Here is a 144,179-nt window from a genome sequence, read left to right as displayed (position 1 = left end):
CTGGGCCACCAGTATTAGTATGATGATGATCTGCAGTATCAGGATGATCTGCAGCAGTGTTTGATGTTCTAGATGCTCCGCTGAGTGGACGTTCTGTGTTTGTAGTACTGTTACTGGTTGGTTGCCATGCGTGTGGACAGTATTCTCCTCCTTTGATTTTGTTCCTCCCATGTTGGCGAGTTTATCGAGTTTGACTATTTAAGAGTAAATATTGGACGATTCTCATTATATTATTTTAGATTTTTTTTAAGTCCCTGAGGGCTGTTTAGGAGTTTTCTTAAGGGGTCTCCAGAAGTCTCGATCAAGGAAGTTTACTGATAAATCACGAAAAAAAAATCAAGAATACTTTCCGATAAACTTCTAGAAGAATCACAGAGAGATTATTCCAGAATTTGAGATGGCTTTTTCTCCAAAGAATCTTAGAAAAAAAACTAAAGAAACAGAGAGATTTTCCGGGAAAACTTCAAACGAATATTCGAAATTATCCCAGGAAATTTTCTAGGAACAATGTAGCGGTATTTCCGTAAGAATTCAAGAAGAATCTCTTTAAGACTGCCAGGAGGATTTCCATACAATTTCAAAGGAATTTTCGGATGGATTTCAGAGAAGTTTTCCGAAAAATTTTGGAGGGATTTCCATGAATGAAGATTTTTTAATAATTCCTGGGAGATATCCGGAAGTTTTAAACAGTATATCCGGAAGTATTCCACAGAGATATCTGGAAGAATTCCGAATTTACGAAAAAAATCCCAGGGAAATTTACGGAAGAAACCCAAAAATTTGAACGAGAGAATCTAGCAATAAAAAATAGATTATTTATTTTAGTCTCAGGCGGAATAATCCAAAACATGTTTCTGAAAGAATCTCAGAGTGATATTCGAAGTAGTCCCAAATAGGTTCACAGAAGAAATACTGAAGAGTTTCTGGAAGAGATGGATTTCCAGAAGAAATCTCGAGAAAATTTTGTAATTATCTCCAAATGATTACTGGAAGAATCTTCAAAAAACATCCAGAAGAATCTCAGATTTCTTAAATGGATTCCATTTTTCTAGAAAGCAACCTTAGAAACATTTTCGGAAGAATTTCAAGGAAATTTTACGGAAGAATTCTAAAAAGATTTCCATAATAACCCAAGAGAGGTTTCCGGAATAATCCAAGAGAAAGTGTCAGGGAGATTTTTGAAAAAAAAAAAACCGAGCGATCAGAGAGATAACTACATGTAATAATTTCAGAAGAATTTCCGAAATAAGAATCTCAGTGGATTTTCAGGAAGTTCCCTAGCACCACAACTAATATATTAACATATTAGTATTAAGTAAGAAGCTACTTTGAAATTGCGAACAGCCAAGCCAATATATGATTTTTAAAACAAATGACGGGCTACTCTGCCTTAACTGTGTAGAATAAACTCCACTCACAACGAAGGAGGGTGAATATATAGCCTGAGAACTATAAGGGTAAAAGATCAAATGCGAGGAACATGAATCAAGCCAATGTTTCAACAGTGGGACGAAAGAATACAAATAAATAACCAAGATCAAGAAGTGGACATCAGCGTCAATAAGTCTGGCACGGTCGCTTGTAGCTGTAAGTTGATCCGCGTTCCAGACAAGGCTCTCGGAAAAAGGGCCGAGCCTACACCGAGTCGAAACCGAAAGGGACGCCTCGAGAATGACAAACGGAAAATATTGTTTGAAACCTTGAAGACCATGGCTTATTCTTCTTCTTTCTGGCTTAACGTCCCAACTGTGATAGAGCCTTAGCTTAGCTTCATAGTTTAGTGATCTTATTAGCACGTGCACAGTTTTCAACTGAAAGCTTACTTTACCAATTCGCCATTTTTGCATGTACATATCGTGTGGCAGGTACGAAGATACTCTATGCCCAGGGATCCTCGCCCGTGAGATTCGAACCCACGACCCTCAGCTTGGTCTTGCTAAATAGCTGCGCGTTAATCGCTACGACTACCTGTGTCCCAGAAGACCATGACTCTGGCCAGCTAATTTGTAAAATATTCGATTCAACTTTTCAAAAACAATTCAATATTTGGACGATCAATTCTTAGAATTGAATCGCCATTAGCACCGGAAAATATTCACGTAGCTAAATGCACGTTCACATTCGTCGTCACCGCACAGGATCGAGCCAAGCCCTTATAAGGTCTCTTCCTTCGTCATTCCCTCCATCACCACCCTGTCCACGAACTTAAGCCAAACAAAACAACAGAAGAAACAACACATTCGGAGCTCTTTTGCCTTTATTTGATTCGCTTCTTTCTTGTTTGGATTCCTCTTGGTAGGTACGAAGGTATACGACATGGCGCGGCGGCGAACCGTGCTAGACATCCCGGCAACAGTCGACCATTTATGCCCTGCCCTCCTGCCCGTCGCCTACTACTGCTCACCGCCCACCCGCCTTCTTCTAATGCCAATGAGGCGAAGCAACCTCGCCGCCGGAAAAGAGCAGCGTATGTGCTGAGCCCATCAGTGCTCGGTGCAGTGTAAGTACAGTAGTAGGCATGGGCAGCGATGCCAGATTTTCGGAACATCGACTCTTTATGGGGTCTATGCATATGAAAAAAAGGAAAGTAAGGAAGTTTCGGAATCAATTTCAAAAAAAATATTTTGAATTATCTGCAATGCTTCCTTCCTAGTATTACAACAGAATGATTGTTTGTAGATTAGAAAACTGTTCTTAAGACAAAAGTTTAGATTTTCTGTTAATAAGTGGATAAGTGACAAGTGGTCGAATGTCCATGTCGGAATCCGAACTGTTCATTATGAAAAATCTAATTTTCGTTGATGTGGACCATCATTATGTTCAAAATGACCTTTTCAAAAAGTTTACTAATGGAGGAAAGCAAGCTGATTGAACGATAGTTAGAAGCTTCTGCCGGATTTTTGTCCGGTTTCAACTGAGAACATTTGTTATACATATCAAACAGGACTGATAAGCTACTCTCTTGAAGATTCTTGAAAAGCATGGATTTCCGTAGATCTGGCATCGCTGGACATAGGCTGTTGCTCTTGGCTGGCAGTCGTTGGCGTTGATTACGCTGTTGCTACTTTTGTTTGTACACCGAACCAACGACGCTACACGTGGTCGAGTCGGGCGGGCTTGCTTATGTTTGTTGGCTGGTAGGCCTATCATGAATTCCGTCCAGCCCGACAGGCAAATACCTTCCATTGGTGCAACAACGATATTGCATTAGGAACTAGAAAGGAAAGAGTGTCGTTTGCGACTTGAACTTGGTTGCATGGGCGCACTTTTACGACTTCGCGCCTTGGCAATAGCGGCGCGCTTCAATCGGAGGAAGTTAAGCGCCTGGAATTCCGGGAACTTGCACGTTAGCACTGGTTACAGACATGGGGAACAGTACATAATTATAAACATAACAGAGAATGAGTTGGAAAATGTTAATCTAAAATAGCTTTTTAGTGAAAATTACCATTTTCTGGGTTCAATTACCAATTAGCTATTTTCAACTACAATAAGGCTATCCATGAGGACTTTCCGCGATAGGACTGACAGCTAAAAGTGTGAGTGCAACCGAAACGAATGCGTAAACAAAGCATGCGAGTGTTGCCGGAGCTTTACATTTTCCTTTGTAATCGAACGGTCACTCCGATCGCGAAACGTCAAAAGCTCTTGGTAAACAAAAAAACCAGCTGATCGCAGCTGTCTCATGGATTGCCGTATGAGCAATCTCTATTTGTCTATATATAGGGGAACTTACGTATTGTCGGCAGCCAAAGTAGCTGCACTTTTAAGAGGGCAATTTTACGCAACAATAGAGCACAACAATTAGCAAGAGACACCTGAACTACACTTGAGCACTCTTCATTTATCAATTGTTATACACAAAACACTATTTTATTCTCTTAATCTTCTATTTTTCTTCACCAAAGTCACGGCACTTGTTCTTTTATCGGCAATGCAATTACTATTGTCAGCAATAAAAATGTTCACTTCGGCAATCCAAAACTGCGCAAAAACTAGTTTATGTATTGGTAACATTTCGTATTTGTTGACAAATCCTGAAATTAAACGTCACTCATTATGTTCGACTCGTTAAAAGGGCCAATGCAGAAAAATACAGACTGCGCTGAGAACAGAATTGCAGTTATAAATAAAATAGCAGAGAGTCAAATTGAATACACAATGCCACTAAATTTATGTAGACTAAGGCGCCGTCCACAAATTACGTAACGCTCTAGGGGGAGGGGGAGTAGGCTCAAACGTTGCGGCTCAAACACAAAATTTATGCTTTTCATGCAAAGACCGTTGCGGAGAGGGGAATGGTCGAAAATTATACATTTTAACGTTATGTCATAAATGGACGCTGCCTAATTTCGTTTTCATTTATTTCATCGAATATTTTTTTTGTATTCAATCTCACTATGGCAGCATTTCGGCTGTAAAAATTGCCATGTCATTGTTATAAACTTGCAAGTGCGAATTCAACCTAGAAGTTGCAGCGTGACGTCATGGTTAATTGATTCATAATATTATGCTCTGCTAGAAAAATTCACAGAACACGAATATCGGATTACCGTTTTGACTCATATTCCGAACACTTAAGGCCAACAGTGACTTCAAATGCATTTGAGAGGCATAAATCAGCTGCTTTTCGTGAAAATTTTAATTGCTTCACATAGCCTAACTGTTAGCTGTTTAATTTGCTGATATAATTGTTTATTTAAACTTGGTTAGTATTGTTTTTACGTAAAAGTATGGATCAACATATTGATTCAAATGCCGAACACTGTGTTTATTCTGTCTCATATTCCGAACACCTTGATTCAAATTCCGAACAGTACGAATAAATCATATTCAAATGAATATTTTTGCAAATAAAATCATCTGGTTTCGAACTAGAGAATCATCACTACTTCCGAGGTATAAAATAGATTGAAAGACGTTAAAACTGAATTGCAATTGACTGCCATTTCCTGGTAATTTGATGACATCAAGGTTGATGATACGTGATAATTTTCACTACAGCGGCAAGATTAGGTTCATTGTCAAATGATGTGAATGTTCATGCTGAGAATGAAAGCTTCTTTGTTTATTTATGAGACAGATGAATGAAATCCTTCTGAATTAGTGAGATACTAGTTCACTGTTTGGGATAAATCTTAAGTTTCCTCACTCGCAATAATGTTCATTGGGTATAGGATATTCATCGACAGGAATATGATGAACCGATTCTATCGTGATGATTTTCAGCATTCATGCTGATTATCACTCATAATGAAAATATCACCAGTGTGACAAAGTGAAGTTGTTTCGGCCATGTTGCATTATTTTTTGCCAAAATTAGCTAGGAAAATGATCAATGCTCGTAGCCGCTCAATGGTTTTCAGTGCTTCTATCTATGCTATCCAGCAATTCTATAATAAATACCCGGACACCGTTTACCCGAATGCGAAACAGCTCGAAGTTGACTTATTCCTGTTGCATTCCTACTTCAATCTAAATGATTCTATTCGTCATCGAACGTCAACATCCCACCGCAAAATCGCTAGTGTTTGGAGGGGATTTTAACCTCCAAATTGCCAAATAACCTCCAAATCATCACCTCCAAGTTAGTTCTAATACCCTCCGTTATATGAAATATGGTGGCGCGTCGATCATCGCAAGTTTATCGTTAAACAGTCAATAACGAATACCCAACAAAACAAACTATTTGTTAGGTCATGATTCGTTCAATTAAAAATGGGGCCAAATTAATAGACGAAGACCAAATTTGGCATTAGGAAGGTAAATTATGAAGCATGAGTTTCAGTTTTCGGCGATCGTGTCTGGTGCACTGTACCTTATACAATTTATAAAAATGTCACTTATGGGTAAATGGTATTCGGGTATTTCTTATAGAATCAATCTAAATAACCAACAGACGATCACTCTGAATATTCGGTGCATTGAACACAACCAGCCAGCAATCAATGGATCACATTGAAGTATTGGGGGGTTACAGTATGTATCCAGCAGACCAGTCAACATTTCAGAAACGCTGCCAATATCTAACTCTAAAAAAATGTCCGTTTTCACTCATGGCAAATAATTATCACCTGATTATGTGAAAAAAAGAAACCGCGATAATCAGTTCCCGATTTTCACTGAGAATGAACGTTTGTTATTGCCGATTGAGAGACCGATAGTTTTGACATTTGAATGAATTAGAATGAATATCAGAGAGCTTTTTTGTTACGGGCAATGCTGAAACCGACGAAAGCTCACAGCTGCAAAAATATGACAGCTGTGTTCGTGATCGAAGCGATCAAGCAAGGCGCGTTGAGATTTGTGATCCTTATCGGCCAAAAAATCGAGATGAGTGTTCACCGATACGATTATTTGGAACCTTGGATGACATATTTCAGCGAAACATTTCAACCAAATCGCCATACAAAAACCGAGTGTTCGGAATATGAGTCTGTTCGGAATTTGAGACAAAACGGTACTTGAATTACAGAGTTGCGTTTGAATGGACTCGCTACTCACACTACTGTTTATTAGGGTGCGGCTTTTTTTTTCAAAAGCTCTCAAAACCAAAAATTCTTGTACTCTTATGAATTCAAATCATATTAGAAGAGAAACCTCAAAGTTTGAGATTTACGGGTGGCCCAAGCGAGTTGAAGGTAAATTGTCAAGTTATAAAAAATGGCCTTCAGTGAAGTCACCATAACTTCGGTAATTTCTAAATAATTTCAAAACTTTCAGCACCATTATCTTAAAAATTAAATTTATGAAAACTTTGAAGAATATCAAATTTGGGTAAAATCAAAACTGGTTTCAATAAAAGTAGTTTACTCCAAATGTTTCCTCATTTTACTAAAAAAACATCTTTGTTTGACCATAACTTCATGAATACTCAACCGATTCTGAATCTTTTTGCATGGTTTAGAAGCTTACTTAATTGTTTTCCAACTTTTCATACGCCACATTTCACTAAAAAAAATTTTTGATCAAGTTATTCAACAAAAATTGCACAAAAACATGATTTTTTTTTAACGAAAAACGCCAGTTTTTTTTTTGTCAGTTAAACAATATTTTTAAAGCTGAAACTGGTTTTGATCATTTGTTAAACCTTTGAAAAGGACTCGTCAACAATTTTTTGAAGAATAGTTTTGAAACAGTAATATTTTTGCTCATGTTAAAATATATATGCACTATTCAACTCGTAATCAAAACAAATGCTTTATAAACACAAGTTTTATAGGAAAAATGTAATTTTTGGCGAAAGAACTTAAATAATCCAAAGAGATTTGATTTTTTTAAATCATGTTTTTAAACTATTTTTGCGACGTTTTTCGGTCCCTTCAAAATGATTTCAATGTTATCACTAATTGTCGTTATATTCTCTAATACGACGGTGCCTTGCGATGTCGTTATAACAAGCTTCGACTGTACAAATATTTGAAATCGGTTGAGTATTTATGAAGTTATGGTCAAACATAAATGATTTTTTCAGTAAAATAAAGAAAAACTTCGAGAAAACTACTTTTAACAAAACTTGTTTCGATTTTAGACAATATTGATGTTGAAGGAAGTTTTCATAAATTGAAGCTTGAAAATAATAATACTAAAAGTTTCAGAATTGGTTAGAAACAACCGAAGTTATGGTGACTTCACTGTAGGCCATTTTTTATAACTTGAAAATTCACCTTTAAGACGCTTGGGCCACCCGTAAATCTCAATATTTTTGGCTCAAACTTTGAGGTTTCTCTTCTAATATGATTCAAATTCATAAGAGCAAACGAATTTTTGGTTTTGAGAACTTTTGAAAAATAAGCCGCACCCTAGTGTCTATGCGCAAAAAATCGCTAAAAGGTAACGCAAAATTGAAAATTCTATACACTTTTTTAACATTTTTTTTACGTTCATATTATTCTCAGTGTATGAGAAAATCAGAATTGGCCCTTTGCAAATCAATTCACTTATGATTCGACACAAATACATCATCCTATGATTGCCTGTAGAACAACAGGAGTGTTGCCAAAATAGTTAATCTATTGAAAGTCGTATATTTTATATGTTTCTCAGTATATTGAAGTTTATGCGCTACAATCTTCAGATAAGGAAAGCATTAAAAGGCTCAGTTATTACCAATGCATGTTTTGTTGCCTAATTCCAATGAATTGATTAGGTGTGTTCGATTTTTTCAATGAATTTAAATTGTGAATAAAAAACACCGCAATTGAATATGGTTTTCCGGCAACCTATTCTCGTAATAAAAAGTGATTGTCGAGGAAAGCAAAGTGCATTAATTTTTCATTTGTGATTTGAAGCCTAAAAATTCAGTATTTTCGAGTGCTTTATAGACAAATCAAAAGTTTAATAGTGCATGAGTCATCGGTGCGTAGCTTTTGTGACAAATTGGTATTGGAGCTGAGAATTGGACATTTCAAAGTGGTGAGTTTTTCTTAAGCTGTTCTTGTGTTGTTTTATTCGGCAACTAACAAAAGACGATAATTTTGTAAGCATTTATTTCATTTAAGGATAAAACTCATGTTATATAATATTTTTGTGAAAGATAAGGTTTACATGGAAGATTATAGTTCAAGGAATATATTGAGTGCATTGAAGGTAACTCTTGTTCCGTAGGTGAATTTTAACAAGGACGGTAAGTAAGTGCTGCCGAAAATACCCTCAGGGTGCCGAAGCCATCATTTACCCTAAAATATAGGTGTCCATTCAAAATAAGTTTTCCAATTCCAATTTTGTGGGCTTCGAAGCTGTGCGGTTAATGTCAGCAGGCATTCAGCCGCTTCATGCTAAGGAGTGTGGGTTCGATTCCCATCTCAGGCCAGAAAACTTTTCGTTATGACTGTTTTCGGACTGGGCCACTGATTAGTCCGTTGTCTAGTGTGGTACTTCCTTCAAAAAAGTATTAAAGTGTCCGTGTCGTTTTATAATTCCCGGATTTCTCACAAATTCAAAAAAAAAAACGGATGACGAAATGATATTTTTGTTTTGTTTTTTACACAAAATGAACAAATTTGGAGGATTTGATCAATCTTTTTGTTTCTGATTTTTTTCAATAAAATTTATTAAATACTGAAAGATCAAAAAAGTTCTAAATAGCTTTTGACAACAAGATTTAAAATATTTGATGAAAAATGTAAAAGACCATCAACCCCCAGAATCTGAAGGAAAATCAAAGAGATTTTTGGATAATGTAAAAATATCAGCTCAGTGTATTTGCACAAATTGTATATATATCCAAAATTGGACTATATTTCCAGAAAAGAGCATAATTAAATGGCCAACTTTCTGAGAATGCCTCCGGAAATATGCATTAGACAGGCCCATGTCTGGTTTCTGGAGAAATTGTTGATCTGGTGAAACTCGAGTTGGGTCCAAGGAGAGATGTTTTTTAACAAAAACGATATCTCCAAATACATGTTATTGCTCTCCTATGAAGCTGGCTGAAACTTTAGTCATAAATCTATGACTACAAAAAGCCATATCAAACTTCGTCATGGACCTAAAGGACTAGTCCAGCTAGTTACCCAGACAAGGCTTTATCAAGAATCAGTATTTGATATGATAATGAAACTTACCCAGTAAACACAAACTCGTATACAGTAGCGCATAAAAGTATAAATGTAGAGGGGATATACAGTGCTGTTCTGAATAATAGCAGCGCATGTCGATTTTCATACAAAATGCTCAATTTTGACATGCTGTAGTTTTGTTCCCTTTCAAGTAATCGAGTTGAAATTTTCTCCACAGAACTACATATATGCCCAATTTTGTAAACACAAAATTTCAAATTTTCTAAGCCCCTGCCGGAAAGTGAGATACTAGGTTGTTCGAAAAAATAGCAGTTTTAAAAATTTGAATTTCTGCTTGACATTATAGTTTTAAATTGTATATCACTTACCATTGGAACAATCTCCTCCAACTTATCAAACCTACACCTAAACCGAAAATGTTTAAAATATTTGTAGGAAAAAAGTTTTAAAATGAAAAACTGCTATTTTTTTTGAAAAATTTCACCTGGTGTCTCACTTTTCGGCAGGGACTCAGAAAAAACTGAAATTTTATAGTTACAAAATTGATCATATTTGTAGTTCTGTGGAGAAAATTTCAGCTCAATTGCTTGAAAGGGAACAAAACTACAGCATGTCAAAGTTGAGCATTTTGTATGAAAATCGACATGCGCTGCTATTATTCAGAACAGCACTGAACGTACGTGCGCCATAAGGCTACATGAAGAATGTACGTATATCGCCTCCACCTTTGTACTCTTATATCTTGTCATAAACGATCGTGTGTTTGCTGGGTAACTATCGGGTGATACTTTTGCTTCAAGATAGCATCGGAAAAATCAGAATTGATAGAGTTCTGAGCGTATCTTTAGAACGCCAAAATAGCATCTAATCCGGGCTGTCTTAAAACCGACCAAATGTAAATCGAACAAGCACCTCGCTAAGAAACTTGCCAAGATTAATTAACCTTTAAGCAATGTTCCAAGGATTTTATTCGTTAACTATCTTTCTATCAACTCATCAGAAGTAAGTCAAATGCGAAAAGCTAGTAATCACCATAGAGCAATTTCTAGTTTAGCCCATACAAATTTAAACAAACCAGTAGTCTGATGCTTGGAATACATATTCTAACGGTGTCTTCTCCAAATTCTCGATTGTTACCCGTATTTTCCAGGTTATTTGTGATTCCCGTTGTTTTCCTGCTGTTCCCGGATTTACCGGCATTCAGGATCTACCGTGTTTTTTTTTGTTCTTTAACTTCCAAAGAAGATCGAAGTTTAAACGATAAATACTCTCCGCATACTCTGATGAGTTACTGTAAAATGAGAATTGTCGTGTTGATACGACATTGAACATAACTTAAATTTTCAGAAATATTGCTACCTTGATATGTACAGGATCAATAATAGTTGTTCTAGCAGAGATGCTACGAATGCTTTATAAAGCTGGATGTGTGTATAGAACCGCAGAATATTACGAGAAAGCTTAGCGAAGATTTGTAAATCACGTAGAACATTCGAAATCTAGTTAGGTTTTTAAGATATTTAGAATCAACAGTATCCAGTACCTGTGTTTCTCCTAGTTTGTCCTCATTTGTGTTCACAAAAACTCTTAATGTTATGAGAAGTCATATAATCAGCTGCGGGCAGATATTGCTGTGTGCATTTAAATGCAAATATCAAACGCGGGAACACCAAAAGCGGTAAGATTTTTAACAAGGAAGGCGAAGTCAAAGACTGATTTTCTTTGCTAGGTTGACGGTGATATGTATCATGTTTGCTAAGTTTCCTTAGGTTACTTTGTGTTACCGCATTTGAGGCACTGTTAGACTGAATTTGCACGTCAAACGCAAACAGCAATATTTCTTCTGAACCATTAGTTAGACATTCAACTAATAGATAATCATACCTAATGTATCTTTATACAGAATCCATGTATGCACATATTTGGAGCATCACAATAAATTGAAATGTCAACACCAAATCGCTTATTCTTCAATCGAATTCACTTTAAATTCACACGATCTGTTACACAAGCATCTTTAGTTGAAAATTAAACGTGATGCTGTAACAATAGATGAATTTGATTTACTTTTACTATACTCTTCTGTTTACGCTACATTGAAATTCAAATATTTTTTATCTGCGTATGGTTATTTTATCTTTGGAACAAACAATTCATGAGTTACTGTTAACTGAAAGAGTTATGCGAATACCAAAATGTGTCATGAACTTACGAACTAACTCGATCATCAATCATGGCCAACAAACCACAACTGATTATTATTCAGAATCCGACATCCATAGAATATGGACGATTGTCTTTCGAACCTGATTGAATTCAAAGATCCCAAAACGAGAAACCTAAAAAACACTGTGCTGATCTGCGACTTCCAGAGAAGAAAAAAGATCATTATGTACATCGTATGTGCTTTCGACGGCTATGCTCCTGTCTCGCCTCCACCCTGACCCACAGTCCCAAATCCCTCCTCTCCTCCGGTTCAGAGTTTCCCGTTTCACCATCGCGCCCATCCATGCATCGGTTTATTTTGCGGTCTCCCTGGACCGTCCCGGGCACCAAGAAACCAAAAGCGCAACAGGGAGTTCCATTTCCATGCTGCTGGTTGGCTCATCGCCGGGTGAAGAAGCGAGAGAAGGACGGACGAACCGCTAGCTTTAGTGTGCGCGCTATTCAGCAGAGCCAAGCCAAGTGCCATGGACACAGAACATGCCAGACAACCAGTCGCCAGGAATTAGGGTTACCATCCCCGTACACGGCAAAAGATAAGCACGATGATATCAATAGTTCTGCCCTTGGATTTACACTACTGTTCAATCTTGACAATATCAAAGAAATTCTCTCTTGAATTCAATGGCGCATGTTTTGAATTGAAATTAAAAAAAGCAAAATATGACTTTTACTGGCCTTGTTCCATGAAAGAGTAAGAGGGAGAGGTATACAAATCTGTATCTCTCGTTTCCTCCTTCATTAGATTAGTAAACAACAAGGCCAGTAAACGTCAAAATTTCATGCAGAGCCTCATAGATCAAAGTAATCCAGGCTTCTATTTTCTACTGCAAAAAAGCAGTGTTGCTCTAAAAGTAATTGAATTATCAGCTCAGTATGATTTAGACTTTGGATTCAATAATAACAAATTATCTAGACATCCAATCAAAATGTGGCCTTCGGCAATGTTGAAGCTGGGAAAATGTCAATTGATAAGAGTTTATTTACTTTCCCATAAAATGTTATAACGAGGAGCTAGAAGACTACACACAGGAAGATGGCCTTTTCCAGTAATTTCCGTATAAACTTCAAAAGGAGTGTGCACAGCCAAATTTCCTTCAAACAACTTCAAACTTTGGGAGAATGATTTGCATCATAATTGACACCGTTTAAGTATAGGGGAGTAAAAACTTCCGAATTTGCATCAGTCTGAATACTCATTATGCCCAGCATATCCCTAATTTTCTAGTGATACATTAGTAATTGTTATTTTTTCACAAATACCTCTTTTTCTTAATTTTATTTGTATGTTTAGCCAATTATGTCAAAAAGGAAGCAATGTTTATCAAAAAGATATTAACTTGTTCGAAGTTAATGTGAAGCACAGTATCTGTTAATGCCACAATCGTTTTCTGTTGATTTCCATACTTATGTAGTTGATTGTGGTAAAAGTATTTAATTTATTTTACAATAGTTCCAGTGTATTCTTATATTTAATTCAAAAAATGTACGCTTTCCTATCAGGGTAAATAAGGTAACCCTACCAAGGAAGCCGACCACAGCCGCCGCCAGCCAAACGCCTTTCGAAGGTGCAGGAATCGGTACGAAGCGGTTGAAGACTATGAAGAAGAAGCACCTTGGCCAAGCGGCTTGGGTGTTGGATTCCTCCGCCATGACGTGTGGTTGTGTAACGAAAACAGCGGATTATCCACTGTGGCTGTGAGTGGTTTGAATTAAATTTTCGGTGAAATTTTACGGTTGATCGATAAGACAGGCCTGATCTCGTTTGGTTGGAATATGTATTTTTTTCCATCTCTTTGTTCGGAGCTAATGCGGCGGATGTCATTGGAGCTGATTGACCGAAATGGCCACCGAAGTCGTTTGCTATAGTGGCATTTGGTGCGAGGAGACGTCATTTGAGGAATGTGTATTAAACTATGTTAATGACCATTCGCAATCACTGCTCAAGACTTGTTTTTATTTCCAGGATACAAATTCAGTCGATTAAATAGTATGACTTTTTAAAGATTTGACCTTAAAGAGCTTTGCGAAGCACCTATCTGCATTTGTTGTGCGATTCATGAGTGTTTTTTCTTTATAGCAAAATGAAATGTTGAAGCAATGCGCAATTTTCCGAAATATGGTTTACACACTCGAACAGCTTTCGAATATATATAGCGGTAGGCGGGGCATAGAGCTCTATTGTCAACTGCTGGAAATTTCTCTGAGATCAGCAAATTACCCGTTCGGTGAATGCCATGTTGATGTTGATGGGCACTGGAGCTTTCTATTTTAATTTACATGAATTCTCATAACTTCTATCTTTTCTCAATATTTGTGAACCATTTTTGGTAATTTTCTGTCGGTTGTGAGGCTGGTAGCGACAGACCATCTAAAAATTAGGAATTTTAGATACTTGATGCATCAAACCGAACAGGAACATAAAAACCAATACAAACAGGAACCAAAATATAAAAAAAATCTCAGTGACCAAAACATTCTTCAAGAGTTTTAACGAAGGATTTCTCCGAGATCTCCACAGAAATTTACTTGTATTTTTAATTATATTTTTCAGAAATTTCATCAGGTATTTATCCATTTATTCTTTTACGGATTTCTCGAGTAATTCCATTAAGATACTAATACTAACTTAAAGATACTAAAGAACTACAGTCAACTCTCCATAACTCGATGTTCATGGGACTATCAAGTAAAAGAGGTATCGAGTTATAGAACACAAAATCAATGCAAATGAAATTCAAGGGACCATCGAGGTAGCCATGAAAACAAAAAATTACTATGGTTCTCTAACTCGATATGATTTTTCAGAAATCGCATAAGAAATTTCTCGGAAACGTTATCTGTAAATTTATCTATCAATTATTTCTATCACCTCTATCTAACCGGAGATTATTGATATCTCTAAAAATCACTTTAGAGTATAGTTTCCCAAACTTGGATTTCGCGATCCCCCATCGTCTCGTCAACTTGCTTCTTATTGATAAAACAAGAGAGGTGATGAGAGGTCGGGGATCGTGAAAGTCAAGTTGGGGTAACGATGCTCTCGAGATTCTTTTAGATATTCTGCGAGGTATTTTTGAGCCTTTTTCAAGTAACACACTTGCAATTGATGTTGTCACGAAATTGTTGGAAGAATTCTGAAGAAATATCCAATTAGCTCATGTAAGAGCCTCTGAAAGATATGTTAGATCCTTGGAGATTCTCCAGATATACTGCAAATTTGATTATTGAAAAAAAATTAAAAAAAAAAAACAAACAAACCCCAGAACAGCATCCTACAGGATGTTCTGAAGGTATCGTTGAAAACTCTTGGGAATATTTTTTGGAGAAACACGTGAAAATATAATCAAAGGAATTACCCTAAGGTCTTTTTTACACGGTCCCCCGTACCGTGCAAAAAAAAAATCCGCGCCAAAAAACCGTGCTAATTCCGGAATTTGTGTAAAAATAAACCGTGTTAATTCTGGAATCCGTGTAAAAAGTACCGTGTTAATTCTGAAATCCGTGTAAATAAGAAAAAAATCCGTGTCAATTCCAAAATCCATGTAAATAAGGAGAAAAAAACCGTGTTGAATCCGAATTACGTGCAAAAAAGTACCGTGTAAATTCCGAAAGGCATGTTAAAAAGCCGTGTAAAAATAAAACATGCAAAAAGAACTTTAGTGTACTACAATTGTTTATTTTTTTTTCCTTAATCTTTATTTGGTAGGCTCAAGCGCCCGACAGCATACGGAGCCGAATGTCATTTAATGTTTCAATAAAATCTTAACCAAGATTTATGATTTGATTATTTGGACAATTTTTGCCCGAAGAGTGAGATCGCAGCAAGCCATGCGCGCGGGCGGCTGCGTTTTGAGTTTTGTGTCATGTCTACCTCGTCCGCGTTCTTTTTTTAATTTTTTTTCGTATCCACTGGTGAAATTCGGCGGTGCTACGCCACGTGCTAATGATCTATGGAAACATGTTTTTCGAAGTGATAGATGTGTTTTTTATCGGAGATTATATCTGAAGATGTTTTGTGAAGTTTTGTTTTTACTTTTATTCGATTTGCTTGCGTTTTGCTCGAGAGTGCTCTGTAATGGCACCATCAATTGAATTCGTTTCACGTGACTTTTTTTTGTTTTTTGTTTATCTCCCGTGCAATTCAAAAATTGGTTCGTGGATGCTCGATTCGGGATGGATTAAGAACTGCAGTGCGTGGATTTTGATGGACAGTGCTAAGTTACGGCTCACACTATTGTTAATCATTAGAGGAGCGACAGACTGCGCGAATTTTCGAAAAAGGAATTTGGTGAGTTTGTTCTGATCAGCAGCGCACGTTCACAATGCGTAAATATTAATCATTTGTCGGCCAGAACGTACACCGAACGTATCCTATGGCACTACCCTTTCCATCAACATTCTACAACATCCCGTAACACCTATGAGAGGTCGTAGAGTTCTCTGCATCTTTCTTAAGTAGGTGTTTAATCAATCATCCTTTCCCATTCCCCAGCTTTCGCAAGGACGTGGCCAGGACAGCTCTCGATTATTGGAGGATGGTCTCAATGGTCTAGGACTATACCACCTACGAATTTGTGCGAAATGCTTAATGCTAATGCTAATTTTTGCCCGAAGAATAACCGTTTCTCTTCGAATGATTATCAATGATGGATTGACAATCGTCCAGAGAAGCCTGGCAAGAACACATTTTTTTTTTCCTGTCATTAGCCAGTCTGGCTGACCGCCGCCGCTTGTTGGATGATTCGATGCTTCCTGATGATGTGCTATCGTTTCCATCATTGCCGTCGTCGTCGATATCGTTCTTGGCTGCTGCTTTTAGTTGGTTATCGGTTCGTGTTGTAGGTATGGTTGCTGGTTCGTTTTGTTTTTGCGATGATGCTGTGGGTGCTGTTGGGTTGATCGGAGGAAAGTGGTCAGGGTTGAGCAGGGAACTATTTTCGATGCCTGGATGTGCTGTACAGTGAATCAAATTATCATCAAAATAGACGAAAAACAAACAACAAAGCAAGCTCGCTCACAACCGTTTGTCACAACTGTTGCAGATAAAGACACAATCAAAAGCAAAATTGTCATGACAATCACAGAACACAAAACTTTTTCAAACTTTTCAACTCGCGATTAATCAGTTATTTTAAACACAAAACCAAATTTGTTTTATGGATGCTGTTTGATAATGTGTCAATGTTTACCAAGACGGAGAAAGTTCTCGAAAATTGCAATGCGAAGCCCAGAAAATCGCTGCGCAATGGTGATCGATCTTTGTCATATTCTGTTCAAGTGATGATAAACTCATGTTGCGGAATAAAATTGTTGCAACAATAATAGGAGATGACAATGTCTTTGTTGCTGCTTGTTGGGTGACAATTGATTCACTGGTGCTGTATGCGGTGTGGTTGATGAAGTAGATTGTGTTTGATTTTTGAAGATGAGCCGCCTTTCCGCACCACTTGCACGTCTTCTGCTGCCCAGGATAGGAGATTGACGTCACATGTCCCGCAATCGTTACGAATGATGGAATAGGATGCTTGATTTTCATGTGTAAAATCCGGACGCCGTTATAAACGCCTGGGAAGAAGTTCTTCCAGCGCTCTCTAGTGACGGATTTTACTTCACCGTACTGGTTCAGAAAGTCGATCACAGTGTTGTGCTTCATTGCCGGCGATAGATCAAGCACACGCACTGGCACAGCTTCACTTTCAACGTACACGGGGTTCTTGAAGCATTTGTCCCCATGGAATAGAACATGTTATGTAGACGCTGATAGCGAGCAGCAGTCTCGCTATCTTTCACCTCGATGAAAACACAATTTCGCACATGGTTTAATTGAATGTTTTCCACTTCTGAGAGTTGGAGTTGGATTTCCTTCTCCAGGAATTGGAGGATTTTCGGTACATACGCCATACATCGGCCGTACAGGAAAAATATAGAAATCGATAACTATAGTGTTCTTCCGTTCAATTATCGTGGTTTTGCCTAATGGTGTAGAAGGACTTCGAATGGATACCGGTGATGCATCACTTTGTAATTATAACACTTTGCTTTAGTTCTGAAGATGGTCACGGAAGGTGAACCTTCTTCATCAATGTCCGAAGTTGGAATCGTCTTTATTCAATCATATACTTCAAACGTAAACATAGCAAAGACCGAAAGTTCCTGGTTCATAGTTTATCAAAACTAGGTTAAACAACATCGGCACCAAATTCCGATGTGTCAAATATTTATAAACTTTCGCGTGGTGTTGTTCCACACATGCTACGTTTGAGTAACATGTTATTGAACAAAACGCACTTCAGCGACTTTCTATGAATTTGATCAATTCATCTACTAATATTGAGTACATTACTCAACACAATACTCATAGCGAATAATGCAAAAATACTCAAGAAAACCGATGAAAGAGAATGCGTCCGATGTCTATGAGCGGTGACTGGCAACTGGTCAATTGTTTCTGTATCATCCTCAAGTAGAAAATTTTCAATAATAATTACATGCTGAATTTACCTGATAAATCGCCCAAAATCTTTGAGACAAAATGAGTATTTAGTGGATGTTATTTTAGAGAGATCTCTGGAGAAGGAACATTATAAGAAAACTCTGGGATAATCTTTCAAAAAATCTGGAAAATTCTAATTGATTTCTTTAAGAAATTTCTTTAACAAAGCCTAAGAGAATTTAGCATAAGCATTGATGACCGTGCAAGTTGCCGCAGTAGTTGCTACTCCATGATTGACCCAGCCAGTGGCGCAACCAAGGGGGGGTTTTGGGGGTTAAATCCCCCCCCAGAGCCAAAAAAAAATTTAATAATTACCAAATATATTTTTGAAATTCAACACTACACATCGTACAACTAAGAACAACGAAGTAGTAATTAAGTGTGGTTTGAATTAAAATTGTGAAATTCAATGGTTTTCACAGTTATATTCTCCTAAAGTGTTTTCTTTTTATTTGTTGACTCTTGTAGAATTTCAAAATTACATGCGAAATTAATGAAATTTTGTTGCCTTTTATGGAAAACAAACTAAGGGCTTTATGTGAGAAGTTTGCTAAACATTCAGATATATGGGGACCTTTTTAACAGAAAATTGACGCAGTTCCCGAAGCATCAAAAACCCTTTGTCAAATTTTACGACTTTCAGAGCATAAGAATTCCCGAAGAAGCTATTCTTCGGTTTTTATAGATTGAAAATCTCAGAATGCATTAAGCATCTGGTGGAAGCATCTCTGCCTTATTGAGCATTCTAACATTTTCGATATTTTGCAGGTGTTGATGATGAATTAGGGGAAGGGGTGGTAAAATGAACACCTTAAGGAAATCATCTTGTTTCTGATAGAAAAACGAGAAATTTGTATAGTTCTATCGCACAACATCAAAAATAAGGATGCAATCTATAGCAGCGACATGGATTCAGACTAAAACAGATGAATTTTCACATATTTTTATCGCTATCGAAAAGTGATGCAAATGTTCATTTTACCTGCACTATGTGGGTAAAATGAACAGCGATTGGTGGTAAAACGAACACCATGCAAAACCGTGAGCAAAACAAATATTTCTGAAAATTTTCATTGCCCCACTGAAAATACATGTATTAATGATTGTAACCCATTCAAAAAGAATTCTAAAGGTATCAGATTTGATATCATATCATAACGATATTCACCTCACTGAAAAACCTCAACTCTTCCGAGCTAAAAGTTACGCCAGTTCTAATTTTCAAACGTGGTTTTCTAAAATCTTAATTATCGTTGATATTTTCACTTCAATTGACCTACGTATCAACTCTAACACTCAGATTTATGCTCTAAATCGTCCGTGCGTGATAAAAATTCATCGAAACTAGTTTTTCCTCGGTAAAAGGCACGGTGTTCATTTTACCACCACTTCCCCTACATTGAATTTTTAGGAAAAAGGATGCATGAAAATTAAGTATTTTTTAGTGAAATTGTTGGTAAAATGTGATTCTGACTTGTCCCATTTAGATAGGACGAATAAGCGTCCCACTATAGTAGTTGTTCAGTCTGGTTACAGAGTCATCCTAAAACAAAGTTGGTCGCATTGAAAATTTTGAAATATTACACATTTTCGTTCATAAAATCTTCACAATGAAAGCAAAACACCTTTCTGACCCTCAACTCAATTTTTTGGATTTACAAGTCAAGTTCTCCAATGCTGATTTTTTTCTGACCTACTGCAAGAATCGTGGCAATGAGTTCTATTGTAAATTGCTGCGGTCATTGTAGAAAGACTTGTAAGCATATTTAAGCAGTAACACAGATGAAGAGCGATTGAATCGTATCATGCAATATATTGTTATATTGTTCAATCTATTTTTGATATATGTGTTAAAAAGGTGTAATATACATGAATTTCTTGACTAATTTTTAAACATAACTACGTTTTCAAAAATAAACTTTAAAGTTTACAAAACCCCCCCTAGAACCAAATCCTGGTTGCGCTACTGGTTCTCAAGAAATATGTTCTTTGATTTCTCCAAGACTTTCTCCAATATTCCCGTTTAGAGCATCTTCAATACATAGAATTCATTCAGATATTCCTTTTATTTTTTTATCTCCAAGAGCAATCTTAAAAACTCTATTCATTCTCCCAGAATATATCCAGGGAAATGTCAAGGATTTGTTTCAGATTTTTCTAGAGGAAATTTTGAGAAAATCCGCGTGGAATTTCTAAAGAAAATTGTTGTGTGATTTCAAAGTATGCCTTGATGAATTCCAACGAGGATCTCTGAAAGAACTCCTGTTTTCTTGATTAAATTCTTCTAAGGATTTTCTTGATAAAATGCCAATATAACGAAAAAAAAACCTCGAATCTCTGAATAATGCCATACAAGACTTTGTGAAGAAGGCTTCGTGGCCGTGCGGTTAGTGTTACCAAGCATTTAGCCGCATCGTGTCAAGGAGTGTGGGTTCGATTCCCGCTTCAGTCCGGAAAACTTTTCGTCAGGAAAGTATTTCGACTGTGCCACTGGGCGTTGCATGCTAGTCCGTTGTCTAGTGTGGTGCTTCCATCAAAGGGCAAATCGTCCACTGGAAGCTTAACGTGTCGGTGTCGGTGTGTATTGTAAGAAATTCGGATAGATTCCCTGGAGAAATTTAATTATGAATAATTAGAAAAATATCTGTAAGCATGGCTGTAGTAATAACTTATGTGGAAACTTGAATGAAGTTTTGAAGAGCCCATGGAGTTTGTAAATATTATTAGAAAAATTATTAGAGAAATGGTTGATCCACAGCAATAATATTCTGGTGAAATGCTGGAGAGATTCTGAGAGAAATTTCTTGGGGAACTTAATGAGGAATTCCAGGTCAATTTTTTTTAGGAATTCTTAGAAAAGTTCATAAAAGATTTCATCGCCAATTCAATAATACCTGAAAGAGCATTTTCTGAAAGGATGATTTTTTTATAGAATCCATATAAAAAATGAAAAAAAAAATCTGCGTAGGAATTTTGGTTGGGTTTCTAGATAAAAATATCGATATAAAGAAAGAATAAACCTTTGTGGACGAACTTCTTTATGATATGTGGTAAATCTCCTAGAAGAAAGATAATGAATCAATGGAAAAACATGTGAGAGAAATCCTGGGATAATCGCTGTCATTTTTTTTCTTGAGTAATCTATGTGAAAATTACTGGAGGTTATAATGTTGCAGTGCTCTACAATTTTTTGACAAAATTTGTGAAGCAATTCATTTAAGCATCCCTTGAAAATTGCTGGTAGCATTCCTGGGGGAGTTCCCCTAATGAATTCCAGAAATAATCACTACCATTTCTTGAAATTTCCTCCAGAACATGTGAAATAGTCAAAAAACATTTTTGTAAACAAATGTGTCCTAACCAACATTTCAATCTTACGTTTTGGATAAATAAAAATCGTTAAAAAAAATAAGAACTCAACATCTCTAGTAGCGGCTTGATAGTGGCGCAGCCGAAAATTTTTATCATTGAATACATTTTCTCTCACAAAAAGAGCATATTATATCTTGTATTACTGATTAAAAATAATTTCCCTGATTATGGCCGAAATTCCCTGAGAATTCCAGGTTTTTTTCCAGGTTCAATAAAATCCCCTGATAATCCAGGTTTTCCAGGTTTTTCCAGGTAGTAGACACCCTGTTAATTAACGAACTTCGTTAAAAAAATACCTGAATTGAATTTACGTAAAAAGAGGACTTCGTAAATTGAGATTTTAGAGTATTGCAAGATTGCTCGAAAAAAAAATTACTCTGCCTGAAGAATGTATGATTTCGGTGATTAAAATTAAAACCGCGCGAAATTCGCGTAGCATTAAAAATCCCGTCGCGAAATTCACGAAATCTATGTAGTATTAACAATCCTGCAATTATATAGTTTGAGTCGACGAAAGGTATCAATGCATGATACTCTAGAATTGTTCCTTTAGATTCCCTACCGGAACCAATATCCGGTGACCGACCATGTTCCCGGAATGACTACACTAGTCTCCAACTTAAAACAGCAAATCGAATCCAGTACACGACACTGAAGACGGCCTTACAGTTGAGGTCAAAATACACGCATCTGACAAAGAACGCAAACTCTAGTGGAATTGAATGGTGTAGTACTAAATTTGGTTTTCATTTACTTTGATTTTTTGATAAGTTTTATTGGTTTTCTTTTCATAATTTCAATATGGTAAGATTATTATAACGATGACAAAGTTAGTGGGTATGAACAGCAGTGGTAAAATTAGAGAGTTTGATGTCGATGAAAGTTAAACAACTTTTGAGATTGTTCCAATAGCTTTTCTAATCGAGTATTACACTTAAGATGGGGCTCAGATGTTAAACATATTTAGGAAACACAAAAAACGAAACTCTAAATATTGTCAAACTAATAAGTATCGAGTTTCTGTCAGTTTTGTTGCGACTCAGTAGGCTAAATTAAATTCAAACATATAAAAAAAATCCTATCAACTGCTCGCAGAAACACCATTGGTTCAAATTACACATCATACGTGCGCATACCTGCTGCAACCGAAAATTTAAAAGCCCTTGGAACCCATAAACCGTTCCCACGCATTTCGCTTCGAGCAAAGCACATGTTTCCGATTCGAACCTATCATAATTTATGCAAATATTTTACGATCTTCTTTGATCCGGTGCACCGACGAGGAATTTAGTTTCTGAAGATGCACCCAAGAAATTGAAATGCTCGCATCACTTCAGCAGGTACCGTCCAAAAACCCACCGAACAATGATGGAAAATTTGCATTTTTTATACCTTTAATCCACCTTCCTCGGGGACGATCCTCTCTCAGCACAAGTACAGACGAGGGGTACAAGGTGCAGTTCATTTTCCCACTAACCTGCTAGGAGCGAGCAACAAAAAAAAATAAGCAAAGGATCCCAAATATAACAATTATTGTCTGGTACCTCCTCCTCCTCCTAGGGGAGGAATGCAATGCGCACCTGAAGTCAGTCAATCCCCGGAGATCTTCCAATTTGACGAAGCTGGAATCGGTCTCATTGTTGTTTCGTGTAGAAATTATTATTGTTATTGCACCCCATTTGAACTGAAGCTGGCTCGGAACAAAGCCCAACTTTCCGGAGGGGGTCCTGTGTGCTCTGTTTTTCTTGTACTGCCTCGACCCGGGTAGCTAATTTATCGCTTTATGACGGCAATAGAATATTCACACCTTTTTTCGGATAAACAGTGCAATGCCCTGGCTGGAAGGATCATTGGTTAGAATTTTGTAATGAGGTTGGACATATGCCTTTTCATAGATTTTGTGGTCAAATTGCAGAATACTAGTGATCACTGAGTTATTTTAAACTAAAGATATGCAACGCAATTGCATTGCTTAGGACTATTTCTTTTCCGTTCTAAGCAATAATCACACTGCACATTTAATCATTTGTCGTCACTATTTATCCACTTTTCGTCTTGAGACCCATCAGATACGGTCAGTGCTCCGGAAGCAATTACAATGAAATATTTAGCATATAAAGACTAGGATACAATTCAGACGAAGATATACTACATACTTTCCACTGAGTTCTTTGCTTACAAATATGCGAATGCAAAGCGATTAATTGTTTCACTATCATTTCTACGTCAATGGCTTTCCAAGCAGGAGAAAAAGTCATAATAAGCTGTTTGGAAATATACTTAGTTCCCTGGATTGAGAACCGTCATCTCAAGCCTTACCTTTTAGGAGAACGCAGTGCTGTAAAGATACCTAACCGTAGATCAAACAGAGATGTAGAAAGTTGTCCGGATAGCTGAGGTGTTCCGAGAGCCATTGCAGGGGAGTCGTGCTCGGAATCGTCACTCCATGCGTTCGGGCTTCCACTGAAATGAATAAGAAAGATGGAACGTTGTATTACTCTTGGCAAGCATTATACACAATCAAACTATATTTCTGAAAACAGAAATTAGTCGAGATACGCGTGTCTTTCAAAGGATACAAACTCTAGTGGAATGGTATTGTATACTTCTGAATTTAATGTGGTTTTATTGAATCATGTAACAGCAACTTAGTATTGTACATACTCTCCCGTACAAAATTTTGGGTTCATCCCTAAAACACATTCGAAAGTTTTTTGTACATTTCTTCGTGATTACACGTCCGCATTTGAAAGGCATGAGCATGAGCATGAGCATAAATGACCGTACAATTCGTAGTTGCTACTCCGTGATTGACCAGAACAATCGAAGTTGCACAGGGATTTAGTGAATGGGGCTTGGGATTAGCTTACCATTCATCAATGTGCACAAATCGAGAGCTCAAACTTAAGAAGTCAATAACGGCGCCGGCCACGTCCTTACGGTCATCGGGGAAGGGAAGGAATGTTAGTTAGACAACCATTGGTTTTAGAGACCGAAGAATCTTCTGCATCTCCATAGTTGTCATGGAAAGGATTGGGTTAGTGGGATAAGGTAAGGATCTGGGAGTCATCTTTAGTTGATGATGCGATCCTTGATATATTCACGCCTGACCGGATTCGCGATATTATTTGATAAATGAATTGTATGCCGAACAAATGTCCATCGTTCGCCCCCGCAGGAGCAAGCAACGCGACCAAAGGATCAAATACTACTAACACTGATCACGCGATCCGCGGCTCTTATATACTATCGTGCCGCGCGAGCGACGCTCAACACGATTGATCCTGCCCGCATCACTCGCCCCCGCAGGAGCAAGCAACGCGACCAAAGGATCAAATACTACTAACACTGATCACGCGATCCGCGGCTCTTATATACTATCGTGCCGCGCGAGCGACGCTCAACACGATTGATCCTGCCCGCATCACTCGCCCCCGCAGGAGCAAGCAACGCGACCAAAGGATCAAACACTACTAACACTAATCACGCGATCCGCGACTCTTATATACTATCGTGCCGCGCGAGCGACGCGCAACACGATTGATCCTGTCCACATCACCCGCCCCCGCAGGAGCAAGTAACGCGACCAAAGGATCAAATACTACTAACACTGATCACGCGATCCGCGGCTCTTATATACTATCGTGCCGCGCGAGCGACGCGCAACACGATTGATCCTGCCCGCATCACTCGCCCCCGCAAGAGCAAGCAACGCGACCAAAGGATCAAACACTACTACCACTGATCACGCGATCCGCGGCTCTTATATACTATCGTGCCGCGCGAGCGACGCGCAACACGATTGATCCTGTCCACATCACCCGCCCCCGCAGGAGCAAGCAACGCGACTAAAGGATCAAACACTACTAACCTACACGTCCGCATTTGAAAGGCAATGAGTTATTCTTATTTCGTATATATTTTTCTAAATATTTTTTTTGAATTTTGTATACTACTTTTTACTTAATGTTGTAACATTTTTTTAAAAATGCACTGAAAAAACATGGCTCATTTCCTCAGCATTGGATCGACCAAAATTTTAAACCAATATGTCATTAGAATAGCAATCTTATATTTTTTGAAGAGAACTCACAAAAATTTGGCGGTAAAATCTGAAACTATTCAAAATCAATGAAACAGTTATTCAAGTCATCGTGCAAAAGTTTGGGTTTCACCCTTCATACCGCATACCAATCATGTACGCACCATGTTTTGCGTTTGAAAAAGTTGTAAACTATTTAAATCACTTGAAAAATGGCAGAAATATTGACAAAAATGATTTGCGTGCCGACTCAGGTGATCCGGAAGCGTTCTGAATAAGAATAAAAAAGAGTCTACACATTTCTATTTATTTAAAATTATTCATATTACAGAATAAAAACCTTCACTTACCATTCGAAAGTTAAGTGTTTTATAGGTTCGATAACGCAGAGGAATCATACTGAATGGTTAATTTTATATGATTTATGATGAGTTATATTGCACTAAGGCCTTACCTGTCTGTCATACGAAATAAAACGGAACATGAGATAGAAATGTTCAGAAAAGTTGTTCAGAAAGTGAAGGACACCCGGAAGATAGACAGTTCGCATGGAAAACTAAAAATTTTAAGCAAGTTCTATCTTGTGATCCACCTGAGATTGAAAGATCGAGTCTTCGGCGAAGTTGCTCAGAAAGTCAAAGACATCTGGCAGGTAAACAATTTGGTTCGAAATGTTGCCGCTAGGTGGCGCTAGCGAGCATATAAAAACGAACATCTATCTCATGATCCAGATGAGTTAGAAAGTTCGAGTCTTCAACAAAGCTGTTCAGAAAGCCAAGGACATCCGAAAGCAAACAGTTCACTTTTACTGCTAGGTGGCGCTAGCAATGCGAATCACAAGAAGGTCTTGCATTTCTAGCAATTCCTTCCAGTGATTCACATGAGATATACATTTCTTCAGGCAGTCTCATGAATCACTTAACTATCAAGTGAATCAGTCCTGAATCACTTGAATCTGAAGTGAATCAGTCCTGAATCATTTGAACATAAAGTGAATCAAACTAGAATCACTTGTATATGAAGTATAACATCAGTATAAATCATTTGAAAATTGAAAGCATCAGACCTGAGTGACTTGAACAAAAATTGAAAAAAAAACTTTATTACCGTAATCCGGGGGCAAATTGATCACCGGGGGAATTTGATCACGTCGGAACCAGAAAACATTTTCTCCTAAGGATGCTGAAGGTTTCGTTGGCATCACAGAAATTCCATGTTTTCTAGTTTATAGATGTCTAATGATGATTTTGAACTATTTCGATTTTATGAGGGTTAGTTTTGCACAGAAATATTCACACTTGTTGAAGGTGTTAGCAATACTGTTGGAAATGTCGGTGCTATGCCTAAATGTTAACTTTGAGTGACTCAAATGTTGTGTAAGCTTAAGCATGAACTACTGAACTCATTTTTGATATCATACAGCGTATCAAGTGTAGAGTTATGCTCATAAAACCGTTGAATCTCAAATAGTGTGCTTATTTCAAGGGAAATTGCCTACTTTTGGCGTATTAGGCAGATTTCCAAAGTTTAATTTTGCAATAAACTGATCAAATACTCTAGTTGTATGAATTTTGACATCATTTTCAGATTCAGGAGACCCAAATTTAGTAGATAGGGAAATTTTTTATTCCTACACCTGATTTGTTATATGGTGATCAATTTCACCCCAATGTGTCATTCTAATTTTTTGATATTAAAACTATTTTTATATGTTAAATATTATTCCATGAAAAGTCGATTACATAAACCGATAAAGATCAATTGGTTTTGTCGAAATTTATTTGACAATTTTTGAATTCAGAAGGATAACACAACAAACAGCTGTAAACTAGTGATCAATTTGCCCCCGGATTACGCTACTTGTTTTTCTATGGGTTTTCGGCTTTCTGTCTATACAAAATCATGAACGGATTTCCGTTCCACACCTGACGTTTCGGTAAGTGTGGAACGGAAATCCGTTTATGATTCGTATACACTGAAAGCTGAAAACCCATAGAAACATAACCTCCATCACAGTCGATTGCTGTACATAGCAGACATGGCTTAATTACTTGGAAATTAAGTAAACCTCATGAAAATGAAGTAAACCAGTCTTAAATTCCTTATACATGAAGCAAATCAGATCCAAATCATTAGAAATGAATCGAATCAAACTTGAAACACTTGAATGTGAAGTAAAGCAGACAGAGAAACTTTAAAGTAGATATCCTAACTTTTATGTTTATTGCAAAGCTTTCAAAAATATCATCTTTTCAAACTCCTCATAAAGTTTTTGATTTCCAAAATTTTTGAACGCACAGTTCGTTTTGAGAATATGTAACAATTCCTATCAGTTGGCAAATTTGCATACGCATGTATTTTCTTGTTGAATTCATACATTCATCAAACTATTCATTCGAGAAGCCGTATGCATTTAGTAAAGCAGACAGACAAAAGGTGCAACAAAATTCACGGGTAGCTTGGATGAGCTTGATGGAAAATTCTCCTATAGATTGCTCTGAATTTTCCAAGAATCAAAATTTTTCTTGCAACGCGTAATAGGTACCTTGTACCTTTCAATTCCGCCCCAAATGCTTATCTTTGACAGATACGCGTCGTACTTAATAATCTCAAGTCATTTTGAACCTACATTTTTATAGAGAATCACCCTTCTTTTGAAAATTTTCCGTTCCTTCAAATTATACTAACAGTAACATTTTTGGCGAGAAGGCTGCTAATATTAAAAATCAGAAATTTTCCCTTCTTTCAAACTATGGTAATTCTATTGAGTTATTAGATTATTTCAGGGCTAGGAATGGTAACAGTAGTAAGCATGAATGTCGCAAAACTCACGTGGCTCTTCTTATTACAGTAGTTTGAAAACGTGGTTCTCATCAAGTAGTCTATTTTTTGTGCATGAATTTTCTAAATCATTAGTGTCATCGAAGGCTGTAAATACGGGAAATGCTCCGGAAAATAGAATATTTTTGTATAGCAGTTTTGGATTGCCTCTAGCAAGTTTAGAGTAGAATGTTTTACTAAATTCAAGGCATTTTGCCTACAGCACCGATAGGCTGAATTTCACTGGATTCACGATTTGCTCTGTAGGCTACAGTAGCGTAAATTCCATGACTTTTTGCAACCCTGGATTAGCATAAGCATAAGTATAGATGACCGTACAACTCGTAGTTGCTACTCCGTGATTGACCAGAACAATCGAAGTTGCACAGGGAATAAATGAAAGGGGCTTGGAATTAGCTTACCATTCTTCAATGTGCACAAATCGAGAGCTGAAATTTAAAAGTCAATAACGGCGTCGGCCACGTCCTTACGGTCATCGGGGAAGGGAAGGAATGTTAGTGTGACTACTGTTGTTACTAGAGACCGAGATCACCTCTGCATCTCCATAGTTGTCATGGAAATGGTATTGGGTTAGTAGGATAGGGTAGTCACCAATGTTTGGTGATGCGATCCATGATATAGTCATGCCTAATCGGATTCGCGATATATACGCATTGTACGCCGAATAAGGGTTCATCACTCGCCCCCGCAGGAGCAAGCGTCTAGGTCGATCAAACACTCTTTTTTTTGCAACCCTGGATTATATACACATTATGGCACGCACCATTTTGACACATTGGACCAACTCCCTTCTTGTCAATTTTATAAGGCATGTGACGCTTCCTTTAACTCCTTCCGCACCTTTGGAATGAGACACTAGCTGGAACTTTATGCTGTAATAGGGTGGTAGGTCATTTGGCATAAAGTCGTTTGGCATAAGCCGTTTGGCATAAAGTCGTTTGGCATAATGGTCATTTGGCATAAAGTCGTTTGGCATAACGGTCGTTTGGTATAATGGTCGTTTGGCATAATAGTCGTTTGGCATAATGAGTCTGAAACCAAGAATTTCCTAAAATGAGATTCGGGCTTGTTCTGGAGTCAATAATTGACAATAATTGATACAAAATGTCACTTTATTCTACAAACATATACTCTTGAATAAACTAAAGCATATTAGGAAAGTCATTGTCAATAATATTTTATAATTTATGCAGAAATTACCCTTCTTTCAAATATTAATTCTTCTTTTGAGTTCCGCTATTGGAAAATTTTTTTGCACTGAAGATTTTGATATATTTAGCACTAATTTACCCTTCTTTCAAACAAATTGAAACAAATTTCACCTTCTTTTATACATAGGCTGCTCTTTTGAGATTTCTTTATTTTTTATAAATTTTGTTGTTCCCAACTGACAAAATGGCGGCAATTGATAAAATTGATCTGCTCAAATTATCAGCGAAAAGAGAAATCGATTACTACAGTTACTTTGATGGGTTCTGCTACTTTTCCCGTAATGTCGGTTCCCCGAATGTCATTACTCCGAACGCCAGTATTCCGAATGCCAGTTCCCCGAATATCCCGCTTCAACAAAAAGTCCATCTCCCCGAAAAGTTTGTGGCACTCATACTTGTCATAACTTTACACATTTCAGGGTGGTGAGCGAACTGACCATCTGATATGCACCCTTCATTATTTAATTGGCGGTTCTTTCGAGTTTTACCGTCCTCAATATTTTTGCCAACATGTGTATAGCCAAGAATGACAGAATACCAGCTTCTTTTGATTGCTTATCGTTCTTGCTCGTTCACCTCCCAGCAACTATTATAGCACCTATTTAAACTGCATCACTTTTCGGGGAAACGAGTCATTCTAGGAACTGACATTCGGGGAACCGACATTCAGAAAAACGACATTCGGGGAAAAGTAGGACAAGAGCTATGATTCTGAACGCAATTTTTGATGTCTTTTCGTTTTACTATGCCGCAATAGTTTCTGACGTCCAATCTTCTATTGATTTAATCATAAATTTTGCCTTCTTCTAAAAATAGGCTGTTCTTTATATTTATACTGTTTTAAATCATATTATTAAGACAAGCAAAATGTTTACCATTTATATATTTCGCAATTCTTGCAAGATGTGCTGTAAGAATAATAATTACTTTAGAACCTGTAAATATTCTACATGTTTTTTTGCAAACACAAGATCTTCTTTCAACATATGCTGGAAAAATATTATTTCAATCACAAATTTTCCCTCCTTTCGATAATAGACAGTGTTTTTAATGTACACTTTCAAAATTCAAATGTATATTGAATCGTTCAAAAGTTTTGCCACATATATTTTCTTTCAAAATTGTGTTGTTCATTTGAGTTATGTTGTGAGAAGATATGTAGTGTTAGAGCCTTTCACATTTTAAACGAAAAATAATCTGCTCTCGTGTATAGGCTATTTTTGCATTATGCTGCAATAATAGATCTTTGGATAAGAGCTTTTAATATTTTGCAAATAAATTTTTCCTTCCTCTACCAAGTAATTTTCATCAAGTGTTACGTACAAACTGGGACAGAACTTGATCTGTGCAAAATATGTGCGTTCCTTTTATTAATAACTGCGAACTTTCTTTGCCAATTTACTATTTTCAAATATGTATATCGCAACAACTCAACGATACTTTATGTTATTTTTGCTATGGGCTCAGTGGTGCTGATCTCGGTAATCATTATGCCAAACGGCCATTATGCCAAACGACCATTATGCCAAACGGCCATTATGCCAAACGACTTTATGTCAAACGGCTTTATGCCAAACGACCTTATGCCAAACGACTTTATGCCAAACGGGGTACAATCCTGTAATAGTGTTTCAATTGGTATGATCTTCTTCTTGTTCTTTCTAGCATGACGTTTAAACTGCTTTTCGACTCTATGTTCATATTAGTACTCCCACAGCTATTAACTGAGAATATTCTTCGCCAATTGACAAAGAAACTCCATGCCCTTAAAGGTTGATGAATTTTCCAATCCTAAGAACCCTCGACCGGCGGAATTGGAACCTGCGATACTTAGCTGGGGTCTTTCTAAATAGCTGCTCGTTAATCGCTCCGAAAATTAGGGTTCCACGAAAGTTTAATTTTAATGCATTCCGGGAAATGGGTTTTCGGGAAATGGGTCATTCCGGGAAATGGGTCATTCGGGAAATTATTGTATTGGGAATTACTTGTAAACAAAGAATCAGACCTGACTTACTTAAAGATGCAGTAAATATGTAATGAATTCCTCAAATATGAAGTAAATGAGTCTTGAATCTCTTGAAAATGAAGTGAAACGGTCCTGAACTGCTTGAACATGAAGTGAATCAGACTTGAATCAAAACGAAACTGAATGACCTGGATTCGAGATGATCAAACCTGAACTATTTAAATATTGAGTAATTCTTACCCTAATCAGGTGAATATGAAGTAATTCAGACCTGCTTCACTTGAATATAAACTGAATCAGACCTGAATCTCTTGAATATGCACTGAATCCGAGATGAATCACTTGGATATGGTGCGAATCTAAAATGAATCACTGGAATATGAAGTGAATCAATCCTGAAACACTTAAAGTGAATCAGTTCTGAATAATTTGAATACGCTGTGAATTAGACCTGAACCACTTGAACATTAAGTGAATCAAAACTGTAACTCCTAAATATGAATTGAATCAGACATAAATCACTTGAATATTAAGTGAATGAAATAAAAAATATTTGAATGTATGAAGTGAATCAGATAGAAATTGCCTGGATATGGAGCGAATCAAGCATGAATCACTTGAATATGAAATGAGTCAATCTGGAATGACTTGAAAATGAAGTGAATCTGACGTGAATCAGTTGGACATGGAGCGAACCAAACTTGAGTCACTTTTACAAGGAGTGAATCTGACATGAGTTTTTGAATTTGAAGAGAGTCAAACCCGAATCATTTGAATATAGAATATGAAGTGAATCAAACATGAATCACTTGGACCGCATTACACTGATAATATGTTCTATAACGAGTTGAAAGTGCTTAATTTTACATGTTCACTAGCGCCAACCAGCGGGAGAATAACTAATTAAACTATTTTTTTATTTTACTGTCTGAACAAGTTTGCTGAAAAATCGAACTTTCTATCTCATGTGGGTCAAAAGATAGAACATGCTCAAGATGCTCAATTTTACACGCTTACTAGCGTTACATAACGGCAAAATTACGAACCAAACTATTTGCTTTCCGAATGTTCTTGAACAACTTTGCTGAAGACCGCATCATCAGCATCTCGAGATATAGCATCATGAATGTTTCTGTTTTGATGTGAAGCTAAACTTTTCTGAGTGATTCAATATTCAGCTGAGTGTTGCAATACTTTTTCAAGTGAGTCCGTTTTTATGACGGGTAGTGTATCTTTTCGATTTATCAATGCAATTGTAATCAGTTTTCTGTACATCGTTTGACCAATATTATAATTCACACAAATAAGGAACAACGTTTAGAACGCTAAAAATTTTAAGGTTATCAAATTAACAATTTTTGAAATTTTGCTGAAAAATTCGACAAGCTATATTGTTTGTTTTCTAAAAGGGTATGTTTATTAAAAGCATCATAAAAAGAAGTCTCCTAGCCTAGTTAATTATGGAGCAAACATTTTTCAGATATCATCAATACAATTTTCACTGATTTTGTTAGAGTAAAGTATTTCAACTGAACTGAAATGAGTGGACTTTTTAGGTTTATAGTACGTTTAAAGTGGAAGTATTAATATAGTATTTATGCAGAAAATAACCTATGCTCTAATAGAGTTGCTCATATAGTCCCCACGTCATACTTAAAGCGTCATAGGAAAAAAAAGCGTCATTTTCAGAAGACCTCTCAAAGCATAATGAAAATGTATATATTTCATGTATTATTTTCATAGTTGGTTATTCTGCGCGATCGAAAAATTTTCAGGAATACGTTTACAATTTGACGTAGGTCGGTAAATATGCGAACATGTCTTAAAAAGTATGATTTTATAAAGACTCTTGACTCTTCGATTTATTAGATTAAAAAAAACAACTATAATAATGCGTTATGTTATGAATCAACTACATACCAAATTCTGAACACTCTAATTTTTATAGTAATTTTTCAAGAAAACTACTCAAACTTATTCACAGTATGATATTTTCTTCTCTGCTTCAAGTCCCCTGCATTTAAAAGCTGTGAAAATATCCATTCTTAGCTTTGAAATCGAATTGTTCGCAATATGAGCCCTTTTCGGAATTTTAGACCAAACGGTAGTTCAGCGCAGGAAGGTAGAGCGTTTCGTGAGGGAAGATTCAAATATGACGTCCATCGTTTTTCGGGATTTCTAGACCCCCCTCCCCACTGTGTCACGCTTTTTCCAATACCTAATACATGCACTTTCACACTTTTGTAGACACCCCCCCCCCCCTCCCCCAAAATGATGGACGTCATTTTTGGATGACTCCTGATAGAATTACATGAAGATGAGAAATCGCAAAAGGCCCTTTAAGAATTTGCTAAAAACGTTGTACATTATTCTTTGTAGAACTCGATTTCTACTGAACTCATCATTAATTTGCAACTCGGCAAGTCTTTTCAGATAAATGAACGACTCGTGATGTAAAAAATCATCATTCAGTATCTTGCTGCAAGAGCTACTATTACCACAGTAAATTCACATTATGTGTAAAAAGCAAAAAGCAATTATTGAATAATAATTTTGATTTACTGATAATTGTAATTCCAGTCAAAAACAATTCATTCAATTGCAACGAAATTGGTTTTTTCCAAACAGTGCATAGTTTTCTTGAATGACCCTAACTCCTTAACCCTTTGAGATTCACCGCAAGTGTCAATGAAAATGCAAGCGACCCACTTTAAGCGCCTTTGTTCCACTGTCAAAGACAAAAGCCGCTGGCAACCGTTAGCATCATCTAGCAATAGTTTGGGGACGTAAACGCCCGAAATAGAGAAATAGTAGCTATGGCTAAGCACTTGTACAGTCATTCTTGACGTGCCAGCAATTCGTTACAGCAAATTAGAAGACCCAGATGAGAGAAGACAGCACCGTTCGAATCGGGTGCACAACTCGAAACGAAAGTCGAAAATTACCTTCCCACAACTCAGTGTCACAGTAAAAAAAAAAAATTATTATCGGCCGGCGTAATTTTGGCTGTATGACTAGCGTCAACGCATATTATCTCTTAAATGGGGCGATATAGAGATAACTTTTCGCAATTCCTATACATCAGTGCAAACAATCGGCCTCGCATTATTAACTGACCGCAAATTATACCAACACTATTTTTGTTTTAAATCGCACATACGTTTTGATTTTATAAACATACACACTTAATTTAGAATGGTGGTAGGTCATTTGGCATAAAGTCGTTTGGCATAAAGCCGTTTGGCATAAATTCGTTTGGCATAATGGTCATTTGGCATAATGGTCGTTTGGCATAATAGTCGTTTGGCATAATGAGTCTGAAACCAAGATTTTTTTAAATGATGACTTCAGGCTTGTTTTGGAGTCAATTGACACAAAATGACATTTTATTCAACAAGCATATGCTCTTGAATAAACAAAAGCATATTAGGAAAGTAATTACCATATATGTATTTTATTATTTATCTAGAAATTATCCCTCTTTCAAATATTAATCCTTCTTTTGAGTTTCACTAATGGAACAAATTTTTCACGAACGATTTTGATATATTTAGCACAAATTTACCCTTCTTTCAAACGTTCTATGTTTTTTTTCTAAATATGATGTAATCATAATTATAGGTATAAAAACTGTTGATTTAAAATTTAAATAAATTTCACCTTCTTTTATACATAGGCAGTTTTTTGGAGCTATATTTTTTAAATATTTCATTGTTTCTAACTGAAAAAGGGCGGATTTGATCTGCTCAAGTTATCAGCGAAATGAGAAATCGATTACTGCAGTTACTTCGATGGGTTCTGATACTTTACCCCGAATGTAGTTTCCCCGAACGTCAGTACCGCGAATGCCAGTTCCCCTAATATTCCGTTTCACCAATTAGCCCATTTCTCCGAAAAGTGTTTAGCACTCATTATTGTCGTAACTTTATACATTTCAGGGTGGTTTAATTTGCGGTTCTTTCGAGTTTTGCCGTCCTCAGCAATTTTGCCAACATGTGTATAGCCGAGAATGACAGAATACCTCCTTCTTCTGATTGCTTATCGTTCTTTCTCGTTCACTATCCACCCACTGAAGACTATTATAGCACCTTTTTGAACTGCACCACTTTTCGGGGAAACCGATCATTCGGGGGAAAGTCATTGGAACCGACACTGGCATTCGGGGAACCGACATACGGAGAAATGACATTCGGGGAAAAGTAGCACAATCATTTCGATGATTCTGAACGCAATTGTTGATGTCTTTTCGTTTTAGTATGCCGTAATAATTTTTGGCGTCCAATCTTATATGCTTTTAATCATAAATTTTGCCTTCTTTTAAGAATAGGCGGTTCTTTATATTTATACTGTTTCAAATGTTTGTAAAGCTAAATGTTAAACATTTTTCTTTTTTGTTGTTTTATCAATTCATGCAAGACGTGCTGTCATAATGATAAATTACTCTTGAACCTGCCAATGTCCAACATATATATATATATATTTTTGCAAACGCATGATCTCCTTTCGAGATAAGCTGGAAAACATATTATCTCAATCACAAGTTTTCCCATCTTTCGATAATAATAGACGGTGATTCTGATTATAAATTTCAAAATTAAAATTTATATTGAATCGTAGAAATGTTTTGCCACAAATATTTTCTTTAAAAATAAGTTGTTCGTTTAAGTTATGCTGTGAGAAGATTTTTTTTGCGTTAGAGCCTCAAACATTTTAAACGAAAAATAATCTGCTCACGTATATAGACTATTTTCGCATTATGCTGCAGTAATAGATCTTTGAATTCAAACTTTTAATATTTTGCAAATAAATTTTCCCTTCTTTTATCAAGTAATTTTCATCAAGTGTTACGTCCAAACTGGGAATGAGTTTGATCTACAGCGAAATATTCTATGAGCGTTCCGTTTATTAATAACTGCGACCTTTCTTTGCCAATTTATTATTTTCATATATGTATATCGCAACAAGCTCAGAGATTCTCCATGTTCTGGGATGTAGTGAAAATTATTATTCCGAAAAGATCTTCCACCAGACCTGTCACGAGTTTTATTTAGAAATGTTCTCTAATGTCACAACAATTTTTGATATTCATAGCTTGGGAAATCTCTGAACGCTTGTTGCGAATCTACCAAAAAAGTTAGCTATAGGCACGATGGTGTTGATCTCGGTAAACGCTTCAAAAATGCCGGTATTCATTCTGAGTAAATCATTATGCCAAACGACCATTATGCCAAATGACCATTATGCCAAACGGCCATTATGCCAAACGACCATTATGCCAAACGGCCATTATGCCAAACGACCATTATGCCAAATGACTTTATGCCAAGCGACTTTATGCCAAACGGGATACATTCATTTAGAATGCCGAATCTCGGCTAATTTTTACCGAGATCCGCACAGCCGAGTAGTCGGCAAACAAATTTCCTGGGATCTAAGGAAATAAAAGCAGAGTATCAGAAAATCGTGCTTTGTTGCTAAGCAACCGGATAATATGTTAGCTGAGTCTCGGTTAAAATTGGAAAACCGAGATTCGCACATCCGAGCTCGTGAAAAAAATTTAAGTGTGTACATCTCTGATTTTTACAGATATTATGGATACTTAGTTTTTCTTATTAAATCCAATATGGCGACCAAATTCAGAGTTGGTGGTCTAATGGCTGCTGCTTCTGCTTCATATGCAGAAGGTAATGGATTATATCCCAAGCTCGTTTCTTTCCACAATGAAAAGTGTAGTTATATCTATCACTTACTTCTATCGGGTTGGTAAATGGCTGGGCATAACGTACCATTGGTACCTCGCGTACCTGGAGGAATAAAATAGACCCCTATGTGCGGTCCTTAGCCTCTTGCCCAGCAACTCCTATCCCTACCTCCTCGCGGTACTGGCCGGGGTACCTTAGGAAAGATCGGGTAACCAACCCCGGTGGGAACTTTGGTCGTATGCTGATAGGGAAGGGGGGGTTTGCTTTTGCTTTTGCTTCTGCAAACCTTGAGCGTCTGTACTCCATGTTAGGAGCGGCTCACAACAGCGTCTGTTCCCCATGTCAGGGCGGCTGATCTTCGTCCGAGTGTCAGAGAAGGACTCTAAGCTAAACTGTGCACTATGGTCCTCCGAACATTTAGGGGGAATGGTCCTCCGGAAATCTACGGGGTTGGTGTCAGGCCCTGCAAGCCAGCCGACAAAAAACCAAGCAACGAATAATCAACGAGGGAATACGAACCGGGACAATCGGCGAAGACCACAGCGACGTAAAGGGACTAGCGATTGGAAGCTCGGTACGTGGAACTGTAGGTAAATCTCTCAACTTCATCGGGAGCACACGCATACTCGCCGACGTGCTGAAAGACCGCGGATTCGGCATCGTAGCGTAACCATACCATCTACCAGAGCTGCGGCAATACACATGAGATGGGAACAGCTTTTATAGTGATGGGTGATATGCAGAGGCGTGATCGGGTGGTGGCCGATCAATGAGAGAATGTGCAAGTTGAGGGTCAAAGGCCGGTTCTTCAGCTTCAGCATAATAAACGTGCACAGCCCTCACTCCGGAAGCACTGATGATGATAAAGACGCTTTTTACGCGCAACTCGAACGCCACTACGACAGCTGCTCAAACCACGACGTCAAAATCATCATAGGAGACAAGACGACGGCGAGATGGATCTACATAGGTCCGATCCGTGTCCAAATCGGACGACACAGCAAATAAAAAAAAAATCATCATAGGAGATCTAAACGCTCAGGTTGGCCAGGAGGAGGAATTCAGACCGACGATTGGAAAGTTCAGCGCCCACCGGCTGACGAACGAAAACGGCCTACGACTAATTGTTTTTGCCGCTTCCAAGAATATGGCCATTCGTAGCACCTACTTCCAGCACAGCCTTCCATACTGATACACCTGGAGATCACCACAGCAGACAGAATCGCAAATCGACCACGTTCTGATTGATGGTCGGTACTTTTCCAACATTATCGACGTCAGGACCTATTGTGGCGCTAACATCGACTCTGACCACTATCTGGTGATGGTCGAACTGCGCCCAAAGCTCTCCGTCGTTAACAACGTACGGTACCGACGGCCGCCCCGGTATGACCTAGAGCGGCTCAAGCAACCGGATGTCCCTCGAGGCTGCATTACCGGAAGAGAGTGAGCTGGATGAAGCCCCTCTTGAGACTGCTGGAGAACAGTAAAAGCAGCCATCAACGAGGCAGCTGAGAGAAACGTCGGGTACTTGGGACGGAGTCGACGAAACGATTGGTTCGACGAGGAGTCCCGACTAGAGGCTTGTAACAAAAATATAATAAAATTTTATCATAATATGATATGAATATCATATTATGATATAATTTTGTTAGGCTCCGTTATCCATAGAACATAATAAAACAGAAATATAACATAATGTGTTTTATTTTCCTATAAGATATTTTTTTGTTCATTTTTAACAACTTTATAACAAAATAAATAGATAGATATTCATTTCAATAATACACAATATTATCGTATATCGATCAGTATTATAATTTTGATACTTTGTATCAAACATTATAACTTGGTTTGATATGTTTTTGATAGAATTAAAACACATTTTGTTATGTTTATGTTACTATTCATACACTTTTTGTTATAATTTTAAATATTTTAACAACATCCTGCATCAAGTTTGTAACAACCTATGTTCGAAAAAAACTTATAACGTAATAACATATGCTGATATAATTTTGTTATGTACCCTTAGTCGGGGTGCCAGGAGGTTTTGGAGGAGAAGAATGCAGCGCGGGCGGTCATGCTGCAGCAAGGGACCCGGCAGAACGTGGAACGCTATAAACGGGAACGGCAACAGCAGACCCGCCTCTTTCGGGAGAAAAAAACGCCGCCTGGATTTCTACTTTTCGAGAGTTGAAACGGTTTAGTATCCAACAAATCTACAGTTGGTTCTTCCGGGCATTACATCCGAATGGCCACATCCGGTATATTTTAAACGGTGCAAAACTCTTCATTTATACTGTTGAATATCAAATCTTAATGATTTATGCAAATTAAAATGAGTGTCATTGCAAATAAATAAAGGTAACTTGGCATATCCCACCGGAATAACTCCGGCCACAGGGATATTTCCGAATTCCTCTGGCCACTTTCAGAAACTAGATATTTATGTGGGCAAATGAACTGACAAAAAATCATTTGAATCCGTTCCGTTAAGAATTCGCTGAGCGGTGAGGGTTTCAATATGTTTGCTTTCACTCAGGCCTATACGGGTTAAAAGATGTAATTGTGCACCACATTCACGGTGGGACCGATGTGCAGCAAAAAATGACGTGATATTCCCATTTAATTTTTACTGTGTACCTCCTGCAGTGCATCAGCGCAGAGTCTTGGCGAAACGACGACACAGCCCTAAAGGCGCGAGGTGTCAAGTGCGAGCGATGATTGATGCGCGGGCGCCATTGCTGCTGCACCCAGGTCCGATACGATGCGATGAAACCAAGTTTGCGTGTGATCCCCCATCTGAGCCTAAGGCAGACGTCGATAGTCTTCGAAGAGAGTGACTAAAAGGTTTTGGGCGATGGTGTGATAAGCGCACTTTCTGCCTCTGTGTGTGCAATGCGATGTTGTCGTTATAAATAGGATAGACGTCGGAATGCGCCTCGAATCGAGGTTGATGCAATCTTGTGAAATTTTTCTTTTTTGATGATGATCTAATACCCGCAGAAGCCAAACTCGATTTTCCTACGGTGCTCCCCAGAACGTTATTTTCAGGAAAAAATCTCCTTCCAATCCGTGCTCAGCAGTCGTTTTACATATAGTCAATGTAATATTGATCAAATGGAAGCGAATCAGCTTTTTTAATTTCAGTAGATTAGTTTCACCTCATTTAACACAAAGAATTAGCATGTGCAACTATTCATTTTCCAGAAAAAAAATCCCTGAGTTTTCCAGGTTTTTCCAGTCGTTAAAAAGTTACATATATGGTAGGGTTTTTGTAAGTGAAACAAATTTTGCAGATTTTTTTATAGCGCTCCATAGGCGATTGATAATGAATTAACAGCAAAACCATCACCACAGGGAGACATAAAATGCTTCAACTTCATAGCGTTGTTAAATAATTTGTAAATTCATTCATATGTTTAGTAGTAACGATGTCAGTGAAAACAAAATAAAATTTTGGTTTATCGATATATATATATATATATATATATATATATATATATATATATATATATATATATATATATATATATATATATATATATATATATATATATATATATATATATATATATATATATGTAACAGTACACGTAAAAAAATCCGTTCCAATATCCATGAACAAAAAATCATGGACTCTAGAACACACTGTCTGTCGAATTCCATGACTAGCTTCCCATAAACGTGATTCAGTTCCTCTAGCTTTAAGGAAATTATCACAACAACAAGAACATAGTTCATGCAAACACAACTGCGCTACTCATCTGGTAACGCTTCTCAGCCGAACGTGAAATTAAATCACGATATCGACAACTCACAGAATGTTGTTCCAGTTATCAAAAACAAAATGCTTAATACCTGGATTTTGTTGCTGGTAACGTGAATATCATTCATGCGCGCTGTCAGTTTTAGTCTTCTTCTTCTTCTTCTTCTTGGCATTAACGTCTTCACTGGGACAGAGCATGCTTCTCAGCGTAGTGTTCTTATGAGCACTTCCACAGTTATTAACTGAGAGCTTTTTTGCCAAAGTTGCCATTTTCGCATTCGTATATCGTGTGGCAAGTACGATTATACTCTATGCCCAGGGAAGTCAAGGAAACTTCCTTTACGAAAAGATCCTGGACCGACCGGGATTCGAACCCAGACACCTTCAGCATGGCTTTGCTTTGTAGCCGCGGACTCTAACCACTCGGCTAAGGAAGGCCCCAGTTTTAGTAACGCTGGAGAATATACTCAGATGTCAACAGAGGAGCAACGAGTGGGATGAAAGTAAGAATTGCAGGAGATTGATTTTTATGTAGGTGCCTATTAGTATTAATATTTGCCAATTAATTGAGCTGCTTCTGCTACTAATGTTGCCGGAAGAATGTGAAGTGTGCTGTCTAAGTGCAACTAGATCGTGTCTACAAGCATTTACTTTCCGTGAGCGGTAGTTCAGTTGTCATTGAAATTGGAGAAATCATCGCTGTGGAAAATCGTGATTATGCTTCCAGGATACCATTAATCGCGATAGATTCCTTGAAAAAATACTCTTTCCAAGATAACCGCTGATTGCCTGATAAGACCGGTATTAAACTTTGGAACCCACGTTCCTATTTACATGAATTGAAAATTTGCTCTCATGAACTAGGTCCCGTGTGAGAACTGACAATCACAAAACCCGGATCAAAATTCATTTATTTATGATTTTGGTTCTTGGCACCGTTCCGTTACCAAGGCGTTACGTATGTGATGTGGAATAAGGTTCACAAGCTCGTGACTTTTGTTCATGGTGTATATTCGTAAATGAAAATTTGACGTGTTCCAGATAACATGACTGGATGTTCACGATTTTCGGAACGATTTATTTTGCGTGTACAATGGTTTCGTTTATTGCAGATATAACGTAAAAATTAATATTTTTGATCGTTAACTTTTTTAACAAATTTATTTGTTCAGTTAGTGCGTTTGCTTCATTCTGCGCATCTTCCAGTAGTTTTCTCCTTTGCAGCTCTAACCCTCGAGCTTCAGCGGCGTTTTTTCTTCAATGCTGTCAATGATGCATTTTCAGCAGCTGCCGTCTTCTTGCGATCAAGATCCTCAGCATACAATAAGTGAGCGTTACGAACCTATAGCAGTTGTCAGTGTTGACCAGACTCATTTCCCCGAAATTCGAATTGTGAAGCCATGAACTGTTATAACTGTGCGTTGTATCCCTGAGATGGAGGGGGAGGTGGTTGGGCTTAAGTGTTGCTCATGGGATCCGACAGTTTCGATCTCGGTGGGCCGCAATTCAAGTTTCGGTGAAATGATTCGCACTCACTCACTCACTCATTTCATTTCACCGAAACTTGAATTGTGGCTCTCCGGGATCAAAATTGATCGATTTTGCAGTACTCAAGCTAAACCATCTGCTTTTCTATCTTAGGAGGATAGAGCATGATTGTAGTAGTTCGTGGCTTCGTAGTTCGGAAAAAGTTATTTTCGGGGAAATGAGTCTGAACAACACTGGCAGTAGTGACTTGTTAACTTCAAATTTATCCAACCCACCACACTGTGAAACCGCATCGTACACTTGTCGTTTAGCTACAACAGATTCCTCCTTCATATTTTCAAATAGGCATTCGGAATTCACAGATAAGCCTCTCTCAACGTTTGCATTGCCATGCGACAAGCAGCACACAACTTTTATTATTTCGAACAAATCAGGGTACTTCTGTCCCGGACCATCATACCAAAAATGGTCCAGTCTAGTATGACTGCGGTTGTAGCTCTTACACAAATCAATAAATGTTGTTTGCTTGATCACAGCGCGATACTGGCTAGCAGCTAAGTCACCTTTTCGCCCGCTTATTCTGCCACAGTCAATCAGCAGGGAGAGTAATTTATCCATTCTGCGTTTGGCTATGTTGGCATTGGAAACCATAAGGCAAGGATCCATGCAACTGACCGCTTTCGCCAAAGGGTAGGTTATTGCCGATTTTGTGAGCAATTTGCACACAATTGTTTTAAAACAAGTCTTGCATTCGTTACGAAAGTTCATAGCATCCAGTTCTTTCACCTTTGCGTCCTTCAGAGCTTTCTTGGTATCGAAGCCAAATATAACGCTTTTCGCTGTCAGTTGATTTGCGGTATCTTTGACATCGTCAACAGTCAGAAAATCGGACTTTTCTAATTTATCTGACTTGATAAACTTTTCACACAGAGTCACGATTACTTGGCAAATCGCCAGAGGGATGGCGTCCTATTTTTTCACTATGGAATTTGGCAGCTTGAGCTGTGCCTCCTTATCGGGAGCATAATTTATACTCCATAGTAAAATTCCACTCACACACCTATACTTTCGGATGTTTACCTTTTCCTACGAGAGAAAACAGTACAAAACGCATGAAGCACGACGAAATCTAAAAAAGCTGTTGATAGTAATGAACTGCAGAAGAGCAAATGTTTCTTCGGAAAATCAAACCATAGATAACAGACAAACAAAAGGAAGTGTGAATCAATTTCTTCAAAATGAAACGCAAGTAATGCGTTGAATTTGTGTGCCCTGGTTCATTTCCCCACATTCGCACCAGCTACTATGTTGATGTGCACATTCGTATGGGTGAGATCCGCTATTGTTTTATAAGAGGCAACAGAAAAAGGTACTCTTAGCAATCCCTTGCAAATCGCAATGTACAAGAAGGGAACCATTGGGTCATCAGTTTGAAGTTTCCTAAGAAGCGGTTCGATTTCCATTGCAACTGAATGGAAAAATGTTAGTTTGGCACGAATTAGCGGATTGTTCAAAAATTTCACAACATCACTATACGATTTGCATTTAGGCTCAACCTTGTCTTTCTTGACTCCGTCGACAAACTTTCGCAAGTTTCCGATAGTATCAATAGCCCTTTTGGCCACGTTCGAATTCTCAAGCCAACTGTGACCACAGAATATCAGAGGAAAAACGTCACTCCCTGAATATTGCACATACAATGCGCGCCGGGCTGGAACTTCTTTGAACAGATTATACAAAGCTCATAGAAACGTAACGACCGGCCATTCCGTCGCCTGGAAACCATCCTTGAATGCACCATGCATAATATGCAGTCCACAGCTACCCAAATCAAGCAACTTTGCATCTCCTGTTAACTCTAGTTTCAAATCGCGTAGGAATGCCCAATTTACATTTGGGCCATCCATGGATACCTGCAGCATTTTACTCAGATCCAGCATTTTCCGTCCCTCTTGAAATGCCTCCAACAAATCGGTAGCTCGGGAACGAGTGAGAAACCGTGACGTAAAATACCGAGTTGTGACAGAGTTTTTATGATTATCCCAATAACGGATGTTTATATCCATCTGTTGCTTCTTTGTAACTTTGTTCATGGACTCATCGAACCCAGCCACAAAAAAATCGCATTGATTGACACGATCAACCAGTTCTGCTTTAAAATACGGAGCAATACCGTACATTACGACATGAGCAATCTTGTCCTTTTAAAGTTGCAGCTTGCTTGCTACCTCGCTGTCACGGAACATTCTTTTCAGCACCGAAACATCTTTCTCTGCGGCTCGCAAGGATTTGTGGCTCATTACTGTTTGGATACACCATAGCACTTCAGCTTCGGTTACTTTGTTTTTGATTATGGACTGGCTGAGCACCCGACTTGAAGATTTCTGTTCGCTTTTATCTACGGAAGGTTTGGCTTCCGACCTAGTTGCGATTTCTGTCACGGTTGCTGGAACGGACACTGTTGTCGGAGATGATTTTACAAAGTTCAATAATGAACTAGAGCCTGCTCCTGCTCGCAACAAATGTTTTTTGGATCTCATATGGCTTTTCAAAGCTTGTTTGCCCATGTTGCTGAGTGAGAACTCTGAGCTGCACAATGAACAATATGCACTTTTGGGCTTGTGATCGATTTGTCGAATCCACGTTTTGAAGTCAGAATCATCTAGCCAGCAAGGTTGGAAAACTGTGGTCCATTTCGATGCAGCCAACCTACAAATTAAAATGAACAGTGAATAGTGTATTTTTCGTATTTATATTCATATTATTCCAATAATAACATACCTGGAATGTCGGTTTCTGATTGTATATGGCCAATTCAACAAATTTACTCGAAAAACTGCTAGCAAAATGAATTCGTTTACGCACCAGATCTAGGGGCCCAGATAGCCGTAGCGGTAAACGCGCAGCTATTCAGCAAGACCAAGCTGAGGGTCGTGGGTTCGAATCCCACCGGTCGAGGATCTTTTCGGGTTGAAAATTTTCTCGACATCCCAGGGCATAGAGTATCTTCGTACCTGCCACACGATATACACATGCAAAAATGGTCAATTGGCATAGAAAGCTCTCAGTAAATAACTGTGGAAGTGCTCATAAGAACACTAAGCTGAGAAGCAGACTTTGTCCCAGTTGGGACATAACACCAGAAAGAAGAACCAGATGACAAATGACTAATCTTTGCTGATGCTCTCAGAGCTTTAGTGTGCAGCTGAGAGTGTGCAGTAATGTGTGTAATACACTGAGGCAAAAAAACTTAATAAATTCTTAAGGAATAATTATGATTTGGCGCCACAACGATTATTGTTGAAACTTTTAAGTTTTACTTATGATTTTGATGAAGAATTACATTACTAAATTTCATAAGTAAATCAATGAAAAATAGTAATAAGTGCAATGATAATTGTTTAATTAAATTTATCAATCGCTAATAAGGGTTGTCTTTTATATCAGGCGAGCTCAAAAATTGACATGTTTAAGATTTCCTTCAAGGTTGACTTTCGATTAACTTGTACCCAACATCGATAGCGGGGCAGTTCCTCTAGTGATTGCTAGAAAAAATATTTCGAGTGATGGCTTTTAAATAATTCAAAGCTCTCACTTATGAAACTTATGATTCCATTTCCGAAATGGTTAAGCGTTTAATGAAACTATAATTTGGCTGGTTCATAAGTCTTGATTTATGGAAAACCTAAGTATTTTTGCCTCAGTGTAGAGATGAAGCAATCTTTTTCTCATTTTGACCGTTTAAATGTCAAAGCATGGCCATTCAGAAACGCCTCCCTGCGCAAATGTTACAGTGAAAAAGATTTCATCGAAAAATCGCGTTTTTTTTCGATGAACTGAATAAATTCCCTGAGTACCATGAAATTTCCCTGAGTATTTCAGGTTTTTCCATGTTAAAAATAATTCTCTGAGGATTCCCGGTTTTCCAGGTTTTTTCCAGGTAGTAGACACCCTGTTCTATTTCGCCGCTAGAACCGTGAATTCGTTTGAATTTGTGGACTTATACCATCATAAGGGCGTAACTTCTAAACGCATCTCATATTTTTTCATTTTGTCCAGAAAGGCAGCTTAGCCATGGAAAACAACTAATGAGCCCGGGTTCATTGGAGGTTTTTTTCTAATTATAACGATCTGGAGAGTACCGTGCGCTCTGCGACAAAGCGGACTTTTGAGCCAAATAATTTCCCTTCCTGCGCTGTTTTCAATTTCGGCTGCAATCAGCACCACCGTCTCGTTGTTGTGTTCCGAACCGAAATCTACCAGAGGAACAAACGCAACTCGTCGATTCCATTAGACATGGTGGCGACAGAAACCGGGACCGTCATCGTCGCCGCGAACAACGCCAAATGATTGAACGGTTCGAATTGAATTCGGTGTCACTTTTTTCTTTGGAAATCGAAGGAATTTGGACTTTGACGTGTGCGCATTCGAAGTCGACGACAACGAAGTCGCGCAATGCCGACGTCCTTGAATGGGCGCGAGTGCCCTTGGGAAAATACTTGCTTCGCCTCGCGGTGGTAGATGTTTCGAGTCACGTTCGCGTAATTTCTTGTGATTGAATGATGATCTATTACATTTTGAACCGTTATCGCTTTACGGTGATGATGTGATTGGTGTAGGTTACGAATCGCTGATAAGCCGTAGAGATATGGCGAGTTGTGGCCTTCTGAATAGGACAACAAGTCTACAGTTTACAGCCACACCTAACAACGTAAGAAAGATTTCAGGAAATGACCGAAATATGTTTCTAATATTTCTTAAGGGATAAGGGTTTTCCTTGACTGGAAGGTGCTCCCCAATTTCTCAACATTTATAGTGCACTACAGGTTCACTCTGAATTTCCTCAAGAACTCCTATAAGTATAGTTTTTTTCAAATTAAAATCAAACTAAAACAAATATATTTCAAATCTCCAAGACGCTAAGGAGAATCTCCTAATTTTTATTTTTTGTAGAATATATTCTTTTCAAATAAGTCTTGAAAGACAACCCAGAAAAAAAAAATCTGGATGTTTTGATGAATAGTGAAATGATGAGCAGCATGATTTTTGCAATAATTTAGAGAAGAATGGAAAACTTTCAAATTTCGTATTGTTTGAAATAGTACCAAAACGATTGCAAACTATAGCTATTACAATCTCGTTAGTCATGACTCAACCGAATTTTTCCATTCGGTCAAGTGATTCGTTGGTTCGATAAGCACATCCAACCTGCCCACAGCAGCCTGCAATCATTTGACTCAAATCACCTCACAGCGCAGCGCGGGAACCACTTTTGTCCGGTTTTAATCATGTGACGCGCCCTTCGAAGAGATTGATTGACGCGATTCATGGTTCTCTCTCTCTCTATCTCGACGCTCGCGCTGCGCTTACCTAAGATGATATATATTTTAAGACTGACGACGACTGATCTCATACAAATCGCAACGTAGGAAGCAGCCCGTATTCGAGGGATCAGAAGAAAAAAACACCCTCCAACCGTCATTGGCCGCTGTTTGGTAGCGCTGTTGGACGAGCCTCCTCCATCTCCTCTCGAACCCCGGTACACAGTGGCCGAAAGCCGGACAAAACCTCTAAAATGGATGTCAAAATTTCAAATCCTAAATATGTTTCTTATGTTGCTCTAACAAAGCCATTGCAATTGAACCACAATCAATGTTTTCAAAATGTTTTAAAATTTCGTTCGAAATTAGATTTGAAATCACTTTTGCGACAATATTTGCGGAAATCTGTGCTGAGCGTGGAAAAATTGAATTTTGTGATAAATGCTATAATGAAGACGCTCGGTTGTGTAATAATAATTGGAAATACACACGACATGTAAAAGACACGGCATAAACAATTCACAAGACAGGCTCTTTAGGCTTTATATAACCTTCTTAGTATTGCACACCGTGTGTGAACATAGAATCAGCCTATCAAAATAAAAATGTATTTCCAATTATACAAATTTGTGGGCTTCGTAGCCGTGTGGTTAGTGTCACCGAGGCATTTAGCCGCATCGTGCTAAGGAGTGTGGGTTCGATTCCCGTCTCAGGCCGAAAAACTTTTCGAAAGGAATGTTTTCCGACTGTGCCACTGGGCGTTGCATGCTAGTCCGTTGTCTAATGTGGTGCTTCCTTCATGGGGTAAAACACTCATTAATATTGGTATTAATATCCGTTAATACGGATTAATATATATTATTTTTATGATATCATCGAGATAGCCACGATTTTCCTAAAGACATCTGTCAGAAGTATCTTGAATTTAAGGCAATGTAGGGGGCTTATAAACAGGCATGGCATCGTGGATTGTATGTCTTGCAGATCTGACGGTATGCAGGAGACAAATTGCATCGGAAGGTATAGATTCTGATATTACTCCAACAAATATTATGCTTCAGGAACATCTTTTTTTTTCTTCTATTTTGGCTAAAAGGTAATTCTGATCCACTCACTCATCATGATATCATGACCATATGGGTCTGAGACGAACTGACAATAAACACAACTTGTTTTTTTTTTCATATAAGTAATCAATTTGCCTCGGCAACTCCGGCAATAGGCAAACAGCAAAACTCCATGCATACTTGATAATATTCTCAATATCAATATTAATATCATTAATAAATATTAATATTTTAATACTGGATCTAGTGTCCTGCCCCATGGCTTCCTTCAAAGGGCAAATAGCCCACTGGAAGCATTAAAGTGTAGCGTCTTTTAAAAAAAAAACAAATGGTAAAATGTTCACCCATTTTGGACAACATTTGAGGTTTTGTCCGACTTTCGTATGGAGACCCACCACTGTGCACAGCGCACAACGTAATGGGCTATTTTAATAATTCCTTCCCCAGGGGGTTCCTCACCTGCTCCGGTGTCAAATGTGCAAGGTTACAAAACGCGCCACGCGGTAGCAGTCAGCAAGTGGGTTTAATGAGATCATAAATGACTGCCAGAATAAAAAATGAAAACACTCACGGCCTACTGTCTATCTCCATACGCTCAGGGGCTCCGTCAAAAATAAAGCAAAGGGTGCCATGTCAAATGAGCCTGTCGTTAATAAAATTCGTTCCGGATAGGGGCCTAACCGCCGGAGATCGGACGCGACAAGGTGTGAGAAACTGGCATTATAGGCCTGGTTCAGCTCGAATGGAACCTGTTAATCTTCTGATCGCCACGAATGATAAATGCCGAAGGAATTGAACGCCAATCGAAAGTCGATGTTCGAAGATTTTTCTTTCGAAAATTGCTACTATTAACAGCGTTTGCGACCATTCTGTCGAAATCAATCATCCTTCGCCACTTGGTCAAAACTTCGTCGTCGTCGTCGTTTTCGTCGTCTTCGGTCGTCGTAATGGCCGTGTAGGTCATAATCTCATCACCATCTTCCCGAGGTCGTTAACTTCGAGTTTTCTCCTCGTTCTTTCTACCGCCTTGTCTTTGCCTTCACCTCCCATCATGGATCAGCCAGCCCTCTTGGATCGCCACCGTCCGTTCGAACTGCAGTAGACTGCGTGGCAACAGCTCGAGAAAATTCTCCTTCGCCTCGCCTTCCGTTGCTACGTTGTCTTGCCATGTGTCCCCATAGGGTAATTCGGGGCAAAATTTCCTAGCGCGTCTTTTTCAGCCCATGGTATATGTAACTGTGCTAAATAAAAGACGACTTCTCGCTTCGGTGGTAGAATACAAGTGACAGATTTGTTCTTTTAATAATCTTAGCCTACTATGATGATCTCTCACTCTTGCTAGCCTACTACATCTCTCCTATGTTTTATAATAGTTGAAATCTAGGACAGGACGTGACAGCTCAACTAAGACTGCCCCGTTTTTTAGTCGATTACCTTGACGATACAAAAGCCAGTGCTACCAGTATCTTTTTTGAGAAAATCTTGGGAACAAATTCATATTTTAAAGCTCACATTTTAGTTGATTCTTGCACGCTTCTTTCATTTAGTGCAATAGAGGGCGCTATACATTTTAAATATAAGGTTAATATTCCAAACCGGAGATGTTTTTCAAGAAAATTTGAACGATTTCCATTATATTGCACTTATTAGAGTAATTTTTATTTATTTTAGCATTGTAGAATCATATGGGGTAAACTTAACATCGAATATAAATAGATTTGAAACAAAAAGATTTCACGATTTTTTTTTTCATCTTTTCATAAAAACCCTAATGTACATACGAACTGGCAACACGGCCGGGCTAGCAACAAAGTGCCCTGTTGCAATCCAACTCAACGATTTGAAAGTAGACCTTTGCTAAAACGACCAATGAGAAGTGGTCTTTTTTGACAGGCAATTGGTTTCGTTTTTGTACTTTGACCTGTCATGTCTTGTCTTAGGTTGAAATAGATGATAATAAAATGAACTTATTCCATTAACGTAATTAAATTAATCTTGGACATTTGTAAATAAAATTGTCGCGACTTCGCGTGCGACGCACCATACAATCAAACACCTTTTATGTACCAACCTCTTTTCGATAGCCTTGTCATCGATGACAAGCGCCCAGCCGTCTACGCACCACTGTGTTGGTCGTCAGTGTGAGTAGTCATAAGAAGTAAACGATGATAAACGTCAGACAGATAGATAGTTACGATCAAAACTGTAAGTCAGCGTCAGAATTCAACGAATCGGCGCACAATTAGTGGCTTGAAATAATTTCAGCATTTATTTAAACGAATTCAAGTTAAAAGTCTGTGAATTTTCTAAGTGTAGTGTACAGTCTGTGATTCCAGTTCGTGATTCCTCTAACAGTCACTGAAACGTTACTAGTACCGCTTTCCCAGTAAGACGAAATCAGTAGGTCGTGCGTCAGAATAGGTTAGTGAATTGATCTAAATTGTATCCTGAAACTTACTGGAAACTTATTACACAGTCACAGCCTTACACTACCGTATGAACTATATTGGCAGGAGTTTTTTTAACACCGTCGTCATTGTCGTCGTTGAGCCAAGTTAACACCAAATACACGTCGTTCAAAGAACCGGAATGTCTTATTTTCGTTGCTATTTGCAACAAAAATAATCATTCAAGTATTCAGGTTTTCTCTTCTCGCGCTTTGATCGATTACTCGATCTCGGTGATAACTCTTCCGATGTTCTAGATGTTAAATTATCCTCGTAGGGTTTCTGGTCTACGAACAAGTTCTTATCTGACGTGCATGTTCAATCATGAAAATCTCTTCTGAATGGATTGCTGGGAATCAAACATTTAGCATGATTGACATGACGATCTAATTCTACCCCGCTAGTCAAATTCTTCACAGTGATCCTTGTTCCGTTTCTTTTTATAACCACAAATGGCTGAGGGTTAAAATTTGTCGCCAATTTGTTGCGTTTGATCACGTTTTTCAAAATGACGTGATCGCCAACATCAATTGAAGAATGCTTTGCATTGCGTTTGTTATCACCATAGACTTTTCCTTTTTCTTTTCTTGTTCTGTTATTATGCTTCATTGCAGTTACATCAGGCTGTAAAATAAATGGTTAAATTAGATAATATAAAAACTTTTATCATAATGAAATACTATTTCGATTATACAGGTAACTCCTTCGGGATCTTCTGCAACAGGAAGTTTGTCCTTTAGTATCCTGCCCATCAATAGCTTTGATGGGGCTACATTAGTTGTTGAATGTGGAGTATTACGATATGCTAATAGATAGTCATACATATCATTTTTCCAATCTCGTCCCATTGCAGTGCTAATCCTTATTGTTTTTAACAATGATCTATTGTACCTTTCTACAAGGCCATTCTGGAATGGTGTGTATGGCACGGAGTGATTGATAGTAACTGCATTCATTTTACAAAAATTCGCGAACTCTTCCGAACAGAATGGTGGGCCATTATCGCAGACTATTTGTTCAGGGTACCCAAACCTAGCAAAAATCATCCTTAGCTTGGAAATTGTTAGTTTTGCCGTTGTTGAGCCAAAAGAATTTGCCGTACAGGTAGTAATGAAACTTGAACTAAAGCTAGTGCTTCTCGTTCGGTTTGTGCGTAACGTCGTTCTACTTCTGATAGTGTTTTAGAGGCGTAGCTTATAACTTTGTAGTTTCCAGCCCCGAGGCCAACTGGACTGACATCCGCAACTAAAAATGTTTCCAAGTCAGGGTCGAAAAATGCTAATGTTTCATTTTTGGCTAAACTGGATTTTAGACGTTGAAAGGCAAGTTGATGCTCCTCTTTCTATTGGAAAGGTGTACCTTTTCTTGTGAGAGCATTTAACGGTTGGGCAACGGTAGACAGATCTGGTATATAGCGAATCACGAATGTGACTAGACCAAGGAAGCTTCTAAGTTCCTCGGCTGATTTCGGTTGCCGGAATTCCGTTACTGCTTCGAGTTTTTCATCTGATACTCTAACACCTTCAGATGATAAATGGTAGCCAAGAAAATCTAATTGGTCCACATTCTCTACCGTTTTGGGTTCATTCAACAAAACGTTTTTCTCCCGAAAACGAGCACGAACAAGTTCAGTGCGATTCTACAATATAATACAAGATGTTCAAAAATAATAAAAACTGTTCATGTGTGAATATAAGTTTACCTTTAGCATGTCAATGTTAGGTGCAAAACTCAAGATATCATCTATAAAAATGATGAGCCAGGAAAATTCACCGAGAATCGGTTTCCATACATTTTTGGAATAATTCTGGGGCAGCCAATAAGCCAAAGACTAGCCTTTTATCCGAGTGGTGAAATAAATGTCGTAATGTAACGGCAATCGTCTCTGAGTAGCAATTGATGAAATGCTTGCTTTATATCAAGTTTAGTGAAGACTTTACTTCCTCTGAGTTTACTAATCATTTGATCCATTGTGCGTAAGGGATGAATCTCTCTGACGATTCCTTTATTCACTTGTCGTAAATCTATTATAATTCTCACATCATCTGAACTTCTGAACTTCTGACATCATCTGAACATCATCGAAACAGATGTTCACGCCGCCAACAGCACAGTAAAAATTTCCAAACATTTTTTTTCCTGACGGACAAGAATCATTCAAGGATTTTCTTCGTCTTCTTTTCTTGCGGACTAGAATTCGTAATTCTCTTCGCTTGTGTACCAAGTATACGGACTGGATTTCTCCCTTCGTTGTCCTGGTTTTATTTGCGGACTGGAATTCTGCATTCCCTACGCCGGTGGACCAGGTATATGTTGAGTGTCATGTACCTGGCGATATTTCCTCCATCGACCGTTCTGTCCTTCCCCCCATGCGAAGTGTGACAGCGACGGTGTGACAGAGATAGAAGAGCGAGTAAAGAGAAGAAACAATTTTTTCATTTCCCATTCCACATGTAACCTTACTGAAATAAAGACGCGGTTATACAATCAGTTTTTACTTTTCGATCGGTGCGCGTATTCCGAAGTTTCTTTCCGCCGGTTATCATCGGTTAAGTGTGTCGGAATTCCCTGCAGAACCTGTCCGCTCGTACCGGGTTCTGTCCCACAGGTTATGGGCCCAGGAATCCGTCGAAAAGTGGTGAAGTGATTTTCTTCCGGACATTGCGTTCCAGCGTGGATTGGTGGCGTCCATTTTGTTTGGCTGTTCGGCTGCTCAGATCAACGCGTTCCTATGTGGTGGTGCGATCCGTTATTCGCCGCGTGTGCTGAGAGCAGTAGTTCTGTTGTGTTTGGCTGTGTTCGCTTCGGCGCTTGTGCTGACTGGTTCGTGTTCGTTTTCGGTGCGAAAGCTTTTTTTCGATGCTGCTCGATCGATTGGTGCGTGCGAACAATTGAGTAGGTGGAAAATACTTTCGATGCGGTTGAAAGTTATTGTGCGCGAGTGAATAGGAAGAAAATGTCCGAGAACAAGTTTCTGTTCGCACGTCTGGGTAATCAAAATTACCAGACATGGAAGCTGCGTATGGAAATGCTTCTAAAACGGGAAGACCTCTGGTCTGTGGTGGCTGACGTAAAGCCTGAGCCCGTAACCGCAGTTTGGACAAGGTCAGACCAAAAGTGCCATGCAACAGTTGTGTTTGATTAAAGATGCCGAGTCGGCGAAAGACGTGTGGAATAAGTTGAAAACATACCACGAAAAAGCTACAATGACATCTCGCGTCTCGTTGTTGAAGAAGATATGTAGCCTAAACTTGTGTGAAAGTGGTGATGTTGAAAAACATTTGATTGAGCTGGAGGAGTTATTCGACCGACTCGCGTGTGCCGGACAAGCTCTGGAAGACCCGTTAAAAATCGCGATGATGCTCAGAAGCCTCCCGGATTCGTATAGCGGCCTAGTGACGGCGCTTGAAAGCCGGCCGGAGGCTGATTTGACAATGCCGTTTGTCAAACAACGACTGTTGGATGAATACCAACGAAGAGCGGAACGAAGTGTTGATACGGGTGAAAAAGTGATGAAAATGCAATCCAAAGGGCAGAAGAAGAGGTTATGTTACCACTGCCAGAAGCCCGGACATTTCCGGAAGGATTGCCGGTTGTTGCTGCAGCAGCAGCAGCAGCAGTCAAAGAAAAGTGAAGAAGTTCCGAAAAGTGGCAAGCAGGAAGAAGAAAAGCGATGCGAAGCAGGTTGCAGAAAGTGATTCTCAGTTGTGTTTCACGGTTGCGAATGTCCGGCATCGGAGCTGCTGGTATATCGACAGCGGCTGCTCTAGCCACATGTCGAATGATCGCTCGTTCTTCGTGAAACTGGATGCAAGCGTCAGAACGGAAGTGGTTCTGGCCGATGGTTCCACGACGAAGGCCGATGGCATCGGTGAAGGATTTGTGGACTGTGTGAATAGTGAAGGAAATGTGAAGAAGATCCTGTTCAAGGATGTATTATACATTCCAAAACTGGACAGCGCTTTGTTGTCGGTGCGAAGGCTGACACAAAGAGGCTGCAAAGTGAACTTTTCTGGATCTAACTGTGACATAATGAGTGCAAGTGGTGAAAAAGTGGCTCTTGGCGAGTTGTACGAAAATCTGTTTGTTTTGAAAACGGTGGAGTACGTGAAGCTGAGCAAAGAGATTCGACACCTGCCGAACTGCCAACACACGTGGCATCGGCGGTTTGGCCACCGTGACCCGGCGGCCGTGGAGCGGATTCAAACGGAGCAGCTCGGCGTTGGATTACAGTTGAAGGACTGTGGTTTGAGACAAGTATGCGAACACTGTCTCGCAGGTAAATCCTCTCGTATTCCATTTCCCAAAATCTCCCAGAATAGAGCCAATAGCATTCTTGAACTGGTTCACACAGACGTTTGTGGACCCATGTCCACAGTTACTCCTGGTGGTGCTCGATATTTGATGACCCTCATCGACGACTATAGTCGTTACACGGTCGTTTGCTTGCTTCGACATAAATCTGACGCCGCCAGTTGTATAAAGCGATTCGTAGCCCATGTGAAAACGAAATTTGGCAAGACACCTTGCGTTATCCGTTCCGACGGAGGTGGGGAGTATGTTAACGAGGAACTTAAGACTTTCTATGAGCAAGAAGGTATACGATCTCAGTTAACAGCGGCATACTCCCCACAGCAGAACGGCGTCGCCGAACGGAAAAACCGTTCACTGCAAGAAATGGCGACATGTTTGCTCGCTGACGCTGGGCTTGATAAAAAGTTTTGGGGTGAGGCAGTATCAACCGCTGCTTACCTTCAAAATAGACTTCCCTCTCGTTCGGTTGACACAACGCTTTTCGAAAAGTGGTTTGGCTTCAAACCCATTCTAAGCCATTTGAAGGTATTCGGGAGCACCGCATATGTGCATATCCCTGATGTAAAGAGGGTAAAGTTAGATAACAAGGCTGAGAAACTTGTATTTGTTGGCTATTGCGAAGACCGCAAAGCATATCGTTTCCTCAATCCGGTGAAGAATAGCATTGTAATCAGCCGGGATGCTCGGTTTATCGAGTTAGGTAATGGTTCTCTCATGGAGGCATCCACCGAAGATCCAACCGTTGAAAGTTTCGGGGATGATACCTGGTTCAAATCTCAAGAAGAAGTAGCTGCCACTCAGGAGGAGGATAACCGCCCAGCCGGCGAGGAACCATTGGACAACGATGTTGACTCTGACGACGAGTTCTACGGATTTGAGGAAGCAGAAGCGGCAGCTGAGGAGGAGAATGTCGAGCAAGAAACTTCGAGCCGAGAGATTCCAAGGGAACAAAGGAGTACGAGGGGTAACCTGCCTGTCAGACTACGAGACTACATTGTGGATGTCGCAAAGGTGATTGAACAGGAGCCGCTTAGTTACGAAGAAGCTGTTCGTGGACCAGAGCAAGATCTGTGGAAAGCGGCGATGAGAGAGGAGTATGATTCGCTTATGAAGAACAACATCTGGAGTCTCGTCGAGTTACCCAACGGCCGTAAGCCCGTCGGCTGTAAATGGGTTTACAAACGAAAGGAGGACGTCTGTGGCAACGTGTCGAAGTTCAAAGCGCGCCTTGTCGCTCAGGGCTTCTCTCAGCAAGCTGGCGTGGATTATGACGCCGTGTTTGCGCCGGTTGCTACCCAACCGACCTTCAGGATTCTGTTAACAGTGGCGGGTTATAAGCGAATGACTGTGCGGCACCTAGACGTCAAGAGTGCTTACCTGCACGGACAACTACAAGAAGAAATATACATGCAGCAGCCGAAAGGCTTTACGGTTCGTGGCAAGGAGCACCTCGTCTGCAGGCTTCATCGATGTTTGTATGGCTTGAAGCAAGGAGCCAAAGTCTGGAATGACACAATCAGTGCAATACTAGGAGAACTGGGTTTCGAGCAAGGTAGATCGGATGCGTGTTTGTTTACCAAGAAGCTAGAGAGTGGTGAGCTGGTGTACGTCTTGATCTACGTCGACGACATGATTGTTGCGAGTGTCTCGGAAGCGGAAGTCGACAAAGTTGAGAAACTGTTGAAGAAAAGAATTAGTTTGTCGTCTCTCGGAGCAGTCTCTCATTTCCTTGGGATTCGTGTTACAAAAGACAAGGATGGTTTCTACGCTTTGGATCAGCAAACCTACGTTGCGAAAGTTGCAAGCCGTTTCAAACTGGATAAAGCTAAAGGATCGAAAGTGCCGATGGACGTTGGCTACTACCGGAGTCGTGAAGGAAGCAAACTGCTCTCAAGCAACAGTGACTATCGAAGTTTGGTTGGTGCATTGTTATACGTGGCGGTTAATACGCGGCCGGACGTGGCAGCGTGTGTTTCGATTTTGAGCCGGAAAATAAGTGAACCGTCAGAAGTAGATTGGACGGAACTAAAGCGAGTCGTCCGTTATCTACTCCTAACCAGTGATTACAAGTTGAGACTATCAGTGAATAGACAAGAACGGATGGTGCTACTTGGTTATAGCGACGCAGACTGGGGTGGTGACCCAACCGACCGAAAGTCCGTTACCGGATACGTATTTCAGCTGAACCAATCGTCAATTTGTTGGGCCAGTCGTAAGCAGACCGCAATATCCCTTTCAAGCATGGAGGCCGAATATGTGGCCCTCTCCGAGGCATGCAAGGAACTTGTTTGGCTCCGCAGACTGTTGGAAGAAATTGGAGTTAAGCAGAATGGGCCAACTACGATGTATGAAGACAACACCAGTTGCATCGAATTCGTTGGAGCAGATCGTCAATCCAGGCGGTCCAAACATATTGACACGAGGATTTTCTACGCCAGAAACCTCTGTGAGCAAGGCGTTGTTTCGGTGCAGTATTGTTCGTCTGAGTCTATGATGGCTGATGTGTTGACAAAGCCCCTCGGTGCAGCGAAGCAGCGACGGTTTGCCGAGATGCTGGGCCTGGTTAACAGTGGTCAATGAGTTGCAGATCAACATTGCAAATATCGAGGAGGAGTGTTGAGTGTCATGTACCTGGCGATATTTCCTCCATCGACCGTTCTGTCCTTCCCCCCATGCGAAGTGTGACAGCGACGGTGTGACAGAGATAGAAGAGCGAGTAAAGAGAAGAAACAATTTTTTCATTTCCCATTCCACATGTAACCTTACTGAAATAAAGACGCGGTTATACAATCAGTTTTTACTTTTCGATCGGTGCGCGTATTCCGAAGTTTCTTTCCGCCGGTTATCATCGGTTAAGTGTGTCGGAATTCCCTGCAGAACCTGTCCGCTCGTACCGGGTTCTGTCCCACAGTATACGAGCTGGAATAATAAATTCCCTTCGTTGTCCTGGGTTTCAATTGCGGACTGGAGTTCTGCATTCCCTACGCTAGTAGACCAGGTATACGGACTGGAACTTTTCATTCCCTTCATTATCCTGGGTTTCGTCTGCGGACTGGAATGTAACATTCCCTGCGCAGAAGAACCGATCGTTACATGTTGCTGAGTGATTTCATATTTGGAAATTTCCAGTGGCAACATAAAAAAAATCACTATTATAGTTACCGTAGCCATTTTTCCTCCAACGGTTAATTAATTTATGGCTCATAAGGTAATCTAGAATGCCGTGAAAAGTGTACTGCGATCTGTCAAACTTGGGTACCTTTTGTACTACCGAGGGACCAAATGCAGTACTAGAAGTGGTACCCAATCTAAGCCCGAGTCGGACGGACCTGCTATGACCTTCTGAATGAAGCTTTGTTCAGAGTTGTTTTGATCTAATTTCTTGAAAATTGTTGAATAATAGGCAGTTTTTTCGCCACCGCATACTTGAGGCCTTGTTTAACCAAATGAGTAAACATGGTTTACGTATTGTAAAGCTATTCGTAATACTCTCGCTGTGCTAAACTTCAGGTGCGAACCTTTGCCCCGCATCACCCTATTGCTGCACCTTCCCTGATTTTCCGTTCTCAATTTCAAAGATTCTGACTGCGGGACGGGCCGCGCAAAAGTTGACAGCCGAAACAGTCGCGCAAAGTAACTGGCGAACGATAATTATTCATAATTTCACGTTTGAAAGGCAGTAAAAAACGACATCGATGGACACATCTCTCCGGAGATCTTTTTGAAGTGTCGCGTCGCCGTAGTCTTCGCGGAGATCGTCCGTTGCTTCTCGGAATTGCCGTTCGCACTCGCGCATGGACTTAGCTGATTGAATTTTTCGTCAACCGAGACCGCTCGTCCGATGTGCGCTGCTTTTTCGGTTATTTGCGATATTTTCAGACATTGAGTCACCGCCAACTAAGCAAGCAAACAAACTCTCGCTAGCAAAACAAGCGCAAGCAAAACTGTCAACTACTAAACTGTGGCGAGCGCACTTAACTTAGTAGGCAGGTATGCGGTACACGGTGTCAGTTGCCAAGACCCCCGGCCGACGGTTTGAAGACGAAGACGAACACTGACGGTATGGCCGATGACTAGGATGTGTCTTTCATTTCGATTATTCGTGCGTAACCGCATTCTTTGCACACCGCCGCCGTCAATCAAGCTGTTGTCGTTTCTCTGAAGTAGATCACACGGGTCTTCCTCGGAGGAGGGAAAGAGCTTTATCAGTGCTGGGATACCATGCCGGAGATGATGCATGACTTAATTAATTGACAATAGGTACTGTTCCGTCTTTCATCGGTGTAGAATAAAGAGAATGCCATTATTATTTATTTATTTATTTGGTTCTGCAGCAATCAACTTTATAAAACCTCGCCTACAATATTTCGCCAATTCACTCGGTTCATGGCCGTTTCCATCCTTGACTGCGACCCACGCTCTCCAGGTCCTGATGCACCTGGTCAATCCACCTAGCTCGTTGCGCCCCACGTGTTCTTGTTCCGACCGGATTCGTAGCGAACACCATCTTTACAGGGCTGTTGTCCGGCATTCTCGCAACATGCCCTGCCCAAATTTTGCCGCCTTCACGATACTGAATTCGCCGTAGAGTTTGGCGAGCTCGTGGTTCATCCTTCGCCGCCACATACCGTTCTCCTGCACGCCACCGAAGTTCGTCCACATAGTACGACTTCCACAAATAATGTTCCTTCGTATTTCACGACTAACGCTTCATGCCCGTAAAGGACCACCGGACTAATCAGCGTTTTGTACATTTTACATTTGGTGCGGGGACGGTCTTTTTTGACCACAGGTTCTTCTGGAGCCCATAGTAGGCATGACTTTCACAGATGATGCGTCTCTGTATTTCACGGCCAACTTTGTTGTCCGCCATCAGCAAGGATCCAAGATAAATGAATTCATCTACCACCTCGAAGATATCCCCGTCAATCGTAACGCTGGTTCCTAGACGAGTCCTGTCGCGTTCGTCTCCGCCCACCAGCATGTACTTTGTTTTCGCGTTTCAGGCGGGTGTACATTCCTGCCACCGTTTCAAATGTTCTTCCGATTATATCCATGTTATCAGAAAAGCAAACAAATTGACTTGACCTTGTGAAAATCGTGCCTCGGCTCCAGTACCTTGTTTTAGCCCCCGGCGAGACTCGAACTGGAGTGTTCGCCCGAAATCTTTACGCAGTTCAGTTTACCGTCCATCGTTGCTCTAATCAGTCTTGTGAGCTTCTCGGGAAAGCTGTTCTCGTCCATGATTCTCCATAGTTCTATGCGGTCGATATTGTCGTATGCCGCTTTAAAATCAATGGACATGTGATGCGTAGGGACCTGATATTCCCGGCATTTTTGGAGTATTTGTCGTACTGTAAAGATCTGGTCCGTCGTCGAGCGACCGTTCACCAAACCGAGTTGATAACTTCCCACGAACTCGTTTGCTATTGGTGATAGACGACGGAAAATGATCTGGGATAATACTTTGTAGGCGGCATTTAGAATAGTGATCGCTCGATAGTTCTCACATGTCAACCTTTTTGTAGAAAGGGCATATAATCCCTTGCTTCCACTCCTCCGGTTGCTGTTCTGGTTCCCAAAATCTGACTGTCAGCCGATGCAGACATCTCCGGGCCCATCTTAATGAGTTCTGCTTCGATACCATCCTTCCCAGCTGCCTTACTATTCTTGAGCATCCTTAACTTCCCTCAAAGTGGGAACTAGCTGCTTGCTATTGTCCAACATTCCGACATAGGTAGTCATTTCTTTCGCTGCCTTCGCTCCGTACCTGTGCTCTCAGCGCCATTCAAGCATTCGTCGAAGTGCTGCTTCCACCTTTCGATCACCTCGTGTCCGTCCGACAAAATGTTTCCATCTTTATCCCTGCACATTTTGGTTCGCGGCACGAAGCCTTTACGAGATGCGTTGAGTTAAAACTTTAGCGTTTGTTGGGTGCGGTGCAACAGCTCCATTTCTTCTCATTCCGTCTCAGGGTGTCTACTCGTTTAGCAAAATGAAATTCCCTGATGTTTCCAGGTTTTATAAAAATAATTCCAGGTTCGAGAAATACTGTAATTTTATATGTCTAAAACAAATTAATGAACGGAACTTTCAAGTGCATCAGTATGTGTCTTCTTGAAAGTATTTTTTGTACAGATTATGTACCATTCATTTCCATCGGTCATTTGGATAACTTAGACAGCTTCATGGGCGCTAAATTAAACTTTATTTGGATATGTGGCAATATATCTACAATCTAAATTAACACAAATAATTCGTAAAACTTTTGGATCCCGGATCCATTTTTTTATGATAGAAACACGGATTATCAAGCCCCTGGGTAATCGCGTTCGACCGTATAACATTTGACTGTAGTAATATGATTAAATTATAAATGTTTGCATTTCATTCGAAAAAGTTCTAAATTAGTCATGATTGTTACGAAATTTCGAATTGATTGTTGTTCAAGTTCCAGTTTACTTTTCGAAATTTTTTTCTGATGTTAAATATTTTCCAATAATTTAAAAAATGAATGAGTTTCTTGAAAATATGAAATTTAGAAACCTCTTTCCAGTAAAAAAGAGATTAAAAAGTAATTAAAAAAAGACCGAAAAGAGACAAAACAGTAATCAAAAACCGAAACCTAACAGGACAAAATAGTTTAATCAGACCAGACATTTCTCTGAAAATATGTTTAAAACTTTTTTTTCAAATATTTTTTTTGCGACATTACGACGACATACCAGCACATCTGTTATATGCCAGTAAAGGACAAACATTCATTGATGTATTACGACGACATTACGAAAGGGATGGATTCATATCTATATTTAAAATATTCACTCTCCAAAAATTTTCCTAAGGAATTCCTCCAAAAATTTTGTTTTTTTATATCTCAAAATAGAACCTAGATTTTTCCAACCATTATCACAAAAAATACCACAAAGCTTTCATCAGAAATTCCTACAGATATTTTTTTGTGAAAAAACCCTTAGTCCTCGAGGATTTTATCCGGTGATTCTCCAATTAGTTTTTTTCTAGAACATCCCCCAAGACTCTCGTTTAAAACATGTTGTAATATTCAACTAGAAACTTCTCCAGATGCCTCCAAGGATTTCTCAGGATTTTCTACAAAATTGTTCTTTAGAATTTTTATAAGATTTTGACTACAAATTTCTCTGAAGATACCTTCAGGATTGCGCCTAGGATTTCTTCTCGGAAATTCTTCTATTAATTCTAAGATATTTCTCAAGGAAGTTTTCAAAACCTTTTTCTCAAGCATTATTCCAGGAGTTTTCACCAAGGAAATTTGAATGTAATTTCCCAGAAAGCTGAGAATTTAAAAAAAAAATCCTTGACGAAAATTTATGGGTATCTTCTGTTACAGTTACTTATGTAATTTCTTAGGCCACCCTTGATAAAAGAGGATTTTCAGGAAGACTTACTCTTGAAGAACTTTTAGAAGATTTCCAAGATTATTGCTACGATAATAATAAAAAAGAAAAATCATAATATCTCGCAGTATATTGCGCAAGATCTCCTGGAACACTGGACGAAATTACTGGAAAATTGTGTAGGAATAATCATTCCTACAGTCGAAGCATTTCATAGAAAAAAATGCTGTGGTGTTAAATTGTGTGGAATCTTAAAAGAACTTTTCAATATTCCATGGGGATTTTTTTAGAAATTCATTGAAAAATGTTTGGATGAACTCCAGTGATCCTTGGATGAAATGCTGGAGAAATTCCTAAAAAAAAACTCTAAAGAAACTTAATAATGAAACGCAGGTCGAATTGAGGAAATTATTTGAAATGTTCTCAATAGGTATATTGACTCAAATAACCCCTCGAGGAGCTTTTGGATCTATTCTTTGGAATAACCGTAGACGAAAAGGCGTTGAAATTCTTGTCAAGTTTTCTTGGGAGAAAGTCTGTGGGAAACTTCAGGATTTCCTGAAGCAAATTATGGAGGAACTCCTGTAAGTATCCTATGAAAAAAAATGCTGAAGCAATTTCTTGAAGAATTCATAATAAAATTTTCGGAGAAACCACAAGGATATTTCCTGAGGCTGTTCTAGAGAAATATGAGAAGAAATTTTGCATCTCAGTTATCTGCAAGCAAGATAAGGAAAGAAAAGCGACTTTAGATACTATTTTAGTTAAAATAGAGACTTCAGACACTTTTTATCAAAAATAGAGACTTGTTAGAGACAAAAAAATTGTATATAAAAAGAAACCTGCTACCAGCCCTAAATATGTTAATCCTTTACCGAATAAATTTAGATACATTAAAAACATCAATCATGTTTTGATAGGCTGATGAAATTTCATACTCGAAAGAATTCTCACTGAACAGCTCATATAGTTTTTGGAGAGCGGCGCAGCCGAATTTTTTTCGAATGAAGATAGTTTTCTGGCAATTAATGATAGCTCTGGGTTATAAGGCAAAAATCCTTTGTCGTGAACATATTCTATCATAAATTACTGCTTCCAAATAATTTCCCTGATTGTGATCGAAATACCCTGAGAATTCCAGGTTTTTTCCAGGTTGAATAAAAATCCCTGATAATTCCAGGTTTTCCAGGTTTTTCCAGGTAGTAGACACCCTGCGTCTCCTCCAGGCGGCGCTTTTTATCCTGGAACAGACGGATCTGATGCTTCCGCTTCTGTCTATAACGTTCCACGTTCTGACGAGTACCTTGCTGCAGCATTACTGCCCGCGCTGCGTTCTTCTCCTCCAGAGTCATTCTACACTCCTCGTCGAGCCAATCGTTCCGTCGACTCCGTTCAACGGACGCAACTATATTCCCAGACAACCAAAACGTAGGTATAACGAAATCACCTGGAGGCTTTGTATGTGCAAATTTTCACTTATAAGATGTCGGCTGCTTCAGTGACTCAAGGTCATACCGAAGCGGGCGTTGGAACTGTAGGTTGTTAAGAAGGACGCAGCTTTACCATTACCAGGTAGTAGTCGGAGTCGATGTTAGCGCCACAATAGGTCCTGACGTCGATACTGTCGGAGAAGTGCCGTCCATCAATCAAAACGTGGTCGATTTGCGATTCTGTTTGCTGTGGTGATCTCCAGGTGTATCGGTGAGGAAGGCTATGTTGGAAATAGGTACTACGAATGGCCATGTTCTTGGAGGCGACGAAATCAATCAGTCGTAGGCCGTTCCCGTTCGTCAGCCGGTGGGCACTAAACTTTCCAATCGTCACTCTGAACTCCTCTTCCTGGCCAACCTGTGCGTTTGAATCTCCTATGATGATCTTGATGACGTGGCTTGGGCAGCGATCGTGTTCACCTTCAAGCTGCGCGTAAAATGCATCTTTATCATTATCATTGATTCCGGAGTGTGGGCTGTGCACAATGAAGTTGAGGGATTAAAAGTTCCAGGTACCGTGAGTCCTTTTTCGTCGCATTAGTCTACCCAAGTAGCACTGGTAACAAATGCAGATTTTAGAAAAATAAAACAAATTACATTGCCGTAGCATTTCAGATAATTTGTAGCATATCTTAACGATTTTCAATTTTGGTTACTAAGCTATTACATTGTAACTTACGCTTTGTTCACATTACATAGGTGTTGCATTTTTACTTGCATGTAACTTAGCCTAAAGCTGTCAACATGAACAAGCTACATTGAAATTGAATCTGTGGTTGCAAAGAAACAAATAACACACTAGGTTACATTCTTCTTCTTTCTGGCATTACGTCCTTACTGGGACAGAGCCTGCTTCTCAGCTGTGTTCTTATGAGCACTTCCACAGTTATTAACTGAGAGCTTACTGTGCCAATGACCATTTTTGCATGCGTATAACGTGTGGCAGGTACGAAGATACTCTATGCCCTGGGAAGTCGAGAAAATTTCCAACCTGAAAAGATCCTCGACCGGTGGGATTTGAACCCACGACCCTCAGCTTGGTCTTGCTGAATAGCTGCGCGTTTACCGCTACGGCTATCTGGGCCCCTAGGTTACATACAGATTGCTAAGTCACATGTGTGTAACAGCATGAAGTTTGTTTACCATGTGTCATAGGGGAAGGGGTGAAAAAATGAACAGGGTGGTAAAATGAACACCGAACTTGTTACGCGTGAACAACAAATTTCAATAATTTTCATTACGCTCGGATGATTTAGAGCATAAATAAGAGTGTTTTTGTTGATACGGAGATAAATTGAAGTCAGAACCACGTTCAGAAGTTAAAACTGATGTAATTTTAGGCACGGAGGTGTTGTGGTTTTTCAATGATGTGAATATCGTGATGATATGATGTCGAATCAGAACTGTTTTCGAAGGGGTTATAATCATTTATAGATGTATTTTCAGGACTGTAATAAAAATTTTCAAAAAAAATTTTTTTTCCTCGTGTGTTTTACCACCAACATAAAATGAACATATCCATAATAATGACGATAAAAATATGTGAAAATTTAGCTATCTTAGTCTTAATTCGTGTCGCTGCGTTCATTAACATATCTCTTTTCGATGTTGTGCGATAGAACTAGTTATAATAAATAAACAAATTAATAAATGAAAGACAATTTCGCGAGTAAACATATCACAGAACATCGAGTTAAATTTATAATGTTCTCTTTACTACATTTGAGCCGATGACACGGAATGACGAGGTTTCGTTTACGGAGGCAGGATCCGCTATCAACTTGATAATTTTCAAAAGCAGCTTCAAAAAAAACTTATCGAAGGACCTAAACTTTAATCAACTCGTGGGGACAAAACCCCCACTCCCCTATTTCATAACACCAAAACAGCTGTTGAATTCAAATTCTACCAAACGTAATGCCACGCTGAAGTAACGCACAAATTAGAACCTTTCAAATGTACATTTTTCGCATCAGCATGTATCTATTATAGAACAATAACATCAGAACAAACGCTTGTAGGTATGCATTATATATGCAAGCATGATTGAGTGCGTACGTTTACTGCGCCACTAACCCACATAGACAAAATTTTGTGTTGTTTTTTTATAAGGGTGTCTCTTCATCGTTGCTCCCTTTGCGTTATTGTAGAACACTGATTCTTATTTCGTAACATATTTATATGCTGTAGGATCACTATATCTTTCTTCATCAACAAAAAATATTATAGATTTATCTAATTTAGCGAAAGAGAGAATCGATGAAGAGAAATCGCTCATGTTAGTTAGGCCCTATTGAAGTGACAGCACAGAAATGCAGTTAAAGTGCTACCATTAACAACGCGGTATGGACCGGGATCATTGGGCAGATCCTCTCCCCTCACCCAATAAATGACTACGTGTTTTATGGATGACCCCTAAGCACGATTAACCCTTTGATTTATTAACCTTAGAAATACTCATATGGATGAATATTGCTTCTACTATTTGATAGAGAACATATTTGTATATCCAATCATAATTGAAAAAAGAGCATGTTTTTCACATGTAAATCGCTATATTCCTTAGCATGGGCATATAACCCTCAGTCCCTAATATTGGCACAAATCGATCAATTTCTAAATTCAAGCGTGTGCTAGAATAAGGGCGTAGGTCGCATGGTCGATTTCTCTCCATCGATTCTCTCTTCTATGAATAAAAGCGACAGGAAGTAAGTTTGTCATCGTTGAAGTGATCGTCTTGAAGTGAAAAATTGCTAACAAACCCGCATCTTGTCACGTTTATTCACAGAAGAGAGGCGGCATCCACAAATTACGTAACGCTCTAGGGGGAGGGGTGAGTAGGCTCAAGCGTTACGGCTCCTACAAAAATTTTGAATTTTTTTTTACAGTGATACCTCCATGAGTCGATGTTCCATGACTCGATATCGACTCATTTCATGGTTACTATGATGGTCCCTAGAAGCAGCTTTCCAAAGGATTGCTGTTCCATGACTCGATATTTCCATGAGTCGATGGTCCCTTCAATATCGACTCATGGAGGTTTCACTGTACAAAAAGCGTTACGGACGGGGTCAAAAATTTCCAATTTTAGCGTTACGTAATAAATGGACGCTGCCAGAGTATCGATGAAGTGAAATCGATCATGCGACTTGTCCCTTATTATAGCACACGCTTGAATTTGCCTTCTTTCAAGCTATTTGAGCACGGCACAAACCGTGTGCTTTCTTGGATGGAGCATTTAATTTTCATACCTTTGTAAGGTGCTTTCATCAATTGGCTTAGGGATTTCTGCACGTTATTTAGTGATTTATCTCAAATTCATCGTTTTTCCCATTAGAAGCAAGACGATATCCTTTAGGTGTTCATTTTAATACCCCTTCCCCTATTGACAGCAGTGTAATTTATTGGCAGTTTCAGTATGGACCGATGCACGAGTTCACTAATTTGACGTTTGCGCGGTGCCGAATTCACTGGTTTCCATGGTCACATAAATAACACGGCACCGCTAAAACGTCAAAGAATGAACGCGTGCATTGATCCATAGTTACACATCAGTTTCAAAATAACATAAGATTTCTTGGTAACTGATGTGTAACAAACAAGTAACTTGCTGACAGTGGTCAACACTACATTGAAAAAGTTTTCATACGTATTGTGAATTTTGATATAAGAACTTTACTATTCTATGACCAGTTATTGTTTTCATAGATATTTTTCCAGTGATGAAATACAATTGTTGGATTCACAATATGCAGCCTCTCTAACAACTTTTTAATAATCGTCATCATTTTAGATTGGCTGTCTTCAAACAGTTATTCGGAAGTGTATCTGCAGCAAGATGAAATTCAGAGGCGCGTCCACGTTCAAAATCATGGGTAGGACACACGTTAGCAAATAATGGTTAATAATCAAACCTGGTTGAGTTCTACTGTTTCCAAGCGTTCTAACGATATTTTTTCAGGTGATTTTCCGCTCAACAGAAAAAAATCTTAGATAACTAGCTTGTTTGTTTTTTGAATTCCATACAATTTGTATAAAATAAACAATTGCTGAAAAAACTTCAAAGTAGATTTTCTCAAAACTAGACTTTTGTCATTAACACCCTTTTGCTAACCCCCTCATTGACATGCTCTTGACATTATGACAAGTATTACTGTATCTGTTTTTCATGATTTTCTCTAGGATTCAGGTATTTGCCCAAATGTTCAGATATTACTGTGGACTAAGTGATTATTTTATTTAGTGATTATTTCTCAAGGAATTTGTACACGAATTTTCGTTGGAATTTTCTCCATGAATTTGGTTCAGAATACCTCAAGAAGCATTTTCCAGCTCCTCCAAAAACTGTTTGAGGAACTTTTCATGAAAATCCTTACTTCTCAAAGATGCTATCCAGTGATTCATCCATCGATTTCCTTGGATATACTTCAAGATTCCCGATCAAAACGTATTCTAATATTCAATTAATAGCTTCTCCACACATTTTTGGAGGTTTTCTTTGAAATTGTCATTGAGGATTAACCCGTATAGGCCTTAATGAAAGCAAAAATACTAAAACCCTTACCACTAAGCGAATACTTAACGGATTAAAATAATTCATTGTCAGTATACTGGCCCACATATCAAGTTTCTAGAAGTGGCCAGAGGAACTCGGAAATACTCCTGCAGTCGGAGTTATTGCGGTGGGTCACTGGGTCAAGTCGGGTAGGAAAAGGCGATTTTTTGGGACATGCCAAGTTATCTTTATTTATTTCCAATGGAAATAATTTTAATTTGCATAAACCATTAGGATCTGATATTCAACATTATAAATGGATAGTTTTGCACCGTTTAGAGTGTACCAGATGCGGCCACTCGGACTTAACGCTCTGAAGAACCGGCTCTAGATATGTTAGGACTAAACCGTTTCAAATCTCTAAAAGTATAGATCGAACATAATAATTTACTAAAATGCGTTCCCATAGGCTTGACGCAGATGTTAAGATACAAATTGTGCACTTTATCATAAATTTGATGCATCCCGGGGAGCCAAAAACGGTCATTTGTAGGATCAATCAAATGCCGTTGACATAATTATTCAATTTAATCCAGTATCAGAAGGTTTACTATGATGCGTTTTGCTTAAAATTTCTTGATATAGTGGCCACATTATAGCCGATTCTGGAAATTATCTGTGACTTGAAATTTGACTACATTCAGGGGTAAAGAAGTACAGATCCCTTGTCACTCGACCTGACCCAGTGATCCACCGCAATAACTCCGGTCACAGGAACATTCCCGAGTTCCTTTGACCACTTTCAGAAACTAGATATGTGTACCAGTACACTGACAAAAAACAATTGAATTCCGTTAAGTATTCATTGAGCGGTGAGAGTTTTAGTATTTTTTCTTTCACTCAGGCCTCTACGGGTTAATATAAGATTTCAACTAGGAATTTCTCTTAAGATACCTTCAGCAACTGTACGAAGATTTCTTCTAAGATTTCTACAGAAATTTCTCCAGTAATTCTTTGAGATTGTCTCCAATATGTCTTAAAGTTTTTTTTTCAGAAAAATGCCAAGGAAACTTTTCTGAAAAATAAATCCGTGAGACTTTTTCAAAGAAAACTCTAGAGTAATCTCCGATAAAACTATGGGAATTTTCAAATTCACCCTTAATGAACAAGGAACTCTGCAAGAACTTCTAGACTCTTGAGGAAGTTTCAGAAGATTTCCTAGATAATTTGATAAGATAATCGAAAACAAATCAATCGAAATTTGCGCTAGAATTCCACATAATTTTCTGAAGAAATTTCTCGAAAAACATTGGATAGAAATTTATGTAGGAAACATCGGAAAAAAATATCGAAAGTTTCAACTGGCGTGAGGACTTATATAATTTTTTGAAGATTGCATGGGAAATTTGCGAGGAATTTTTTGAGTTGGTAAAACTGCAGGAATGAAATTTTAGAAAAAATCGTAAAAAAATGATTATAATAACCCCTTAAGGAATTTTGCACTTCTGGGAGGAAACGTGGATGAATTCTTGAAGAAAAGGCAGAGTCTCTTACAAAATCCATAAGCTACTTTTTCTTTCAATAACTCTAGAATAAACCTTTATGGGCATCCATGGAAAAAATACTGTTGAAATCTTTAGAAGATCTCCTAGGTTAACAATTGGAGAATTCGGTTGAAGGATTAGTGAAAAAATATCTAAAGGAAATTCAAGGATATGAAAAACTGGAGGTAGTAGCTTTGGAGTTTTCAAGTATTTTCTGGAGCAAATAAGGCAGAAATTCTCCTAAGCATTCTTTCGACAAATGGGTTAAATTTAATGGAGAATTAGTAGAGATATCTGTCGAAGAATTTCTGGAGAGATCTCTGTAAAAGACCCTGAAAGCATTCTAAAAAAAATCGCTACGGTAACTCTTGAAGATTTTCCTCGGGGAATCTGACACGAAATTTTTGAAGAGCCTGCTGAGCCCGTTATAGTCTTTTTTAAAGCAATTATTATTGTTCAAAGCAATTCCTATAGAAATCCCACATCACAGTCAATAGAAGTTCTGATTTTTTGTGACACCATTCATAAAAATATTTAGAGCAGAATACAACGATTTTTTTATTGCAAAATTGTTGAAGAAATGTTAGCAAAATAAATGATGGAGGTTATGCACGAAGACACTTTTTTAATGCACCTTCAGTTTCACCTGAAAATTTTTGTGAGAAGTGGTGCAAAAGAATTAAAAAAAAAAGATTGTTTTGCTGTTAATCCATTTGTTATCTAAATATATGTGAGGATATAAGAACAACCAGCTTTGAGAGATTATATCAAGTGGGATCGCACGTTAGGAAACGCTAGCACTATCACACTCGTGATGTGTATAACAGGATGCGATTTTAGATTGATCCATTACTTTATCCAAAGAGTCTTTAATAATCTTAAGCAACTTCTCAAGAATTACTTTCAGGAATGCTCACGGCAATTATATATACAGGCCGTAGATGTTTTTAAGAAACCATACATTAATTCATTCAGAAATGCCATTGAGCAGTGATGCTCAGGCTCATTTTTCAATCGCTTGTATTTCTGATCGAAGATAGTTATCCGAATATATTAGTGTGCCATTCATGATAACTTTGGGGGTATTAAAGCCTCCTGGCGAAATATTGTACGAAGTTTGTCACATTCAGGAGATCCAGACGACACGTGCGGCCCGCGGGCCGCACTTTGGGCACCGCGGCCATAGAGTATTGTTTCCTTTGTTTTTCTAACGGCCAAAGAAGTTTCTTATAGTTAGTTTCCCAGTATTTCCACTATAGATATTTTAAATTGTATTTCTCACGAGCCAGAACTTTTGAGGGCATGCACAAACCATGTCACGCTTCACTAGGCATGAGAATACCATGAAAACCATAAGGATAAGTGTGACATGGTTTGAGTTTGTATGTATATGGAACAGATGAAAAATATTTTGATTTATGTTTCAAGCTTTCTACTGATCTTTTTTTTTTTGTTAAATCATGGGTAGGACAACCCTTTGACTGTGCTACCCAGGTATGTCCTACCTGTCCTACCCACTTCCCGCACCACTGATGAAATTAAATGGCGGTTTATGATAGGCAATCAAGAAAATCCAACAGCGGGTTACGAAAAAAACGTGATTTTGGAATCTCAAACAATAAAATACAAATGACAAACACTGCTGATTTGAGTAACAGTGTTCATTCCCATTTTGTATGGCAGTTACAATGGCATATTATCTAAGCAATCCAGATATCGTGTTTAATTCAATTTATATAAATTATAAGATATTTGATGAGCGCGTCAATTTTGAGCAAGTAAAATGATTGATTTCACCACAAATTTGAATCTACAAGTTAAATTTAATATGTACTTGTGAGTAATTACGCGTTCGAAGATCATACGTATAACTTTTGTTGACATTCAACTCTAAAATGGATGTTCGGTTCCAAAACTGTCAGAATGAAACAATAAGTTCAACGCCGTTTCTATTATTTTATCGCAGGAAAACCCATCGTAACCAACAAATTGCATATCCGTCGCCAGCAAATTTCTTGTGTAACGACCAACAAGTTACATAAGGCTCGACTTTTTGCGCTTTTTCGGTTACATAGCAATATTTTTCCATGTTGCAATGTTTACTAGTGTAACTATTGAACATGTTAAGTAGTCGTTGTTGTTACTTACTTGTAACAATGTGTGCTGCTTGGGTATGCCGCTTGTTCCGGTCCGTATTATTCTGTTGACGTTCATGTGCTTATTATTTTTTTACGTTTGGCTTGCAGGGTCTGACACCAACCTCCTAGATTTCCGGAGGACTATTCCCCCTAAATGATCGGAGGACCATAGTGCACAGTTTGACTTAGAGTCCTTCTCTGGCACTCGGACGATGATCAGCCGCCCCTGACATGGGGAACAGACGCTCTTGTGAGCCGCTCTTAACATGGAGTACAGGCGCTCCAGGTTTGCAGAAGCAAAAGCAAACCCCCCTTTCCCTGTCAGCATACGACCAAAGTTCCCACCGGGGTTGGTTACCCGATCTTCCCCAAGGTTGCTCGTACTCCGGCCAGTACCGCGAGGAGGTTAGGATAGGAGTTGCTGGGCAGGAGGCTAAAAACCACCTTCAGGTACGCAAAGTTTCAATGGTACGCCATGCCCAGTATTTACCAACCAATCAATTGATCTTGTAAATAGTATCCATTTGAGAGACTTCTGAATGACTTCGTTATTCCAAGAGAAAAAGAGAAAGAAAAAAAAAGAATATTCAAACAAAAATATCAAAGAATCATTCATACTGAAAACTTCTTTGAAAAGCCATCACAGAAACCAAGAAATTTTGTTTTGACTTTGCTCAGATTTTGCTCGGGATAGCATTATCTTATTATTTGAATAATTTGCAACAAAGACGAAGAAACAGTACTACAGTATGCCCTGAGAAATAGAGAAAAAAAAAATAAATCATCGACCAGCGGGATTAGAACATGCAGTATGATCTTTCTGAAATGCTGGCTTCTGCATTTATCATCAAAACTTTTAACAATACAGAAGAAAAAAAGAGACATAAAATTTGTGAAAAATAAGTCATAGCAATTTAAGATAACGGTAAATATTTATCATCCTTTATAATTTTGAAATTATAATTATGTTCAGCAAAACATAAAGATATGCACACACGAAATATGGCAAACGCGTGAGAAATTTACTTAAGCACACCTGGCCCGCCTTCACCATTCAAGTTCGCCGAAACCGTCCACTTCCTAGAATCACACCTTGACCGACCGTTGCTTCTATTCTCGAACAGAAAAGAAGAAAAAAAACGATATCCGAAAATCAAACGCCATTAGCATATGTGCGTGCACATAAAGACAAATAACTTAACATCCCTCCGCCGCCGCTAAGGTTGTATGTTGTATGCATAGGCACGCATTCACGGTGTGGGAGCCAGGCGAAAGACAAAGAGAGCAGCAAGGTGCGAACCCAGGCCGCCGCAACGAAGTGTAACAAGAAGCGCTAAGATTCGGCACCTTTCTGTTGGCTCAACCGAAAAAAAAGATCCTCAGCACAAGAGAAAGTAAACAAGGACAAATTGTCCTTCTGGACAAACATTTCAAAAGGGCACATCGACATTGGTAAACATTGGCTTTGCAAGACGCTGTTGAGCCCAATTCAACTCGATCACGCTCACCAATACCACTATCAGGAAGAGCTAACACCAATCTTTCTGATAGCGGTGTTAGTTTGCGTGGTCGGGCTAAAAAGGGCTCAACAGCAACGTTTCTGAAAAAAGGCTCAAGACCTCTTGGGCCCTTTTCAAATGTTTGTCCAGCTTTTTTCCTATAGGTTCCGCTGCACATTCGGTGTTACTTTTGAAGTAACATTTCCCACCGTTTCCCGAGGAATGAAATTGTAGCGGCAGAATTCTCTTACCTGCTTTCCGGACAGGTGTCGAAAAGTCCTCCAACAAGTCCTGGAGAGTGCGTTTCTGACCTGTCTCCGTGCTCGGTGCGACTAGTTTCTGCTGGTAGGATCCGTCCTGATGATGAAAAATGGAATATTTGCACAATTAAATTAATTAATATTGAAATAAGATAATGTTTAGCATAACATGGGAAGGAGGCATAATTCGAATTAACTACTATATTGAATACCTGAGGGGCCCAGATAGCCGTAGCGGTAAACGCGCAGCTATTCAGCAAGATCAAGCTGAGGGTCGTGGGTTCGAATCCCACCGGTCGAGGATCTTTTCGGGTTGGAAATTTTCTCGACTTCCCAGGGCATAGAGTATCTTCGTACCTTCCACACGATATACGCTTGCAAAAATGGTCATTGGCATAGTAAGCTCTCAGTTAATAACTGTGGAAGTGCTCATAAGAATACTAAGCTGAGAAGCAGGCTCTGTCCCAGTGGGGACGTAACGCCAGAAAAAAAGAAGAAGATTGAATACCAATTTTACTGTTCTCACTGAAACAAGCATTGTTACCTACTTATATCCTGAGAGACTCGCGAAGAGGAAAAATATCAACGTCATATGCAGCCCAGATTCCCAACTTACGAAACGTCAAATGCAACCCACCGTTTTTATGGCTGAAATAGTGAAAAGTGTTGTGTTCAAAGTAAACTGTTATTTAAAACCTCAGTCGGCGGAGCAGTTTTTTCCAAAGTTGCAGATAAATCTAAGCAGAAGATTAATTATTTCTAATGTCTGCTACGTTTGCTGGCGTGAAATTTCACTCAAACGGCTATTTATGATTCGATGTGATGCAAACTCAATAATTTTTTGCTGAGAGGTTCATGTAAGGTGTTGAACAGCATGCGCATAATTAGTATAAACACAAAGTGGAATAAGAAAAAAACTCAGCAATCACAGAAAAAGAAGACCGTCTTCGCGAGTCTCGTCTCAGCTTATATCTACCCAAATTCCAGGGTGGTCATTAGGAATTCAGAATTTACCATCCTTACCATAAACATAGTGTTCTGAGAAATTTTCAGCTTTTTTAGTTGTGATTTAAAGGAGGGCCGAAGACGATGTAGGTTAATATGGAAATTACTATGGAGAAATTTTGAAAAATGTTCAAAACACGTTAGTACTGTAATGTAACTACAAAATAACATTAAATAGTGAAAACTTATTCTACAAATCTTAATGAAGCATGTTGCTGAAGGAACAAATCCTTTTTAAGCTAATTTTGGTGGGGATTTTTGCAGGGCTATAATAATAGCAAATAAACTCATGAATATCTCTTCTCCTATCCGTCGGATTGAATTGCTCTATTTAGCAAATTGCTTTATTATGGTTTGAAGATTGTGTTTTCATTATGGGATGTATTGTATTGTATTGTACTTAAATTCCAGCACTAACGTGTAAGAAACATTTTTCATAATTCTACATCGCTTTTGGGCCACCTTCAAATCACCACTGAGCAAGCTGAAAATTTCACAGCATTATTTTTATGATGATGGTAAGGATGGTAAGGACGATATGGGAGATTGAATTTTCAAACTTTCTTAAATTCTGAACCGCCCTAATGGTCATTACATATTTATTTTGAAATTCCCGTTTTTCCCGGCATAGTTATAAAAATTTTCCCGGTTTACAATTGAACAAACGTTCTTCTTCTTCTTTCTGCCGTTACGTCCCAACTGGGACAAAGCCTGCTTCTCAGCTTAGTGTTCTTATGAGCACTTCTACAGTTATTAACTGAGAGCTTTCTTTGCCGATTGACCATTTTTGCATGTGTTTATCGTGTGGCAGGTACGATGATACTCTATGCCCTGGGAATCGAGAAAAATTCCTTTACGAAAAGATCCTCGACCAGTGGGATTCGAACCCACAACCCTCAGCATGGTCATGCTGAATAGCTGCGCGTTTACCGCTACGGCTATCTGGGCCCCTGGCCAACAAACGTAAAGAATTGGTATTTTGATCGAATTCTGAGTTGAGTCGAGTTGAGAGTTCAAGTAAATTTAAGACAAAAAAAATAACTTTAGCATTTCCCATCATTTGTCCGGATATAAGCAATTTTTTATTTGAATGAGCAAAATTTTCGTAAATTGAAGATTTATCTATCGAAGAATAATTTTTCAGAAATGAGTTTTTTAAGCATGTTGGTTAAACGTTAAATAACTGAATAGTTTCATGTGAAACTTATTTGTTAGTAAAACGAAACAGTTCAAAATCATCATTTTGAAATAAATTAGAAATCTATAAAATATTTGGACTATTAATCTGCGCTAGATTCTCAAGACTTTCTTTTTTTTTAAATTCCAATTCCAGAAACCTGAAATTCGTTCAATTTTGTTGAAATGGTGGGGAGATCTTCAAGAACTTGAATAATTAACTCACATTTCAACTTTTAGTACGAATTAACATTTTACTTTAGGAGCTTTATGTTTTGAATGTCTGTCTCAATGTTCATAATAAATTGTCATGTATTGTATGTTCCATTGTACAGTTGTGTTCAAGATAATAGTAGTGAAAGCCGATTTTCATACAAAATGCTCAACTTTGGCATGCTGTAACTTTGTTTCCATATGAGCAATCGGCATGAAATTTTGACAGTGAACTACAAATACACTCAATTTCATTAGCACAAGATTTGAAAATTTTCACACTACCGGCCTAAAAGTTAAGCACCAGGTGAAATCGCTCAAAACATGAGTTCTGCAAATGATATGATCAAGGAAAATGCGGTTCATACTAAATAAAGTTTATCCAATAGGGTCCTAAAGCCCTGTCCCAATTTTGGTACCAAACGCTTAAGTTTAGGCCAAAAACACATGTTTACTCAATTTTTAAAACATTTTTTAAGTCAATAAAACATGATTTTATGGTTTTTGAGATTTTGTCACAGATAGGAACAACCTCAGTGTTAAAACTAAAAGCCCTGTGGCATTTTTGTCGACAAAATGAACGTCAAACATGATCAAAAGTTTCAAGGAACCATTTTGAAAAATTAAATTTTAAATATGTCATAGTCGTAATTTGAGTTGGAAAAATTGCAAGAACATGCTCTTTCGTATTATTGAATAAAAACAAGAGTTCATTAAACATTCTAGGACCCAATTAGGCAACATTAACTAATTACTGTTGGGAATGTAGAATTTCATTAGGAAATTGCCTACCTTTAGGCGTGTTTCGCGGTTTAAGGTGTTTTTAGTTTTGAAATAACTCAAAAAGTAAATAACTTTTAAGAGTTCGGTCTTCATATTCGGCATCAGGGGCCTTGATTTAAATAAGTAATGACATTTTCAATATTACCAGACGTTGGGTGATCAATGTTACGCCATATTGAATGAATCGCTAAAAACATTGATTTGAAAAACAAGTAAAATATATAGTCACGAGCAGTGGGTGCCAGTACTTGTATTAAAAATATATAAATGAAAAAAATAAAATGAAAAAATTAAGAAATATCAAAATATGATCAATGTTACCCCGGATTACGGTAATAAAAATTTGGTATAACATGAAGACCATCCTATTTGAAGGAAGGAGCATAACTATGGTTAGATCCCAGTCATGTCTGATGGTCATTATGCCAAATGACTACTCAGTGTTGAAAGTTTAGAAAGCTATCTAGCGAATAGTGCATTCTGAGCAACGAAATTCAGGCGAATGTTATAGAATCGATGTGGTCTACTGAACACGAAATATTTTATGCCATAATTCGGGGACACTTTTTTTCATATTTCCTACACTGAGCCAAAAATACTTTTCTACAAATCGTTACTTATGAACGAGTCAAATTATGGTTTCATTGAACGCTTAAGCATTTCTAAAATAAGATCATAAGTTTCAGAAGTGAGATCTATCAATACTTTAAGAGCCATAATTTGAAATTGCTTTCTTACCCATGACTAATGCAACTGCTCCAGTATCGAGTGTTTGAACAAGTCAATTTTTGAGGTGGCCTGAAATAATAGGGATGCATTCCAATTTCTCTATTTTTAAATTCACTAGATTTTCATAGCGTTAATGAGAGAAATTCATTGAATGACTTGTGAAATTTAGAGATAAAATTCTTCACCAAAATCATGAGTCAAACTAACAGATTTCAACTGTATTGATTGTGGCGCCAAATCATAATTATTCCTTTTGAAACTTTACAGTAATACGTGGTGAATATGAAAAGTTGGCGAATAGAAACAAAGCGACCTACAGTTACAAAATATCTGTTATGATAAACTTTATAAACCTACTGAAATATATTTTTTTTCTCTTAGTTGAATAGCAACAGAGTATCAAGACAATTTACACCGTCTTCAGCACATTGGCTGCACAGACTGAACGATTACTAACATTAGGCAACGGACAACACGAAACACCCAGTAGCCCAGCGATGAATTTTTCGTTTGACGAAAAGTTTCCACCGACTGGAGCGGGAATCGAACCCACACCTCGTGGCACAATACGCCTAGACGACTGACGCCGCTAACCGCCAGGCCACGAAGCCCACTATTTACAATTAAAAACTGTTGCTACATTTCTCATAAAAAAAATTAAAAAGAATATCTCAACCATTTTTGATAGCTTGAAACATCCGCCATTTTTGCCGATTTCCAACATGATTGAAAATTGAAATTAAAGAAAAAAATATTAAAATCCATTTTTTTTCTTTTTTAATTTTTGCTTTGCGTGAGTCACTTATGTGACAGGCTAAGGTCTGTTGTGACAAAACAAATATGTAGGTAGGGGGGTTAAGGGCATAATGAACTCACGGGGCAAAATGGACACCCCGTTATTCTCTGGGAATCTGCATATTTCAGCAAAATTTTATGAACTTTACGAAATCTGTATTGTATATGCACTTTTTGACGGTATACAAGTTTTTGCTTTGCTTCATTTGTCCTCTGAAATTTTACTATATTTTTTCTCAGCTTCTAATTAGTTTATAAGCAAAGCGGTGAAAGAATTTATTTTAGAGCAAAGTAACTATCCTAGAGAAGTTACTTCTTGCTAATGTGATAGGGGGGAAGTACTTTACATATCAGTACGTTTTGACGCCATTAATAATTAAGTTTTCACTAAATTCAACGAACGTGTTTATTTAACCCGGATACCTTTTTATCAGTTGTTTTTTGAACCCAATTTTTTATCTCGTTTTTCTGACATTTGATAAGATTTTTTCTTACCATGAATGGATGTAGCACGTCATACTAATTATGAATTTGGACACCAGCCGAGAGTAACTGTAACATATTTCCATTCTATGTAAAATAAGCATTTGCCTAATGTGTCCATTATGTCCCTAATCCCCCTATTCATGATTATTTTGCATATTATATTAATACACCCTTCTTTCAGTAAATTCCCATAAAATATACAAATTATATGTTTATTTTTGCCTATATAGTGATACAGCCTTCTTTCAAAAAAAAAAAAAAAAATATCAATGGAGAGCCTATATAGCATAAGGTCATTTGGCATAGAATGATTTGGTATAAAGCCATTTGCCATCCAGCCATACCTATGCTCCTTCTTTTCAAAAAGAATGTTCTTCATGTTATGCCAAATGGTCATTGGCTAAATGACCATAATGTCAAATGGTGTTTGATCATTTAATCAATCATGCCAAATGCCTTCTTGCCATTTGGTATCCTTACGGGACATTTTGTCTATATCGTCAACAGGATAAGACTGAAAGAAGGGTGTATCACTATTTTGTGCAAAATTAAACAAGCCATTTGTAATTTAGAGTTGACATAAAGAAGGGCGTATCATTTTAATGTGCAGAATAGTACGTATTTATTTTGCCGAATTTACGTAATAATTATATCGGAAACGTATAATATGAAACTACGAACGTCTTTATTCCATTCGGGGTAGCCCCAAAAGGTAAGCTATGATGCACATTCTTAAAACATTGATGAAAAGCTGGATACATCACTATATTTGATAAAAATTGGACATACATGTGAAATTATACATTTGGAATCTACTATACCGAAAGAAGGCTGTAGCTCTATTTTGTGCAGAATAGTGATGAGTTGTATATTCTTTTAAATAAATATTGGATATTGTGTTTCGCCTAGACTGATCTATCAGTCTTCATAAGTGCCAATAAAAGTGAAACTACTATGATTGTTCATTTGCAAATGAAATTTGAATTATGCGTAAAGTGTTCATAATTAGCAGCACCAATGCTAATCTTCTCATGTACTTGTAAATAACTTTGTATTGAGTTTCATTTTCAAGTATTTTTAACTAGATTATTTCAAAACTTTAAAGTAGGTATATAATTTTCTGGGGAATTAAAATTTAAAATTTGAAATAGACTGGCAATTGTACAAGTAAGGAAGAATGAGCTGATCGTTTTTTTTTTTAATTTTATAAACGACAAAATAATAACAATATGATAGTGATGCTAAGGGCTGCTCTTACGACGCTTTAGGAATTTTCGATAATGGTTGAACATTACTATAATAAACGCAATGCAATCGATGATGACGACTTTACAAAATTTAACTGTTTTTATCATGTACTGATATAAAATTTGCATTTAGTGCACTGATTGACAGTACTGATATATATAAAGATATTTGATATTATTAGTTCATTTGTTTGTATGATTCAGGAGTTAATAATGAAGAATTGTATCTTACTCTTGATGATGATACTTCTCTGACCAGGATTATCCTATTTTTAAGCACCCTTTTCGAAGCTATTCTGTTCAGTTATCCATGTACTGCTTACAATCCTGAAATTATTCTTATTGTGTAAGCTCATGCATTATATTAGAAATGATGAAACAGAACTAATGAGTAGCTTCAAAAGAATGATTTTACAGCATAGTTGAGCCTTCCGGATCGTAAGGCCGATGTATAAAAATAATTTGTTTCGAAATTGTTCGCCTGGTCTTCTAGTGCCCCTGTTAGATAAGAATCAGTCATAGACATACATACCGAATGCTCGCTATGACCCTATGACCAACATTTGTATATGTATAGACTTAGCTGATGTGGCTTTTTTAATAGGTAGTTCTTTCATTTATTACTACAGTGAAGCTACATTGTACTTATTAAGTAGGTACATGAGTCGATGAGGCTCACCTTCGTACTTGTTTTCCTGCATTTTGTTGTTTGACATTGTCAACATCATAGGAAACAGACTAGAAAAACCGTGAGAAATGATCAATTTCACCCGAAATTACGGTATTAGGTATTGTTTTATGTTTTTATTACTATTGATATTATCAAGGCCAGAATTCCCATTGAAAGAAGAATTTTATAGTACTAGAACACTATAGAAGATCGCTAAACATTACCTAATCATGGAACGGCTTTTTGCTCTATTATTTTAAGTAGCTATGCTATTGATCTTCCTTTGCTCCTATCCGCAACCCGATGCACGCGCCCTGTTGGGTCTCGAAAAACCTCGTAGAAGATTACAAACCGTCAATGGCATTCCCATATACTACCCCACCGTGCTCATAACCCACCCTCAGTTTGTAATCTTGTCACCAGCTTGAAATTATATTTTCCCGAAGTAAAAGTAATTTTGATGAGTGATGCACATTGAGAAGATCATGCGTGGATATCCAGCATCGAAATAAGCCTAAATCTATGCAATGTACAAACCGCCTGCAAGCTTGCGGTCCACAATATTCGAAAATACAACTTTCAACAACGAAATCCACACTTTAGAAAATTTATACTCAGCGCATACGTTATTCATTTTTAGAAGCCTAGTCGATCAAACTCGAATTCTATATAGAAATAAGTTGCAGTGCACAACTTTCGAGCCGGAGGCTTTTCAACGCACACGCTAAAATAATGATACTTGAAAGTTGAGTGGGATCAGATAAATCATTTTTGTTGAAGAAGTCTTTTCTGCTGATTCCATGCCTATGGTAAAAAAACTCAATAATTCTCGCTCAATGTGGCAATGATCTTGCCTTCAAAACAATTGGTTATCAAATGTTTAGCTTGTTGTTACTGAACAAAAGAATGGAGATCCTACTCTATGAGCCTCTGTACGTGTCCAAAATTATTTTGTTCGGTTGACTTTTACTGTGCGCCGTTTGTTGATGCTGGCTCGCTCTCTCTCACGGGCAACTTGAAAACAGGGTGCACAGAAAGTCAAACCTTTTTCTAGCATGCATAGGCTCATCTCACAGTTTTAGGGGTAAACTCGCCTTGGGCGAAAAACCACTCAAATAAAGTTAAAAACTAATAATTTATCACACATGGCTTTTGAAGCGAGATCATAAGTTATGCGAGAATGCTGAATTAAACACAACTTAAATGAAGTGTTTACTACGATTAACTGTAATTCTAATTCTGTAATTGTAATAATCTTCTGAGCATTACTGATAATGCGTAATACAAAACCGATTTTTGCAAAATTTCGTTTAAAAATTTTGAGTGGCCCATAAAACAAGAAAAAAAGGTCATTAAAAACAAAATTACCTTTTTAACTGATACATATGAAGATTTCATGCAATAATGATTAAATTGCCATGTTCAACTCACCTCGGCATAACATCGAACTGGAATGTGTTTGAAACCGTCCTGATCCGGAATGGGCTCCATTAGTCGCCGATTGACGGCCCAGAATTGGTCAAACTTGTCTGCAAATAGTATTCAACATCAGTTTTAGATTTACCATCAGAACATATTGTATTTTGTATTACAATTTCAATTTTTGTTTGGCACACCTACCATTAACTAATCCCAACCAAAGCTGATTGTGGTCTTTTTTCTGCATGGCTGAAACCACCTGTCCTCGATGCTTCAGCACATCTGCTTCCTTCAGCCCGGACATGAAGTGGGCCTCAACAATGTCCCTAAAATAACAAACAATTAATTTTTAGCATGCTATTAAATGATATCAAGATCCCTTACTTATTGGGGCACCGAAACAGCACGTCCTCGGGAAACTTGGAAAAGTGCACCGTGATGGGCCACGGCAGGATCGCATCTCCGCCCACCAGCAGATCGAACAGCACCCCGATCGGATAGTGCCACTTCAGGGGAGTTCCATTGCTGTCCATCCACATTTCCCCATCCTGCAGTTCATTGGATACAAATCGCAGAAAGTGCTTCCGCACTTTGTCAGAAACCAGTGGAAAATAGCTCAGGCGTGGAATCAGCAGAAAGAACTGCTCCGGATCGACATCGGTTTCATCGGACGCCAGCTGGAACTGAACCGGGATTTTGCCTTCCCAAATTTCACGCAGGATTTCCCGATCGTTGGCCATTTGTGCTGCTGGTAAGGCGTAGACCGGCACCAGAAGAATAACAAAGACAGCAGCTGATTGTGGGCGAGGAATGGTTTTCTGCTTTTGACGATGAATCAAGCACTGAAAGCACTGACAGGTGAAATTTCCATTGCACACAGGAGACACAAATTAAAGGCTTTGATCTTCTTTTGAAAATTACTTGACTTTTTTGGCTTTTATTAAGTTTTATGAAATAAAATAAACTGTTTTCTTCAAAGTTTTCACGATCAGTGGTTTGTTTTGGTTGTAGTTTCACAATCTGTCAAAAATATCTACAAAACTGTCTCACTGTCCTACCCCTCCCATACATTTGTTTGATGGGGCATTCAGGCCAAAACCGACATCACGATAAATTCATACCTATTCATATCGTCCCCTTGATGCTACAACTGGATAACTCTGGACAAACATTTCAAAAGGGCACATCGACATTGGTAAACATTGGCTTTGCAAGACGCTGTTGAGCCCAATTCAACTCGATCACACTCACCAATACCACTATCAGGAAGAGCTAACGCCAATCTTTCTGATAGTGGTGTTAGTTTGCGTGGGCGGGCTAAGAAGGGCTCAACAGCAACGTTTCTAAAAAAAGGCTCAAGACCTCTTGGGCCCTTTTCAAATGTTTGTCCAGAACTCGAAATTTGAAATTTTTGAATTCAATATGTCAAAATATTATTCTCAATTAGATCTGAAAAATATCTACAGCTCATAAGCGTTTGATTAAATATACATAACTTGAGGTTTATTTTCCAATCATATTCTCTGCGAATATCCATCACCTTGTTAAACGGTCATATTTACAAAGTTGCACATCTCAAAATTTTGATTTTCGAGTTACCTAGTTGTAGCATTAAGGGGACGATATTAGGGTAAATGATGGCTTCGGCACCCTGAGGGTATTTTCGGCAGCACTAACTTATCTTCCTTGTTAACATTTATCTACGGAACAAGAGTTACCTTCAATGTACTCAATATATTCCTTGAACTATAATCTTCCATGTTAACTTCATCTTTCACAAAAATATGATATAACATGGGTTTTATCATTGAATGAAATAAATGCTTACGAAATTATTGTCATTCGTGAGCTGCCGAATAAAACAACACAAGAACAGCTTAAGAAAAACTCACCACTTTGAAAGGTCCAATTCTCCGCTCCAATACCAATTTGTCACGAAAGCTACGCACCGATCACTCATGCACTATTACACTTATGATTTCTCTATAAAGCACTCAAAAATACTGAATTTTTATGCTTTAAATCACATATTAAAATTAATGCACTTTGCTTTCCTCGGCAATCACTTATTACTACGGGAATAGGTTGCCAGAAAACCATATTCAATTGCGGTGTATTTTTTATTCACAATTTAAATTCATTGAAAAAATTGAACACAACTAAATAATGCATTGGAATTAGGCAACAAAGCATGCATTAGTAATAATTGAGCCTTTCAATACTTTCCTTTTCTGAAGATTGTAGCGCATAAACTTCAATATACTGAGAAACATATAAAATATACTTCTTTCAATAGGTAAACTATTTTGGCAACACTCCTGTTGTTCTACAGGCAATCAGAGGATGATGTTTTTGTGTCAAGTCATAAGTGCATTGATTTGCAAAGGGCCTATTCTGATTTTCTCATACACTGAAAATAATATGAACGTAAAAAAATGTAAAAATAGCCTGTAATATTTTCAATTTCACGTTACCTTTTAGCGATTTTTTGCGCATAGACACTAGGATGCGGCTTATTTTTCAAAAGTTCTCAAAACCAAAAATTCGTGTGCTCTTATGAATTCAAATCATATTAGAAGAGAAACCGCAAAGTTTGAGCCAAAAATATAAAGATTTTTATATTTATTTATTCACTATCTTTGACTACAGGTCACATAGACTGAAAACTTAATATTATGTACTTTACTTAAATTCTATCTCTTATCCTATTAACAATTTAGGGGTGGCGCATGCGTCTTGAAGGTGAATTTTCAGTAATAAAAAATGGCCTTCATTGAAGTCACCATAACTTTGGTTATTTCTCACCAATTTCAAAACTTTTAGCATGATTATTTTCAAAATTAAATTTTTGAAAACTTTGTAGAACATCAAATTTGTCTTAAATCGAAACAAATCTTTGTTAAAAGTAGTTTTCTCGAAATGTTTCTTCATTTTACAGGAAAATTCATATTTGTTTGACCATAACACTCAACCTATTTCAAATATTTGTACAGTCGAAGCTTGTTATAACGACAAGGCAAGGGAGCGTCGTAATAGAGAAATGTCGTTATAGAGAATAGTGATAACATTAAAATCTTTTTCAAGGGACCGAAAAATGTCGCTATAGAGAGCTTTTGTCGCTGTTAAAATGGTCTTTATAACGAGCTTCGACTGTACATATTTTTAAAGCAAAAAATAGTTGTTTCCATACTGTTCATACAACATATGTTTCTAAAAAATGGTTTTGGCTTAGTTTTGTAACAAAAACTACCCAAAAACATGATTTTTACAAGAAAAAATCAAATTTCTTTGCATTATTTATGTTTTTTCGCCAAAAATTACATTTTTCCTATAAAACATGTGTTTATACGGAGATGAACCAGCCATAGGGCTGAAAATCTGAAAATGAGGAAAACCAGTTTTAGCTTTAAAAATATTGTTTAACTGACAAAAATAAAAAAAAACTGACGTTTTTCGTTAAGAAATCATGGTTTTGTGCAGTTTTTGTTGAATAACTTGGTCAAATTATTTTTTTAGTGAAATGTGTCGAATGAAAAGTATAAAACTAATTAAGTAAGCTTCTAAACCATGCAAAAAGATTTAAAATCGGTCGAGTATTCATGAAGTTATGGTCAAACAAACATATTATTTTAGTAAAATGAGGAAACATTTGGAGTAAACTACTTTTTATTGAAGCTAGTTTTGATTTTACACAAATTTGATATTCTACAAAGTTTTCATAAATTTAGTTTTTAAGATAATGGTGATGAAAATTTCAAAATTGGTTAGAAATTACCGAAGTTATGGTGACTTCACTGAAGGCCATTTTTTACCTTCAAGACGCTTGCCCCCCTCTAAATCTTAATATATTTGGCTCAAACTTTGAGGTTTCTCTTCTAATATGATTCGAATTCATAAGAGTACAAGAATTATTTGTTTTGAGGGGTTATGAAAATAAGCCGCACTCTAATAAACAGTAGTGTGTGTAGCGAATAGGGGCATGCATGTAACCCATTCAAACGCAACTCTGAAATTCAAGTAATCCGATAATCGTGTTCCGTGAATTTTTCTTGCAGAGCACAATATTATGAATCACTTAACCATGACGTCACGGTGCAACTTCTAGGCTGGATTCGTACTTGCTGCCCTAATGAGATTGAATAGAAAAAATATTCGATAAATTAATGAAAACGAAATTAGGCAGCGTCCATCTATGACATAACGTTAAAATGTACAATTTTCGACCAATCCCCCCTCCGCAACGGTCTTTGCATGAAAAAAATAAATTTTGTGTTTGAGCCGCAACGTTTGAGCCTACTCCCCCTACCCCTAGAACGTTACGTAATTTGTGGACGGTGCCTTAGTCTCCATAATTTAGTGGCGTTGTGTATTCAATTTGGCTCTCTGCTATTCTATTTATAACTGCAATTCTGTTCTCAGTGTAGTCTGTATTTTTCTGCATTGGCCCTTTCAACAAGTAGAACATAATGAGTGACGTTCAATTTCAGGATTTGTCAACAAATACGAAATGTTACCAATACATAACCTAGTTTTTGCGCAGTTTTGGATTGCCGAAGTGAACATTTTTGTTGCCGATAATAGTAATTGCATTGCCGATAAAAGAACAAGTGCCTCGTGACTTTGGTGAGGAAAAATAGAAGATTAGGAGAATAAAATAGTGTTTTGTGTATAATGATTAACAAATTAAGAGTGCTCAAGTGTAGTTAAGGTGTCTGCTGCTAATTGTTGTGCTCTATTGTTGCGTAAAATTGCCCTCTTAAAAGTTCAGCAGCTTAGGCTGCCGACAATACGTAAGTTCCCCTATATATTATAATCCCAGCCGAGCACGTGGATTTTTTTTTCATAATATCACCCATAATTTGTCCATCTTTATCACGTGTAATGAGTTAATTAATTTAATAACCACGCGGATTGGATTACCGAACAGCTCAATATAAGTGTCAATTTATAAAAATAAAGAAATATTCCTGAGATGATCTTTATGCTTCATTCGGAAGATTTTAGTTGCTGCTCCGAGGGAAAAATATTTAATCCATGTTAAAATCACCTATTTTGTTTGAAATTCCTTGTTTCATTCCCGATCGTCCACTACTGGAGCACTAGCGCAACTATTGGAACACGTGTACCAATAGTGGCTCAAGCGATCTGCTGACGCCAAAAGATCTCTGTTAAGTCTTTTCGTTATTATGTTATGATTTTTTTATAGCTTAGGTAGTCCACTAATGGCACCGGCACCCTATGCATTTTTTCGCTTTTTGGATGTGTATATTAGTGATAATCAATAATTTCATTTAATGCACGCAAATATCATCAGATCCACGAAAAACGCAGGGCAGCTTCACTGGTGGTCCAAATCACTGATTGGTTCCAAATATTTGGACCATGTTAAAAATTGGAGCTTGCACCGGTGTTCCAAATGATGTTCCAATGTTATTTTATACAAGTTTGCTGGTCTATTTTCTTGGAACAGACTAACTGCCTGGTCCATTTTTGGTCGGATTTGGAACAAGATTTGAGCTGTTCCAAATCTGATTTGACACACGTTTGTTTACCAGTTCGGATTTTTGTCCATGAGCTTTGGGATGGTACACAAATTATGTCACGCTAAATTTCAACTTTTTGACCCCCTCCTCCCCCCATTGTCACGTTTTTTGTATGGGTCCTCCGAAATTTTTGTAAGGCTTGTCACGCTTGGCCTGACCCCCTCCCCCTCTTGGAGCGTGACGTAATTTGTGCATGACCCCTAGTCTAGGGATTGAGAATTCAGAAGTTTCCAAGGTGTATCTAACAGGATTTACACCAGGAATTCCTCCTTGGATTGCCTCCAGGGGCTCCTCCGGGGATTTCTTTCAGGAATTCATCGTGGGATTTGCAGCAGGAATTGCTCCGAAGATATTTCCTTCAGGAATCCCTCCCGGAAACCGGTATTTCCATCACAAACTTTTTCGTTTATTTCGTCCAGAAATTTCACCGGGATTTGCTCCAAGAAGTTCTCAGGGGTTTTCTTCCAGGAATTCCTTCGGGGTTTTCCTCCAGGTATTCCTCCGGGGGTTTCATCCAGGAATTTCTCTGGAGATTTTCACTAATATTCCGGGGATTTAATTATTGAATTGTTATGAAAATGGTCTTATGAATGCCAATGATCAATGCGTTTGACATTCAAAAAGAGTTTCTTATGGAATTATATCTGTCTATGTAATGAGTGTTATTTCATAAGTCTGTTGTGGAATGTTATAAGATTCTCGAATGAAGAACAAAATACTTCTTATGTCGTTATTCCATAAGAAATTCTTATGTACCTCATACGTTCCGTTTCCTCAGTGAAATCGATTCTGCTGATCATCTTTTAACTTAGGCAAAGCTGGTAGTCCATTGTTGAAATTATAAACATCTAGCGTCATCTAAACATGTAATTATTTTTTATTTCACATAAATTGATTCATTCATATTCCTCGGCTATCTCGAATAACTTTCAGTTTGATTTAGAAGCATATACTGCCTTATACTAATCCTCATTAGAATTTTCCGGTGTCGATTCAGGCAATGCTGACCCCTTTGATTGACCATATGAGTTATATAGATAACGATCAATAGTGTCGAAATCGTTTTGCCTTTTCACTCGGTAGTTCCGAACAACCGGATCATCCAGTTCTATGATCGAAGTTGTGCGGTACGGAAGGGTGGACACTTGCGACACAATGCAAGCCACGGCAATCAGTAATATCAGTAGAAGCTTCATTTTAGTACTTCGGATCGGAAGATGTTTGGATCTATAAAATGGAAATATGTTAGATTTATGAGTAATGAAAATAGAACTATACTTGTACCCCAGAAAAGACGTACCTCGGGCAGTAACTTTGCCAACACTAATCGATCAGCACCACTTCCAGCTTCAACTGATCAATCTCTAGGTATACAATTAGTTAATATAAATAAGAATAAATAATGCAACTACGTAACACAGCAAACATTGATAAGAGCAGAAATAGCACATTCATCAGTACGTTATCAGTACCAGTGCCAGCTAATCAGAGAAGTTGCGAAACTACTGTTTTCCATTTGATCGCAATGGATTTTGTTGACCCAGTTCCTGTAGGCGCAATTGAATTTTCAATAAGATTTGCACTCTAAGGAATGCTATAACTCTTGCGTTTAGTATCATACTGGCGTATCTGCTACGATCGATACTCTATCGCGAAAAACTTGGCCAGGCCAACGTTTTCGTCTTTCAGGTTTGTTTTAGTAGGCAGATCTCATCGTGCTTTTGCAATGTGCATTATAAAATCTAAAGAAAATCGAGTGAATTACTCGTGGCAGTGAATTACCTCTTTTGCTCATGCCCACAGTTGAATAGAAGAAGTTAAACCATTTCTTGCTTAATTTATGATCTCGCTCTAAAAGCGATATATGTGATACATATATGATCAAAGGAAGATCCTTTTCTATCCCCAGTGGTGACAGATTTTTTCTTGATTCATTCATTTGCTTCAAAACAACGAGCTACATACCCGGCTTTCAGGGCTAGATTTTATTTCGTATGAGGAAAGGCATCTAGCCCCAAATATATCGGAAATAAAAGCTTTAAACGCAACAATATTTGATAGGCATGTTAGCCATCATTATTATGTACAACCGGTGTCATATTTTGTTTTCGAAAATAATTTACAATTTCGAGAAATAATTCTTTAGATGCATTTCGCCATACAAATATTTCATGCTTTAGCTTTTAGCGATTTCCCATACATAAACTAGCGTTGTGCGTTACCATGTGCTAAGTAGCAGATCCAGTGTTGCAAACTCAAAGAAATATCTAAAAATCTCGTTTAGTATCGTGTATCTGCAATGATCGATTTCTTTTTGTCGATTTTCTCTTTGGGTTAGTACACGAAATTCAATCGATTTAAGTAATCTTTTACGATGGAACATAATGAACTACGATGAGTTCTTTCTATTGAATCGAAAAAAGTAGTCAAAAAAAAAAAACGCTCGGCAAAGTAATTAGCTAACGAGAAAATCGATGAACAGAAATAGTGTATTGCAGTTGCGTCCTAATGATACTGAACACGAGAAATGGAAATCGATCACTGCAGATACGCTGTTATGAAACTGAAGGCGAGTGTTGAAACCACGAAATTGACTGCCTTGTGGCGTATTGCGCAAAAATTTAAATTCTCGCTCCAATCTAGGGGCCCAGATAGCCGTAGCGGTAAACGCGCAGCTATTCAACAGGACCAAGCTGAGGGTCGTGGGTTCGAATCCCACCGGACGAGGATCTTTTCGGGTTAGAAATTTTCTCGTCTTCCCTGGGCATTGAGTATCTTCGTACCTGCCACACGATATACATATGTAAAAATGACCATTGGCATTGTTTCTCATAGTGAATCACATAGAAACTTTGAACGGCTGGCGTGTAAATATAGGTTCACCAGTTTCACCGATCGAGCTGAAATTTTGCACAGTTGTTATGGGACCTAAATGCAATCCAAAAAGTGGACTGGAGCGAGAATCATCAGGGTTTTTAGGAATTCCTTCAGAAATTTGACCAAAAATTTCTTGTAAGGATTTCACAAGTTATTTGGGAATCCACCAGTATATCTTCCAGTGACTTTATGAGGAGTTCCTCCTGGTTTCAAAAAAGGAATTCTTCCAGGGATTCCTCTGAGATTTTCTTAAATAATTCCTTCGAAAACTCCACTAAAATTTCCTCTGAGGATTCCAACTAAAAATGCTCCACATAAATACCAGAGGTTGTTCTATGGATTGCATCTGGAATTCACTCATGATTTTGCGAGAGGAGTTTTTTTTAAGGAATTTCAGAATTAACACTGGGAATACCACCAGAGTTTCGCTTGAACTTCCACCAGAAAATCTACCAGCGTTTCACCAAAAATTCTACCAGAAAATACTTCAATGGTTATACTAGGATTTCCCTTCTTAAAAATTTTCAGGGTTATCAGAAATTTCTCCAGGGAATTAACCAAAAAATTCCACAAGTTCACATGCACCAATATTCATGTGAGAGAATCGACCAGGAATTTCGCAAAGGATTGAACCAGAAATTCTTCCTTTCTGTATACTAGATATTATTGGGATCCGTCGAAAAAAATAACTACAATCGCGAAATTCCGAATTCACATATTATTAAATTGATAATAAAAAGATTACATTCTTATATCGAAAACACTGTCGGCTAGTTTGTACGAGGTGTGCCTACTGCTAGTTTGAGTTATTCATTTAGAGAAGATTGCAAAGGGCAAACACTGCTCACTTCTATAGGTATTGCATCAGGAAGGCATCTAGAAAATTCCAAAAGATTATTCCTCCATAGATTCCACTGATATTTACTCAGAGTATTAAAGAAAGCATTTCTCTGCATGCCTTCAAGCTGAATTCTTGGAAGATTTTTTTGGAAAAATATTTGAAACAAACATGGAACACTATATTGTGAATCACTGGAGAAATTCCTAGAGAATTCCATGAAGAAATTTCTTAATATGTTTCTAGAAGAACTTTTGAAGCAATCTCTGAAGGAGTTTCTATTGGATTCCTTAAAAAAAATCCTTCAAGAAATACTGAACGGAGTTGATGGATAAATTCCATTAGGAACCTCGGAGAAATTTCAGGTAGATTCTTGAAATAATTTCTTCAGAAATCCCGAATGCTTCGTAGGGTCCATTCAGTGATACAAATAAGGAAGAATTTGTAAAGTAAACACTGAAAGAATTTATAAAAGAATTTATTGAAAATTGCCTAGAACAATCCCCTCAGAATAACCTGGGAGAAACTCTTAAAAATTGTAAGCGGAATTTCAAAGGAATTCCTGGTGAAAACACGTGTAGAAAGTTATTTGAATTCTTTTACAGTATTTCTTGTGGGATCTCTGAAGGCATCCTGGTGGAATTCCTTGATGAATCCTTGGAGAAATTCTGGGTAGAATCACTGTAAGAGCTCCTGAAGTAAATCACTGGAATGTTTGAAAGAATTTCTAGCGATAATCGTGTAGGAGTCCCTGAAGAAACCCCTGGAAGAATGTTTAGATTAATCGCTGAAGGATTTTTTGGTAAACTGCCAGGGAAATCATTAGAAGAATCACTGCAAGATTTTTGATGGGAGCAATGCCTGGTGTATTAATTTCTTGGGAGCGATTCATTGAGCAATCTCTTAAAGAATTTCTAGAGTAATTCCTCGTGCAAACGCAGGTAAAAATTCTTATAGAATCTGTTTAGAAATTCCTGAATTTTCGCTGGAGGAATTCCTTAATCAATCTTTGGAGGATTTTTTGGTGGAATTCCTGAAGGAATCATTAGATGTACCACTGAAGAAATCCCTTGAGAAGTTTTTAGATAAATCCCTGGAGGACTCTGTAAAAAAAATTAAAAGTAAGGATCGCTGAAGAACTTCCTTTTGGAATTTCTGAAGCAACTTCTTGTGGAATTAAAGGAAGAATCCAAGGAAAAAAGCCCTGAAAAAAGTTCTGGTGAAATTCTTGGGGGAATTTCTGGTAATGCATTTTTTGAGAAAACAGAGTGTAAGCCGAAATTGCTAAAATGTGAAAAAAAAACAATTTATGAGAAATATAGCAACTCTGATATTATTTATCGGCGCCTGTCTGTTGAGATGCGGAACAAGTGTTAGTGAGTAATGATTGTTGCTGCTACAAACCGAGAATACCTCTGGTTCTCCACAATCATCAAGGAAAGGGTGTTGATTAGTAAGGAAGGAAACAGATCTGGGTGTCAGCTTTGGTCGGTGATGCGATCCATGGATAAGAAGGAAAAATGCGACTCTTACTTAAAACTAGTTTTGCATTTTTTTTTTCTCATGATGAATTATTAAAAAAGTACGTCTTCATTGGATTTTTGGGTAAGTGGTCGTTCGGAGAAATGGAATTCGGGAATATGTAATATCTTTATCAGCCATTTGGAGGTTGAGTTCCCAAACTTTCTGACAAAGTGAAATTTTGGAACACCCTACTGTCCATGCACAGAACACGTGCTCTACGTGCTTCTAGACATCGATCGTCTTCGAATGGTGAAATGGAGAAAGAAAGCTCCTCTTTCTTCGTGGATCCCACAAACCATCGATCATCGTTCACGAAGCGATGCAACACTCATAATTCTCACCACTCCGATGAGTGAAATTACCACGGAGTTCCCTCCTCTGCCTTAGTCAGCTCCATGGCCGATTGGCACAACCAGTTTCGCTCCAGGTTCCGTCGGTGTCGGTCGTTCGAAGATTCCTCCGTCTACCCAAGTTCCGCGTTTGAATCGAATCAAGTTTCGTTTATTTTTTCGTTCACACGGTCGTTCCACAATTCCGGACTCGGATGCAGCATCAATAGCGAGCACCGGCAGTGAAGCATAATGAGCAATAACTGCTATTATCAAATCATAATTGTGGCCGCCATCGGAAGCATCTGCCTCGGCTTGGCGACAGTGGCCGAAGCCGTTCGATACGTGCCCAAATGGAAGAAACAGGTTAGGGTGGAAAGAAGAAAGTTTCGCACTTAGTTTCGGTTTGAAGTAACAACTATTGGGTAGAAGTGCACAATGGTCTAAATGGACAATTTAGCTGGAAATTTGTCTTTATTCTTCTTGATTTTAGACGTATGATGCATCCAGAAATGTTTTTATCTTCCTAGAAATAAGCTGAATTTGTTGATCATTATTCAGGTTTAAGTTTTGAATCAAGATTTTTTGTTTGAGTAAATTAGTGATTGCGTTCTTGAGCAAACTTTAAAAAATATTGATATTATAAACTTTGTCGAAGACACTTTAGATTTAACTTTTCAATTCTTTCAAAAGTGTAAGCAGCGGCAGCAGTAACAGTAATGAACAATCGTGATCGATGTATACTGCCTATAAAAGCCTTGTTTTCGTCGCAAAATTCATGATTTAATATGTACTTTACTATGCATATAAAAATTAACACACCTTGTTTGAAAATATTGTGAACAAATATGAAGTTGGTGCAGTCTCATGTTGAAAAGTAAAGGTAAAGCAGTCATTATATGAACTTTCAACCCAAATAGCATTTCCAAAACGTGAATTGTTTTTGAGTTTATATTTTTTGCTAATCAATAGAAGCAAATATAGAAATTTGTGAGATTATGATCATTTGTATGAGAAGGAAAACTTCAAACTTTAAGTGATGTCTATGCCTACTTTTTCCATATGAGACTGTTATGCCTTTATGGGCAATATTAAGGTGTTATTTTCGTTGGAAGGAAAATAATACAGCATTCACTCTATCAACTCACAGACCAACATGAATTTAATTTTGAATTAAATAACAGAAGACTTGCACATTACCATCAACTTAATGAACGTTGCGATGTCACGCACTAGAATGTTAACAAGACTGTTTTTTTGTCACAAGATTCGCACAAAGAAGAATCACCACAACAGTAACACTATTGAGCAACTGAGATAAATCTTCGATATATTTGAGTACTATTAGGCTGCCATACTTCGATAAGGTATTGGTCACAAATTTATATTAGCTTTTTCTTGAGCAGAAGCTTTCACCTGCCGTTGAATTTTAGTTTTGATTTTTGGACAGTGATCAATAATCACATAAATACATGCGTAAATCTTGTCTAAGAGCTATGGCGTAGTTCCAAACTATTGCTATTGGGTAACGGATGGCAAAAAGTTAGATCTTATCAGTGTCGTGAGAAACTCAAATTCTCAAAACTCATTACTGACGTTTTTCATGCGTGCGTTGTCAATCATGCAACTCAGCAGTCAAGAAAAAAATCATGGACGAATTGGCTCATTTGTTTGCCTCGTATATCCACACAGCAAAAATTTGTGAATATTAAGCAGCACGCAATTTGGAAATCGATGGAACATTGTGGCAGGCATTTGAAAATTACAAGCGTTAGCCTACAGCTGATGCAAATAAGACCATGTGTGAACCAATCAGGGCCCTTCCAACTATATTTCAGTTAAATCCGCTAGAAATTTACATGAATCTGCCACAAAACAAACCGAGAGAACGCTCCGCATTGTTGACTGCTCTTTCAATCACTTCTCGATGAAACCGCCAACCATCGAAGTGATTCTGTGATACACTAATTTTACGCAGAACGTGTTCAACTTTTGTCAATGGCTTACTAAGGTGGTGAGACAGCCGAGAGAGCTCGGGCGTGTAGTTATCGCACCAGAGGTCGCGAGTTCAAAGCCCGTATAGATTTTTTTTTATATATTCATCTAGTTTGGTAGCTAATTATAGCTCATTTTCAAACCAGCAGCAATGTAATTTTAAGATCACACGTAAATGTCTATCATATATGATGGAGTCCTTTTGTTACATTCGACTCGCTATAATTTTACAGGTTTCGTTCATACTGTGTATGTATACATTTATCTGCAATTCAAAGTTATTGGCGTCTTGCTGAAGACAAAATTGTAGGTTTTAACCAGATTTATAGCTATTCCTTATGCAGTTTGTTGGAGAAATGTGAAAATATTTATTATTACTATTTTATTACTCACTAGGGTCCTAAAAGGTTTAATTAAATCTTGCTTTTATTTAATACAGTGAAACCTCCATGAGTCGATATTGAAGGGACCATCTATCCATGGAACAGCAACCCTTTGGCTGCTTCTAGGGACCATCATAGTAACCATGAAATTTTGTTTTTAGTATGGTTCCATGAGTCGATATCGAGTCATGGAACATCGACTCATGGAGGTATCACTGTAACACGATAGAGCATGTTACTGCAACTACTTCAGTAATTTTTCCCGCTCAAATAACAGCTATCACATTTAAACTTTAATTTAAAAATTGGGTCCATAAATGAACCTGGAAACTTTTGATCATCTTTGACGTTCGTTTAATCGACTAAAACACCACAGGAGTTTAAGTGTTGACACTGGGGTTGTTCCCATCAACTTTTCTGGAGTCAGTTCCGATGTTTACATAATAAGGATTGAAAGCTTTTATTTGGCATATTTGCAGTATCTGTAGGGCTTTCCATATACTTTTAAATAATAATTTATCTTGGGCCGGCCAAAACCGGTGCTTTTTCGTTAAGGTAAAATTAAAAAAAAAATACGGATGTTCAACGTTAGAAACTTTATGTGTTGTTTATTATGTGTGTCATGAAGCTCTAACCTGCACGCAACAAACTGGACTATCGGAATACATAATAGAAATATTAGTAGTAGAACGCTAGTAGCGCTGATGTCACAAAACTGATTTTAATTATTATTACCTTTATTATTATGGTTTTTCATTGTTTGTTCTATGCCTTGTTGTTGTTTATGTTTTTATAATTGATTTGACACTTTGATGCCCGGTACTCAGGCTGTCAATTCGTGGCAAACTAGATGTTGGTAACACGAACAGCAGCGACATTAGCATTCTTAGGTTAATGCTTCTACTGAATACATCGAACATTTTGCCTGATGAACGATGAAACGATGATTGCAATACGAACGCTTTATGTATCGTTTTAGCATCACCCCACATCAAGGCATCAATAGCCGCGTGGTGTACGCACGGGCATATCGATCGCAAAGTTGTTGGTTCAATTCCAGGTGGCCGCGGAAACTTTATTATTTTCAAGATTTGGTTTCATTAGGCAAATCAATGAATTTCAATCCGATTTCTTGTAGCGAATTTTTATAAGGGATTATTATGTATTTCAATAGTCCATTCGCCTCATTGTATGGCAGTGGTGGAATAATCTAACATCATTGTGGAAGGCAAGTTTACCAAAATCGTAGACATTTGGGAAAATAGTTAGAAATTAAATTGTATTGCTATTATAACCTTAATACAATATTATTTCATTTTTGTATTTTCATTTCTTCAAAACTTTGGAGTTTTGTGAGCTACATCAATATTTCGAATTTTTTAGGGGTATTTTTGAAGTCAACTCTCTCAATATAAAAGAAATGATGTTCTTGCAGGAAAATTTACCTCATGTTACAAACTCCATCCATATTCAGTTGAAGTTTTTGGAATTCGTCCTCGACAAATTCACGGAATATTTTTTTCTCATGTTTTAGGTGTGATAGAATAAGTGTTTTCCTCACGTAAAGCGGCAATTTTAACTCAATAGTAACTTCTGAAAAGGGGCAATTTTTTGCAAGCGGTTTATTTTCAGAGAAATACATTCTAAAGAGTTACGTAACAAAATACACACTAAAAATATTTTGTTTCTATTCACAAAAAATAAACCCTTAATTTGAAATTACATAACTATCCGATTTTCATTTTTTATCAAAGAATTTAGATAGGGAATAGATGATTAGGGCAGAGCAGGCAGATTTTTGCAATACGCAGTGGGTCATATTCAAGAAAATATTGAAAAAAAAGACTTTATTACTTTCGCTAACATTCACCCTTTAAATATTAGCGAAAATAATAAAGTCTTTTATTTTTTCAATATTTTTCGTGAATATGGCCATTACAAAGTGACAAGATATTGTGCCAAACATAATGTAGCGGTAATAACATGTTAATATAAATATAAATAACAAAATAAGGTTTGTTTAAACATTATAAAAACTACACCACTAGTCCACTAGATGCTGAAATATGACACTCGTTTGCACATACAAACATACAAAATCACATACACATAGGCATAGTACAAAGCCGCATTTTCCTCTTTCATTTGACTCCCGGCTGATTAGTACACACTCCAAAAAAATCATGTGATTTTACGTCTTTTGGATGCACATAAAAGAAGCGAGCCAAATGACGTAAATTTGTGTCACATTTTAAATACGATGGTGTCTTAGGCGGCATCCACAAATTACGTAACGCTCTAGGGGGAGGGGGGGCTCATACAAAAATTTTAAAATTTTCATACAAAAAGCGTTACGTAGGAGGGGAAGGGGTCAAAAATTTCCAATTTGAGCGTTACGTAATAAATGGACGCCGCCTTATTCGGGAAATGTCAATCAAAGTAGCATCGTTTTCATGTCCTTCATAATGTAAAATTACATTTTTCGTTCAATACATCTTTCAGAACACATGTTTACGTCATTTTTCATCACTTAGGCGGCATCCACAAATTACGTAACGCTCTAGGGGAGGGGGGGGAAGTAGGCTCAAGCGTTACGGCTTATACAAAAATTTGAAATTTTCCATACAAAAAGCGTTACGGAGAGGGGAGGGGAGGGGGTCGAAAGTTTACAATTTTAGCGTTACGTAATAAATGGACTGCATGAGATTTCATAATTTTTCACCTAAATTTGTTCATAACTTTTAAATGACAAAAATTATTACCTTGAAATATTAGGCAAAAAATGTGTGTAATTGCTTACTCTGCAACTTTTTCGAAGACCACATTCATGAGATACTGATAAACAAACACTAGTTAGCTGTTCATAATTATTATTTATAAAAGTATGCTACAAAACCAAACTGCAAATTTTTTTGAAGATTGATTTAAAAGTGAAACCTACATAAATAAGGACCACCCTGTTCAACTTCTTTCTAATAAAATACAAAACTTTATTACGACCATTTTTGCTAAATACATCCGGTTACGTCAAAAATTAACGAGAACAGTGATTATTCTTTCTTGCTAAATTGTCGATTCGAACCATTGTGCAGTGAAAAGAGATTCCAAAGCGTTCCGGATCGATCCGATTATCGATCGATTTCTAAAATGCGTACATTTTGGTATATGGTTCCTACGATGAAATCGATCACCTGTTCGTAATTAGGCACAGTCTACTTGGACTTGTTCGTGGCGCCTTCAGGTTGGGGGAAAGATTTTCGGAACCCAAATTCCGCCTCGATCTAGTTTTCATCGACTACAGCGGGCGCAATCACCTGGCTGGACTTGGTGACTTGAATGCAAGGGCAACCGACTAACCGCATTTATGTAGGTACGAGCGCCAAACCACCGACCGAAACCCGTTATGTTGTTGATCGCGTAATACCTAGTTCATAAGTGTGTGCATTCCCGGACCAGGTGAACGAACGAAGGAAGTGGAGCAGAAGAAGCGAATCTTCGCGGAGAGTGGCTCATCCGGCCAGGTTGTTCATTAGGGTGGCCCATGATTGCACTCTAAAATTTGTTCATTTGGACCCCAGAAGCCACTGTGAGAATTTGAGCAGAATCCATAATCTGTAAGAAAGCAGAACCAGATTGAAGTTTGTATGAAGAAACACGAAAAAATATATAACAAAAAAAAAAAAACGATTTTAATAACATAGGTCGTGCTATAGTCGATGAATTTGTTTCAATATTGATTTGAAGATTCTTCAATAAATAGAGACGTGACTGCAAAAAAAAAAAACAAAATACCTTTCCGTTTACAGTTGAAAAAGTTATACCTAGGGAAACTCAATTACGGTTCGTTTTTGTTTGTTAACCGAAAATCCTTCGGTTTGTTGGAGTCTGTTGCCTATTAATTAATAATTTACGGATTTGCTGTAATCAGCGCAACCTTTGGTTGAAAATGTAATATGAATCATTTTTCCCATATATTTGATCAATTTTCTCTATACAAACTTTAGAGTTGATGGATTTTGCTCAAACTAAAACAATAGCTTCTGGGATCTCAAATAAACAAAAATGAGGGTGTAACTTAAGTTTTAATAATTGTGAGCCACTCTACTGTCCATATGGGAGGAAATAAACTCAAGTCCCTTTGCGCGTGCTTGGCGAGTGAATGGCAATTTATGAGGGCTATTCGAAAGCAAAGAGCGTTGCGCTGTTTGGAGTTTTAGTGAGAATCTTCGGAGCAAAGTGGACACTTGTTGCAAAACGCAGAAAAATGTACTGTTAGGTTCGGTGTTCTGCATCCAGCTGTATGACTCGAGCTAAGCTACGAAAGGAAGGAAAAGTTGCTAATTGGTTGTGGATTTAAAGATGCTTTCGTAGAGTTTGTGTGTGTGCGGCATTCGAAAACAGTGACTACCATTTCTCCGAGCGTCCAAATGCGATGAATCAACAATGGAAGCACGATTCAGTCGATGACGATTAGTCATAATTCAAATTTGGAGTAGGCATTCGGTTGATTGGATCAGTAAACGTGATTACTTTCGATTAATCGTGGCTATTTTACGGAATTAAATGGGATCCTATTTGGAATGACAAATTTACATCACATTTTACTTTCAATCGATGACAGCTGGCTTTCACGATTACTCATTACATTGTTGTGGACAATTGGTTTTGTTTCTGGTGTCCTGCTAGAGAAGAGAAGACATACATACATTTTGAAGAGATTAATTTTGTTAACAAAACTATCCTTACTAAAAATAAATAGGGGAGATTCAGTAATAATATAACTGTATAACAAATTTTACTTTTTTGAATATTTTCTTGGAATCGATCCCAGGTCCTCGGCGTGAGAGGCGTGATTTATAATTACTTCACCAGGCCCATATCGTTGGAACTACAATGTCGTTGATACTACAATATCCTGTATTATTGAAGCTTTCAAACTTACTTGTTCTCAATGAAAACCACAAATGGGACTACATGGTCGAATAACATTCTGCTTAACCCAGAAAATAATGTAGAAGGGATTGGAAGAAAGCACCTTCGTTCAGCTGGAATATATAGTGCAAGGCGATTCGCAGTTCAGAGTGAATTCATTCCGGTGCCAAGGTTTAGCAAAATCTAAGGATTTCAAAGTGAACATTCTTCTGCCTGATAATTTAATTCTTTAATTCTTCCAATTTAAGTTTGAATAACTGGTATGACTGTAGATCAAATGTTCAATTCAGTGGAATTAAATGGTATAGTACTAAATTCGGTTTTTTCATCTACTTATGTCTCAAAAGTTAAAATTGAAATTCGAGAGGGATTCGCGATAAGGGCCTATCTGACAATTCAATAACAATGAAAAAATAACCAATGAAATTCTCATGTGCAATTTTTAATCCCAATTGGAGAAAATATACTCAAACTTTAACCTTTTCACTTTAATACACAGTTTATAAACCTAGTTTTAAAATCCTCATCAATACCACACACATCTCCTACAATTTCCCTAGCTATTTCGTACTAAAAATAATTTATAAGGTTTCGCCTTGAACGCACTCAAGAATGCCAGTATCGCCCAATGTTATGAGCCTGTAATCGATATTATTTTCAGTGTCACCTATTACTTTTGCGCCGTGTTTACATTCTGGTTTCAATTAAGCCCGCCATGTACGCCTTGTTTATTTTTTGTTTGCAGTGTCGCCGTTTACTCTCGCCGTGTTTTGATTTCGATTTCAGATGCGCCCATCACTTTGATAAACAAAAACACAGGCGTAATCAATAAAGTGTGTGGTTTGGCATGAGGTGAAGTTTCGTCTTCTACAAATTTGCGTTTTTTGAATAGTTAAATTATCGATAGGGGAAAAGTTCAAGTGCAGTGAATAGACAATCGAGCTACAATTTCTACGCTATATTTTCTTAAATTGTGTACATTTTGTCAGTTTCGCCTGATTCGCGAATCTTTCTAGAATTGCACAGTCGTTCGATGCTCATTTCGAGAGATTTGTGTCTTCAAAGATTTTGTATATTATTGAATGCGGATCCCGAACTGTTTCACTTTAAGCGAAAGTGAAGAAATCATTCATTAGTCCACTATTTTCTGATTCTACATCCGTTCGACGATCCAAATTCACCTCAGGTGACGGATTCTAAGTGAAAATTGGATCGATGCTCCTAGAAATAATCTACTTTAATTATAAATTTCGTAATTGCAAAAAAAGTTGTATGCAACTCGATGCAAAACTTGATTTTTTTTAGTTTTCGTCATGTTTAAAATATGCAATTTACGTCTCGCACTGAGAAAGTCTTCGTTTTGCATCTTGCTGCATAAATAATTATATTGCAATTTATAGAGAAATATCTTGTCAATGAAGTTACTTCGTTGCTCTTCGTGTAAGATAGTTAAAATATTTTAATAAACTAACAGGCAAACAATTTTTGACATTGGTTTATTTGAGTGTCAAAAAAGCAAAAATAATAAGTTATTTTGTCTAAAAAAAAAACACTAATTTAACACTTCACTTCACTTTTACAACAGAAAAAAAACGAAAGAATCACTAGTAAGGCAAGCAAATCTCTTTTAACTGCCTATTTTGTTTGAAACATACAGACTTCTTCAGTGTCGAGCGCTCGACTTGAATGGATCAGGTTTGGGAACTCGAGGAAAACAGCAGCAGCTTCGTAGTCCCGAATAAGAGAGATTAGCGGAAGCTGACATTTCTGTCAAAGTGTGAGCCAATCAAGCAGCAAGAGCTGTCAAAGCGTGAGCCGAACATTGCTGGTCTGTTGCCAAATCATTCCATTTAACTTCCGCGTATCTCTCTATAAAGGATCACTTTTTTTTTTTTTTTTTTTTTTTTTTTTATTTTTTTTTTTTTTTTTTTTTTTTTTTTTTTTTTTTTTTTTTTTTTTTTTTTAATTTCTTTATTAGTATCATTCCAAACATTACATTCATTATTTCTTATATCTAGGTGTTCTGTGTTATTAGACAACACTATCATCCTAATTTGGTAAAACAAATCTAAGATTTTATTAACATTTTGTTAACAACATATTACATTTCATTTGCCGTAGCAGTTCAGATTTTTTTACAGGTGAGTTGATTTCACCTGCTTATAAGAGAAAAAAAAGTTTTTAATATACTTAACCTAACTTAACCTAAACATATAACGCATTAATCGTGGCAATAGAAGATTGTAACGATTTTTGCCTGAAATTATTGATTATTTTATTTGACATTTGTTCCAATGTTTCAACATTGGATATCCTATGTAACTCATTGGTACTATACCAGGGAGGAAGCCTCAGAATCATTTTCAAAATTTTATTTTGAATTCTCTGCAGAGCTTTCTTCCTGGTATTACAACAGCTAGTCCATATTGGTACAGCATACAACATGGCTGGCCTGAAAATTTGTTTGAATATCAAAAGCTTGTTCTTAAGACAAAGTTTTGATTTTCTATTAATAAGGGGATAGAGACATTTTACATATTTGTTACATTTGGCTTGAATGCCCTCAATGTGATTTTTGAAAGTTAAATTCTTATCTAGCATGAGTCCTAGATACTTAACTTCATCTGACCAATTTATTGGAACCCCTCTCATCGTGACAACATGTCTACTTGAAGGTTTCAAATAAAGAGCTTTTGGTTTATGTGGGAATATTATTATTTGAGTTTTGGAAGCATTAGGAGAAATCTTCCATTTTTGCAAGTATGAAGAAAAAATATCCAAACTTTTTTGCAATCGACTACAGATGACACGCAAACTTCGTCCTTTGGCGGAGAGGCCTGTGTCATCTGCAAACAAAGATTTTTGACATCCCTGAGGTAACTCAGGTAAGTCAGATGTGAAAATATTGTATAATATTGGTCCCAAAATGCTGCCTTGGGGAACACCAGCTCTTACAGGAAGTCTTTCAGATCTGGAGTTCTGATAATTAACCTGAAGTGTACGATTTGACAGATAACTTTGAATTATTCTAACAATGTATGTTGGAAAATTAAAGTTTTTTAATTTTACAATCAAACCTTCATGCCAAACACTGTCGAATGCTTTTTCTATGTCTAGAAGAGCAAGACCAGTAGAATAGCCTTCAGATTTGTTGGAACGGATCAAATTTGTTACACGTAAAAGTTGATGAGTGGTCGAATGTCCATGGCGGAATCCGAACTGTTCATTGGCAAAAATTGAATTTTCGTTGATGTGGGCCATCATTCTGTTCAAAATAACCTTTTCAAAAAGTTTACTGATGGAGGAAAGCAAACTGATTGGACGATAGCTAGAAGCTTCTGCAGGATTTTTGTCTGGTTTTAAAATTGGAACAACCTTAGCATTTTTCCATTTGTCAGGAAAATATGCTAATTGAAAACATTTGTTAAATATATCAACTAAAAATGATAAGCTACTTTCTGGAAGTTTCTTGATGAGGATGTAGAAAATTCCATCATCGCCAGGAGCTTTCATGTTTTTGAATTTTTTAATAATAGTTCTCACTTCTTCCAAATCAGTCTCCCAGGCATTTTCGAAAACGTTCTCTTGATTGAGAATATTTTCGAACTCCTGAGTAACTTCATTTTCAATTGGACTAGTAAGTCCTAAATTAAAATTGTGCGCACTTTCAAACTGCATAGCAAGTTTTTGAGCTTTTTCGCAATTAGTTAGTAATAATTTGTTTTCCTCTTTCAATGCCGGTATAGGCTTCTGAGGTTTTTTCAAGATTTTAGATAATTTCCAAAAGGGCTTAGAGCCGGGGTCCAATTGAGAAATTTTATTTTCAAAATTTTTGTTTCTTAAATCTGCAAAACGTTTCTTGATTTCTTTCTGCAAATCCTGCCATATAATTTTCATAGCAGGATCACGAGTGCGTTGAAATTGCCTTCTCCTCACGTTTTTAAGACGGATCAAGAGTTTAAGATCATCGTCTATAATCACGGATTCAAATTTTACTTCACATTTTAGAATTGCAATGTTTCTGGCTTCAACAATGGAATTTGTTAAAGTTTCAAGAGCATTGTCAATATCAATTTTAGTTTCTAAAGAAATGTTAACATCAAGATTGGAGTCAACATACGTTTCATATATATTCCAGTCGGCTCGTAAATAATTGAAAGTGGAGCTGATAGGATTGAGAATCGCTTCATGCGATATTTGAAATGTAACAGGGACATGATCAGAATCAAAATCAGCATGAGTAACTAATTGGCTACAAAGATGACTAGAGTCGGTTAAGACCAAGTCAATCGTAGATGGATTTCTAGAAGAGGAAAAACATGTAGGGCTATCAGGGTATTGAATTGAGAAATATCCTGAAGAGCACTCATCAAATAAAATTCTGCCGTTGGAATTACTTTGAGAATTATTCCATGACCGATGTTTGGCATTAAAGTCACCAATGACAAAAAATTTTGACTTATTGCGAGTTAATTTTCGCAAGTCAGTTTGAAGCCAATTAACTTGCTGTCCAGAGCATTGAAAAGGCAAATAGGCAGCTATGAAAGTATATTTACCAAACTGTGTTTCAACAGAAACACCTAAAGTTTCAAAAACTTTAGTTTCAAATGACGAAAACAGTTGATGTTTTATACGCCTATGAATGATGATTGCAACTCCCCCACATGCCCCATCAAGTCGATCATTACGATAAACAAAAAAGTTAGGATCTTTTTTAAATTTGGATCCAGGTTTTAAATACGTTTCGGTAATAACTGCTATATGCACGTTATTAGCTGTAAGAAAATTAAACAGCTCGTCCTCTTTACCATTCAGAGAACGAGCATTCCAATTTAAAATATTTAAATTATTATTTGGATCCATTAGAAAAACGTAATCCAATAACAATTTTATTTGTAAATTTTACACCTACTTGGACTGCTTCAGTCATAGTAGTGGCTTTGAACATTGCATCAATCATTAGATTCAATTGTTCAGTTAGAAAATTAAAATCAGAGGCAGACATATCATCTGATGATTTCCCATTGGAATTTTCGGTAGACGAAGAAGCGGGGTAGGAGTTACCTGTGGCGGTAGGGTTTTTTCCATTTGATTTGAAACAAGTAGAATGGGTACTCATGGAACGAACAGGGGAAGAGTTCAAATTACCTGCTACGATATCGGCAAAGGATTTACCGTGGGTAGATACATTCGAAATTGAAAGATTCGAACGGCTACCCGACGGATTAAAATTTGTTTGTGAATGAGCATGATTATGATCTTCCTGGTGGGTATGATTCCTAATCAAGCGATCGTTAACTGAAAAATGAGCATTGTTCGATACTCTACCAGGCAAATTCCGGAAACGACCGTTATCGTAACGGATATTATCCTTCATCTGCTTGGCACGAGCCTCAACGACTCTTTTGCGTGAAATGCATTCCCAAAAGTTAGCTTTGTGAGGGCCCTTGCAATTGGCGCATTGAAATTTTCTGGTATCTTCTTTCACAGGACAGTCGTCCTTAGCGTGAGAAGAACCTCCGCAAATCATGCATTTAGCATCCATGCGACAATTTTTTGTACCATGACCCCACTTTTGGCACCGACGGCACTGAGTGGGGTTCTGGTAATTTCCTCCAGGTTTCTGGAAATGTTCCCACGTCACACGGACATCGAACATAAGTTTAGCTTTTTCTAAAGCTTTAATATTATTTAGTTCTTTTTGTTAAAGTGAACTAAATAATATTCTTGAGAAAGCCCTTTCCGAACAATGCCAGATTTTGTTCTCTTTTTCATAATGATTACTTGGACTGGGGAAAATCCAAGTAAATCATTTATTCCATTTTTGATCTCTTCAGGAGACTTATAGTCACTTGAGAGACCTTTCAAGACGACTTTGAACAAACGTTCAGTTTTGTCGTCATAAGTAAAAAATTTGTGCTTCTTCTCTTCAAGATATCTGAGAAGAAGTTCGCGATCTTTAAGAGTTTCCGGCAAAACGCGACAGTCTCCTTTCTTTGCGATTTGGAAGGAAACCTTGATTCCCCTAATGGAGTTCAAGATCTCCTGCCTAAATCCCCCAAATTCGGAACAACTGACCACGATAGGCGGCACTCTTTGCTTCCTCACTTGAATCAAAGAGCCTGGGCTAGAGGCTGCTTCGATTTGGTGTTCGGAAAATTTGTCTAGAGCATCGAACTGATTGCTCATTTCAATACAATTATTCATTTCACCCTTGGAAGAAACTTCGCATTCCGGGGAAGCGTCCTTTCTTCCATTCTTGCCACGTGTAGTGACAGTTTTAAAACCCACTTTTTTGGAAGGAAGTAGTGAATTCAGAGATTCACCCTTCCTTTTGTTAGTTGTTGATACCATGTTTAGTTAATAAACGAGAAAGACGTGACCTTCGAGAGGTTTTTTCCCTAGACGGTGTCCAAGAAGGATTACCACCGCTAGCTTTCGCCAACGGGTCCAACGAAAAATCGTAGGCACGGGTCCAAACAAGGATCGTAAAGGGATCAATAGTAGAAAAAATAGTACTGAAAAGTACTGTTTAAGTAGCACTGAAAAGTACCGTTTTTAATTTTAGCACTGAAAAGTACTGTTTGTGTAGCACTGAAAAGTACTGTTTTATTGCTTTAGGTAGTTTTTTAAGAAAACTTCCAAGAGCAGAGAGAATTCGTGTACGCACAGCACGAAGGTACGATGCGCACTGATAAAGGATCACTAAGCAGCAGCAAACAAAAGTGCGCTTGCAGCAAACAAAAGTGTGCCCAACGGCTCCCTTTGATTTTGCTGGGTAACGGTATGAAACGGGAAACACGCTACGAAACGTTTCCCAGCAAAATCAGAGGGGTCCGTTAGGCACACTAAACAAAGGCTGCAATGGCCCTATACCATCAGGGGTTGCGTTGCCAACGGTTCACACTCTGCTTGAATGTTTTTGTCTCTCCACTATGATCATTTTCGGGAAGCCATCTCGAGGCGAATGATATAAAAAAATGTTAAATATTTACTTTAATCGCTACTATTTTGCTTGTGATTTCAACTACCGTTATCCGGGGTAACATTGATCAGCGGGGCAACATTGATCGCAATGACCCTCCTCGTAAAAAGTTCAATTCAACATTTATCGATGAAATATTGTCAATGCATGAATGGTGCTTCCACAGACAAACAGACGTAACACTTAGAACAAATCTTAATCAAAATCATAGTCACGAAGACAGGCACGCCCAATGCTATAATCGGTGTGTTTGGCGATGGGCCAACAGATGGCGGTAGTGTGTAAACGTCAAACACGAACAAAAACGATACGAGCGCTGCGGGTGGCGGATCGGCCACCTACCATATTTTTGAATCGACCGTTAAAAAGGTGGTCGACGGACAACGATGAGAGTGTGACGTCTGTTTGTCTGTGGTGATTCCCTACCTTCCATTTATGAGCTAATGTACATTTTGTTTTTTAGGGCATTAGTGTCATTGGCCAAGTTGCTAATTATAACCATATATTCAAAAATGGATTACAGATTGTCTGCACCATTTCCTATGATCATCGTAAAGGACCTGCAAATGATATTTTTAATTTATGTATTTTTTTTTTCAGGATAAGCAATATATAAGGGAGGATTCAAATATTACGTAATGCAAAATTTGTCAATTTTATGCCCCCCCTCCCCTACGTAACAGCTTTTGTATGGAAAATTAAAAATTGTGTTATGGACCGTAACACTAAGGAAGACCCCCTCCATCCCCCTATTGCGTTCTTAATATTTGAACGATCCCAAATTGCAGGAAGCCGTCGTTAACATTTAGTAGAAACATTGTCATTGTATTCTTTTTCAGGCTTGTTGGAACAATCTGTTATTATGTATTTAATATTAATCATCTTTCATTCAACGATTCTAGGTCAAATCATCGAGATATTGCATGAGTTCTCATATATTTTTATATTTTGAATTATTGTATTTAATTTTATTACATAATAATTACTCAATTGAGTCATATAACATGGATGATATCGAGGGGGTGCATCAGGGCATCATTGAAGTTACAGCTGGACAATGGAGTGGAGTGCCAGCCGGAGTCAAGGGTTGAAGTAACCGTAACATCGTTGTAGATGGGTTCTTCTATCCCAACAGTTGTAATGGATTTGACGCGCCCTTCTTATAACAAACCATCCCGTGGATAATTTGACAGGTATTGCAACTTTCATTATACTTTCCGTTGGATCATATTATTGGAAGGAGATTCTCTATTTCCCGCGGATTTCGCGTAAGTGTCTCTGCTTACGGGTCCGCCACACCCCATTTTGGCCCTTCATACAATGGTATGTTGAATTCAGATTGATAATGAAAATTGACTGTACTGTTAAGCGGAACCGCATGCAGAGCAAGACTCAAGCTAGGATGGTGGCTACCTACATACATACATACATACGTAGCATTGTCAAATAACGTGTATATCCATCCGTTAGCATAGAAACAACAATTCACAAACTTGATTACCAATGGCTGTCAGGGCGAGAATTGTTTTACGAATCAATATATTTAAATTGTTTAGTTTTGAAGATATTAAAGTCGCCTAAAGGAATGAGCCGTGTATTTTGTAGGTTTAAAACGTATATTTCTTATTATCGATCAAGTCTACTTTTCATATCTCGATAAGTTTTCATGGCTCTTTCAAAGGTACTTTCAAATACATCTGCTTTGAAATTCTATAAGCCCTACAATATCTAGATATATGGAGTAAACCATAGTTTAATGTATCATTTCGAAGTTTTTTTTTATCTTTGCAATTAATCATATTCCACATTATTTTGTCAACAGATTCAATCATGATAACGCAGCGTTAATGTTCATTTGAATCAATTATTATTTTCAAGCAACGCAATTTATTTACTTCTATGTAGATTATTATACTGTTAAATTGGTTTAACTTTCAGGAGCAGCATGGAACCCGCTTATCGGAGATACTAACTTAGCATTATTATTCATGTTTCAGCAAATCGTCTACATAATTTTCAAATTTTATATATTCACATACATATCAACATATTTATTTCGTTTTATCATATGATGGGATTTGGAAAGGTGCATCAGGGCATCATTGAAGTTACAGCTGGACAATAGAGTGGAGTACCAACCGGAGTATAGGAGAATGCACCGTAACATCCTTGTAGATTTTATTACCATATTATTATATATATTACAATCTGTTCTACTATATAACATTTCACTATAATTGAATTTACCATGTTTTGGGAAGGGAGAGAGCATCAGGGCATCATTGAAGTTACAACTGGACAATGAAGTGGAGTGCCAATCGGAGTCAGGAGGAAAAGTGTTAGTCGTTCGCGTCTAGTACTTTTCTCTCCAACAGTTGTAAAAGATTTGACGCGCCCTTCTTCTAACAAACCTTTCCGTGGAAAACTCTACAAGTATTGCAAATTCTTTTTTTTTTTTTTTTTTGTTTTTTTATATATAATTTTTTTATTAGTATCATTCCAAACATTACATTCATTTCTTATATCTAGGTGTTCTGTGTTATTTGACAACACTATCATCCTAATTTGGTAAAACAAATTTAAGATTTAATTAACATTTTGTTAACAACATATTACATTTCATTTGCCGTAGCAGTTCAGTTTTTTTTTTACAGGTGAGTTGATTTCACCTGCTTATAAGAGAAAAAAAAAATGTTTTTAATATACTTAACCTAACTTAACCTAAACATATAACGCATTAATCGTGGCAATAGAAGATTGTAACGATTTTTGCCTGAAATTATTAATGATTGTATTTGACATTTGTTCCAATGTTTCAACATTGGATATTCTATGTAACTCATTGGTACTATACCAGGGAGGAAGCCTCAGAATCATTTTCAAAATTTTATTTTGAATTCTCTGCAGAGCTTTCTTCCTGGTATTACAACAGCTAGTCCATATTGGTACAGCATACAACATGGCTGGCCTGAAAATTTGTTTGAATATTAACAGCTTGTTCTTAAGACAAAGTTTTGATTTTCTATTAATAAGGGGATAGAGACATTTTACATATTTATTACATTTGGCTTGAATGCCCTCAATGTGATTTTTGAAAGTTAAATTCTTATCTAGCATAAGCCCTAGATACTTAACTTCATCTGACCAATTTATTGGAACCCCTCTCATCGTGACAACATGTCTACTTGAAGGTTTCAAATAAAGAGCTTTTGGTTTATGTGGGAATATTATTAGTTGAGTTTTGGAAGCATTAGGAGTATTGCAAATTCTAATACTCAATCTGTTGGATCATATGGCTGGAAGGAGATTCTCTATTTCCCGCGGGTTTCGCGTAAGTGTTTCTGCTTACGGGTTCGCCACCCCCCTTTTGACCCTTCATACAGCGGTATGTTGAATGCAGATTGGTAATAAAATTTGACCTTACTGTTGAGTGGAGCCGCATGCAGAGCAAAACTCAAGCAAGGATTGGTGGCTACTTACATACATACATACATACATAATGTACATTGGGTTTTTGCAAAAATTGAGATGTGTTTATGCGAAAAAATGTCAACTTTTGGAAACAATGATTTTTATGATAATGGACGACACGCTCAAAGAATCATGTCTAACATGAATTCTGAAAACGATATGAGCAGAAGAAATGCAGTTATTACTAAAAATGACATTGCTGAAAATACTAAAAAGTACTAAAAAGAATGCAAATATTCCTTAGGAAATTGCCTACCTTTAGGCGTACACAATTCAAGGTGTTTTTATTTTTTAAATAACTCGAAAAGTAAATGACTTGTAAGAGTTTGGCCTCCATATTCGGCTTCACGGACCATGATTTTAGTAAGTAATGATATTTTCAACATTACCGAACGATGTTTTGCATGGGTGATCAATGTTACCCCATATCAGCTTAATAAAAAAAATCACATAAAACATTTTTTTAAACATGGTTTAAACTTTTAGAAAACAAAATACAGTATATACACACGAGCATTGTGTGCCAGTACTTGTTTTAAAAATATAAAACTTGCCACATATAGAATTTCAAATTCAATTTTTAAGAAATATCCAAAAAAATGATCAATGTTACCCCGAATTACGGTAATTGAAATCTATTAGCGCCAATAGCAAGAGCACAATCATTCCGTTGCGATACATATATACAAGTTCAATTTCATGCTGCCTTTATCGAGCAAAAATGCAAAACCTCGAAAACCGGAAAAATCGTGTCACCACTGTGCTCGAGTCGTTTCGCATTCGGGTTTGAAAAAACGTTAGGAAGAAGAAGATTGCAGTTTTGAAGAGCCGTGACATGTTCTTGTTATGAACGGTCATGGTTTGCTTTGGATTTTGATGGTCGTGTAGAAAAATGTGAATGTTGAGGTGGTAAATGTTTGCTACAGTACATTTCCCATCCCTGACATGGATCTATTATTTACTAGAAATGTGTGTATGTGCATTGTGCATACCTCCTTAAATATAAAAAAGTGCAATGAGCCTATGCATTAGACTGGCCCTTAAACAAAAAAGTTGTAAAACTTAACGGGGCACCCCCTAGATATGAGCCTTAGGGTAAGAAAAACGCTCTCTCAAAATTTCAACTCAATTGGTTGCTCCACCAGCTGGCGCAATGGATATGAAGTTTGTATGGGATATTCGTCTCAAATATATTGAAAATTGATCCTTTGTCACTATTTCGCTCCGTATACTAATTGTTCGCGTTCAAATAAGTACAGAATGACAAATACACTAGTTGATACCCTAATGAACATAATTGCAGAAGGTTTTATCTGGATTTAATCTTATTTTCATCACTTTTTCAGTTGTTGAAAGTTAGGCTTAGATCAGCACTTCCGTACAGTCACTTATATGCATGCGACATGTGCCTCAGCTCGCCCAGTGTCATAGGTTAGGTTTAGGTTTGACTTTATTAACGAGATTTTTAGCCCTAGGCTAGTTCATCTCGGGACCAACGGCTTTACTTCCCTTCCGAAGGAAGTCGTCACTATAACTTTTTACGTCATAAGTGACTATGTCGGGGATGGGATAGTGTCATAGGTGGCTATGATGTGCTTAGTGGTTACCTCTGAGCTATGTTGAAGAAATACAAGCAGTATTGCATGATATACTTCAGATGGTTAAAACACCAACTTTATTAATTTTGATCATGATACAATCTTCTACAATATTCTTCGCTATTATATCAAGTTGTGTTTTTGACATTATGGGTCCAATTGAATGCGATCATCAATTTTCCTGAACCAAACAGTAGATGATGTGCTGTTGCTCATATGTTTGAGCTGAAAATCCCATATTAACTTCAATTCAAATGCGCCAGCTCATGGAACGACTAAATGAGCTGAGTTTTTCAGAAAGGCTTCCTCTAACCCCAAGAAATAATCCTGGGGGGTGCCCCGTGGAATCATACAACTTTATTTTTCTTCCATACTGAGCTGGGCCAGTCTACTATGCATGCTATAAAACGTTTGACTTTTACTGTGCGCTCTGTTTTCAAGTTGCCCGTGAGAGAGAGCGAGATAGCACCAACACACGGTGCACAGTAAAAGTCATTAGAACAAAAGAATTTATGGTACGTACAGAGGCTCATGACCTTGTTCGTCAAACTAGCAACTTAAAAATTCAAAATTGGTTCTGATGGTAAATTTTCGTATGTATTACTGTTTTTTTATAATTTGACTTTCCCCTCAACCCGGGAATGATAAGTTCCGAAAAAATACCGAGTGAAACTTCTTGGTCTTTTTAGGCAAAATTCCTAATGAAGTTCTTCGAGATCAATTTCGAGTTTTGCCTTGAGAATTTCCTGAAATTATAATGGATTATATTACCTTACACTTTTATCATACAAAAACCTTTCGAATCATGATTATTTCTTTTACTTTATATGTTCTTCGCATACTAAACATTACATATCATCTCGTTTCAGGCCTGCGAAATTCCCAACTCGCAGAATGAGTACTCGCACTACGTGTGCGATGACAACGGCGACGTAAAGTGCCTCCCAGGTTGGACCGGCGATTTGTGCGATGTCCCCATCTGCAAGAAGGGCTGCGACCCGATGAATGGTTATTGCAAACGTCCGAACGAGTGTCGCTGCAAGCTCGGTTTCTACGGCGATAACTGCAACCGGTGTATTCCGCTGCCGGGTTGTCAGCATGGTAGCTGTAAGGTTTCGTTCGAGTGCGTCTGCCACAAGGGATGGGACGGTATCTTCTGCTCGGAACGTGAGTATGATCGAGGTTCAGGGGTTGGTCAAACTTGTATGAAATGGATTTCGATCATTTTAGCTATCTGTCGCGAGGATTGCCACCCATCACGTGGATACTGTGAATCTCCTGGAGAGTGCCGCTGCCGGCTTGGATGGGCTGGAGCCACGTGCCGTGACTGTCAAGTGTTGCCAGGATGTATGCACGGAACGTGTACAAAACCTCTGGAATGCAAGTGCCTCCCTGGCTGGACCGGAATCCTGTGTCAAACTCGTAAGATGCTTCTCATTGTATTACCAAAGTTAAAGTTTAACAACGGTAATGTGTTTCAGCCATCTGCGCCAAGAACTGTAGCCGAGAACATGGATATTGCAGACGCCCCGGTGAGTGCCGCTGTAGAGTCGGATGGATGGGTGAAGACTGTAGCAAGTGTCACGCATATCCGGGATGTAAGAACGGTGACTGTCGCAGACCTTGGGAATGCAACTGTAAACCCGGCTGGGGAGGAATGCTGTGCGATGAGGAGTTGAACTACTGCGAGAAGAACCCCAACACGTGTCAAAATGGTGGCAAGTGCACCTCGTTGATGAAGGACGATGGAAACTTCAAATGTGAGTGCCCATCCGGATACAAGGGCCAGAACTGCGAGATTCTACCGCCGTCGATGATTACGTCTTCGTCGTCTACGACGACGATGGCCACCACTAGCACTTCACAGGCAACTATCGATGAGCATGAACAGATGACGAGTTTGAGATTGCAGCTAGGGAATGTGACAACGCAATATCCAGGCGAAGATTACTTAAACGAAGAATATAGCGCCGAGGACGTCGACAACGAAGCTTAAAACGCAGGATGTTAGTATTTCTGAACAAGCATTTATTTATTCATATTTATTTCACTTATTTATTTTAACAAAATAAATTATTTATTGACATATGACTAGAGTTACCATCATTCTTTGGGAAGACTTTCCAGCAAATCGACCACCATTCGATTACTTTCCAAAATGTCGGACTTCTTGGCAGATTTGTCGGATTTGAAAGAGCGTACTTTTGAATGGCCAAAGTTGAAATTCTTCGTGTTTTTCACTACAGCACTTGAACCAGATTCAGCAGAAGTCTCGACTTCCATGTGCTGATCTGTGACTGATGACTCCGACAATGACGCTCTTGATCTGTTGGACTTTTTATGAGTGAAAACCCTTTGATCAAACCGAAAATTGTGAGGAAACTTGTGCTCTTTTATGCAATGATCTCGACGCGCTTCCGGAGTTTGGCTTTTGTGCTTGCATTCTTCCAGGAAACATGAGAACTGCGACGAAAATATATTTTATCAATCGTTAAACGTTAGTTTACAAGAAAAGAGCTCACCATCGGATGCTTTCCGGATTGGACTTGTGCAGCGAAGTAGGAGTCATGCGATTCCGACAGATGCAAGTCCAACAGGTGAGCGTTGGGAAGAGTCTTCTTACATTCTCCACACGAGTAGCGATGCTGGGAGTTGTAATGAGACTCATAGTCACCTACAGAGGTGGAACTGTACTGACAATCCGGAACGTTACACACGATTCGTCTGTAATAAATCAATCATTCCATTCGCTCATTCCCGACATTTACAGTAAACTAAAATAATTACGTTTCATGTTGTTGTTCGTCATCGTTATCGTTTTGAGAAATCTCACTGAGTACTCCTAGCTTGACGAACTTTTTGTTGTAAAAATTTCCCTCCATAAAAAATGGGTCATCCTTTGGGCGGAATCCGGTCCCGTACCGATCAAGCAGCGCAAGAACTACATCCGCAGGGGTAAAGTTGGCCATTCTGCAAGAATAATATAGGTCACAATCTTTTTATAAACAAAACTTTATAAGAAAGCCGGCACTCGTCTGTTTACATAAAAGTTAAGAGGGGAAAATATCGAATGTTTTTAATGTGCACAGTTTATGTGTGTGAGTGAGTCAAATGTCACATTGTTTACAGTGCCCGCCAAGGGATGGCGCTGCTTATCATGCGCTAGTGTTGCGAACCGATGGCGGTTGATCTTCGCAATGGATTGTCTTCGTTCCTAACTGAACAATAATTCAATTGTTGAATCTAATGATTGATGCAATGCTCAATGCCTCCACTATGACTGAAGCAGTCCAAGTAGGTGTAACATTTACTAATTAAATTGTTAGTGGATTACGTTTTTCTAATGGATCCGAATAATAATTTAAATATTTTAAATTTGAATGCTCGTTCTCTTAATGGTAAAGAGGACGGGCTGATTAATTTTCTTACAGCTAATAACGTGCATATAGCAGTTATTACTGAAACGTATTTGAAACCTGGATCTAAACTCAAAAGAGATCCTAACTTTTTTGTTTATCATAATGATCGACTTGGTGGGACATGTGAGGGAGTTGCAATCATCATTTATAGGCGTATAAAACATCAACTATTTTCGTCATTTGAAACTAAAGTTTTTGAAACCTTAGGTGTTTCAGTTGAAACACAGCTTGGTAAATATACTTTCATAGCTGCCTTTTTGCCTTTTCAATGCTCTGGACAGCGCTCCAAACTGACTCGCAAAAAGTCAAAATTTTTTGTCATTGGTGACTTTAATGCCAAACATCGCTCATGGAATAATTCCAACGGCAGAATTTTATTTGATGACAGCTCTTCAGGATATTTCTCAATTCAATACCCTGATAGCCCTACATGTTTTTCCTCTTCTAGAAATCCATCTACGTTTCTTTTAGTCTTAACCGACTCTAGTCATCTTTGTAGCCAATTAATTACTCATGCTGATTTTGATTCTGATCATATCCCCGTTACATTTCAAATATCCCATGAAGCGATTCTCAATCCTATCAGCTCCACTTTCAATTGTTTTCGAGCCGACTGGAATATATATGAAACATATATTGACTCCTAATTTTGATGTAAACATTTCTTTACAACCAAACCTTTATATTGATAACGCTCTTGAAACTTTAACAAATTCCATTGTTGAAGCCAGGAGCATTGCAATTCCAAAATGAGAAGTAAAATTTGAATCCGTGATTATAGACGATGATCTTAAACTCTTGATCCGTCTTTAAAACGTGAGGAGAAGGCAATTTCAATGCACTCGCCATCCTGCTTTGAAAATTATATGGCAGGATTCGCAGAAAGAAATCAAGAAATGTTTTGCACAATATGAAATTTTGAAAAAAAAAAAAATTTCTCATTTGGACACTGGCTCTAAGCCCTTTTGGAAATTATCTATAATTTTGAAAAAAAAAACCCCGAAGCCAATAACGGCATTGAAAAAGGAAAACAAATTATTACTAACTAACTGCGAAATAGCTCAAAAACTTGCTATGCAGTTTGAAAGTGCGCACAATTTTAATTTAGGACTTACTAGTCCAATTTAAAATCAAGTTACTCAGGACTTCGAAAATATTCTCAATCAAGAGAACATTTTCGAAAATACCTGTGAGACTGATTTTTCAAGAACTGAGAACTATTATTGGAAAATTCAAAAATATGAAAGCTCCTGGCGATGATTGAATTTTATACATCCTCATAAAGAAACTCCTAGAAAGTAGTTTATCATTTTTAGCTGATATATTTAACAAATGTTTTCAATTAGCATATTTTCCTGACAAATGGAAAAATGCTAAGGTTGTTCCAATTTTAAAACCAGACAAAAATCCTGCAGAAGCTTCTAGCTATCGTCCAACCAATTTGCTTTCCTCCATCAGTAAACTTTTTGAACAGAATGATGGCCCCCATCAACGAAAATTCAATTTTTGCCAATGAACAGTTCGGATTCCGCCATGGACATCCGACCACTTATCAACTTATACGTGTGACAAATTTGACCCGTTCCAACAAATCTGAATGCTACTCTACTGGTCTTGCTCTTCTAGACATAGAAAAAGTATTCGACAGTGTTTGATATGAAGGTTTGATCGTAAAATTAAGAAACATTAATTTTCCAACTGTTAGAATATTTCAAAGTTATCTGTCAAATCGTGCACTTCAGGTAAATTATCAGAACTCCAGGTCTGAAAGACTTTCTGTAAGAGCTGGTGTTCCCCAAGGCAGCATTTTGGGACCAATATCATACAATATTTTCAAATCTGACTTACCTGAGTTACCTCAGGGATGACAAAAAATTTTGTTTGCTGATGACACAGGCCTCTCCGCCAAAGGACGAAGCCTGCGTGTCATCTGTAGTCGATTGCAAAAAAGTTTGGATATTTTTTCTTCATACTTGCAAAAATGGAAGATTTCTCCTAATGCTTCCAAAACTCAACTAATAATATTCCCACATAAACCAAAAGCTCTTTATTTGAAACCTTCAAGTAGACATGTTGTCACGATGAGAGGGGTTCCAATAAATTGGTCAGATGAAGTTAAGTATCTAGGGCTCATGCTTGATAAGAATTTAACTTTCAAAAATCACATTGCGGGCATTCAAGCCAAATGTAATAAATATGTAAAATGTCTTTATCCCCTTATTAATAGAAAATCAAAACTTTGTCTTAAGAACAAGCTTTTGATATTCAAACAAATTTTCAGGCCAGCCATGTTGTATGCTGAACCAATATGGACTAGCTGTTGTAATACCAGGAAGAAAGCTCTGCAGAGAATTCAAAATAAAATTTTGAAAATGGTTCTGAGGTTTCCTCCCTGGTATAGTACCAATGAGTTACATAGAATATACAATGTTGAAACATTGGAACAAATGTCAAATAAAATAATTAATAATTTCAGGCAAAAATCGTTACAATCTTCTATTGCCACGATTAATGCGTTATATGTTTAGGTTAAGTTAGGTTAAGTATATTTAAAGCGTTTTTTTCTCTTATAAGCAGGTGAAATCAACTCACCTGTAAAAAATCTGAACTTCTACGGCAAATGAAATGTTATATGTTGTTAACAAAATGTTAATAAAATCTTAAATTTGTTTTACCAAATTAGGATGATAGTGTTGTCTAATAACACAGAACACCTAGATATAAGAAATGAATGTAATGTTTGGAATGATACTAATAAAGAAATTAAAAAAAAATTGAAGCAAAGTGGAATCAAAGTCTTCATCCACCATTAGAAAGTTAAGTGTTCTGAAGCCTCGACAACGCGGAGGAATTATACAAAATAATTTCTTTTTATGTTTTGTGAAACAAAATAGTACTCCGAGATGCTTAAGAAATTGTTTGGATTTTATGGTACAATCACCTACCGAGGTAAGCGCCGGTTGCTCGGACTTGCGGTTGTTGACTGCCACTACCTTAGTTTTGTGAGGGGCCAATCCCAGTTTCCCAGACTTTATCCGTTCATCAACTATGAAGATAGAGTGCGCTGAAGTCAACTATACTTCCTCCATCCATTCGCCGTAGACTATTTTATCAGTGAAGCCTACAAACCTAACACCCGTCAAAACATTTTGAATACCATCGGGTCTCGGTGCCTTATTTGACGCGAATGGTTTCGCGACTTCAGATAGTTTCCAAATGCAAATATCAAAGAAAAAAGTGTGTTTTCTTTCATAATGATAAAATATCATCATTGGTTGATGCTTCAATCTTCTTTTTTTTTGCGTTACGTCCCGACTGGGACAAAGCCTGCTTCTCAGATTAGTGTTCTTATGAGCACTTCCACAGTTATTAACTGAGAGCTTTCTTTACCGAATGACCATTTTTGCAAGTGTATATCGTGTGGCAGGTACGAAGATACTCTATGCCCTTGGAATCGAGAAAATTTCCTATTACGAAAAGATCCTCGACCAGCGGCAGTGATGCATTTGAACGCGTTCAGTTCGCGTTCCAGTTCAGTTTAGTAAGTAGGCTTGCTCATTGTTCAGTTCAAAAAGTTGAACCCTCGAGAGCAGAAAAGTGAACGCAGATTGTTTTGACACATTTCACGCCATCTCATCATGCTAATGTTGGTTTTAAGGTGCTCAAAGTAAGAAAAAACACATTGATTTATGATTAAATTGAATGTATCATCAATTCAAGAAATGTTTCCCAGATAAAACATTAAATTCATGCTTCAATTACAATTGTAATGATTTGCGATCTGAACGGGCCGTTCGAGAGCAGCGGCATGCTCTGGCTCGAGAGTTCAAAGTTTACTGCGTTCTCGTGCAAAAATTGAACTTGCTCCGTTCATTTTTGGCTCGCGTTCAGTTCAAAATGCATCACTGGCCAGCGGGATTCGAACCCACGACCCTCAGCATGGTCATGCTGAATCCAGCTTTTACGCTAGCTATAAAACAACGAGGGATGAATTGATTTTGACGTTTCTTGCCTTCAGTTTTCATGATTTGATCTTAGTAGGAAATGAATTGCGTTTGTTGATTCATTTGTCAAAAATTTTCACCTCGTTTATGAAGAATTTCCAAGTATTTAAATTCTCTTTTATTTTTGGTATTCAAATAACTGTATTTCATTATACTGTTTAAGGTGCCATATTGTAGGAATCATCGTTTTAATTAAATGATGTCAATCGGAGTATGAGAAATTTTTGGTGCTGCTTGGAAAATCCCTGGATGAACCAATGAAAACCAATCACTTAATTTTTTCCGACACATGCACCAAATTTGCAATCGTTTTTTTAATTGTAGTGAGATACGTTACAAAGCATTGGACAGTGAATTCCTAAAAAAAAATCAATAGACACATTCCCCGTGGCACCTGCTATTCTCCGCCTCGCCACAAGCATTGTTTTGTGGACTATTTGATTAGGGTTGAACATTCTGGATGAACGCTACACTGAAATGAATTTTATTGTAGAAACTACTGAATCCGATTATAGTAAACTTAACAGATTTTTGTAGTCGGTTGAAAATCGTTGGAGCGGTTCTTAATTCTACCATGGATTCGGTAGATTATACAAAAAATTTGTTTGCGTGTAGTTTGTATAGAAAAAAAAATCAGGTTGATAATTTTTCTCTAGAACATTAAAATTGTAATTCTAATTGGTCTAGGATTACAACAGTTTACAAAAAAAGGTAGAAAAAATATTACATTAATTAGTTCTTAGGAAGTTTTTTTTTCTAAAGAATATGCAATGAACCTCTATGTCAAATGCTCTCAAAATATTAATAGTAAATCAGCCAACACAAAACTATTCAATGCAGTTCTAAAAATACGAATAGGGGCGATTTAACACTGCACATTTTTAAGAATAAAATGACTTCCGTGAAAAAGTAAGCGGGACTCGATGGTTACAGCGCATTTTCAAACGAAAATCGGAGTTATTCCTGCATAAAGTCACTTCAGCTACTATTGGCATCGATTAGCTACTGTTCACTGCTCCTCATTTATTTAAAAGATAGCAAAACACTGGAAAAATTAGAAACATATTCGATATTTCAAGGCCGTGGAAACCAATTAAAAAAAAAAATCTGATGTCAACAACACAAATTTTCATTTCCACGAAGCTTGCTTCGATCGAACTATAAAAAAATATAGTGTACGCAAGACATGTCAGAAGGGGGTGAATCAAAATTTATGGCATGCTAGCGTAAAAAGCTGGTTTACCGCTACGGCTATCTGGGCCCCTATTGATGCTTCACAAAAAAACAGTTAACATCAGTTTTCACTTCGACCTAAATTTTTTAGGTCTGTGCACATTGGTTGCTGCGTCGGCGTGAAACCCTAATATGATTTCCCTTTTCAATGCAGGTTGCATAACCGTCAGGCGCAAATGTTGTGTGCTGTCCACGGAGAACTTTGGATATACTATTTAGGGTATTATTTAATACAACTGCGGCATTTTAAAATTTTAAGTTTTGTCCAGCGTATGAAATATGCATCATCAACATATGTTTTATACTTTACCATGTATTTTTGAAAATTATTACCTTCAATGGATTTTGACTATTGCGTGCTATACTTGGGACTTGGTGGTTTTTGTTATCAATTTCAGCTGCAACCAGTTATTTCTAAAAAACGTGTTCGTGAGTTGTTTTTCTGAATTTGTCAGCATTCAGATTTATAAATCAATAATTTCTTCGGACTCATAGTGTCCCAAAGTAAGTATTAAAGGCTATACTTAACAAATTGAGTACGATTAACAAACATCTGTAAAATTTCAGCCACCAGGCGTGAACCTGACTCGTGTTAAAACAATCAGATACCCCGAGGATGGTAAACAAGGCCGAGATAACCCATAGGATTATAGTGTTCCTCCTGTTGCAGAAACGGCGGATACCGGTGGAAATTCTATCTGACCGGGTGGGCCGCCTGGAAGACATAGTTCGACATCTTCCTCAATCGATTGCGTGTGTTTTCGGATGGAGTAATGACGGCAATCTGCAGAATGTGACCGGACGGTACTGGTGGCAGAGCGAGTTGGCATTTAGGAGGTTGCGATGGCAGACATATCCGGAACTTTGCAAGACGTCGAAAGGATTCCGAGAATCCCGATTACACCTGGGTAAAGCAGCTGTGTTGAATTTCTAAAATGATCGGAGCACTGCATCGTCGTTCAGTTAAAAATGCGGTAATGAAGCTTGTTTTTGAATAAATGTAATATTTTTGACAATTTATTCTTGATTTTCTCTATCTAATTTGCATATTTCTGGCCATGTGGTTTGGATATAAACAAAAAAACAACGGCCGCTAAATAATATCGCACAATTAAGCATTATGATTGATAAAAACCGTTTATACTATGAGGGGTATAATTAAACAATATTCATTGCATGGAGTGAATAGACTGAATATGGTTTTAGTATGATATTTAAGCCTTTTAGTATTGATTTATTTAAGCGTGTCGTTCTCTTTCACATTTCGATTTCGAGAGGGATTCGCGATAAGGGCCTATCTGACAATTCAATAACAATGAGAAAATAACCAATGAAATTCTCATGTGCAATTTTTAATCCCAATTGGAGAAAATATACTCAAACTTTAAAATTTTCACTTTAATACACATTTTATAAACCTAGTTTTAAAATCCTCATCAATACCACACACATCTCCTACAATTTCCCTAGCTATTTCGTACTAAAGAAATATTATAAGGTTTCGCCTTAAACGCACTCAAGAATGCCAGTATCGCCCAATGTTATGAGCCTGTAATCGATATTATTTTCAGTGTCGCCTATTACTTTTACGCCGTGTTTACATTCTGGTTTCAATTAAGCCCGCCATGTACGCCTTGTTTATTTTTTGTTTGCAGTGTCGCCGTTTACTCTCGCCGTGTTTTGATTTCGATTTCAGATGCGCCCATCAATTTGATAAACAAAAACACAGGCGTAATCAATAAAGTGTGTGGTTTGGCATGCGGTGAAGTTTCGTCTTCTACAAATTTGCGTTTTTTGTATAGTTAAATTATTGATAGGGGAAAAGTTCAAGTGCAGTGAATAGACAATCGAGCTACAATGGATCATTAAAATAACCAAAACAGCCGCTATGGAAAGCATAGATAGCGCCACCGTATTCTTGTGTGTTTGACAGAACAGCAATGCTGTCACAATGTTAAGTAGCGCCTTTGTTTTGATGCGGTGAGCACTCGCAAAAACTACCTTCAATGATCCATTTCAACGCTATATTTTCTTAAATTGTGTACATTTTGTCAGTTTCGCCTGATTCGCGAATCTTTCTAGATTTGAATTCGGAACGTCGCACAGTGCGTTGAATGTATGGAGATGCGGGACAAAAATCAAAACTGGAAGATTATGCCATTTGAGCAACTTGGTATGGAAGGGCAAGTTGTTTCTGGTAAAAAGAGCTGTAATTTGTATAAATGGCATATAGTTTACGCATAATCGCAAAACTGTCCCAAGCGCCAATTTCATTATTTTTCAAGAAAAACCTTGTAATTTGTTTTTTTATTACTCCCCAAGTAACCAATAAGCCGTTAAAATCGGCACCAAGTCGGTTCTATAGTCGATTTAAAGGCTTGGTCGACAGAGCTAATTGGAACTATATCGTAATTAACGGCTGTTATAAAGCCATTTTTGGCGAATTATTTGGCTGATAAACAGCCTACTCGTACTGAAATGAGTGATGTCAAAAATTTATAGCAAGTGGCAAAAAAAAAAAGTTGTTTATCTTTCGTTTGGCTTTCTCTTCTTTCATGCTCCCTCTGGAGACGTTTTTTTTTGTTCATTTTGCTGCGTGCCCCAGGCTCAAACTGCTGTCGTCGAAGTTCATATGTATGATTCCCGTCGCATTTTCCATCTGCTCCATCGATGAACGAGTGGATTGGGATGCTTAACGTCGTATTTAAAAGAGAAATGTTTGTAGCGATGTGTCTATTTTTGTCCTGCTGCATAGCAGCGCGAAAAAGGAAATTCACAGAAAAAAAAAACAATCGATAATGGATCAACATTACCCCACCACAATCTTTTACAATCGATTTACGAATCTGTTCACATCTTAGAGCATCTTATATTAAAACATTCATGGTAACGCCGTTCATCGCAGGTTCGTTTTGGTTGAATTTCAGGACTTCCAAGGTCCCCTGATACATTGTTTTATTTTCTGCGGTGAGAGAAAAGGAGACGGAGAGATGTGTTTCGCTTCATTCCCTGTAACTTTTGCGTACTATATTGTTCATAGGTGCAAGCGCGATAAGAAATCTCTTTCAACGCCGTAATTCTGATTCAGTTTTGTTTTGGTTGATAAACGTCATGACACTAGGCCGTTTAGAAGCATTAGCGGTCGTTGTGTACGGCTTATTGGCACAGGGCTTACAAACACTAAAATAAAGCGTTATTTACTCATATACGGCCAATATCAGTGCCTGAGAGTCACAGTGCCTATTAGCATTCGAAAATGTTTTATGAAGCTAGTAGGCACTGAAAATCCGTTAAATGGCTCATATACCGCTTATAACAGTGCTTGTTGGTTACCTGGGTCATAATGATGTAAGAAGTTATTTGCAAAATTGTCTTTTCTCACTCGTAGCTGCAAAAGTGACTTATACGCCTTTAACATATAAAATATCTTATTTTAGGCATTAACATTCTCTGGTGTAATGTTTGGTTGAGACGGTGGTTAAGGAGTATACCTAAAAATAGTCAAAAATCTCGAAGAGTTACAGGGAGTTGCAGCTGTATCTTTCAGACCTCTTAGAGGACACACTAAGAAACATGTCTGTACGTGATTTAGGGTGGAACTCGGTGGAACTTTTTTTGAATCGATAATCAAAGTTACATGTTAGTATTTCATAAGTTTGATTTCATAGCCAACTCATCGTGCCGATTTCTCATATTCAAAGTTAAAACTGGTGTTCTTATCACATCAAATATACTTTACCAACCTTCAACCATGTTCTATTTTAGATTTTGATTGAATATATTGGTTTCAACACTCTTCGTACTAGTTGAAAAGAATGCTGAAAACATGCGACAATATTTAGTTTTTCTGCTACTCCAATATCTGTCACTTCCGCTGCTTGTTATAGTAGTTTTAGTGCTTTGTATCGCTTATAAATACTTGTTTCAATAACGGATGATATCTATAAACACTTGTGGATACTTATTATCGCCGGGTAAAATAACTTGAAATTTGATTTTTGTCTATGGAGCAACGCACTGTGCGTTGTCCAAACAGAGCTAGAATCGGCTAGTTTGAAACGTAATTTACAAACCATTATAGTTCATTTAACGAAACTACAACAGTGTTGATATTGCTGTTACTTTTACACGTTACGACACCACCTCCTGTCAAAATCTCATTCATAAATTGAGCGATCAGCTGATCCAAAACGGCTCGTAAAATGGACTATAGGCTTATTCACATGACGTTCCAAAACAGCTGATCGGGAAGCTCTTTGACAGTTCTTCTATGAAAATGACAGCTTCGTGTATGCACCGGTCCTCCACCGATGTAAACAAATGCATAAACGGACCTGTCACATGAAAAGGCCTATTCAAAATATTGGTAGGAGGATTAGGGGCAAAATGGACACCCCCTCAAACTCTGAGAATATGCATTAGAGTGGTTCAGAAAATCGTTTTTGCTCCACACCGCTCATTCGATTTAAGATCAAATTCTGAGTGTCCTCCCAAATTTTGAGCTCATTCGGATGAAAATTGAGACTGCACAAGCCCTTCAAAGTTTATATGGGAAAAGCTTGAAAATCGTTCAATCGGTCATAGTGTTTGCCCATGTGCTCTTGGGGATTGGAGGTTCGTTGAAAATTTAAGATACATTCATCAGCTACAACTTTGCCGAAGACCGTTTTCAAATCGGACGTCACAGTAATTAGTTATTGATTTATATCTAATCGCAAATTCTTCTGCAGTGCTCATTTATCTTCTGAACAGGCAACATTGCTGCATCTGGCGCGAAAGATAGCACACATAAATCATGACTACTATGTTTTACTGCATATATACAGTGATGCCTGTAGATCAGCCCAATTATTATAGCCAAAGTTTTACAACTCACATTAAAATCAATAACTAATTACTGAGGCTTCCGATTTGAAAACGGTCTTCGGCAAAGTTGTAGCTGATGAATGTATCTAACATTTTCAACGAACCACCAATCCCCAAGAGCACATGGGCAAACACTATGACCGATTGAACGATTTTCAAGCTTTTCCCATAGTAATTCGCATATAAACTTTGAAGGGCTTGTGCAGTCTCAATTTTCATTCGAATGAGCTCAAAATTTGGGAGGACACACAGAATTTGATCTTGAATCGAATGAGCGGTGTGGAGTAAAAACGATTTTCTGAACCACTCTAATATGCATACTTCATCAAAAGTACATACACTGTATACAATCTGTATTACTTTTGAAATGTTTGACGGTAAAAACAGTTTATGTTTTACTTACATTTTCCTTTGAAATTTGACTTAAAATTTTTCTCTGCTCCATATTGGCAAAAAACAATAAAAACACGATGAAAAACTTTTCATAAATCAGCAAAAAATAAACAATAAATCGTTCCTTAAATCCTTACTACGACATTCAAGTTTGCGCTCCTGGAGGTGAGTATAACGCACACGTGTTCTCCAGAAAAAATGATACTCCTCTGGTACCGTTTTGACTCATATTCCGAACACTTAAGGTCAACAGTGACTTCAAATGCATCTGATGGGCATAAATTGGCTGATATTCGTGTTAATTTTAATTTCTTCACAAAGTCTAACTGTTAGCTGTTGGGTGTACCGATAATAATGTTGATTTAATGAGTTTTAGTATTGTTTTTACGTTAAAGTATGAAACAATATATTGATTCAAATGCCGAACACGGTGTTCATTCTGTCTCATATTCCGAACACCTTGATTCGAATTCCGAACAGCACGAATAAATCGTTGTCAAATAAATAATTTCGCAAATAAATTTATCTGAGCTTGTTCTACTGGTCTCAAACTAGAGTATTATTACTACACCCGCGGAATAAATTTTGTTGGAGACGTTAAAATTGAATTGCAATTGACTACCATTTCGTTGTTATTTCAGCGAAACATTTCAACCAAATCGCCATACAAAAACCGAGTGTTCGGAATATGAGTCTGTTCGGAATTTGAGACAAAACGGTACTACTCACTTAGTTCTACCTCCCTCAACCTCTTCGCCACCAAAAGTTATGACTCGTTACACTGCCAAACAGAGAAGACAGCCGAGGCAATTCGACTTCATTCAAAGCAGCTCGCAGAATGACAAACTCAAAACAACCACCGAAAGCATAAACCAGCATGCACCAACGACAACGGGAATGAGCCTGGGAACCAACGGCATGTGCAACGTTTTGGCCGAAGAGTGTTTCCCAATCCTTGGCTTTCAATGCTTTTTTGGCGCATATCTTTGTACTGAATGGGACTCTGCGCATAGAGGCTGATTCATAGGAAAGAATTAACCTTGGCGTCAATGAATGCGAACCTAGAAGGAAAACGGCGAGGAGGCAGTGTGGCAAATGCGGGGGTGAATTCATTTGGGCACATGTGTTTCCTTTCGGTCGGAGGTACCTTTCAGACAGGAGGGATTTTCTCTATGCGCTTTGTTGAGGCAATGGCAACAGGAGTTGAACAATTTCGAGCAAGGCAGATAGGAATTGGACAAACCGGTGTTCGGGTTCAGTTTTTCCCACACGAATTCTAAGCAGTTTCGATTTGCTTGCTTTTTGTTTGGTGATACTGCACATGTGCGCCTGCTGAACAGGCGCAGATAGAGGAAATTTGATGGAAGAGAAACGGTCTGAACACGTGAGAATGTCTAATGTTAAAAAAATATACAATTAAAATTAAAGTTTTAAACAACTAATACCGTGTTATGGAGAGTTAACTGTTGAGAAATTAATCATTTCTACGCTGGTTCATAGGAAAATGCTATTAAAAACATAAGTGTCTCATATAGTTTTTGAAAGTTGTATATTTTTAATTTCTTATTAGTATCATACCAAACATTTCCAATTGAGCAAATTTGTAAAATGGGATTGCTACTTCAGAATCAACAAAAACAACTCTCGAAAACGAGTATCGAACACAGTGGAAATCATTCAACATCCAAATTTGCATGTCAATTCCACTCAACGCTAAAGTTCGGTCTTCGGACTGCTTCTGGCCAAGTGGCACAAGTCAGAATATATCCGCCGTCCGGGGCGAGAAACCTTCAATTAGTGGCCGTTCCTTCCCTTCGAATCGTGTCCATCAGTTTGCTTTGTGCTGCCAAGTGCGTGCATTTGGGGTCCTTTGTTCGGCACAGAGAATTTAGAACGTTGCCAAAATAATTGGCCCTGGCGTGTGTAAGTGCTCCGACAGTTGTGCAAAATTCGACAATGGCCAACATAGACTGAATTTCGCCACAAGGCAAAGGTTGGATTAGGCCTGTCTTACGACGCCATGTGGTCTATGTACGGAAGCTGTGGGTTTCTTTGTATCCTTTCACGTTCCTAAACAGTAGCTGCCAGGCTCCATCAAATGGTAATTGCCGGGTTTTGCGAAAAGGGTCAAAGTCTTGTACGAACTGTCGGCATCAATTTGGTTAGCAATCAATTCCGAGTCACATCACAAGAACATTAATTCTTATTTCTCGAAAAAATATTTCCATATACATATACATTTTCATTGCACTAGACAGCAAGTTATCTGCTACTTTTATGATGAGTTTCCTTTAGGATATTTCTCAACTTAATACTCTGATAGCCCTGTTGTTTTTCCTCTTCTAGAAACCCTTCTACGATTGATTTGGTCTTAACCTGGGAGGGAGAAACCAATACAAAATTTCTGTACGTCATAGTGAGCCGAGATTCCGATGTCACGAACTGTCACTGTGAGCCCAGATCTCAAACATTGGACTAACATGAAAAAAGCGCGTTTTCACTAACATGAAAAAAACACATTTTCGTATTTCTTCAAAAGTGATAAAAATCGAATGAAAATCAATTCATGCACATAACGCAAGTAATGTCACGTGAGCACCATTTAATCTGATTGAACATAAAGCATTGAAAAACGCATCGTTCTACTTTTTCCAATGAAAATGAATATTTAGTGCATAGAAAACTGTGGCCCTTTTTTCATGTTTGTCAGGAAAGGTCGAAGGTGCACAACAAAAGGAAACTACCGATTTTCTCGAAGCCTGCCTTGATTGTTGTAGGCAAGCTGGAGTTATCTTGCAGTTCAAAATAACGTTGTCTTATATTTCGTGTATAGTATCGGTGCCTCCCTCCCAGGTCTTAACCGACTTCAGTCACCTTTGTAGCTAACTGGTCACTCATGCTGATTTTGATTCTGATCACGTCCCTGTTATGTTTCAAATATCCCATGAAGCGATTCTCAATCCTATCAGCTTCACTTTCAATTAATTTCGAGCCAATAGGAATACATATGAGACATATATTGATAGTAATCCTGGTTAACATTTCTTTGCAAAAAAACCAAGATATTGAAAATGCACTCGAAATTTTAACAAATTCCATTGTTGGAGCTAGGAGCCTTGCAGTAACGAAGTGTAAAGTAAAATTCGAATCCGTGGTTATAGACGATATCTCAAACTCTTGATCCGCCTTAGAAACTTAGGGAGAAAGCAACTTCCACGCACTCCCTGCTATGACAATTATATGGCAGAATCTTCTGAAGGAAATTGAAAATGATTTTCACAATTAGGAAACAAAAATTTTGAAAATAATATCTCTCAATTGGGCCCTAGCTCTAAGCTCTTTTGGAAATTATCTAAAAACCTCAGAAGCCAACTTCGGCATAGAAAGACGAAAAACAAATTATCACTAACTAATTGGGAAAAACCCCCAGTAAAAACTTTAGTCGTATGCTGACAGGGAAGGGGGGGTTTGCTTTTGCTCTTGCTTCTGCAAACCTTGAGCGTCTGTACTCCATGTTAGGAGCAGCTCACCACAGCGTCTGTTCCCCAAGTCAGGGGCGGCTGATCATCGTCCGAGTGCCAGAGAAGGACTCTAAGCTAAGTTGCGCACTATGGCTCTCCGAACATTTAGGGGGAATGGTCCTCCGGAAATCTAGGGGGTTGGTGTCAGGCCCTGCAAGCCAGCCTTAAAAATTCACCTGCCCAGGAACGTCAACGAGAGAATACGGACCGGAACAATCGACAAAGACCACAGCAACGTAAAGGGACTAGCGATTGGAAACTCGGTACGTGGAACTGTAAATAAATCTCTCAACTTCATCGAAAGCACACGCATACTCTCCGATGTACTGAAGATCCGCGGTTTCGACATCGTAGCGCTGCAGGAGGTGTGCTGGACAGGTTCGATGGTGCGAACGTTTAGAGGTAATCATACCATCTACCAGAGCTGCGGCAACACACCTGAGCTGGGAACAGCTTTTATAGTGATGGGTGATATGCAAAGGCACGTGATCGGGTGGTGGCCGATCAACGTAAGAATGTGCAAGTTGAGGCTCAAACTCTCAGCTCAGCTCTCACTCCGGAAGCACTGATGATGACAAGGACGCATTTTACGTGCAGCTCAAACGCGAGTACGACCGCTGCCCAAGCCACGACGTCAAGATCATCATAGGTGATTTGAACGCTTAGGTTGGCCAGGAGGAGGAGTTCAGACCGACGATTGGAAAGTTCAGCGCCCACCGGGTGACGAACGAGAACGGCCTACGACTGATAGATTTTGCCGCCTCCAAGAACATGGCCTTTTGCAGCACCTACTTCCAGCACAGCCTCCCGTATCGATACACCTGGAGATCACCACTGAAGACGGAATCACAAATCAACCACGTTTTGATCGATGGACGGCACTTTTCCGATATTACCGACGTCAGAACCTATCGTGGCGCTAACATTGACTCTGATCACTATCTAGTGATGGTGAAAATGCGCCAAAAACTATCCGTCATCAACAATGTACGGTATCGACGCCCGCCTCGGTATAACCTAGCGCGACTGGCCCAACCGAACGTCGCTGCCGCATACGCGCAGCATCTCGAGGTAGCGTTGCCGGAAGAGGGCGAGCTTGACGAAGCCCCTCTTGAGGACTGCTGGAGCAACATAAAAGCAGCCATCAACAACGCAGCCGAGAGCATCGTAGGGTCCGTGGAAAGGAGGACATGTAACGATTGGTTCTGCAATGCTACAGCAAGAAACGCGACAAAACGTAGAGCGATATAAAAGAAAAAGAAAGCAGCAAACCCGCCTATTCCGGGACAAAAAGCGCCACCTGGAAGAAACGGAATGTGAAGAAATGGAACAGCTGCATCGTTCACAGGAAACGCGAAAGTTCTACGAGAAGCTTAACGTATCCCGAAAAGGCTTCGTGCCGCGAGCCGAAATGTGTAGGGATAAAGACGGAAGCATCTTGACGGACGGACGCGAGGTGAATGAAAGGTGGAAGCAGCACTACAATGAACATCTGAATTGCACGGAGAACACAGGCGCCGAGGGTCACGACAGCGGAGGAACTGACTACGGATGAAGGAAACCAACCTGACCCCACATTGAGGGAAGTTAAGGATGCCATCAACCAGCTCAAGAATAACAAGGCCACTGGTAAGGATGGTATTGGAGCTGAACTCATCAAAATGGGCCCGGAGAGGTTGGCCGCCTGTCTGCACCGGCTGATTGTCAGAATCTGGGAAACGGAACAGCTGCCGGAGGAGTAGAAGCAAGGGGTCATTTGCTCCATCTACAAGAAGGGCGACAAACTGGAATGTGAAAACTATCGTGCGATCACTATCCTGAATGCCGCCTACAAAGTGCTATCCCAGATTATCTTCCGTCGTCTATCACCAATAACAAATGAGTTTGTGGGAAATTATCAAGCTGGTTTCATCAACGGCCGCTGGACAACGGACAAAATCTTCACTGTACGGCAAATCCTCCAGAAATGCCGTGAACACCAAGTCCCAACGCATCATCTGGGAAGCTCACAAGACTAATAAGAGCAACGATAGACGGTGTGCAGAATAGCGTGAAGATTTCGGGCGAACATTCTAGTTCGTTCGAATCCCGCCGGGGACTTCGACAGGGTGATGGACTTTCGTGCATGCTGTTCAACATCGCGCTAGAAGGTGTCATGCGGAGAGCCGGGTTCAATAACCGAGGTACGATTTTCACAAGATCCAGCCAATTTGTTTGTTTCGCGGATGATATGGATATTGTCGGCAGAACATTTGGAACGGTGGCAGACCTGTACACCCGCCTGAAACGTGAAGCGATAAAAGTCCCAGAAAAAATATTTTGATAGTTATGTTTTCATAATCAGCTGGCATGTTTTATAGAATCTTTTTGACGACTATTCTGAAACATCTGTAGGTTTTTTTTAATAATCAAAATATTTGACGTAAGATTTTATTTTGTTTTTGGTATAAATAGTGTAAGTGTGCATAATTGTACATGTACATGTATGGAAATGTATGTATGTATTAGAGTGGTTCAAAAAATCGTTTTTGCTCCACACCGCTCATTTGATTCTAGATCAAATTCTGAGTATCCTCTCAAAGTTTGAGCTCATTCGGATGAAAACTGTGACTGCACAAGCCCTTTGAAGTTTATATGGGAATTACTATGGGAAAAGCAAGCAGTTCATTCAATCGGTCATAGTGTTTGCCCATGTGTTCTTGGGGATTAGAACTACGTTGATACTGTGAGATACAATAGTCAGCTACAACTTTGCCGAAGACCGTTTTCAAATCGGACGCCCCAGTAATTAGTTATTGATTTATATCCAGTCACAAATTCTTCAGCAGTGCTCATTTAACTTCTAAACAGGCAACATTACTGCACCACGCGCTTTACAGACGTGAATATTTGAAGCCATCATTATTCGTCTATAACGTTGAAGTTACTGCATCAATGATGCATATGGTCTTATCCACCGATAGAACCGAGTCCACGCGGTCCAAGATTTTTGACACTAGAACGGGCCAGAATACCAGGGGAGCATACGGAAGCGTGCCCGCTCAAATGTCACAATTCTTGGACCCAGTGAGTTCAGCAAGGAAGGCTCTTTACTGCTACCTCAACGTGTCGCTGGTTCTAAAAAGTAAACAACCATACAAAATTACTACCAAACAATGGTGAAGGCGTAATCAATTTTTTCGAAAACATACGTTTTGGGAATTAAGTAGAATTTTCTGATTAAATTGGCAACAACACACTGCAGTAGCGCGTAGTAAATAACTGCTTGCAAACAATATCTTTCAAGCGCATTTATTACCTGTCATTTTGCGAATAATAATTTTTACTTTTCCACGTTAAGCCATAAAACTGGTTCTAGACTTAGGTTGGCGGCTATTTAATTTTACTCTCATTTGGCAGCCGCCCTTCACCCTTGGAGTTCAGTTCATGGATGGATAAGCCAATTTGTTATTGTTTTCGTTCTTCACTCCCTTCAAAAGATCAAAAGATCTAAATGGTGTCAAGGTTCATCTAACGAATAGGATTCATTTAGTTGTTCAACATTGTCCAAGACACAAACTTTGTATCTAATCACTTGACTGAGATATTAGCAAATAAAATCTTTGCCCACTAGCGCCATCTTGTGAATGTTTTTCGAACTAATAAGATTTCGGACGAATAGATCTCATTCAGTTGAACACATTTGTCGAAGACACCAATGTTGTATCTCATCACTGAACTGAGTGTGCAATCGCTAGTGCTATGTTTTAAGTGTATTCCGAACTAAAAAGGTTTTAGGCGAATAGGTTTCATTTAGTTGTTCAACTTTATCGAAGACAACAATTTTGTAAACTGGACTAAGATATAAACAAATAAAGTTTTGGCTCACTACCGCCATCTTAGGAGTGCTTTCCGAATTTATAAGGTTCTATGCATTAGCGTAACTTGAACTCAATCCTAGAGGGGGCTTGACACATTCGATCAAAAAAATCCCTTAAGGAAGATGCAAATTCAGCATGTAAGTTATAATTTTCTAGGGGGGGCTTGAATTTTCCTAGGGGGGGCTTAGACCCCCCTAGCCCCCCCGTATTTACGCCAATGGTTCTATGCGAATAGATATTAGTCAGTTGTTCAACTTTGTCGAAGACACCAATTTTGTATCTCATCGCTGGACTGAGATATAAACGAAGCAAATATTTGAACGCTGAAAAGGTGTTTCATATGTTGATTATATATGCGACATTTGTTGACGTCTGTGCGCCATCTAGTGAGTTAATTCTGAATTAAAATAGTTACCAAGTGGAAGTCAGCAGTCCTGTGATCAACTTTGCAGAAGACAGTTTTCTCCGAAACCACTTTATTTTCAAGATATTTGCACAACAAGTACTGTCCTATTTATAGGACGCTGAGCGTTCGGGGCTTCTGTCCTATTTTTAGGACGCTGGGTGGATATGGGTTAAATCTTTAATATTTATTTTGAAAAGTATGAATTTTACAGAAAAAAAATTTGTCCTTCATTCTTGGTTCTCTTGTTAAATCAAACATTTTTACCAAAGGAAATATTGCTCTAAATCCTATTGTTTCAAAAATAGTTCAACATGAAAATATAAGCATTTTTTACAAAATGGGGCATTTGCGATAACTTTAAAGTGCGTGATCAAAATGCTGTAAAGTTTTTAAATAAAAACAGATTTCAAGTTCTTTCTTAGTTGCGGTAAAAAATTCAGCCCAATCGGAGTTCTAGGAGCCAAAATCCAAGTTACCAAACTTGGTCATTTTGTATGGAAAACGACAAAATGCCAGTCACTGTGCACACTTTGGGTTTGAGCTTCTCATGTAATCACCTATCTTTCGTTTTTTTCTTAGAGTTCATCCGAAACTAATTTTTATGTGTGTTACTCAAAAAAGTTGATGTAAATTAGATATGAAAATGTAGTGGCTTGTAGAGTAATTTGTAAAGATATCTCTAAAAACGTTATCAATATATTCCTTTAAAACAAATTGTAGTTATGAGTAATTTCTGAATCCTGGAAAAATACCTGCCATTTTTTGTAGAAGTTCCAAAATGGATCAAAAAATCAAACAGTAAGTATGATTGAAAGTCCAATAAAAAAATCCCAGAAGAATCGTTAGTGCTGTTTAAAGAAAAAATGAATTGGAAAATACTTAGATGAATCTCTGGTGAATTTTTCGAAAGAACCCTAGGACGACATCTAAGAGGAAATAATATAATTCTCTAAAGAAATCCCTGAAAAAATTGCACGGGAAATGTTTGAGTATTTTCGTGGAAGAGTTTGAACAGTTGAAAGTTTTCCACTAGAAACTTTGTAGGAATGTTAGAATTTTTCAATCATTTTTAGGTGGACATTGTTGGGCGTAGTCGTTTCTAGTTCGATGAAATACATATTGAAAGCAGCGTTCACTTAACATCAGCTTCAATGATGTAATAATTTATGAAAATTCATTTCAAGTACTCGAATAACGTTATAATGATTAATAGTAGACATGATAGTTCCTCAATCGACACTTCTTGGGACACATACTGTACAGTGTCACCAATTTCACTGAAACGCTCTTCAAACAGTCAACAGGCATTTTTGAAGAATTTTCAAATTACTATTTTCCAGAGTGTTTCGAAGGAATGCAAGGAGCAACATAATTGGTTTTTAGCGAAATCTAAAAAAAACAAATGTTTTCTGTGATAACAGCAGATATGTCTGCGAAGAGCTCCTCTGAGAAATCTATAAGTGCATTTTTGCAATCGAATATTAGGACAAATCTTTAGCGAAACACCTGGATTTTTGCTGCAAATTTTTCAGATAATCCTAAAAATAGCTCTAAGAGATTTTCTTAAAGATTTAAAGAGAAACTCTAGGAAAAACCTTATGTGCAAAGTTAAAACTGCTGGTGAACTTTCTGAAGAATTTGTAAAAATCAATCCTTGCTTGGTGGTATGGAGAAAATTTCGATGAGACTCTTAAAATTTTTGTACCTACTATTTATTGGAGAAATGTTCAGCAAATCCTAAACAAAATTTTAAGAAACACCTGGATGAAATATAAGTAACAAATGGAATTTATATGTAACTAGTGGACCCAGCGAACTTTGTCTTGCCATCAAGTAGGCTGTTGAATGTGCTATGGATCGTTCCATACAAAATGACAGTTTTGTCCACTCTCGTTTTTCCGGCTTTCCCAGTGAATATCTGTCGGAACCCTCGACGAACAAAACGGAGAAACAATCATCCAAATCCGTTAACCCGTTCGTAAGCCATTTCGTAAGATACAAACACCATTCCATTTTTATTTATATAGATAAGTAATGTTTTAAAGAATATCTAACACATTCTTTGTTGGAATCTTTTAAGACATTTTCAAAGCATATTTGATAGAAATTCTCCGACAAATTTTCTGGTATGATCAGGAAGCCTATGAAACTGCAGAACAATTTGTAGAATAATAGCTACCCCAAGTAACATTTTTAGTTTTTTCATTTACTACAAGCTGTTGTTACCACCATATCGTTAAAACTCATTTTAAAACTTATAAATCTTAACCTTAATAAACCTCTGATAAAACCCCGTTAAACCCGAAAAGGCCCACACTACAGGAAGTTGTTAAGGCTTTACCTTAAAACCGCTTTTAAACTTCTTAGTTATGTTTCGTATGAATACATCTACTCCTGTAGTATGCTATAAAACATTCATAAGAGCTATTGTATAGTCTTATTGAGCTCATCTAGTGGTATTAAATATTTTGCGATATCCTAAAACACGGAATAAAACCAATGTTAAGAGCTTATGATTGAATGAACACCTGCCAACAAGTTGTTTATAAACCATAAACTTTTTTAAATTATTGAAACCATCATGATGTTTGCCGACTCATAATAATCATTTAAAATAATCATTTTTTTGTCTTGTAGAAAATTTCCTTAAAATCGCGTGAAATCCAATGAAAGTTTACTGGTGAAATGACATACAATTTTTCGATTTACAACAACGCGCCACACTTACGATATCATTATTAACTATCTAATATTTTACTACATTACATTTTTAGAATGATTTCATGCTCATCTCAATCATAAATCGAAATTTCTCACGCATATTGTAATCAACCCGAAATGGCGACAATAAACATGGATTCCATCCATTTAAATCTTGCTGGTCTTATCTGGGATGGTTTAAGATCAATTGGTAACTATTCCGCACAATATAATAATTCATGACAGCTTTTCATCTTAAGAATCCTTTCGCAAAACCCTTTACTAGCTAAAATGTTCTTAAATAAGATTATTTGTTCTGCACTAAGACAAATAGATTTTTTGGGAGCCTTGGGTTAAACTGAATGCGCTCAGGAAAACTAGTGCTGTCAAAAGAGTAAACAAATCGGAAGATTTAATATTGTGATGTAATATAATGAACTAAATTCAATTGTTACGTATCTAATTATGTTTTTACTGGAATACTTTGTTGTGATAAAGCCCGTGGTTGATCGATTGTATTGATGCAGAAAAGGTAAGTGATAGGTGCCTGACAAATGAAAGCTTTCGTCGTGTAGCTCAGCTGTTATGTGCAGCATAATTGTACCACTAAAACGGGAAGTTCAGGCAAGCATGAGAGAAATATGCTCTATACGATAGTGAGATAATTCTACGAGAGGAATATTTGCCATTTTATGTTCGCGTTTTGATAAGCTCATAATTCTCTACATGATTATCATTATCGACATAATGATTTTGATAATCACTCGCAGACTGCATTCCAGTAACATGCATCAGACAGCTGAGATTTATGAAGACTTTAACATGACTTAGTGCAGTCCTAAGAGTGTTATCGATGTTCTTGCAAGACCAACAAGCTGAGGTTTTAAGCATAGGTTTTAATAGATACTAAACAGCTCCTTCAAAATAGAATTTATTATCAACAAGAGTGACCGGCAAATAAGTTTTACGGGAGCACTTATAGGTATCTACAAAGTACTTTAAAGTGTGTTTTACCCTAAAGAACGTTTAGCACTTTTCAATGCTTTGTTAAATCTGTCAAGAATGAATGCATCTCTAATAAAACCTCCATAAATAACATCTAAGATCAAAAAGCACTGAAATTGTTACTTGGGACTTATGTCGGGAATGATTTTCTCTGTGGAAACTTTTAAAGAAGTTCTTGGAGAAAGCACTGAAAAAAAAAACGGAAATAATTTATGAAGAAATCCCCGTGAGAATTCGCAGAGAAGAAATTTCTTAGAAGCACATGGTTGAATTTGGCATTGCAGAATTCGCTCTCATTTGAGTATGAAGCACGATCAAAGCAAGCAAAGAAAAACACCCCATCTGTTGCGGTCCACGATCTTCAATGTATCGCAAGTTGTAACAAGTCTGATAAATGGAAGCAGCGAGCGAGAGCCCCAAAGAGAGAGCGATGATAAAATCCATTTTTCTCGCTTGTTTGCCGTTGGAGATAGGTGTTTTTCTTTACTGGCACGATAAACAATCCACGACCTTCCAATAGCAACAGTGTCCCCCAGGCTTGGAGCATGTCTAGAGGGATTTTATCATGCACTACTATCCCCCCAATCTGATCAAAGCTGTAGCAGTACACGATAAACAGTCTCTCATAATGTGCAGCATGTTATGATAGTTACAGAGAGCGATACGTGAGAGATTCTCTCAATTTTCTTTGGATTCAATCCCTGGAAGTCTTACATATCGCTCGTGAATACTTTGGAAGAATTCTTGATGGATTTCTTTTACGAAGAATGAATATTTTTCTTAGTAAATGAAATTTACGATTATCACTGATGTATAGCGTTATGAGATAAGAACACTAACAAATAAAACCAATACAAATCTATGCAAACTAAAAAATTATGAAAATCATGATTATGGCTACCGACATTATTTCCGTAAAACAAGAATTTGGTAGAACCCATACAAAAAAAAAAATCCTAGCTACACCAATGCATGTCGTCCAATCAGATTGCTTCCTCCATCAGTTAAATTTTTGAATAAGTCATTTCGAACAGAATGATGGTCCACATAACCGAAATCCATTTTTTGCCAATGAACAGTTCTGATTCCGACATGGACATTCGACCACTCATCAACTTTTAAGTGTAAAAAATTTGATTCGTTCCAAAAAATCTGAAGGCTTTTTTACTGGTCTATAACTCAATAGCGCTTCATTTAAAACCTTCAGGTTGATATGTTGTTACGATGAGAGGGGTCCAATAAATTGGTGAGATGAAGTTAAGTAGCTAGATTCTAGAGCTTATGTAAGATAAAAAAATAACTTTCAAAAATAGCATTAAAGGCATTCAAGCCGAATGCTAACAAATATATAAAAGGTCTGTATCCAGTTATAACCAGGAAATCGAAACTGTGCCCTAAGAACAAGGCTTTGGCTTCAAACAAATTTCCAGGCCGGCCAATATGTACTGTTGTAATATCAGGAAGATTGCTCTTCAGAGGATTGCCAATGAAACTTCGAAGATGTCTCCCTGGTATGAATTACACAGAATATCTAATATTCAAACACTGGCGCAAATGCCGAATAAACTTATCGAAAATTTTAGGCGAAAATCTTTGCAATCTTCTATTAAAAGCTTTAAAAAGATCAAAAAATGTATTTTCAACATTCCACGGATGATCTCCCACGACAGTTACCTACATACCGCACATTCCCATCATAGAATTTCCCCTCACTAATTCCCTCTCGAAACAAGGAATCCGCAGCACGCTGTTTCTGCCCCACCGCGACGACACAAAGGAATGGAAAACTCTCCCGCGCGAGAATTTCCCTCTGTCGTCGTTCGAAAAATTTAAATAGCACCATCAACTTCAGTGGCATGCCATCATCAACTACTTGTGACGAGTTGGGATAATCTACCCCCAGCAGTGGCGGAACGAATCGCCTGACGAACATTGATGGGAGATTTCCACTCTTGCCGTCGTCGTTTTCTGTCGGCAGTCAGGGGGAAAATCTTGCCACCAGAAGTGATATATTGGATTATTTGTAAACGGTTTCTTTTCATTATCTGTCCCATAGAGACACTTATAACTGGTAATAAAATAGCTTTTCGTCGAAATTAGGGGACTTCCCTGCGTTCGTCTCGTGCCGACGTTGATTCGAACCACTTGAGTGTGAAAAGCTGCTGGTGTGGTTTGGCCAACGATGATGTGTCTACGAAGCATACTGGCTCATAGGGGTCACGCACCAAAGTCAGGTCAATTGACGGCATGCATGCATGCGCAAAAGTGTGGAACGTGAAATTGATGAAGGTAGAGCTGGGATAGGCGGAAGGATCGCACCCCTTGAGCCGATTTATGTTTGTAACTTCCCTGGTAATCACTCCTAATTGGGTTTGAATATTCAAAAGGGGAGGGTGCTGTTTATAATTTAGCGGTGCGGGTTAGTTGTTTTAAGTTTTATTTTATGTTGAACGTTTTAATGCTTATCTTGTTTTTTTGTTCATGTTGCATTGCAAATTGAACCGTAACTTCCATTTGTAACATTACTTAAAAAATATCTTAGCAGTAGTCGTATCTTTCGTTGATTTAACAAAGATCCTTGATGAGGCTTTTTAAGAATATCTGCTTAAATTTTTATTGAAACTCCAACAAGCATATGATCGAATACATTTCCTGTAAGTTTCTAAGAATTTTTCTCGAAATCAACCGTGAATCTAATTGAGATTTATTTAATATCTCAAAAATCCACTAGATCTAGCTGGAACTCCACAAAAAGCCTAATGAGAAATTCGAAGCAATTTTCAAGATAAATCTGTCCAACATCTACCCTACAGCGACCATCTATCCCGCGAAACGTGGGACACTCCGTCGTATTTCGCTTTCACTCAAACATAACTAACTCTAAGGTCGGACTCGATTATCCGGTTACTCGATTATCCAGGATTCGATTATCCGGAATTTGTTTTTTGATGATCTTGTTTTTCAATTTTTATGCATTAATCTGAGATAATTTGGTATTGCAATATACAATATGAATGGTTTAGCAATTTTGAACGTAATTATGAAAAGGGGGCTTTGAAAAAGTGTTTTTGTGCCGGTCAAAAAAAAAAAGTTTTCTTGTAAAGTTGTTTCTACTGTATCTAGAAATAATTTCTGGCTACGCCACCGCATCATATAAATAAAACAACGAAAAAAGATAATATTTAAGTTCTTTTATCGAAGATTTTAATATTTTTCTTAGTGATTCAATTATCCAGAGGATTCGATTATCCGGAGTGAAAAAAAAAATCGATACTCCGGATAATCGAGTCCGACCAGTACTTGATTTATATTGATGATGATGATGATATAAGCTGCCATCTATTGTAGCAAGGTATCCACCGGTAGCAATGGCCTGTTCTAACAAAACAATTTGTTCAAGATTGTATGACTATTCGTATTCAATCATACTCCTGTCTGAAGGGCCAAAAACGAATGGCGGACCCGTAAGCAGAGACACTTACGCGAAACCCGCAAGAAAAAAGATTCTCCGTCCAAAAGTAAGTTCACACAAACATTCGTACAATCAAGCCCTTGTTTGTCAGAAAGACCCAATAGATGGGAAGAAGAGCCCGCCCTTTTTCCACGAAATGTTAGCGATATGAAGTTGGCAGTTTCACTCTTCCTATCCATCTCGCTTCAATCGGGTGCCCTGATGGTCCCACCCAACCCAAAATGCATATACAGTCGACTCTCTGCATCTCGATATCTCTCCTTATGTCGATGATTTTCTCGGTCCTTTCATTCTGCATATACATTTTCTCTCCATATCTCGATATTCTCTTTATCTTGATATCTCCATATCTCGATGTGGTTTCGTTGATTTTTTGCTCCCGATTTCTCTCCTTATGTCGATAAGCACTTTATCAAAGGATACTAGACCAGATTTTCGTGATTTAAAACATCGAGAAGCATGAAATGACGTGTGCTTGTTTATTATTATTCCTTATTTATTATTAGGTTCGGTTTTCAATCCAGTATTCATTCAAAATATGTTCTATGTCTCAATCTCTCCCTATCTCGATGGTCCCTTCGATATCGAGATGTGGAGAGACGACTGTACCATATTGGAAACTGAGAGAGAGGAGACAGCTGGTTTAGATTGCGAGCTCCCGAAAGTCAAGGGAACCTGTCATCAACTGTCACTGGAAAACCGCACATTCGAAGGGCAGAGCGTGAAAAACCGTCAAAATATGGCCAAACTAAAACTGGGTGTGATTAAAAATTCAGGTTGTTTTCCTGTGCTCTCGCATATAAAATCGTTGATTATTTAAATATAGCCGATTGGACTGATATTTCTATCGATATTTTTAATTTTTGTGATCTTTTCGATAACAAATGGGATGTGAAAATAGTTTTGACCCAGTTTGTGCTTTCCGAACCATTGTGCACAACCCAAACATGACAAGAAGAAATCAAAGAAGCCAAGAAACAAGCCAGTTGTCAGTGAGCTGTCTCCTCTCTCTCAGATTGGAAATATAATCAAATAACACAATTCACAATGAAAAGATGTCACCGGTTTTTTTTTTATCCTTGTAGTCAGAGCTGCCAGATGATTTGATAGAAAATCTGTATCCACGAGGTTAAAAAATCTGTGTCCCATACAAAAAAATCTGTGTCCATACAAAAATTGTTGAAAGAAAATCTGTGTTCCATACAAATTGAATCTGTGTCAGAATAAAAATATCTGTGTAATACAGAGAAATCTGTACATCTGGCAGCCCTGCTTGTAGTACCGTCAGCCCCGTTTGACATTATTTCCACATTCTTTAACTTTGAGGATTTGTAACTCTTTGAATTATGGATAGATGTTGATAATTTTTGCCTATATTTAAGTTGTATACGTACGTAACAAATGTGCAAAATATGAGGCAAATCCATAAAGAAATAACAAAAACGCTTGAATAGTGAAAAAAATGTGTCCTTCAAGACAAAAAAGGGGCTACTTTGGACATTTTCACAATATGCTAATGAAATGATTTTTCCTTATAACTTTCAAACTGATTCAATAAATTGTCGTCCACTGTGATGTTATGGAACGTTTTTCATTGATAAACTTAATGTAGAAAATTGCAAAGCTAGAATCAATTACACATATATAACAAATTTCAACGAAACATGCCATTCACTATTCTCAGTTTGCAGTATGAAACTTAAATTTTCAACTTCCT

General features: G+C 37.9%; 3 protein-coding genes and 1 long non-coding RNA gene across 5 annotated transcripts; 1 reads left to right on the top strand and 3 right to left on the bottom strand.

Moving 5' to 3' along the window:
* Positions 1-23,629: 23,629 nt before the first annotated feature.
* LOC5574184 (autophagy protein 5) lies at positions 23,630-84,136 on the bottom strand. The gene is made up of 5 exons (XM_001661191.2): positions 83,493-84,136; positions 83,310-83,434; positions 83,121-83,218; positions 74,577-74,682; positions 23,630-24,075 (listed from the first exon to the last, which is right to left on the bottom strand). The coding sequence occupies exons 1-5, from the start codon at positions 83,846-83,848 to the stop codon at positions 23,963-23,965; spliced, it is 798 nt and encodes a 265-aa protein (XP_001661241.1). The 5' UTR covers positions 83,849-84,136; the 3' UTR covers positions 23,630-23,962.
* A 5,369-nt stretch (positions 84,137-89,505) lies between these two features.
* Positions 89,506-90,108, bottom strand: LOC5574185. Of its 2 annotated transcripts, none has more exons than XR_002501406.1 (2): positions 89,936-90,108; positions 89,506-89,878 (listed from the first exon to the last, which is right to left on the bottom strand). It is a non-coding gene; the product is annotated as an uncharacterized LOC5574185 (long non-coding RNA). The 2 variants fall into 2 exon arrangements; XR_002501405.1 differs by having other exon boundaries at positions 89,952-90,100.
* Positions 90,109-94,322: 4,214 nt separating this feature from the next.
* On the top strand, positions 94,323-115,671 carry LOC5574186 (delta-like protein 1). The gene is made up of 4 exons (XM_021852354.1): positions 94,323-94,585; positions 114,453-114,750; positions 114,814-115,005; positions 115,065-115,671. Exons 1-4 carry the CDS (start codon positions 94,472-94,474, stop codon positions 115,577-115,579), a joined length of 1,119 nt encoding a protein of 372 aa, XP_021708046.1. The 5' UTR covers positions 94,323-94,471; the 3' UTR covers positions 115,580-115,671.
* On the bottom strand, positions 115,611-116,640 carry LOC5574187 (protein lethal(2)k10201). Its single transcript, XM_001661194.2, has 3 exons — positions 116,371-116,640; positions 116,106-116,307; positions 115,611-116,046 (listed from the first exon to the last, which is right to left on the bottom strand). The coding sequence occupies exons 1-3, from the start codon at positions 116,550-116,552 to the stop codon at positions 115,687-115,689; spliced, it is 744 nt and encodes a 247-aa protein (XP_001661244.1). The 5' UTR covers positions 116,553-116,640; the 3' UTR covers positions 115,611-115,686.
* Between the last annotated feature and the right edge of the window lie 27,539 nt (positions 116,641-144,179).

Source organism: Aedes aegypti, chromosome 3 (genome assembly GCF_002204515.2).
Source record: "Aedes aegypti strain LVP_AGWG chromosome 3, AaegL5.0 Primary Assembly, whole genome shotgun sequence".
Lineage (NCBI taxonomy): Eukaryota > Metazoa > Arthropoda > Insecta > Diptera > Culicidae > Aedes > Aedes aegypti.
The sequence above is the reverse complement of the archived record's forward strand: the minus strand, read 5'-3'. Positions and strand labels throughout refer to the sequence as shown.

Excerpts from the sequence above, each read along its gene's own strand:
- LOC5574187 (XM_001661194.2), bottom strand. The coding sequence starts at position 116,552 with ATGGCCAACTTTACCCCTGCGGATGTAGTTCTTGCGCTGCTTGATCGG. Across the intron at positions 116,308-116,370 it reads GACGAACAACAACATGAAAC|ACGAATCGTGTGTAACGTTC; the intron begins GTAATTATTTTA and ends GATTTATTACAG. Across the intron at positions 116,047-116,105 it reads AATCCGGAAAGCATCCGATG|TTCTCATGTTTCCTGGAAGA; the intron begins GTGAGCTCTTTT and ends TTTTCGTCGCAG.
- LOC5574186 (XM_021852354.1), top strand. The coding sequence starts at position 94,472 with ATGAGCAATAACTGCTATTATCAAATCATAATTGTGGCCGCCATCGGA. Across the intron at positions 114,751-114,813 it reads CGGTATCTTCTGCTCGGAAC|CTATCTGTCGCGAGGATTGC; the intron begins GTGAGTATGATC and ends CGATCATTTTAG. Across the intron at positions 115,006-115,064 it reads CGGAATCCTGTGTCAAACTC|CCATCTGCGCCAAGAACTGT; the intron begins GTAAGATGCTTC and ends AATGTGTTTCAG.
- LOC5574184 (XM_001661191.2), bottom strand. The coding sequence starts at position 83,848 with ATGGCCAACGATCGGGAAATCCTGCGTGAAATTTGGGAAGGCAAAATC. Across the intron at positions 74,683-83,120 it reads CAGTTCGATGTTATGCCGAG|GACGGATCCTACCAGCAGAA; the intron begins GTGAGTTGAACA and ends TTTCATCATCAG. Across the intron at positions 24,076-74,576 it reads GACACCTGTCCGGAAAGCAG|TGGAAGCCCGAACGCATGGA; the intron begins GTAAGAGAATTC and ends TATTCATTTCAG.